The sequence below is a fragment of the Amphibalanus amphitrite genome, unplaced genomic scaffold (genome assembly GCF_019059575.1).
Source record: "Amphibalanus amphitrite isolate SeventyFive unplaced genomic scaffold, NRLGWU_Aamphi_draft 001007F_arrow, whole genome shotgun sequence".
Classification (NCBI taxonomy): Eukaryota; Metazoa; Arthropoda; class Thecostraca; order Balanomorpha; family Balanidae; genus Amphibalanus; species Amphibalanus amphitrite.
In genome coordinates, this window is record NW_024882501.1 from 96,252 (window position 1) to 236,281 (window position 140,030).

The 140,030-nt window shown below is 49.6% G+C and overlaps 9 protein-coding genes across 25 annotated transcripts in view; 4 read left to right on the top strand and 5 right to left on the bottom strand.

Moving 5' to 3' along the window:
• Positions 1-1,048: 1,048 nt before the first annotated feature.
• LOC122369122 (septin-7-like) lies at positions 1,049-66,445 on the top strand. 11 transcript variants are annotated; one of them, XM_043343567.1, is made up of 13 exons: positions 7,178-7,905; positions 31,466-31,621; positions 51,230-51,548; positions 52,495-52,601; positions 53,021-53,121; positions 54,246-54,498; positions 55,125-55,262; positions 55,996-56,094; positions 56,447-56,565; positions 57,046-57,181; positions 57,502-57,665; positions 63,728-63,771; positions 64,842-66,445. In XM_043343567.1, the coding sequence occupies exons 1-13, from the start codon at positions 7,513-7,515 to the stop codon at positions 64,847-64,849; spliced, it is 2,037 nt and encodes a 678-aa protein (XP_043199502.1). In that variant the 5' UTR covers positions 7,178-7,512; the 3' UTR covers positions 64,850-66,445. The 11 variants fall into 11 exon arrangements, with proteins under 11 accessions (XP_043199504.1, XP_043199501.1, XP_043199503.1 ...); XM_043343569.1 differs by lacking the exons at positions 7,178-7,905; positions 63,728-63,771; positions 64,842-66,445 and adding exons at positions 1,049-1,379; positions 58,125-58,988; XM_043343566.1 differs by lacking the exons at positions 63,728-63,771; positions 64,842-66,445 and adding an exon at positions 58,125-58,988 and having other exon boundaries at positions 7,137-7,905.
• Positions 66,446-67,880: 1,435 nt separating this feature from the next.
• LOC122369112 (protein SYS1 homolog) lies at positions 67,881-70,264 on the bottom strand. Its single transcript, XM_043343547.1, has 3 exons — positions 69,881-70,264; positions 69,482-69,549; positions 67,881-69,063 (listed from the first exon to the last, which is right to left on the bottom strand). Exons 1-3 carry the CDS (start codon positions 70,040-70,042, stop codon positions 68,820-68,822), a joined length of 474 nt encoding a protein of 157 aa, XP_043199482.1. The 5' UTR covers positions 70,043-70,264; the 3' UTR covers positions 67,881-68,819.
• A 286-nt stretch (positions 70,265-70,550) lies between these two features.
• On the top strand, positions 70,551-79,699 carry LOC122369114 (zinc finger protein 511-like). Of its 2 annotated transcripts, none has more exons than XM_043343549.1 (4): positions 70,551-70,600; positions 71,744-71,949; positions 78,439-78,646; positions 78,909-79,699. In XM_043343549.1, the coding sequence occupies exons 2-4, from the start codon at positions 71,765-71,767 to the stop codon at positions 79,254-79,256; spliced, it is 741 nt and encodes a 246-aa protein (XP_043199484.1). In that variant the 5' UTR covers positions 70,551-70,600; positions 71,744-71,764; the 3' UTR covers positions 79,257-79,699. The 2 variants fall into 2 exon arrangements, with proteins under 2 accessions (XP_043199484.1, XP_043199485.1); XM_043343550.1 differs by lacking the exon at positions 70,551-70,600 and adding an exon at positions 70,632-70,674.
• A 533-nt stretch (positions 79,700-80,232) lies between these two features.
• Positions 80,233-90,697, bottom strand: LOC122369113 (rhophilin-2-like). Its single transcript, XM_043343548.1, has 14 exons — positions 90,397-90,697; positions 86,834-86,949; positions 86,338-86,469; positions 86,110-86,185; positions 85,534-85,611; positions 84,627-84,751; positions 84,265-84,441; positions 83,814-83,991; positions 83,265-83,409; positions 82,764-82,895; positions 82,144-82,338; positions 81,621-81,847; positions 81,155-81,307; positions 80,233-80,868 (listed from the first exon to the last, which is right to left on the bottom strand). The coding sequence occupies exons 1-14, from the start codon at positions 90,460-90,462 to the stop codon at positions 80,653-80,655; spliced, it is 2,016 nt and encodes a 671-aa protein (XP_043199483.1). The 5' UTR covers positions 90,463-90,697; the 3' UTR covers positions 80,233-80,652.
• A 7,582-nt stretch (positions 90,698-98,279) lies between these two features.
• On the bottom strand, positions 98,280-116,086 carry LOC122369115 (protein PTHB1-like). The gene is made up of 17 exons (XM_043343551.1): positions 115,075-116,086; positions 114,476-114,694; positions 114,102-114,250; positions 113,341-113,524; positions 112,819-112,988; positions 112,316-112,439; positions 111,895-112,030; positions 111,317-111,628; positions 110,913-111,019; positions 110,475-110,598; positions 109,956-110,195; positions 109,515-109,676; positions 108,335-108,973; positions 107,910-108,056; positions 107,340-107,555; positions 105,594-106,979; positions 98,280-98,650 (listed from the first exon to the last, which is right to left on the bottom strand). The coding sequence occupies exons 2-16, from the start codon at positions 114,611-114,613 to the stop codon at positions 106,885-106,887; spliced, it is 2,943 nt and encodes a 980-aa protein (XP_043199486.1). The 5' UTR covers positions 114,614-114,694; positions 115,075-116,086; the 3' UTR covers positions 98,280-98,650; positions 105,594-106,884.
• Positions 116,087-117,055: 969 nt separating this feature from the next.
• LOC122369117 (dynein axonemal assembly factor 6-like) lies at positions 117,056-118,422 on the top strand. Its single transcript, XM_043343556.1, has 3 exons — positions 117,056-117,261; positions 117,367-117,608; positions 117,927-118,422. The coding sequence occupies exons 1-3, from the start codon at positions 117,180-117,182 to the stop codon at positions 118,182-118,184; spliced, it is 582 nt and encodes a 193-aa protein (XP_043199491.1). The 5' UTR covers positions 117,056-117,179; the 3' UTR covers positions 118,185-118,422.
• Positions 118,419-121,793, bottom strand: LOC122369116 (epimerase family protein SDR39U1-like). 3 transcript variants are annotated; one of them, XM_043343552.1, is made up of 6 exons: positions 121,654-121,793; positions 121,324-121,469; positions 120,884-121,091; positions 120,449-120,595; positions 120,066-120,223; positions 118,419-119,699 (listed from the first exon to the last, which is right to left on the bottom strand). In XM_043343552.1, exons 2-6 carry the CDS (start codon positions 121,462-121,464, stop codon positions 119,421-119,423), a joined length of 933 nt encoding a protein of 310 aa, XP_043199487.1. In that variant the 5' UTR covers positions 121,465-121,469; positions 121,654-121,793; the 3' UTR covers positions 118,419-119,420. The 3 variants fall into 3 exon arrangements, with proteins under 3 accessions (XP_043199487.1, XP_043199489.1, XP_043199490.1); XM_043343554.1 differs by having other exon boundaries at positions 121,707-121,788; XM_043343555.1 differs by having other exon boundaries at positions 121,324-121,762.
• Positions 121,794-122,105: 312 nt separating this feature from the next.
• On the top strand, positions 122,106-129,045 carry LOC122369119 (coiled-coil domain-containing protein 102A-like). Of its 3 annotated transcripts, none has more exons than XM_043343560.1 (8): positions 122,106-122,223; positions 123,850-124,029; positions 124,394-124,504; positions 124,857-125,395; positions 125,729-125,918; positions 126,184-126,411; positions 126,727-127,019; positions 127,393-129,045. In XM_043343560.1, exons 2-8 carry the CDS (start codon positions 123,880-123,882, stop codon positions 127,481-127,483), a joined length of 1,602 nt encoding a protein of 533 aa, XP_043199495.1. In that variant the 5' UTR covers positions 122,106-122,223; positions 123,850-123,879; the 3' UTR covers positions 127,484-129,045. The 3 variants fall into 3 exon arrangements, with proteins under 3 accessions (XP_043199495.1, XP_043199496.1, XP_043199494.1); XM_043343561.1 differs by having other exon boundaries at positions 122,133-122,154; XM_043343559.1 differs by having other exon boundaries at positions 122,137-122,205.
• Positions 129,046-129,139: 94 nt separating this feature from the next.
• Positions 129,140-140,030, bottom strand: part of LOC122369118 (GPI ethanolamine phosphate transferase 1-like) — a 15,547-nt gene continuing 4,656 nt past the window's right edge. For both annotated transcript variants that reach the window (XM_043343558.1, XM_043343557.1), the window contains exons 4-17: positions 139,536-139,767; positions 139,122-139,249; positions 138,608-138,891; positions 138,044-138,271; positions 137,607-137,747; positions 134,264-134,366; positions 133,904-134,067; positions 133,356-133,534; positions 133,013-133,063; positions 132,475-132,659; positions 132,007-132,191; positions 131,427-131,516; positions 130,867-131,058; positions 129,140-130,649 (exon numbers count right to left, since the gene is read on the bottom strand). In XM_043343558.1, coding sequence (XP_043199493.1) covers positions 130,329-130,649; positions 130,867-131,058; positions 131,427-131,516; positions 132,007-132,191; positions 132,475-132,659; positions 133,013-133,063; positions 133,356-133,534; positions 133,904-134,067; positions 134,264-134,366; positions 137,607-137,747; positions 138,044-138,271; positions 138,608-138,891; positions 139,122-139,249; positions 139,536-139,767 — 2,483 coding nt within the window. In that variant the 3' untranslated portion in view covers positions 129,140-130,328. The remainder of the gene's footprint in view (positions 130,650-130,866; positions 131,059-131,426; positions 131,517-132,006; positions 132,192-132,474; positions 132,660-133,012; positions 133,064-133,355; positions 133,535-133,903; positions 134,068-134,263; positions 134,367-137,606; positions 137,748-138,043; positions 138,272-138,607; positions 138,892-139,121; positions 139,250-139,535; positions 139,768-140,030) is intronic.

Sequence of the window (140,030 nt, forward strand, 5' to 3'; positions counted from 1 at the left end):
TTCCATTCCAGAGACCATTTCAGGATGATAGGATATAGGGGGAGACATTGGTCTGGAAAGGCACCCTAGTGAGTCGCCGGGGCTGAGCCCGTCCAGAGGACAGGCCACCCAGCCCCAAGGCACTCACTGCAGCCGGCTACGGGGTGCGCTCCCTCGGGAGCAGCGGTGCCGCTCCAAGGGAGCAGCCCGCATGAGATAAAGTTGCCTGTCCAGCCCGGAAGGGGGCTGCGGCGTGGAGGAGAAGGATTTCAGTATCCTGAGGACAGAAGCACGGAACGGTCCTTACCTACACGAATAGCGTAATAGAAACGGGCGTTCCGCTGTTCCATAAAAAATCGCAGAACGAATAGACGGTAAGCTGATGACTCGACTGTGCTACTATATCCCGGCCTACAGAGAACCACAAAGATGGAACTTGAACGCATTTACGTATTTACACTATTTACAACCATTACGTATTTACAACGCATTTACGTGACAACGGTCATTTACACATCAGAATACAAAGCTGGAGCCTTGCGGGCTAGCCTACCGACAGGCGGCCGTCCAACGCCATCTATTGATTGGAATATGTAACTAGAGTAGTGCGGGTTAGCCTATCTACAGGCGATCGCCTAACGGCACGCCATCTATTGATTGAAATGGGAAACAGAAGCAGTGCGGGCTAGCCTAGATTCAGGCGGTCGTCCTACGCCATCTACTGATTGAAATGGAAAACTGAAGCGGCGTGAGCTCTAGCTTAGCTACAGGCGATCGCCAACCATAGGCAGTTGTTAAAAATTGACGATGAAAATTCGGCAATACGGATATGTGGTGGCCCAGAGAATGCGTTCAATGGTTATTGACTTCAGTTTCTTTTTCCCTTTTTATTGTTTGAAAGAAAATGACAACATGTCCGGGTCGGCATTGTAGCCAGTACATGCAAGCAGAAGACAGCATTCGCGCAAAAAGCGAATCGTAAAACCTTCGCCTCTTTGCGTCAATAGTGGGAGGAAGCCGGCCGACTGCGGTGGTCCCTTCCCTCCTGGATTGGTCGGTGTGGTGACCTTGACCGGCCAGAGGTCACTGACCCGAGTTTCGTCACGGCGAGCAGTGCGGTACCTACAGAGACACAGAGAGGTGTAGAGTGCGGAGAGAAGTGCGTGCGGTGGATGTGCGCAACTCATGCTGGGTGGTGTGTTCTTCATTCACGGGCCGCCAGCGTATCAGTGTGTGAAAGCACTTTGATGGTGAACGATCGGTCGATACTTAAGCCGTTTTATATTCCTAGACCACAGTCATCACTCATCCGACTGCAGCGCAACAATTTAAGTAATCTTTCCAAGAGTCAACACTCTGGGAATCCCTGGACCGGTGCCTGGCTGAGCAAACGACTCTCGGTAAGCTTATTTCAGCGTGCACCTACTTTGTTGTTCTTATGCTTGAGCTCGGAAACATCTTAGTTGGGAAAACTACGCGGCGGTGATCCAAAAATAGATCGATCATTGAGTGGCTTGCGATGGCAGTGTGGGGCGGGGCAAGATTCTTACGCCGTGACCATATAAACTCATGAAATCAATAAATTGATCTGATTTCGTGCATCCTAGCTTTCAAATGAAAAAAGCGGCATATGCATGTTTTATAACCACATAACAGGCCTATAAGATAGTAGGTACCTACTCGTCTTTGTAGACAAAACACAAGCCGTCCTAATTGAATGAGTGACGATATCGAACGGACCCAGCGATGGCGGCCATGCAGGAGATCGCAGCGGTGTTGAAAAAGTCTCGTGTTTGTAAATGAAACAGTATTATTAAATTTTATAATGCTTTAGCATTACAACCCAAAATATGTCTGAATGTTTTTTATTGATACTTATGACTCGATTAATATTTTTTATTTTTTATTTTAAAACTCGAATATTGACAGCAGGCATCGGTAGGATTGTGATTGCAGGATTGCAAAATCCTGATTGCATTCCTTTTTTGTGGATTGCACCTGGATTTGAAATCCATTCCAAAAAACAGGATTTGATTGCGGATTGGATTGCATCATACTTCCAATTTTTGCAATCCAATCCGGATTGTGTTTGATTAGTGCTTTGAAATGGTTTGTTGCGATTGAAAATTATGAGATCGGCTTCATCGGCTTAACCCTCGCCGGCACAGGCCATTTTGCGTCCTTCGACGGCACAAGGGGGGGGGGGGGGGTGGTACGACCCCCCTCGCGTTTGGCCCCTGATCGACCTAGAGCTTCGCGGAAAAAACGAGCGTGTTGCCCGTCACGAGTGGAAGCCGATGATACCCAATTTTAAGGTCCTAGGTCATCGGGTGACCTTCCAGGTCAGGTCAATGACCCGAAAACCGGGAAAATCGGGACCTGTTAGAAAGTCGTAAAGTGTGGCTGCTATGAGGTTTTCCGGGGTGCTGATCACGAATATCGTGTTAGTTTTGATCAGGGATGATGTTTTTAAGCATTTAGACCAGGTCGGGTCAGGTCAGGTCAGGTCAACCGGTAGGGGTTGTGACGGGTATTCGTTATACGTGTAAACCACCTCTGACAGCTTCGTAACATGTTACGAAGGCATCAAAACTACTTCGTAAATGTTCAAATGGTTGCTAAATTCGAATTCAGCTCCAAAAACTAGCCTAGAAACATGTAAAACTCGAAAAAGTGAACCGAGGTCACCCGAGGTCACCAAAGGTCAATGACCTGACCTGACCTTCAGGTGACCTTGAAACCCACCCTAATGTATGGGAGCAACATCAAATCACATGTCTGAACGTTTGAAACCACGAAAAGCTTGTAAACGCGCGGCTAATGCGATCCGACATACGCCGAATCGCGATTTCGGCCAAACATGGTCACGGAAAAGAGGTCACAGGTCAAAGGTCATTGGGGTCAGGGTCATGAAATTTTCAGGGAACGTGTAAAATTGATCAATGCGAGGGTACTGAAAGTTTCGTCGTGATCGGCCGCTTTTTACGCGAGTTATTCGCGAAAAACCTTAGGGGGGGGGGTTGCATCAACTAGCCTGTGCCGGCGAGGGTTAATGTTCTTTGCTATCAAGGGCTTTACATCGAAACTTGAAATAACTTAAACGTTTTTAATTTAAACGCTCAAAATAATATACGCTGATGAACTACATAGGAAGGGCAAAATTACGTATTTGAGGGCGAGTTTTAAAAATATAAAACACTGGTTGGGTAGAGGTTTAAATGTGGGGGTGTTTAAGGCAAAAAATATTTCCCATAAAGTACCTGTGCCTTAGATAGGAATTACTCGCAAGACTAGGTACTAGAAATGGGTGATTTGGGGATGGAGGCACGGCCCTATGCCCCCCCCCTCCCTCCCTCAGATCCACTAGTGCACATAATAATACAACAGGATTGCAAAAAAGGATTGCGGATTTGATCACAATCCAAGTGAAAAAAGGGGATTGCGAGTAGGAATGCAATCCACTTCGGCACTAGGAATGTGGATTGGGAATGCAATCCTTTCAAAAATTATTTTACCGATGCCTGATTGACAGCAAGACAGACTGGAATTGTCGGTAGTTTCTGTCAGTACCTATGACAAGTTAATGCGAATTATGATTGAACGGTGCATGCTAAGGAATCGCGTTCTGAGCTGTGCACGGAAATGTTAAAATCGCTGATAAGACCTGATTCGAAGTCGTTCGAATACAAATCCGACACCGAGTCAACCATGAGAATGCGAATAGACACACGTCATTGCTGACGCTGAAGCTGACTCGCTGAACCCTGCTAGCGGGGTAATTGGCAGATTTTCAGAGTTTCAGACCTTTGAAAACGTCAAAATTTAAGCATATAGGTAGTTACTCTATATCATTTTCAGTTTATTGTACAGGAAAGTAAAATTAATGCGATACAGCGTTGAGAGTGTGCAGAGATATGCCGTAAAATTAGAGATACATCGTTTTCTAAAAAGGTGGCCAAATTATCCCATCCTCGCCTGTACTATACCGGCTTCTCCCGGCTTCCCTATGATTTCATTTTCTGTGTAGTTTATTACGTGTAGCGGCAATTCCGTCGTTACACATGTTGCACCGAGTGCCTGCCACCCGGTGCAACACTACTACGCCGTTAGTTCCACTGCAGCCGGTTGCGCAATTAGTTGCGCAATTCGCCGCTGGCCCGGGCCGCTCCAGACATGACTCGACTCCCTTCCGGCGTCGAAACATGTGCGCGTCCATTCAGCTCCTTGCTGCGTTTGGTACTCAGTTGTCGGTGAGACTGGCGCGGTGATAGGTCTCAGCCATCACAGCCGCAGTTTGGGGTGTCAGTACTGCCAGCCGCTGCGTGTGTGACTTCGAGTTCAGTGTGTCTTCACCGTCGACCAACCAGCGCCCAGTCAACCATACCATGCCTGAGAAGAGCTGCTGTTTTTGCTTCAGCCTGCGGAGCGGCTCGCTCGCTATCGGCATTACGATGCTGATTCTCGGCGGCCTGGTGACCGTCTCTGCCGGAAGTATACTCGTACTTTACACTTCAGCATCTCGCGAGTTCCTGAGAGAGAACCAGCTCTACACTGGAGAGTTTGTCAGTGTCCTGCTTATTATAATGAGCGTCCAGGCTGAATTCGGGATCATTTGTATGATCTTCAACAGCCTTCTTATTCACGGTGTGATGGCGAACAGAACGGGCTTGGTGTTGGCGTGGCTGGTCTACCACGGCATCGCCAACAGTCTCCAGAGCGTCGGGCTGTGCTTTTTGTTATGGTGGGCCATCAGTGACAGCCGTACCATGGCGATAGTAATTGTCGTCGGGGGAATATTGGTGACCATCCTGTTCTGGAGATGGTTCAAAGTCGTGCTGGATTGCCTGCAAGAGATGAAGCAGCGAGATGGAGACGTTTGTCGCCCGCAGAGGGTTGAGTCGATCGGGCGAGACAGCTCGGTGTGATGTTTCTGTGATATAGGTAGGTGGTCGAGAGCCACTGTAACTGTGCCTTGAACCGAGATCGGTAGATCATTTGAATGATTGAAGACTCGTGGAGTACTCAGCACAAGACATTTGTTTGACACTTTGCGCGCTTCACGAGGCGAGAAGACATTCGATGCGCTTTATTTTCTCCTGTGCCCAAATGCCTGTATATTGCCCGTTAATTGTACAGGTCTCGCGAGATTAAGCGGTAGGTTTTGCACTTTTGCATTTCCGGTTATATCTCAGAAACTAATCGATCTACGATGAAGCCATTTTACACGATCATGGCCGGCTTGTTACCCAACAAGTCGATCGCATCTTCAACACTTAAAAGTTTAAGACGACGAAGATATAGCCTGAAGTACACTAAATTTTCTAGGTGCAAAACCTACCGCTAAAACCCGCGAGACCTGTACCTTTAATGACTCCAAACTATTGCTTACACTTAAATGACTTGAATGAAATACCATTGTTTAGCGTTATGCTTGTATTGACATTGTGAATGGTACGGCTTATGCGTTGCTGGTCAAAAAACAGCACAGCTTTCATGAGCTGTTAAGTACTGGTATCTATCTACCTATAATAAAAACCTGATTTTTTGTCTAAGAACTTTGAATGAATAATTAATAAAAAAAACTACAAAACTAAATTATTTAGAGCTTCTGTCACACATGAACGACTGTCGCGAAAGGTCTAAACCAGGTTCGAACCGCTGCAGCGCTCGTTGTTCGCTCCCGACAGAGATGCCTTGCGCTAGCGGGGCGGAGACGGGCAAAAGATAACCGTTGATGCAAAATGATGAAAACGATAAGGCTGTTAACATGAATAAACTATCAAAAACATCATAGACGATAAACGGAGAAAATAACACATGCATTCTGTGTCACGATTATATCAACGACCAGAAAAGTTAAGGTGACCATCAACGGGAAGCCACTCACTCCGAGAAGGCAGCTAAAGGTACACTTACGTCGCAAGCAAAGTGATGCTGTCCTCGATCGACTAACATTCATTGGAATCATTTGTTTGCCCTTTCATTTCCATATAATACCTTGCCACAACTCTCAACCACTGCCAAAATATGACGTTCACAGCGACGCAGCACACAAGAACGACGACTGTGTTCTTTACAGATATATCCGTTTTATCTTTGGCATGAAAGGTAATCCCAAGAAGCACTCCGATGATTACACTTTGAATCGCGTTTGTGATACCCTGGTAGATCAACCACGCCCGGACGAGGCCTGGTCGGTGACTCCTGACGCCCAGTATCAGTAGACTGCTGAACAGAAGGTGCATGGCGCCGCCACCGAGCTGAGCGCCCGCTAGACGCCATGCCAGGTCGTCCCGGTCATGTGGAACGGACTCGCGCCGATAGAGGAATATTAAAAAACCGCCGGCCGAGACGGTGATAGAACCTCCGAGGGTTAGCATCATGATGCCGATTACGATCGCGCCGCTCCGCAGGTTGAAGCACAGACAGGTTCCCTTCTCAGACATGGCAGCGTGGTTGATAAGACAGTGGACGACGGAACACAGCTCTCAGTCTTCTGCTGATACCGAGCCAGCCGCTGCCGGCCGATGGGCAGGGACGAGCGCCGAACCTCGCTAGATTGAGCTAGAACGAGCACCGAATCGATTCACACGGATCCGGCGCTGTCCGCGTTCACTGTCACGCCACGAGTGTACTGTCACAGGCGTCACCCTCACTGCCTCGTGAAACGAATGAGAAGAGGTCCGCTGCTCCGCGCTGTCTACCCAGCGGTCCCGGACGGAAACACTGTCACCACTACAAGAGATTGCTCGACCTTGGCTCTTTCCGGGACATTTCGGATGGAGACTTATCAAGCTCTGAGTTTTTTTTTCTTGAATATAATATAACGGTCTTGTTATAAAATACCGAGCTTAAAATGCTCGTTGAGCATCATAATGCAGATATTGGTTCAAACTGATTCAAGCTACTTCCGCAGTGAACGCGCATTTGTTCATCCTCAAACACTCCTGAACCTTTCCGTCTACGCTTCAGCCTCTCTTCCCCTCCTGAGGCCTCATCGAGCAGTAGAAGCAGCCTTAGCGACATCTGAGTACCGTTCCACCCCTCCACCACACATGTGGTTACGTTCCTCACCAACAGATGGCAGGGCTGTCGCTGACCGGCGCGGCACCTCTGGATCGATCGCCGCTCGGCGGCCGCCTCTGGCCGGTCTGGAGCGCACGACTGGTGACCGGCTGACTCGGGGGCCGGCGGCCTGTTCCGTGTGTCAGCTGCTGCAGCCGGCCGGTGGCGGTCGCCGGTGACGTCTGCTCTGAGTCGCGTCGTGACGCCACGGCTGGCCAGCGCAGTGTGTAGTGGGTGGCGAGCCGGGTGAACCGCGAGGAGCGAGTGACCGCGCCGGCAGCGTGAGCGAACGGTGATACGGCCGGCGCGGCGGTGAATTGAGCAAAGGTTGAAGTGAGCTGGTGACAAAAGTGACACCGTGTGACGGACGGAGTGACAGAGGTTTACAGCGAGTAATCTCAAAACGAATTCCACCCGTGTGTCCGACCAAGTGACGAACCAATACCTCGTGCCGCGAATATCATCACCATGACCGAGCCCAATAAAGACTCGGCGCCAGCCGCTGCTGCCACCGGCGCCACCTCCTTCAAAACCTCATTCTCCACGTTCAAAGCCGCCTCGGAAGATGGCGAGCGCCGCCAAAGACGCGTCGAATTCTCCGACAAAACTAAAACCGAGGACGGCGGTTCATCAGTGCGAAAGTTCTCCGCGCTGCCACGGTACGGCGGCACCAGCTTTTCAGGATCTGAGCGGTCATCAGGCTACCAGGGACCTTCTTATAGACTGGCCAGTATGGATCGGCTGGCGAATCGCCACAAATTGTATGAGACTGGCAGTGGAGACACGAATGGTACAGCTGAAAATGGGCCAGAGCCTCCGCGAGTCGTCTCCGCCACGGCGAGTATCACCACAACTGCGGCGGTGAGTGAGAGTGAGTGAGTGAGTGAGTGAGTGAGTGAGTGAGTGAGTGAGTGAGTGAGTGAGTGAGTGAGTGAGTGAGTGAGTGAGTGAGTGAGTGAGTGAGTGAGTGAGTGAGTGAGTGAGTGAGTGAGAGGGTGGATAGGAGGGTGAGTGAGTGAGTGAGTGAGTGAGTGAGTGAGTGAGTGAGTGAGAGGGTGGATAGGAGGGTGAGTGAGTGAGTGAGTGAGTGAGTGAGTTAGTGAGTAAATGAGTGAGTGAGTGAGTCGTTCAGTGAGAACCATGTCTGTGATTAAGAGTCTGTGAGTCTGTTATTTTGTCAGTCTTTCAGTCCTTCAGTCTGTCAGTCCATCAGGCTCTGAGTCTGTGAGTCTGTGAGTCAGTCTATGAGTCTGCGAATCTGAGTGATTCTCTGAGTCAGTTAACTCTCTGGGAAGTTCCGGGGACCACCCACATCTCTGTTACACATACACAGACCAGACGCTTTCTGTCAACACCAGACCAGTGTGCTCATGTCGTCATCCGTCTCACTCGCTGTCCCCTCGGGCGACCCCTGCCCTCTTCTCCCCCGCCCCCTTCCCTCGACTAATCGACATGGCTTCTACTGGATGTCATGAGGGCTAACGCGAACTGTCGCCCTTTAGCGAGTGAGAGATGGCGAAGAAATGGAACATGGCATTTGTAAGAAACGACTACAATTTTCTTGTCTTGTTAGATCCATATTTATGTTGTTCGCTAACGGCGTTGGATTATTCGAATTACGTCTAAATGCATGGGTCCTTCACGAGCAATATGTTTCTATTCGGTTCATAACTTTATATTTTTTTGTTGTCCATTTCGTTGTGTAGGGGAGCAATGGTAAATATGTCCACATGACCTCCCTTTTCCTACGTTTCGACGCATATAGGGGCCTAGTGGTCGGCAATGGTTACGGCACATTATGAACATAAGTAAAGTTAAACTTTGAGAGAGAGGCAAGGTGCCACAAAACCGACAAGAAATGTCACGAGTGCTCACTGGACGAACCTCTGCATTGTAGCATTTCTTCATTCCAGAAATCGTTCATGCTCAAGCCACATGTCATGTCCTAAATAGTCATGCGCCGGCATCAGAAATGACACGAAATCTGCGCAGGAAAATGTGCAGCTGTTGATAAACATTTTCCGAGTTCGAATCGAGCGGCTCGTTACATAGCAAGCGGCGAAACATAGCAAACAGTAGCTGCACAGTCGTCTGATCTGGTAGACTGTTTTACTGTTTTTAATGTCCGTACTGTGGGATATGATCCAACTCTGTCAGTCAGTGGTTTTGACTTTAATGATTACTGCGATACTTAGGAGCAGCTTATTACATTTGTTGGATTTAGCCACGTGAGCGACTTAATTAGCTTAGGTACAGTCGTCCTCAAAATTATTCATACCCTTGTTAATTTACGACATATTTTGCTTTTTTGATGAAAAGAAAACATTTTGTCGAGCTTATTTATGATTTATAGGTATATGACCAACAGGGGAATGAATAACAGCAACATACAACTGATAAAATATTCAGTTTCAGGTCTGTTTTATTCATGAATCTTTGAAAACACTCATGTTCAAAAATATTCATACCCTTGGTTTTCAGAGTTCAGTGTCTTTCTTCAGCAGTCGATAGCATATCCTTTGTTCCTTATTACTGCTTCTAGTCGGTTCCTGTAGGTGCTCACAAGCTTGCCACACGTTTTCTGTGGGATTTTGGCCCATTCTTCCCTGGCGAAAGCCTCCAGCTGGGTCAGGCTAGTCGGTTTCCTGGCCGTCACTCGGGTCTTCAAGTCCCGCCATAGATTCTCTATGGGATTCAGATCAGGACTCTGACTAGGCCACTCGAGGACGCTGATATCATTGTCCTCGAACCATTCCTTGACTACTTTAGCCGTGTGTTTGGGATCATTGTATTGCTGGAACTTCCAGTTGTTGCCGAGTTCCAGCTTCTCTGCAGATTCCTTCAGGTTTTCGTCCAGAATTTGGATATAGTCCTCCTTTCTCATGGTGCCCTGGATCCTGACGAGGTTTCCTGTGCCGCGGGAAGAGAAGCATCGCCACAACATGATGTTTCTGCCACCGTGCTTGACGGTTGGCACCGTGTTCTTGGGATTGTAGGCCTCTCCTTTACTCCTCCAAACATATGCAGCATCCATGTGCCCAAACAACTCCAACTTCGTCTCATCAGACCACAGGATGTTTGCCCAGAAGTTGGAATCTTGCTGCATATTGCCTCTAGCAAAGGCCAGGCGAGCCTTGCAAAGGCCAGGCGAGCCTTGCAAAGGCCAGGCGGGCCTTGCAAAGGCCAGGCGAGCCTTGCTAGAGGCAATATGCAGCAAGATTCCAACTTCTGGGCAAACATCCTGTGGTCTGATGAGACGAAGTTGGAGTTGTTTGGACACATGGATGCTGCATATGTTTGGAGGAGTAAAGGAGAGGCCTACAATCCCAAGAACACGGTGCCAACCGTCAAGCACGGTGGCAGAAACATCATGTTGTGGCGATGCTTCTCTTCCCGCGGCACAGGAAACCTCGTCAGGATCCAGGGCACCATGAGAAAGGAGGACTATATCCAAATTCTGGACGAAAACCTGAAGGAATCTGCAGAGAAGCTGGAACTCGGCAACAACTGGAAGTTCCAGCAAGACAATGATCTCAAACACAGGGCTAAAGTAGTCAAGGAATGGTTCGAGGACAATGATATCAGCGTCCTCGAGTGGTCTAGTCAGAGTCCTGATCTGAATCCCATAGAGAATCTATGGCGGGACTTGAAGACCCGAGTGACGGCCAGGAAACCGACTAGCCTGACCCAGCTGGAGGCTTTCGCCAGGGAAGAATGGGCCAAAATCCCACAGGAAACGTGTGGCAAGCTTGTGAGCACCTACAGGAACCGACTAGAAGCAGTAATAAGGAACAAAGGATATGCTATCGACTACTGAAGAAAGACACTGAACTCTGAAAACCAAGGGTATGAATATTTTTGAACATGAGTGTTTTCAAAGATTCATGAATAAAACAGACCTGAAACTGAATATTTTATCAGTTGTATGTTGCTGTTATTCATTCCCCTGTTGGTCATATATAAATCATAAATAAGCTCGACAAAATGTTTTCTTTTCATCAAAAAAGCAAAATATGTCGTAAATTAACAAGGGTATGAATAATTTTGAGGACGACTGTATATGTGACTCGATCTGCTTGGCTAGGTAAAGCCGGAATATTGGATTACATTGTCAGTGATTTATGGATTGTTGCGATTTATGTCTCGTAAACTAATCGCCAGAAGCAATCGCTGGTATACCTAATTATTACGGTCGCTGTGTTGAGTAGACTCTGTAATTTGTGTTATCCCTCTGCTTGGCAATATGGCTATAGAATTAAAAGGCATTAATATTTGGTTTATTGAATTGGGCATTGGAATCTTACATGCTCTGTTTTGGATCGTGATCAATCCCGTTGTAGTTTAGAACGTTACTGTCCTCTGCATGACCGCTGTAAGTCCCGACCGATTTGCCACACTCCTCGACACAGCTCTCTCTCTCTCTCTCTCTCTCTCTCTCTCTCTCTCTCTCTCTCTCTCTCTCTCTCTCTCTCTCTCTCTCTCTCTCTCTCTCTCTCTCTCTCTCTCTCTCTCTCTCTCTCTCTCTCTCTCTCTCTCTCTCTCTCTCTCTCTCTCTCTCTCTCTCTCTCTCTCTCTCTCTCTCTCTCTCTCTCTCTCTCTCTCTCTCTCTCTCTGTCTCTCTGTCTCTCTGTCTCTCTGTCTCTCTGTCTCTCTGTCTCTCTGTCTCTCTGTCTCTCTGTCTCTCTGTCTCTCTGTCTCTCTGTCTCTCTGTCTCTCTGTCTCTCTCTCTCTCTCTCTCTCTCTCTCTCTCTCTCTCTCTCTCTCTCTCTCTCTCTCCTCTCTCTCTCTCTCTCCAGTCCGATACCTGTCTGTTATCGAGGTCCGCCGTGGTACTATATGACGTCATCCCTGCACTCTGCAATGCAGACAACATTTGGAGACACCCCTCACTGTCTCATGCGCCCGCAACCCGTTCTGCCAAGGCCGTCGAACGCACGGCGCTCGCCGAACCCAGAGAGAAAGGCTCATGGGCGGCCCAGCCGGCCTCAGCTGGCCGATCTGACAGGTCTAACGGTTCGCGGGCAGGGGGTGTTGGGTGGTATAAGGCACGTTTGGAGGGTCGGGTTTCATGGGAAATGGGACCGGCAAATTCGGAACTGTCAATCACGGAGGCCGGATGCAAGACGGGGTGGCTAATACGCTGATCGGTTTGGTTGTTCGGGCGTGCGTTAAGCAGCTTCATTGAACGTGAATGCTACCGTAATATACGGCTTTGGCCTTTGAATGCTATGGGTGGATGCTCTGGATTTCAGAAGCAGCACCGTATAAACTTGCTCCATTTTGCGGCTGCACACCACAACCTCGTTGGTTGCTGAGCATTTCTTATAGAGACCCTGGCGTCGACATGAAAAACGGCTCGTCTGTGCCTGCGAATCTGAGCACGCAACGGGACCCTCACAAGAATTGTTTACTGGCGTGTTGCTTATCGTCTACGATACTTGGAAAATGGCACACACTGGCAGGCCTGTTACTTGGTAACCTCTTTCATGTTCTCGGGTCTGTTGTACTGCCATTCATCTGTGCCGCCGCCCATTTTCTCGTAAGCACCTCTCATCAGATCATTCGGTATCCTCACAGGACAGCATATTCTTACGTCTATTTCCCCATGAATGCTCATAACTCGGCTACCACCTTTGTCCATAGTTCCACTTTCCAGAGTCATCCCTGCCCTACACCCGGACTCTGCGATCGTATCTTTCGCTCCAGACCCAGCCGTTCCCCGCCTTTCTCCTGTATTGTTCCCCTCAGACCGGCGGCAGCTCTCTGGAGTGGGCCAGCGGGCCTTCAGAGCGCCACGGGCGAATGGCCTCCAGTATCGATCCTGGCTACAGGCGGCCGCGGCGGCGCGGACGGACGGCCACGCCACGCGGTCTCCCTGTCTCCATGTCCCGCAGAAACGTCCCATGATAACTCCTGTGACCCGGTCTGTGTCCGTACCTGTCCGTGTAGTGTGCCGTTTTAAATACGCTTTTCTAGTTGCGTTTTTATAAGTCCGGTTGTTTTGTCATTTTCTTATCTCATAATTCTTAACAGTGATTCATGTCGCCATTCAATTGAACCGATCTATAAGATGCCGATAGCCTAATTCAACACTTTCTTATCGTCTAATCTTATAATTGATATAATTCGAGCTGCCAATGCGAGACTGACTATTTCTGACAGCCCACTGCGAACGACTTTGTTCCACTGTCCGGTCTGTTTTGCATCTGTGGCTAGCCGCGACATCTCTCCCAGATCTGTGGCTGTGACCACTGTGACCAGCGCTCTCCCTGCGGTCAGTGCCCACCAGGCCCGGCCCACGCCGCCGGTACACCCCTCGGCCGTACCGTGGCCGTCCCACGCTGGCTGGCGTGTCTGTCACCCACGGCGGTCTGTGGAGCGTCTCTATCAGCTCTGACATCCGGTCGACCGGCCGACGCTAGGGACGATCACGCCGGATCCCGCCGCCATGACTGCATCCAGCCATATGTCTGCGCTGTTCCGTGGTCTTAACACATGTCAGCTTTGACTGGATTTAGTTAGATGTTCGCTGGTCGCTGGACTCAGCACGTGTCCATCATGAATGGATCCAGACTCACGTCCACTCTCCGACGATCCTAGCCCCGCGTCCGCCACGATTGGATTCGGACTTATGTTCGCTACTCGCCAGCTCTGACACTTCTCCGTCATGGCTGGATCTAGCCCCATCCCTGTCCTGTGCCTGTCATGACCACATCCAGTTCTATGTCCGCTGTGCACTTGATCTAGCCTGGGGTCTCCTATCCGTCAAGCTCAGCATCACGTTTCTCTGCGCCTGACGTGGTCCTTGGTCCTTCCCCCATCGCTGGATGTGAGTCTGGAGGGGACCACTATGGGGCCTGTGGCTGACATGCTGTGGTGATACGATGGAGTGACGTGGCCGGAATATGGAGGAAGCATGATGTGATATGAGGGAACCGGAAGGCTGTTGGTGGTGTGGTCGAGAGAGCTACATGATGCAATGTCAACTTTTAGTAGTGGGTGCGGAATAAGAAAGAGGGGAAAACAGTGAAGCGGAAAATGAGAAAAAAGTGAAGCGGAGAAAGAGAAAAAAAGATAAAGGACAAATTAGACACATAATAGACATCGTTCTTTTTTAAGGAACAATGAAGGTGGTAAAGGAGCCAAAATGGTGCACAATTAAACCGTGCGATAAACAGTGTAACATAAATAGAAGGTTAGAAGTAGACGCAAGAGGAACAAAAGACCTGCTTGTTGAAACCAAACAAAATAAATAGACATATTTAAAGGAGTCGACAATTCCGTGTAAACTGAGTTTACATGTATTTGTTTAAATGTCGTCTGCATGGTGAAATCGACTCATGATGACCGTCCACAATGTAGGTAGAGAAGCTGTGAGGGAACTGCTTGGAAGCTTGGTGGTTGCTGGAAAACCACTACCAGCGGCGTTGCGGTGACTGTTTCAGCGACAGGAACCTGAATGGCCCAGTGCGGGTGCCGGGGGCGGGGACGGTATGAGCTGAATCGGCGGGGGGCGGTGACTGTAGACCGGAATGTGGCGGATCGAGTTACACCGACACCGATCCACGCACCGGTGACCTCAGACTTGACCACTGACCAGACCAGACCACACCAGACCAGGACAGACCCAACCACCTACTGAGTGCCAGGCCATGCACAGCATCAAGACAGACCAGACCAGACTGCAGACCATTGCTAGTCAGCAGACCGCGCCATGCGAGACCAGACCAGACCAGGCCAGGCCGGACTAGAACACACTAACCACAGCCAGCGGCAGACCTCACCAGACCAGACCACAGCTGCCCGACACCGACACTGACCAGCCACTGGCCAGACCTCCCGCGCAGAAGTAACACCTCACCGGCTCGGTGGCAGCTACGACCCAATTATGGAAATGGATGTGTCTCCCTGACTCCATTATAGCCGTGTGTATTTGTGTTACCGTGCTGCATATGGACTTCGGCCGCGGGAGGGATTTAGATAATGGCGTACAAAGACCACCTGTGTAGTCTGTGAGATGTGGTGGGAGATGAAGATAAGTTACATGAGCAGCCATTTGCGAACTGAAGTCATTATATCCTGTGATAATAACGAAATCTTGGTATGATATTGTGAATTATGATGCGTGGGTAGATTCCCGAAATAAGCATGGATCTGACCGAGACGTCACGTAAGAAAAGGTGTCACTGATCATATCAAAAGCCACCTAATCGACTCAGGATAAACCACCCCTCACAGTTTTAATTAAGTGAGATAATCGGGCTCATTGTCCATGGCTGACTGATCAGAGTAATGTTCTCTCAATTAGTCAATGGTCGTAAACCATGGTCGTAAACCAAACCCTTTGGCCTCCCACCGCGCCAGGCCACAGCCGGTCCACTGTGGCAGCAGTCCGCAGAGACGAGTCTGCTCGGCCGGATCGCAGCACGTGGCAAACAGGCCCAGATTGGCCGGCGGCACGCACTCCGCTCGCAGTGATCAATGGAATTGGCCGCGGAGATGGCACCAGATCCGCGCGGTCTGCACGGCTGTCTGACGCTCACAGCTTCCGCGGTGGCGGACGCAGCGGTGTGCGATGTAGCGCACACTTGTGATTCATAGCCGGGCCGAGCCAAAAATGCCAGATGCTGCACGAACGAGTGGGAAGTGAATCTGGCGCGCTGGTGATAGCGCAGCAAGAAGTTAAATACCTACGTGAAGGAAAATGCAAGAAGTCAGGCTAGTAGGTATACTATGTTATACCGGGTGGCCCAGAAAAAACGTTCCGAACTTTGGAGGCCTATATATCAAATACGAGTACAAATAACGAGCCAAAATTTTCATCAAGTTTGCGTCACTTCTTTGCGTATTGGTATGCCAAATTATAACACTATACCATCATTTCCAAGCTGGCAATCTTGAGTTGAATTAAGCAAGACGTTTTTGCTTTTTTTGCCGATGTCAAACGATAGTGATGATTGGGTTAGACGTCCCATGTTATGTACAAAAGAATAAAAAATAGAGCACGTGAATGAAACCAACACGTATGTTCTTATTTTAAATATTTTTGTCTCACTTAGGTGCCAAATATTCAAATACTGAGCCAAAATGGTGCTCATGGATGTCATTCGTTTCAACACCAAATCATGTTTCGAGCAGGAGTGGCACGGTGCATGGATTACTGCTGATTACCCTCCTTTCAGTAGATCAAACAGTAAATCGACCGGATAAGGAAAACAAACTAAAGCAGACTGGTTCCTGTGCCAGAAGACCACAGAATAGCTTATGAAAAACAACATTGCCAGCAGATGACAAAAACAAAACTGGTTGAAAAGCTACCTTTTCCCAGGAATGTCAGCCAAGAAAGCATTTGAGCCACAAGATGGTTAGAAAACTGGAAACTTCTTCCGATGCCGCTGGCACAGAGCCATCGTGGTTGCCTGAGGGAAAGTGTCATCCTGAGACCCGAACCATCAATGAGACTAGCTACCAGTAGAAGTCATGGCTCTAGGCCGCGGTGCCGCGTGGTGAAAGTGACCCGTTCACTCACATTTTTTTTAGTAAACATCGGAGCAAAAAAGTAATTTTTACATGGCATGCTTGAAACACGAACCGTTTAAAAAGTTATTTACCGAACACCATGAAAATCACACCATTTACTGAAAATGTGTGCCGCATTGACTATTCGAAGTTTCAATGTTGTATCTTTATCACTTTCTGAGAAATATTGATTTAAAGTTGGGAACGTTTTTTTTCTGGGCCACCCGGTACATGTCGGGAAACAACGCAAAGGTGTACGTACAAGGCACCTTGATAACTCAATGTTCCACCTTCCTTGCATCCCCTGGGACCTGACACAGATGTTCTGTCTTCTGGTCTTTCTACTTATCAAGCCTACCATCCATCCAATCGCATGGAGCAACTATTTTTCTTTAGATGCTATTTATCTTGATTGAATTAAGCGCGCCCCGATACGTTATTCAGTTAAAGACCCGTTGTAAATCTTCCTCTCCATAGATCTCCGGAGAATAGTGGGGCCTTTATGGACGACTGAAATTACCTTTCACCTGCCCCGTCTCCCAGCGGAGGGCTTAGAAGGGCCGTAAATATTGTCGACCAAATTCCAACTTGTCAGATCCACACCATGCGATCTAACCTCCGCTCTATTCGCAGAACCGCCCGTACCTTTCTCACCTTTACCACACCCGTCTCTCGCCCTCTCTCTCTCTCTCTCTCTCTCTCTCTCTCTCTCTCTCTCTCTCTCTCTCTCTCTCTCTCTCTCCCCCTCCCCTCTCTCCCCTCTCTCTCCCTCTCCCTCCCTCTCTCTCTCCCTCCCTCTCTCCTCTCTCTCTCTCCCTCTCCTCTCTCTCTCTCCCTCTCCCCTCTCTCTCCCTCTCCCCTCTCTCTCTATCCACTAAGCCACGTGCGCCGTCGCAGCCTCACACTGATGAATGAAGTTTGCACCGGGCCCCGATCGATTCGATTTGACCCTGTCAACAGTTTGGCGGTCTGTGACCAAAACACCGGCAAGTGTTGGAGGGTGGGGAGATGTTGCGATGCTTTGTTAGATTGCAATACTGATGGCAACCTTCCTGTTTGATTGTGTGAAATGATGGATGAATTAGCATGTGGTATACCGCATGCTAATTATAATATATTATAATATACAAACGCTTATTTGTATATTACCACATGCTAACGCTAACGCTAATTTCACATGTTATTATCACCATGCATGGTGCGGGTACACTTGCGAAAAGTTCACAAAGCTTTCGTATGTCCCAACTCTTCGATATCGCTCGACGCTGACTGCCGATATTTCAGCAAAATGTCTAGTTCAGCAAAGTTCAGTCTATGTAGTTCAGCAAGAAATGAAGTCATCGAAGACTGACAAGCCGCAGAACCTAATCACACAGAGTAAATGTTATGATAAATTGGGTGCGAAAGTTGGTTCGCAGTTGAGCCACGCACTGGCGATGACAGCTAAATTGACCCGGTACACCATGAGTACTGAACGGTGAGCATTGAGCATAGTGGCTCACTTGATGGCGAGTTGTTGATAATATCGCATACCAGATCCGGCTGTGCTGTCGCATGGGTCTGGATTCATCTGATGCGTACCGAGCAGTGTGGCGCCGACGTATACACTGCTAAACTGTGATCTCATTTTCCGCTGTCCTTGGTGACGTCACTCCACTGGTCTACGTGACGTCACACCCTGAAGTCCCGCACGTGCAGACCTCCGAACTATCTCTGTCCAAACATTTCGTGACGTGCTTACCACTCCTCTGACACTCGAGATCACGGCATGCCACAGGAGGGATTAGAAAGACGCATGCGGCGGACTGATGGCAAGACGGCCTCCCAAATCCCGCACCTCGCTCCTCCCCTGAGCTTCCAGTCCCCTCCCCCTCCCTCCTCCCCGTCCTAATCCCCCGCCTGAGCCGCTGCTGCCGCCTTCGCCGCCGTTTCTGCCGATATTACCTGAGGCACGTGTTGAGAGCTCAGAGCGGTGAGGAAGTGACGCAGTTGGGACGGTCTCCCTGACAGATGCTGGCACGGGTCACCGGGGAGGGGGCAGGGGGGGGGGGGGGCAGGGGAGGGAATATTGCTCAGAAGTCAGTCGCAACACCTGGAAGGCATTATTGGTGAGGAAGTGACGAGATGATGGATGGGATGACTGGTGTTTTGATTCTGTTTGTTTGCTTTAGAAATAGGAGCTAATGGCTTGTGTTTTAGATTGCGTACTCACCCACTTCCTATTCACAAAACTGGTTTTATTGTGGACGTTCATGGGCAAGACACACTGCATCATACATGTTCCGAAACTTTACGGATTGGAGATCGTGGTTGTCCGTGGTCTCAGGTCTGACTCTCAAAAACTCTGCATTAGGAGAACTATTGGATACATCTTCTCCAGCAGATCTTTAGCCTCCGCGATAAGCTTTCAACTGCGCTCTGCGGTCACCGTCATCCGCTATTGGCTCTAATAAAACCCATCCTGTCGATAATGACTAGTCGAATATGGCGTCACGGATACAGCCAGGTGTGACGTAACCTATCAAGCTAAGCATGGCTGACTCACCATCCCGCCACGTTCGAACGGGCGGGTTTTTATTCTACCGGTTATTTCTACCGGTGGATTAGCCTTCAAACTGAACCACTTGAGAGTGAGTCACTCATGATACGGGCGCCAGGGCCGATTGGCTACAGCTGATAGCTGGCGGTGGGTGGACATATGTATCAGTACATAAGTATATATCACATTTCACAAGTGGTTTTAAGCTTTGATCCGATCCTGCACCGCGCGTCGCTATAGGCGCGCTCGTAATGGATGTTGTCCAATGCGAGAGCACCGAGAATAATGATAAAAACAACTGTGGAAAGACGTACTCTTGCTAGTTCATTGTGCTAATGCCCATCCATCGTCTTCATGCATACGTTTTAGGTATAGCAGGCAGTAGGTGTGTCTACTTAAACGAGCGGCTGCGAAATGTATTTAATGCAAATTTTATGTTTCTCTCACAAATATGCACGTATGCAGGTGACTGCAGCCGCCATTGTTTTCGACAATGGCGGACTAATTTGTCAGAGTCCGGCGAAGCTGGTCCAGCCAGTTTTTGCTCGAATCTCAGGGGCTGCCTGCTATTGTTTGGCTCGCATCCTGCGTTCTATTGTGAGCAGAGGGGCCACTGGTCGGTTAGATGAGATTAGATCGCTGTGAAATATCCGTTAAAAAAACATCCCATGTGTGAGGGAGGGTAGACCAGATATAAGGGATGGTGGCTTGAGAATTCCATTTTCTGTATGTGAACAAAATGTTAATTATTTCCCGTGCCATCGTTTCGTTACGGGCTGTTAAGCATCCGAGGGATAGTTTTGTTTTCTCTTTTTCAACCTTACCGTATATAAAAACCTAAGAGCGCTGCCAAGTGCCAGTGTGGCTAAAATCCAACTAATTATTTTTCCTATGCTTAAAATTCCTATACTTCCTCGCGCTATGTAAGATCAGTATAAGGCCTAAGTAAGGTCTGTGACACCAAATGTGCAATGTCTGTCCACCCCATAGTTCCCTGTCAGGGGTCGAGGGGTGCGGACCGCCGTCCCTCCGCTCTCTCTCTCTCGGCCGAGTCGCACCGTGTTTGTGCGCCGGCCGGTGACCGCCGTGCGCCCGGGGCTGACAGTGACCGGGCGCGAGTGATATACGGGCGGTGCAGTGAAGGGTGGCTTGCAGTGGACATGGACGCGGCCACGGCGGAGATGAAGGCCAAATTCCTGGCTTTTCTCCAAGACGAGGACATTCGCAAGGAAGTTCGAAAGCTCTTCGGTGTGGAGGAGAAGGAGCGCGAAATCGCGGAGCTGAAAAGTCTCGTGAAAACTCAGGAAGCCCAGATAGTGGATCAGGACAAGCGGCTCAACGAGCTCGAACAGTATTCCCGGCGAAACTGCTTGAGTTACACGGGAATCCCGGAGGAGAGCGCCGAAAATCCAGTCCAGCTCGCCATCGACCTTGCCAAAACAGTCGGCGTCAAACTGGACAGGACCGATCTGGACAGGGCTCACAGAGTCGGACGGGTCGGGCAGGGACAGAAACCAAGGCCACTGCTGGTGAAATACGCCACGTACCAGCGACGCGAGCAGGTATGGAGTGCTCGCAAAGTGATGCGCGACGCGAAACCCCCTCGGGGTTCATCACTGCCCGAGAACATGAGGAATGTATATCTCCAAGAGAACCTGACGCGACGCAATCAGGAGATCATGTTCGCGGCCCGAGAGCTGCGCCGAAAGAAGAAGCTGTGGGCCGTCTGGACTGACAGCTGCATCATGAAGGTGCGGGTCCGAGAAGGCAGCCCAACCATCAGGATAACCAGCATGGACGACCTCCTCAAGGCGGCTGGAGTCGACGACGGCAGCCAGAAGTAAGTAACCGGTGACAAAGTAGGTACCTCAGCTGCCGGAGGTATCCGGCCCACTCGCGCAGACTAAGGACTCTTCCCGAGGTCGTGAGTGGAGCGTCGTGAACAGTCGTGAGCGATTGATTTTGAGTCGTGCTCGTGTTCCCTGAGTCGTGACCTGTCAATCACAATCAGTGCTGCGGTGTTTGGGAGGTTCCTTTAAGAAGAAGAAAGTTTTCCTTTGCGATCTGGCAGCATTTGGCTGCGCGGTTTAACAGACAAACGTGGCGCAGCGGCGAAGATGATGCTGCGAAGGTGAAAGTGTTGTGAAAATGAAAGTGTCTATTTTTAGAAGCGTGGTAATGAGTTCCTTATTGTCTGCATACTATAGTTTTTGTGCACAGAACGTGGAAGCTATGTAAGTAACCTGAGTAACAAGGTTTTCATGCGCCTGCAGCATTTACGGTGAAATGCTGGTGTCTGTATGGGCTGCAGGGATGCAATTAGGTAGGTAGGTATTCAGTGATCGTTCTTGTTCTTATAAGCATCACACGATGTATTGATGATCAGCAAATAAGCAATGCATAAGTTAAGTTTTCTGAAGCTGGTCCACTTGATCAAGGTTTGTGTTGGTTTTCATGCTGACGCACTTCATGCTGCTTCTCGCGTGTAGGCCAGGTCCTTTGTAGACTGGGTCCGCTTCATGCTGCTTTTTGATCATAGGCTAGGTTCTAACCAATAACTTCTGCCCGTGAGGGGTAGTGCTCGCTTGAACTGAGTCAACCTACAGGTTTGATTAAGGGGAAGCTTCTGTGGCAGAGTATGACGAATTGGTGAACTGCATGTAGATTGTAGGTACTGACCGCCCTCACTGCACCGCCCGGCCCGCTTGCTTGTGGCTGTGTCTGTCAGTCGCCAGTCACCTAGGCTAGGTACAGTAAATTCTTCCATGGGGAATATCAGAATAGCAGGTGATGAAAATTCTGGTCCCTGCCCCGGCTCCCTGCTGTCGCCGCTGACATGTCCTCCCTCACTCCTCAACTTCTCCCATGTTAATGTTAATTCTATCACTTCTGACTGCCGACTAGACGAGCTCTCTCAACATACATTGACTCATAACATTGATGTGCTATGTGCCACCGAAACTAAGTTAGATGCCAATGTTCACCCTTCCCTTTATGCCCTTGACCATTTTCACTCACCTTTTGTTAAACACCGTAACAGGCGCGGAGGTGGAGTGGCTATTTACGTTAAGGACAGCATTCCTACTAAAAGACTATCCGATCTTGAGGTTGGTGATTTTGAACTAATCTGGTGTAAACTCAGCATCAAAAATCACACCATACTTGTGTGTTGTGCATATGTGCCACCTCATATCTTAGCTGACCAGTTTTTAGATTTCTTGGACGCATTCAATGAGGGGTTTGCTCAGGCAAAATCTCTCCCACACTCCCAGATTATAATCATGGGAGATTTTAATCTTGGAAACACTTACCTTTTACCAATGTACTCAAATCACAGTCCCGTAACAGGATTTGAAAAACGTTTTGAAGAGGAATTGATGTCTCTCCAGTTGACTCAGCTGATTACAGAGCCAACACGTGTAGACCAAGGAACTGGAGTGGCAAACTTAAGGGACTTGGCCATTGTTTCTGATCCCACCCTCATAACCAGTAGTGGCACTCTGCCTCCCTTTTCAAGCATAGACCATTTCCCTATATTCATTTCCCTGAATTTTACCCAGCCTACTGACTACAACTTTGACAGGGAGTTTTGGGACTACAGCCGACTTGACTCTGACAAACTCTGCTCAATGCTTTTAGAAACAGACTGGAATAGTGTTCTTGATGGAGATGTAGACCAAGCAACAGCAAATTTTACAGATGTCCTCCTTTCAGCTGCCAGAGCTTCCATACTATGCAAAAAAGTAAAAGTCAAAAGCCAGGATAAGCCGTGGATAACATCAGGGTTGAAAAGAGAGACACGCAAGAGGGATAGGCTTTTTAGGACAGCACAGGCCACTCAATCAGACAATGACTGGTTGAAGTGGCGTATTCAGAGAAATCACACAACAGCCTTAAACAGACGACTAAAATCTGAACACATGCAGAAGGAAGTCCACAAACCTCTTCTTAACAAAAAAGACCCCCATAAATATCACCAAATTTTGAAAAATATGACTGGGACCAGCAAACAACTAACCATTCCACCCCTTATGGGAACAGAGGGAACACTAACAACAAATGATTTGGAAAAGGCAAACACACTTAATTTTTATTTTGCACAACAAACTCATCTTGACACATCAAACCTAACTACCCCACAGATCTCACCCAACCTCACTGGTATCCCAATCCTCAATCATATTCAGGTGTCAGCTCCAGATGTTTTAAGAGCTTTAAATTCCTTGGATGCAAACAAATCTACAGGGCCTGATAAAATTCCAAGTAAACTTTTAAAGCTCTGTGCTGTACTTATTTATGAACCTCTGACGAAACTTTTTAATAAATCCCTCAGCTCAGGGTACTTCCCTACAATCTGGAAACAGGCCAACGTTTCTGCCATTTTCAAAAATAAAGGTTCAAACTCAGAACCCACCAACTATCGCCCAATTAGTCTTTTATCATGCACTTCCAAAATTCTTGAAAAACTAGTTTTTAAGGAGATATACAAACATCTATCGGAAAATGACATCCTTTCCGATAAGCAAAGTGGCTACCGGCCAGGCCATAGTACCCAAATGCAGTTGATTTATCTCTCACACAAATTATTTTTATCACTGGACAACAACGAAGATTTTACTGCCGTGTACCTTGACATTTCAAAATATTTTGACAGAATCTGGCATGAGGGTCTTTTATATAAGTGCAGAGCGCAGTGTGGCATTTCTGGAGCCATTTTGGAGTGGTTAAAATCTTATCTTACTGATCGAACACAAAGAGTGCGAATAGGAAACACATTCTCTGACTGGCAGAAGATTAAGGCTGGCTGCCCCCAGGGGTCGGTCCTCGGACCCCTTTTAGCCCTTATTTACCTTAATGATCTATCTAACTTAACTGAAAACCAAATTTTATTCTTTGCTGACGACACCTCTCTTTATTCCTCTCACCCGCGAAATTCACTCGAACACCAGCAGTCTCTCCAGCGCGACCTCGATGTCATCAAACAGTTCGGCGATAAATGGGGAATTCATTTTAGCCCACAGAAGACACAGCAGCAGACATTCACCACAAGACAAGACACACAGACACTACAGCTGACTTTTGGAGGTGAACGGATCCCAACTTCATCTAGCCACACACATCTAGGACTGACGTTCTCGACTGACTTACGCTTCCACGAACATGTGAACAAAGTTGTAACTAAAGTAAATAGAGCACTTAGCCCTATCTATCCTGTCGCTAAATACTTGCCAAGACAAGTATTGAATGACATTTATTTTACTTACATTCGACCACTTTTCGACTACTGCGACATAGTGTACGACGGACACCTGACGACTTCAGACATCTTCAGACTCCAAAAACTACAGAACAGAGCGGCGAGACTAGTGACTGGTGCCCTTTACAGATCTCCAACTGACAAGTTGCATAAGGACCTGGGGTGGGAAACACTGACGACAAGACGACTGACTCACAGACTGACATTTTTCCATCAACTCCGCCATCCACCGCCATCAACTCCTGCCTATGTAACAGACCTAATCACGCCGACGCGCCAGGACTCGACTCAACGCAACCTCCGCACCTCATCACTGCTCACGCTCCCGAAAAACCGCCTATCCTGTTTCCAGCGATCCTTCATCCCTGAAACTACCAGATCCTGGAATTCCCTCCCCGAACATATCCGTCAGATCCGATCACGCTCTAAGTTTTCCAATGAAGTAAGACAGCACTTCTGTCCCCAGCCCAACCCTTTCTTCTCCTCAGGATCCAAGCTAGGCAACACTCTCCACACTAGACTTCGTTTGCACATGTCCACCCTAAAAGCACACCTCTTCACAGTTTTATCTAAGGACACCCAAGATGCGGCCTGTCAGTGCGGTCATCCTTGGGAGGACTCACGTCACTTTATGCTGCACTGCCCTCTTTACGCTGACGAACGGACGCTTCTTTTTAACTCTGTCTCCACTGTATTCCACGACTTTGACGCTTTTTCTTTTAGAAGACAACTCGAAATTCTCCTAGAGGGTCAAGGTATTGGCGGCGGCGGCGGCGGGGAGCTGGTCAGGGCCATTCAAAATTATATCATTGGCACTGGTAGGTTCATATAAAAAGCACGCTTTTGGAAGTAATTTCTCTAAGCATAAAAAAAGGCGGACTGGCGACGGGCGGCTCTGCTTCTGGTCTGCTGGCTGGGCGGTCGGGGGCGGTGGTCGTGCCTCCTACCTTGTAGGGAACTGGGAGAGGTGCTTAGAGATAAGCGCTTGTCGCTTCTGCACCAATCCGTGTAAATGTATGACTGTGAAAATGCTTCTATAAATAAAATATGAATCAATCAATCAATCAATCAAACCAATGTCAGCCTCAGTCCCACAGTGCACCGCCATTCCAAAGGGCACAGTCACCTGCCGTTCCTATCAGGCAATACTCAGCCATCGGTACACATCCTGAGCTAGATTTGCCACGCTACCGGCGCTGCTAGCCCCGGGCCTATCAGCGCGACCCATGAGCTAGCTGATTGGCCCCACTGAGTAGCGAGACTAGACAGACGCCACACCGCTCCGGTTGGACTCAAGTGGACACTGCAGAGTGCAGTGCCCGCGGGGTGGTTGGTGTGTGGGGCGGCGCCGGTTGACAGGCAGAGAGAGAGAGGGCAGTAGAACGCGTGTGGTGGCAGTGACAGCAGCCGTGTGACAGCGTGACAGTGACAGTGACGGGTGTGGTGTGACAGCTCAGTGCCAGCGAACGACGTGGCCGTGGGAGCTATCGGTGTAGCGAGGCAGAACTTCGGGCTGAGCCTGAAACTGAGAAGTCGGCGATACTGCAGACGTTGCTCTATCTGAAGCGGAAACTAAGGATTGACTATCTGTTGAAGACACTGATGGTTGACATCAGGCGCTGAGAAACATAGTGGCGTGACAAGACGCCAGCCACTTGTCCACGTTCTTTTCTTGGACTCAGACCCATCCTATCGCCTTTCCTCCTTTCGAGTGAACTCCCTCCTTGAGTTATTTCCTGTCCTTTCGGATCCTTACTCTTGTGCCCTGTCTAAAGTATCACTATATCCTCTACTGCTGTGTGTAAACGACGCGCACAACCCCACTCATCCTCTAACCCACCCTTTGCGCCCCTCCCCTCTGCCTGAGTTGTGGCGTGGACAGGGTCGGCCACCCTCGCTGCACGCCGCTGATAGCGCGCTGACCGCGCTGACCTCACCCCACCCGTCGGCGACAACATGTCCGAGCCGTGCAGACGCTGCGCCCGGCTCAGCAGCCTGCCTGCCAATGTCCGGGAGGAGTACCACCGGCGACACATCGCGCTGGCCGCTCTGGACATGTCGACCAGGGCATCGACTCCGGTGCCGAGGCCGAGAAGTAGCCAGGTGCGTAAGTTTTTTTGTGAGAGGAGAAGCTCGCTGAATTTACTCCCCGCCTTGCGAAGGAGGCTGTTCGCGCCACGACACAATAGGGAGGGGCTGTTTTGGGTGGCGTGGGGGACAGGCTAAGATATTGACTGTTGCCCGTTGTTGCGAGCGGGGTTCGTGACATGACATTGCTAATGTGACGTTTAATTCATGTCACGGCTGGTGGGGGTAGCTGCCACAAAGAAAAACACGCTGTTTTATTGAGTCAAGTTAACTGAGCACAATCGTACTACATTAAGTTTAAAACTTGCAAGTGAACCCACATGTGATTCCCGATCCGACTATTTGTTGCGGCAGTGAACAGAAGTAGGTATGTAGGTATTAATCAGCCTTCTATCAGTCAGCTGCAAATACGAGCTTTACTGAAAACTGACCAGAATCGAAACTCTTTTTTGCAGAACTTTCCGAATCCATCCTTAGTGAAAAAACTTGGACATGCTTTATTGCAAACGTTTATCTATGGTTAATCATACTAATAACGTGAACCACTCTCAATATGATTGATTGTGTATTGTGCATGGCTATGTACGTTGGCGTCGCTTCAACAGGCTTGAGTGCATTGAACTTTAATCCCAGAAGAATTAACCGTTGCACTTCAGTTTGAAATCATGAGAGTGCTTATTGCGCGATAGCTCCCTATCGCTTCTATCATCTATGCAAAATTTTCCGGGATCTCAGGCAGCCAGGCTTTTGCTTCGAATAGACGCAGATCGGAGGAGTGTGCGACAGCCACGCCTTGTATGGCAACACAATCCACAATTCAACACAAATTTACACAAACAACACAAAAAACACAATTCTAACGAGCAGTGTTTTAACCTATTTGGGCATTGAACACAAACCTTCGGTTACATAAACTATTTACATGGGATTCTCCTGTCAGTTTTCATTTTTCCCGGAGCTGAAGTCAGTAACAAATCATTTCTTTCAGTCGCTGGATGCCCTTTTATTGCCTACCGCTATTTCCGAGCGAATTCGGTGACAGGGTGCAGCACTAGCATGGTTCTGTATTTTACCGATAGATGGCACTAGTAGTGAGCGCCTGAAGGTAAGCTGTACCGCAAGACAGCTGAACAAACTGCAGGTCAATATTGGGGGATGGTACATCGTGCGAGATTATCTCTTGCCAACTTGATGTCGACAGTTCAACCTTTAAACACATAAACTTCAATTTATCGTTGACGGCACAAAGGAGCTATAGAAACCTTTTCCAAAATCTAAAGCAAACAAAGAGCTAACAAATTGATAAAATATCGAACCTACCACAATGCGATTTCTCAAGCATGCTCAAGCCATTCAACCCCGCCTACTCTTCCTCTGATGCACCATCCCCTTTCCTGTACCGGAACTTCCTCTGTCCCGTATCAGACCCTCCCCTCTCCTATCAGATCTCGGCACTGGTGAGTGCACCTTCCTGTCACACGCCATACAAGGCGCGGCTGTCGCCGACTCCTCCGCTCTGCGTCCCCCTGCACACACAGTGCAGACTAACACCAGACGGTGCACAGTGAGTGCGTGCACGGTGCATATCAGATCAGAAGGCCGAAACTCGGACGAGACGTGGCCGGGACGCGGCCGGACGCTGTCGGTCCCTGCGTAGTTCCATTGTTTAGAACGGAGGCGCAGGGTGCGGTGTGGTCCTTGTGTGCGTGTGTGTGTGTGTGTGGAGATTGGAGACTCCAGGGAGCTGTGGTGGCTTGTCAAAACGGTGGGTACGCGTGGGACAAACCCGTGGCTTTAGACGTTGTGAGAGAGTAATGGGTTTGGAAAGGCCATTGGAAATGGTACGTATGACTTTCAATTTTATGTTATAGTCCTATACCACTTGCTGCATTCATATACTCCTGTGCTGTAGCACACACAAGTTTGCTAGAATACAGCGCACTGGCGGCTGATGTCGCTTAGACTTCATGCTCAACTGGCCATTACTACAGCTTCCGTGTAAACAGCAATCAATTTAGAGGTCTCGTCATGGTCACCCCACCGCAGTTTCAGTGATACACACGACATCTGGCCCTGAATTTTGACCTGTCTCAGACACGACCCCTCCCCTTGACCTTCCTGAGACAATTTTTATTGATCCGTAACTTCCCAAAGACATCTTATCTCAACTTTAAAATACGAGTATGTTGTCCCACCTTGTGAATTTTCTAAGCTATTAACATCTGACTTTCACCAGTGACCTCTCAATCATCTCACCCCGCCCCGTGACCTTAATTATTCTCTGACCTTGACCTCTGACCCCCCGCGGACATCTGACCTCGGCACGAACCCGCCGAGTCCGTCCGGCCTCCGTAGACGTGTTCTGCTCGCCCTGTTGGATTGCTAGCGTAAACAGCCGCCTCCATCCGCGAATAGTCGGGACGCCAGACGCACCAGTGGCCCCACAGCGTGTCGGTGTGCCGGGTGATGATGTTGTGTCCCAACGGGATGTCAAACATGCGGCACGAGACGGAAGGAGGGCGGCACAGGGCGTATGTTAGTGGTGGCAGGCTATAGCTTGAGGAGTGGATTAATTATTACAGCAAGCTACAATCTCGATTTATGTATCTCAGGTAGTTTTGTGCCAGTGCGCTATGTGATGCCTCAACAAAAGCCACAGTTTTACTGCACCCTCAAATAAACACAACTGCTTTGACGAGTGGACCTACAGCAGTGATGCCAGATCCTTGCGGCTCTCGACCGTTTTATGTATGCCGAGTTTACGAGGTGCTTCATCTCGGCGACAACTTTCAACTGAGGAGAAGTACCCACAATACTCATCAGACGCACTGCTTCAGTGCATTCTGCAAAACATGGCTACTGGCCAAGCTCTAGCGGAGTGTGCTGAATTGTCGTTCCATATCCCGAAACCATATACAGTGGGGATATCTTATAGCAACAAAGGTAAAATGCACCACGTCAGGACGTAGGGATTGCAACTTCACTCGGTCATCAATTGGGCACTGAGCTGTTTAGCAATGTGGTGTTGTTTGGTCGCGTGAATTGCGAAGAGATAGTAGGTACTGCTAGCATTGAGTGTTTCTGACTTCTGTGCAGTGATGTGATTATAAGGCAGGGGCGTTTTAAAATGGCCTCATAGCCAACCATCACATTCTGAGGAAGCTATTGTCCGCGAGAGAATGCATTTTAATAGCACCAGTGGTGATTGCGGTGACATTTATTGTGATGGAGTGACCAAGATGACATTTCAGTCCATTGAAAGCATTCGGCCCCGGCAAAAACCATAGGTTTTTTGTGATATTGTTGATGATGATAAGTCATATAAACGAGGTGCTCGTCTTTTTATTTTCCGTAGAATCGAAGTGGATTTTTAATAAAATCAAGCATTTCTTGTTTCTGTTGTCATCAGTTGGTAGTCTTGTTCTAGATACGTGCAGAATACGTGTTCTAGATACGAAATATGATAAGGATCTTTCTTGTTCAAGTAGATATGGAGTGGTTTTACACATCCTAATTTATTGCTTTATTCGAAGCTGGACGGCCATACTTCAATTAGTGTTGGGGTCTGCCTATTTATCCCAGAGCATATCAAGCAACCGCTGCAATGACGCTGTAAATGTACGATAAAATAACACCATAATTAGTCATCATTATTAACCAGTATAGCGCCTTTTGGGGCGACTAACGGAGCGAGCGAGGGGGTGAGTCTTGCACGTGCGAAATTTCGAGGGGGTACCTCCAACTGACTTGTGCACGGCACCCTACTGACCGGTTTCTAGCGATGTGCCAAATTTGAGCACAATCGGCCCAGCCGTTCTCGAGATCTGGGAGCGGCACCCTGCACGTGCGCACGTGCAAAATGGGTCCCAACTGACTTGTACACGGCACCCTACTAACTGGTCCCTAACTGTGTACCAAATTTGAGCGCCATCGGTCCAGCCGTTCTCGAGATCTGGAAACGACCCCTGCACGTGCGCACGTGCAGCAGCACCCCAACTCTGGCACATGGATATGCAGTGCCTAGTGGGTGCCTACCTACATACCAACTTTCAGCGCAATCGGCCAAGTAGTTACCGAGATATTGCAACAATTACAAAACTGACACCTCTTCGTTTTGCACGTGGCACGTGCATAAGGGGTCACCCACATGCATCGGGAATAGTCCAATACTTGGTAGAAGGAATGAAGCTACCCTACAAAAATTACCGCATGTAAATCGGTCAAGTGGTTCCTGAGATATAAGCCTCGCAAAAGCGTCCGCACGGCCGGCCGGCCGGCCGGCCGGCCGGCCGGCCGGCCGCTCATACTCAGAAATTTCCGTTATTCTACGTAAGACTCCGCTCGCTTCGCTCGCTCCGTAATGAGAGTTGTGCAAACCTTAGACGAAGGCGACTGCCAGTTTCAATTGACCGTTCAACTTTTTTGCTGATGCCTCCAAGTTTGTTTTGCTATTCGATATTTACGACCGAACCGATTCCGGACATACGCCGCCGTCTCCCCCCCCCCCCCGCTCCCTCCGGCAGCTGTCTGATGGGCAGACGGGCCCGTTAAACACCCCTCCCCCTTCCTCTAGGACCAGCAGCTGGCTCAACACACCCGTCAGCAAAGCTGCACACTCGGTTTATCAACTGCACCACCAGATGGTGGGACGAGCTCTCTGCAGAGGTCTGCCACCTAGCGGTGCACTGGTGATATCCCGTGCACGGCGCTGCACCGGGTCGACCCACCGCACCAGTGCTCGAGCCCACGTGGTGACGGGAGCGACCCCACCCAGCCATACACTGCGACTAATGTGTACCTGACTGGCCGCGGGCCGGAGACCGGCTGTGATCTTTACGTCGTGATGTCACGGGCCTACGTCGAACGGTGACTCGTACGACCGGCGACTGTTTTCAAGATAAACACGCTATCCGGCCTGGTGTTGGTCGCCGATGAGCGGTACGCGGTAGTGTGTCGACAGGACGAAGCTGTGGTGCGTATCGACTGGGCGACTGAAGCCGGTCCTCTCTCGTTTACAGCTGCAGAGTAAGCGGGAAATGTTCTACAAAGGCGAATCAGCGACGGCAGGGAGGGACTCCGGAGCGGCGAATTTAGCGGCTGCCGCCCCCGCCGCCGGGCCCGGAGCCCCAGTCACAGCCCGAGACGGCCGGGAGGCCAGGGATAACCGACCTCAGGTGAGCATCACTCAGATGTAATACTTCCTGTGTTCATGTGTTTGTATTGACAGATCTGTACCATATGTTCTTGTTCTTGACTTACCGTTATCGACACAAAAAACGAGATATGTAACGCACCGTCGTAAATTATCCGAGTCTCGGTTATCTTTCCGATACCAAGTACCGACACACTTCTCTGTGTGGTCGACATATAGGCAATAGGCATTGGGAAGCCTTCAGGGGATCATTTAGAAGTCCCGAACAGCCCTAGGTAGGTAGATTCAGTATCCCACGTCGATGCCTCAGTCCAAAGTCAGATGCTGAGTGTGCGCTGAGTCACCTCCTGGCCTGACCACCGTCCACCGTCCACCAGACCCCATAAGGATCAACTGCCCACCGCGCGTGGCCATATTTGTGCGGTCTGAGCGCCTGTGATATGCAGAGTGGCTGCTTCGCGGAAATGGTGATCTTTTGATGGAGTTCAGAGCGGCTAGCTATTCCCGAGAGGAATGTGTGTTTATTCTAGTGGCAGTACTCTGGCAAAATATATGATGCTCAAACCACCCGATAAAATATGATTAACCGTAGGATGTGGGGCGAATGATATATCCACGGTGTTTTATACCTATTCTCAAATGATCATCCATTCTTCGAGTGTAATTGGAGACTCTATGTTAGGACATGTCTCGCTGAAAAAAAAAAATAGCCGAGTGTTGACATTCAAATTCAACTGGGGACAGTATCAAATTCAAAATGTTTCTGGGCTTCACTTCTCACATTATGAGGGCATCAAAACGGCTAGCAGTCGATGTATCAAGTATTCTCAGCGATATATCATTGTTTGTATTGCTTCGTAAGTCATTCATCACATATGTTTCGATAAACAAACCAAATGATGCTAATTTGTGCACATCGTCTCGTCCCCATATCAAATATACATTGCCCTATCATTTTCATTGAAGTATCATAATTCAGTCGCAAAGCTCCCATGAATGAAACGTACGATTTGATTCATATTTTAGGTACTGTCAGGTCTCTTCGATAATTTAACTTGGATGTGCATCTACCTGCAAAAATTCATTTATTTACCAACCAGTATAGCGCCTTTTGGGGCGACTAACGGAGCGAGCGAGGGGGTGAGTCTTGCACGTGCGAAATTTCGAGGGGGTACCTCCAACTGACTTGTGCACGGCACCCTACTGACCGGTTTCTAGCGATGTGCCAAATTTGAGCACAATCGGCCCAGCCGTTCTCGAGATCTGGGAGCGGCACCCTGCACGTGCGCACGTGCAAAATGGGTCCCAACTGACTTGTACACGGCACCCTACTAACTGGTCCCTAACTGTGTACCAAATTTGAGCGCCATCGGTCCAGCCGTTCTCGAGATCTGGAAACGACCCCTGCACGTGCGCACGTGCAGCAGCACCCCAACTCTGGCACATGGATATGCAGTGCCTAGTGGGTGCCTACCTACATACCAACTTTCAGCGCAATCGGCCAAGTAGTTACCGAGATATTGCAACAATTACAAAACTGACACCTCTTCGTTTTGCACGTGGCACGTGCATAAGGGGTCACCCACATGCATCGGGAATAGTCCAATACTTGGTAGAAGGAATGAAGCTACCCTACAAAAATTACCGCATGTAAATCGGTCAAGTGGTTCCTGAGATATAAGCCTCGCAAAAGCGTCCGCACGGCCGGCCGGCCGGCCGGCCGGCCGGCCGGCCGGCCGCTCATACTCAGAAATTTCCGTTATTCTACGTAAGACTCCGCTCGCTTCGCTCGCTCCGTAATAACTGCATTGAGGTATGCGGTAAGCCCGCAACAAATCTACTATACTATTTGTTAAATGAAACTCTGTCTGTCTGTGTGTCTGTTTGCACCGTGCAGAGGGGTGCTTTGACGCCGTGCGCAGGTCAAACGGTGCGGTCGATGGGGCTGAAATTTTCGCACAGTGTTGATGACGTCACGGGCACGTGCAGTGTCGAGGTTCGAGTCCCGGGGGGTGGATGGTTCGCACGTGGCACACGCTGGAAAAAAAGGTGCTTTTTTCCAAATTTTGCTCGGCTCTGAAGCTTGCTTCAAGGCATCGGCAGCCGGGTTCAATCACCTTTGACAATAAAATGCATGACGATCGGCGGCGGGTGCCTCTCATTTGCAGATTGACAGCTTATTTATTTTGCTAAACAGAGGCGAATGAAGATGTTGATTTCCTGTAAATAAAGACAGTTTTCAATACGCCAAATGCACCGCGTTTGACGCAATGCGCCACATTTGTCACGAGGTGCCATTTTTGCCGCAAATCGCACAACTTTGTCAAATATGGTCCGATAAACGTGCAATTCGGTGGAAGGATGCATGACAAAACGACAAGTACAAATGCACCACTTTTGTCGCAATGCGCCACATTTGTCACAAGGCGCCATTTTCGACCGAATACGATTAAGAATAATGGAATTACACGAGTAGGAGCAGGGTTGGGAACTCTTTTTAGTTTATCAGTTAATCTGATTGTCTGTGACCTCACATGACCCAGTGGTAGTGGTAGGTGTAGTGGTAGTGGTAGTGGTAGTGGTAGTAGTAGTGGTAGGAGTAGCGGTAGTGGTAGGGGTAGTAGTAGGGGTAGTAGTAGGGTAGTGATAGGGGGTAGGGGTAGTGGTAGGGGTAGGGATAGTAGTAGTGGTAGGGGTAGAAGTGGGGGTAGTGGTAGGGGTAGTGGTAGGGGTAGGGGTAGTGGTAGGAGTAGTAGTAGGGGTAGTGGTAGGGGTAGGGGTAGTGGTAGGGGTAGTGGTGGGGGTAGTGGTAGGAGTAGTGGTATAGGTAGAAGTAGTAGAAGTGTGGCACAGGCCGATCCAATGTGACGTGGTGACCTATACGACCTGGCCTCACCGAAGGTGATCTGGCCTGACCCAGTGTGACCAGGGGTGACCAACTTGACCTGACTTGACCCCGTATGACCCAAATTCATCCAACTAAGCCATCAGAAAAGTTATTATGTTCAAAATTTTCATCTACACGTTTCTGTTCATACTCTGCTTCCAGACGACAGATCAATTAAAAGCAAACACCATTCGAAAGCAAATTGGCTGCTGCCGCATTTTCTGGCTACGCCGCGAAGCAAGTGGCGCAGCCGCTTGTCTACTATACTATTTGTGAAATGAAACTCTGTCTGTCTGTGTTTCTGTTTGCACCGTGCAGAGGGGTGCTTTGGCGTCGTGCGCAGGCCAAACGGTGCGGTCGAGGGGGCTGAAATTTTCGCAGCGTGTTGATGACGTCACGCGCACGTGCAGTGTCGAGGTTCGAGTCCCGGGGGGTGGATGGTTCGCACGTGGCACGCCCTGGAAAAAGGTGCATTTTCTCCAAATTTTGCTCGGCTCTCAAGCTTGATTCAAGGCATCGGCAGCCGGGTTCATTCGCCTTTGACAATAAAATGCATGACGATCGGCGGCGGGTGCCTCTCATTTGCAGATTCGCCAAGTTATTTATTTTGATAAACAGAGGCGAATGAAGGTGTTGATTTTCGGTAAATAAAGACAGTTTTCAATGCACTTAACCGAATGCACCGCGTTTGCCGCAGTGCGCCACATTTGTCCACATGCGCTATTTTTGCCGCAAATCGCACAACATTGTCAAATATGGTCCGATAAACGTGCAATTCGGTGGAAGGATGCATGGCAAAACGATAGGAATAAATGCACCACTTTTGTCGCAATGCGCCACATTTGTCACAAGGCGCCATTTCAACCAAATACGATTAAGAATAATGGAATGACTCGAGTAGGAGAAGGGTTAGGAACTCTTTTTTAGTTAATAAGTTAATCTGATAGTCTGTGACCTCACATGACCCAGTGGTAGTGGTAGGTGTAGGTGTAGTGGTAGTGGTAGTGGTAGGGGTAGTGGTGGGGGCATTAGTAGTGGTAGGGGTATTAGTAGTGGTAGGGGTAGTAGTAAGGGTAGTAGTAGTGGTAGGGGTAGTAGTAGTGGTAGGGGTAGGGGTAGTAGTAGGGGTAGTGGTAGGGGTAGTGTTAGGGGTAGTGGTAGGAGTAGTGGTAGGGATAGTGGTAGGGGTAGTGGTAAGGGTAGTGGTAGGGGTAGCGGCAGGGGTATTAGTAGTGGTAGGGGTAGTAGTAGGGGTGGTAGTAGGGGTAGTGGTAGTGGTAGGGGTAGGGGTAGTGGTAGTGGTAGTGGTAGTGGTAGTGGAAGTGGTAGGAGTAGTTGTATGGGTAGAAGTAGTAGAAGTATGGCCCAGGCCGATCCAATGTGACGTGGTAACCTATACGACCTGGCCTGACCGAAGGTGACCTGGCCTGACCCAGTGTGACCAAGGATGACCAACTTGACCTGACTTGACCCCGTATGACCCAAATTTCATCCAACTAAGCCCTCAGAATAGTTATTATGTTCAAAATTTTCCTCCGCACGTTCCCGTCCATATTTCTGCTTCCAGACGACAGATCAATTTAAATCAAATACCATTCGAAAGCAAATTGGCTGCTGCCGCATTTTCTGGCTACGCCGCGAAGCAAGTGGCGCAGCCGCTTGTCTACTATACTATTTGTAGAATGAAACTCTGTCTGTCTGTCTGTCTGTTTGCACCGTGCAGAGGGGTGCTTTGACGCCGTGCACAGGTCAAACGGTGCGTTGGATGGGGCTGAAATTTTCGCAGGGTGTTGATGACGTCACGCGCACGTGCAGTGTCGAGGCTCGAGTCCCGGGGGGTGGATGGTTCGCACGTGGCACGCGCTGGAAAAAGGTGCATTTTCTCCAAATTTTGCTCGGTCTTCAAGGCATCGGCAGCCGGGTTTGATGAACTTTACAACTAAAATGCATGACGATCGGCGGCGGGTGCCTCTCATTTGCAGATTGGCAGCTTATTTATTTTGATAAACAGAGGCGAATGAAGGTGTTGATCTTCGGTAAATAAAGACAGTTTTCAATGCGCTTACACAAATGCACCGCGTTTGCCGTAGTGCGCCACATTTGTCACGAGGTGCCATTTTTGCCGCAAATCGCACAACTTTGTCAAATATGGTCCGATAAAGGTGCAATTCGGTGGAAGGATGCATGACAAAACGACAAGTATAAATGCACCGCTTTTGTCGCAATGCGTCACATTTGTCACAAGGCGCCATTTTCGACCGAATACGATTAAGAACAATGGAATGCCACGATAAGGAGCAGGGTTAGGAACACTTTTTTAGTTCATCAGTTTATATGATAATCTGTGACCTCACATGACCCAGTGGTAGTGGTGATAGTGTAGTGGTAGTAGTATTGGTAGGAGTAGCGGTAGGGGTAGTCGTAGTATTAGGGGTAGTGGTAGGGGTAGTGTTAGGGGTAGTAGTAGGGGTAGTGGTAGGGGTAGTAGTAGGGGTAGTAGTAGGGGTAGTGGTAGTGGTAGTGGTAGGGGTAGTGGTAGGGGTAGGGGTAGTAATAGGGGTAGGGGTAGTGGTAGTGGTAGGGGTAGTGGTAGTGGTAGAGGTAGTGGTAGGGGTAGTGGTAGTGGTAGGGGTAGTAGCAGGGGTAGTAGTAAGGGTAGTAGTAGGGGTAGTAGTAGGGGTAGTGGTAGGGGTAGTGGTAGGGGTAGTGGTAGGGGTAGTGGTAGGAGTAGTGGTAGGGGTAGTGGTAGGAGTAGTTATATGGGTAGAAGTAGTAGAAGTGTGGTACAGGCCGATCCAATGTGACGTGGTGACCTATACGACCTGGCCTGACCGAAGGTGACCTGGCCTGACCCAGTGTGACCGGGGATGGCCAACTTGACCTGACTTGACCCCGTATGACCCAAATTTCATCCAACTTAGCCTTCAGAATAGTTCTTATGTTCAAAATTTTCCTCTACACGTTTCCGTCCATATCTCTGCTTCCAGACGACAGATCAATTTAAATCAAACACCATTCGAAAGCAAATTGACTGCTCCCGCATTTTATGGCTACGCCGCGAAGCAAGTGGCGCAGCCGCTTGTCTATATTACTATTTGAGGAGGGTGCGTCTGTCCGTTACCGAGGTCCCGACTTGGTGGTGCTTTGCGTGGACTGCAGGCCAGACCGTTGCACCTAGCCCGGTGAAATTTGCACAACTCATAGATCAAGGATGCGCGACGTGCCTTTGAGGGGTCTCAGCTCGATCGGGTCGATAGGGAGCGCGTGGTGCGTGCTCAAAAAGTGCAAATTCGCGTCATAGACTTTACATGTATAAATCGGCGTGCGAAATTGGGCGAAAATGGCTAATTTTGGGCGACACGGGTCCAGTTCCCGTGCAATATCTTGGTGACCAGGGATCCGACCGGCACGGGGAAAACAGCATCGTGTACAGAATTGAACGGGCTATTGAATGGTGTGCAATGCAGAGGATAGCACGCGCCACGTGCACCGGAGAGGGCACTTTTATTTGAAAAATTGCGGTTTTTGAGGGATTTTGGAATTAATTTTATTTTTAGGTGACCGTTAAATGGAGCGAGTTGAATCAACGCCTATTTGCAAGAGAAAGGTACCGCCTCTCATATAAAAATTATGAAAAGCTGATTGATCCAAATCAATGTGCTGCAAATCACGGGAGAAAATGGTGTTTGTCAATGATGTGCCACTTTATTAATTACACGGGTTTTGCTGCATAACCTGATACCTTTGGCAATTGAATATGGTACCATTGGATAGAGCATTTAATTCTGTCCAATATTCACTCTTCATTTTTGCATGATGAGCAACAGTATTCTTAGAAATGTAAATGTTCCAAACCATTACATTGTCATTTTTAGCGAAATTCATCGATGGCCCTCAAAAGACTTCACGCCAGTTTTCGAATCATTCTAAAGTAGAACGCATGATAATACGACACGGGCACCTCGATGCGATGTATCTTTTTTGTTTTATTACAAAATGCTTGGCAATCGAACGAAATGGATACCAACCAAATCGACACAGACCAACCCAATACCCACGGGTCAAAAGTAACCCTTCTTCGCGTTGCGGAGCACGCGGGTAACCCTAGTGTTTACCTATCTGTACCAGTATTTGGGCTCTCTTTGCTTTTTTCGTCAATTTTTCACTTCCTGTTAAAATTATAAAACCAATTGAGTCTTTAGTCTTTTTTTGTCCGCTAGAAAAGTACAGCCCTCAGCAGACTGCGTGGTAGGTATTCTTTATTCGACAAAACAAATAATAACTCAAAGGCTATGCTATCAGTCGGTCGGAACTCATTGCAAATAGGTAGATGCGCCATGCTCCACTCCTCCGATTAGGCCTATCACTAAACAAGGTAAACGCCTTGTGTGGCAACAAAATGCAAAAGTTTGTTTTGGGGCAAATATAAACTTTTGGGTTTTGCTGCCGAACTAGATGGAAAATAAATACGGTGATTATGCCAATTTAAGGTACAGAGTCTCGCGCGTCTTGCTGTCACGATTTCAGAATGACCAATAGCGTATAGTATTCGCGTTTTGGTCGTTTTTGTCGAAAAAAGAATACCTACCACGCAGTTTGCAGAGGGCTGTACAAACAATTACAATTCTATAAAACGTCTCCGAGTGCCGATCATTGATACCAAAATGAAGATGAAAAAGGGCAACAGACAACATAATCGAAGAAGATGCTTCTGATTCCCTGCTTCTCTTGATCGCCTGTCCTCTGCTCCCATGTTCGCTGGTCACCCCCTTCCAGTCATCTATTCCCCATTTGTAGCAAGGGAATGAAGGGAAGGAAAAGTACAGAAATAAAAAAGCTGCATCTTGAGGTTCATCAAACAGCGCGGTCCACTGCTGTTCGGCGGTGTAGCAGAAAAGAGATTCGCTGCTGGAAGGAACTCGATAGTAGAGCTGGTAGAACAGGGGAGCTTGAGAGTCGTTGAAGAGATCCCGAGATAGATCTAGTGAGAGATCCAGATAGTGATGAGATCCTGAGATAGATGAGATCCACCGGATAGAGATGTAAGTATCCACCTTGCGTACAAATACATCTGATGGAAGATGCTTTTTAAATTGGAGGCTTGATGATTCTGTTCATTGTATAGACCATGATGCACGAGATGCTTCTTCACTGCTCGGATTAGGGATAGAGGGATCCGATCAGCTGGGTTTGCAGCACAGTTGGGCAGGTGAAGGACAGGGCATTCGAAGTCCCGATGACCACTGCCAAACATATGGGTGGTAATTACATTGATTAATTGAATGTGATCATTCGTCCAGTCACCCATTCCTATATCACCATGGCCTCCCCATTACAAAAATTGCCCGCTTAGTTCGTATTAGCGTTGCTAGTTTAGTTGCCCTCGAGAATCATTTGTTCGACTGCCATAACCGAATTCTACCAAATTCCTATCGGCCTTACTCTAAGATTCATGCGTCATCATTCTCACATCCTTGCTCGCATTACGTTCACATTTCATGTATTCACCCAAATTTAATTGGTAGCCCCCGAAATTCCCTCCGATAGTGTTAGGCGTCTTACAAACCATGGTCTCCCCGGCGAGATAAATGTCTCTTTCCGAAATCCATATGCATGCTCCGCTAACCGGCGACAAAGATACTTATCGCAGGGCCGTCCAGAATAATTATACACAAATATCCACCCTACTAATTTATGGGATTCACTACACGTCCGATAGACTTATGGTACACACTGCACGATTTATATCCGACTTATCTCTCTACCGGGAGAGATTACCTATGCCCTCTTCCGGTCCGCGTGTAACATTCCCGTTCACGACCCAGGGACCACCGTTCATATCCTGGAACTCTCCTCAGGAACTCTCCTTAAACCATGGGATTTACTCTTCAAGGCCTTACGTGTCCTGGAGTACATTCTTCCCTCCCCTGAGGCTGTCCAGTACCGATTAAGGTACCTTTACAAAATAAGTATGAGGACTTATTCGGGACACTACGGCGCGCCTTATCCGCACTTTTGGGTGACTCACCCCTGACCCTCGGCTTCTTGCCTTTGGCATAACTTACTCTCCACTGCACACTGTGCCAATCTTCCCCTTCCCCCTGCCGTAGAAACCTCTCACTGCCTTCTCACCCAGTGTTACCTAAGCGGGAAAATTAACAGTGGCCGGTACCACTGGCGGAAAACGTGCATATGCCCTGCGTACGTGACGGCGTGTCCCTATTATTATTCCGGTCTGGACGTGGGTTTAGAGAAGTGCATCTGTGTCTCATACGGTCATGCTGGTAAACGCTACGCCATAGGAGACGGGCAAACAAGCCGTCTGTGCCTCACAATGCCCTGTGCCAATATTGGTGGAGTAATTATTGGCGCTAACTCTCAAGAACGCGAATAACAGAAACGCATCTAATCGTAATCTCAAGTCCTAATTGCTGCTGCACGCGTGAACCTAATCATCAGTTCTCGTAAACAATCCTAGCAGACCTTGAACCGCTCTTGATTTCATCAGATAATCTAGAACCAATTAGTACGCACCGATCTGTCGTCTGGTTGTGATCCACCGTATCATAGTGAATTGCTGAATGCTCAAACGGAAATGACTCCTTGAAACTCGTTCGATAGCTTCTGATGGGCTACTAGTTACCTAAACAAATTATCTTTATAGAGTGCCAGAATATTGTCATAGGGTCCCTAGCCTTTCATAGGGAATCTATTTTAAATCATCCTATTAGCAGTAAACAATGCGCATCAAACGAAGTGCAGTCCTAAATATCAAATAGCATGTCATATTTAAAATTATGCATTAACTGTTTACGTTCTTACCCCGTTGCAACTTTCCACAACTAACCATGCTCCTATATACAATGACCTTCACCTACCGCCCGCGCCCCAATTACGGCTAACCCACTGCCCCTGTTGTGGCTGCTTTTTACGCCCTCTGGCGGCTCAACGCCCGCGTCGAGAGCGACGATACTGGCCGCCGGCTGGCGTCGCGTCGACAGTCAGTCAAGGCCACGCCGCGATGGGCGCGTCATCACTCGCGGTGCAATGCTCGTGCGTGTTGTCTCTTCTGGCCGGGTGGATTCACCGGATGTGTCAGTGAGTGTGAATCTGGTAAAATATCGCTGCAATATCTCCCTGTTCGACATCTCATCAGCTCCATTCAACGTAAGTTTTTTTTTAAATTAAATTCCTGTCCCATTTAATCGTTCCCCAACAAAGGTGGTCCTTTCTAGTATTTATTCTACAAAAGCACAACGATCGGCACCTATATTAGTCGCATATTAGTTCTAACCACAAACAATTCTACATCTACCTGTTACTCGACATTTCGCAATTTCAATGACGCAAAGTGACCATCTAAAGTCGCTAAGTGTCAAACCGTCAACCTCAAACCACTGCTCGCAACTCTGCACCTAAGTAACAGAAGAAATTCCGCCGTAAGCTCAAGCATTCGTATCTGTCGGAAACCATAACTCATAGCCATATTCATAGATCGATCGCATGAATCAGTCGCCACCTTAAAACATTACATTCCCTTTCAACCGTATTTACCTGTTCTATAATTGATTTCGACTTCGCAATTAATTCCTACAGCAATATTACCAATGATTTCGCAATGCAACTTTTAGTGAGTACAGCACGAATCTAAACCCTTAATTTCACAAACGTTCCAACCTCAAAACGCACCTGGCCATCGCCCATAATAAATCGAACGAACCAGCTTGACCGAAGACAAAGACATTTCAACGCTGTCACACATCCAGTCATCAATCTCAACGTTCGTGACCATGAGCTGCTTATTCAAATTTTAGCCTCTCGCTCTGGGCCTAATCGTGAACTCCAACTGACAATAACGGTTTGCTGGCGACTCTGACATGACTTCGAAATTCAGATCCTAATATGCTACTAGGGTGTCTGGACCAATAAGCTCAAAGTAATTTAAGTTTTCCAATTCCAATTGAGAGTGCATTTTATGGCAACCGAAAATGTTTGGCAGTCGTCACGGCACGGCAACCGGGCAGAGGGGGGGGGGGGGTCAAGGATTGGGATTGAGCAGACTTTTCAACAACACTCACATTCTGGAGTTTCTCTGCGCTTCCGCTTCTCAGTGTGGTCACAAGCGTCGGCTACTGTCCTCGGTTCTGATCACTCGAACTGAAGAGGCTTCTCGCGGGTGACCCCGGACTGACGGCGGCCTCCAGATGGCGTCTCCGGCTCCGGCTGCAGACTGTGACTCTCGGCTGCTCGACTGTGATTCTCCCTCTGGTTGGGTGGCGCACCCTTTTATAGTTGGGGGGGGGGAGGGGTGACTGCCACGCCCTTGCGACGTCATCTTCCTCTGCCTTCTTCTGGTGGGTGGGGCCGTAAGATGGCGCCCTCTGTCCTGTTTAGTCACCTTGCTCCTCTGTGCCTGCAATTTTTGGCCGTCGAATCGTCTTCGTGTTGAGTGCTTTATCATTTTAGTAATCGCTGACATAAAACAATCCACGAAAGGTTTGTGATTTTCGAGTTTTAATTTTGATTCTTCAATTTCATTTTATTCAAACTTTTGTTTCCTTCCGTTTCGTCTGCCGCCAACGCCCCTGTGACGTCACTCTTGCTCCGCCCACCGTACCGGGGCGTGGCCGTAAGTCAGCGCCTTCTTCCTCTGCGGAGATCTCTGGAACTACCTCATGAGGCCATTGTGAGGTCGGTCACCCGGCTATTTTGCCAGGTTCACTCACCCTGGGTTGCTGTGCCCGACAAAGGAGGCTGTGTGCTCCAGCCGGCATCCATCCTTGACACTGCTCCATGATCTGCTGACATATCTTACTGATCCAGCGTTATTTGAGGAGGCTCGGATCGCTCATCCTGCGGTAGCTGTCTCCATAGGCGAGCGTCGTAATGAGAGTTTAACGGCTGCCCATTGCGAAGACCTCTGGAACTACAGCGTTTTTGCTTGCCGTAGGATCTTTCTGGTTTTGCCATTCCCTCCGTGGGACTCAGCGCGGCGCAGCTGTTGTGGTACCTGACAGAGTACGTGACAAGTGACAGAGTACCTTAACGTGCTCGCTCGCCGCCGCCGCCGGCCGCAGTTCTGACGTAGCTTGTTGACTCAGCTGTGCCTCGGCGGTTCGTACTGATGTGACCGGCATCGTCTTCTCGCAGATGTGTCTACTGCGGGCTATTCTCACGGACAGTGCTCGTTGAGGGAGTTGGGGAAAAGTGCTGAATGGGGATGGCGGGCCTGGTGACGGGGGGGGGGGGGGGGTAGTGAATAATGAGAGGGGAGGAGAGCGCAGCAGCAGCGCTCCGCTCAGCTGTGCGTCACCCGGTAGCAGCGACGGGTGTGTGAATGGAGGGCTAGGCCTGTGACCGGACTGCGAGGGGGGGGGGGAACTGCCGGACCAAGCCGTGCCGAAAAGATTCTACGTTAAATGTTAAAGATGTAGCGTGCTACATCTTCAGTCCAAACAACCCTAGTTGCGTCCTCGCAACTCATACAAAAAAGTCACACCCCTTACTCATTTAAATCTACACAATCATGTTAAGTTCCGCAACGCCTACAAAATGACATCGTATACCTAGTACAGTACACACACGCACCTGTTGTTCCTCGTCCCCACCTCAGTTTGTCGTTCACCAGATCCGGGTCACGGGCACCAACCACTTTGGTTAGTCCGATGTCGTTGGCCGTCCCGTAAGCGGCTTCTCAGGAGGGTGAAGACTTCTATGGCAGCCCAGGTGGGCGGCCTCCACAGCAGTTCGGGTGGCGGCCTCCGTGGCAGCCCGGGTGGGCAGCCTTCACGGCAGCCCGGGTGGCAGCCTGCCATGGCAGCCTGGGTGGGGCGGCCTCCACGGCAGCCAGGGTGGGAAGATTCCACAGCAGCCCGGACGGCGGGCTCCATGGCAGCCCGGGTGGGCAGCTTGCACGGCGGCCCGTGTGGGCAGCCTACGTGGCAGCCCAGGTGGATGACACCTCCGTGGCAGTCCGGGTAGGCGACCTCCATGGCCGGCCCTGCCGCGACCTCCGTGGCCGCCCGGGTGGCAGGCTCCGTGGCAGCTCAGGTGAGCGACCTCCATGGCAGCTCAGGTGGGTGACCCCCGAGGCAGCACGCGAGGGCAATGCATCCCCGTGGCAGCCCGGTTGGGTGACCATCGTGGCAGACCCGTGACAGCCTCCGTTGTAGCTCAGGTAGGCGACTTCCGTGGCAGCCCAGGTAGGTGACCCTCGTGGCAGACCCGGTGACAGCCTCCGTGGTAGCTCAGGTAGGCGACTTCCGCGGCAGCTCAGGTGAGTGACCCCCGAGGCAGCACGCGATGGCAATGCATCCCCCGTGGCAGCTCAGGTAGGCGACTTCCGCGGCAGCTCAGTTGAGTGACCCCCCGAGGCAGCACGCGGGACCAATGCTTCCTCCGTGGCAGCTCAGGTAGGCGACTTCCACGGCCGATCAGGTGAGTGACCCCCCGAGGCAGCACGCGGGACCAATGCTTCCTCCGTGGCAGCTCAGGTAGGCGACTTCCGCGGCCGCTCAGGTGAGTGACCTCCGAGGCAGCCCGCGAGGGCAATGCATCCTTCGTGGCAGCACAGGTGACCTCCGTGGCAGCTCAGGTAGCGACCTTTCGGCGGACCAGGTGACAGCCGTCGCAGCAGCCCAGGTGGGTGATCTCTGCAGCAGCCCATCTGAATGGATCGTTTGGCAGTTGGTCTTGCAGCATCCTGGCACCCTCTCCTCGTTCACCAACATGATAATCGCCTTGGCTGTGTTGTGAAGACGACCGTGTTTGATTTTGATTCAGTACAACACGAGCATTCCGCCTGTTCTTCCTCTTCTGCTTTTGATATTGCTGTCCTTTTATCCTCAATACTCTAGAAAGTTCGAGCTCTCCTTTGCAATACAGCAGCTGACCGTGACTTGGACTTGTTGTACAGCAGAACGTAGAAGAATTGATATGCTGATGCAAACAATTGTCAAGTTTCATTTTCGGCCTGTCTTCTGTATTAGTCTGATCCTTTGTTCATGAGACAGCTTCATTTCCTTATCTTATCTTCAACAGCTTCTTCTATGTCCTTTTCAGTATTCGTAAGACCGCTTCCTCTCATCAGTTCCTTCATGTCGACCCCTGCAGCACGTTCATTTCCACTGCTGTCAGTATTTCGAACACCTGCTCAATTCTTCAACTTTCCTGTCATCAGCCACCATCATAAGCTTCATCATCTTCACACAGCTTTCTTTAGCTCATCCTCTTTCTTCATATCGACCCCTGCAGCACGCTCATTTCCACTGCTGCCAGTATTTCGAACACCTGCTCTATTCTTCGACTTCTTCCTCTTCTCCATACGGTTGACTTTCAATTCATCAACTTCGGGTTCGGCGGCTTGTGCCAGTCTACCAGCTTCACAATTTGAGAATTATCAAATCCCCACGTTTTGGGCGCCATTTGTAGCAAGGGAATGAAGGGAAGGAAAAGTACAGAAATAAAAAAGCTGCATCTTGAGGTTCATCAAACAGCGCGGTCCACTGCTGTTCGGCGGTGTAGCAGAAAAGAGATTCGCTGCTGGAAGGAACTCGATAGTAGAGCTGGTAGAACAGGGGAGCTTGAGAGTCGTTGAAGAGATCCCGAGATAGATCTAGTGAGAGATCCAGATAGTGATGAGATCCTGAGATAGATGAGATCCACCGGATAGAGATGTAAGTATCCACCTTGCGTACAAATACATCTGATGGAAGATGCTTTTTAAATTGGAGGCTTGATGATTCTGTTCATTGTATAGACCATGATGCACGAGATGCTTCTTCACTGCTCGGATTAGGGATAGAGGGATCCGATCAGCTGGGTTTGCAGCACAGTTGGGCAGGTGAAGGACAGGGCATTCGAAGTCCCGATGACCACTGCCAAACATATGGGTGGTAATTACATTGATTAATTGAATGTGATCATTCGTCCAGTCACCCATTCCTATATCACTGGCCTCCCCATTACAAAAATTGCCCGCTTAGTTCGTATTAGCGTTGCTAGTTTAGTTGCCCTCGAGAATCATTTGTTCGACTGCCATAACCGAATTCTACCAAATTCCTATCGGCCTTACTCTAAGATTCATGCGTCATCATTCTCACATCCTTGCTCGCATTACGTTCACATTTCATGTATTCACCCAAATTTAATTGGTAGCCCCCGAAATTCCCTCCGATAGTGTTAGGCGTCTTACAAACCATGGTCTCCCCGGCGAGATAAATGTCTCTTTCCGAAATCCATATGCATGCTCCGCTAACCGGCGACAAAGATACTTATCGCAGGGCCGTCCAGAATAATTATACACAAATATCCACCCTACTAATTTATGGGATTCACTACACGTCCGATAGACTTATGGTACACACATACACGATTTATATCCGACTTATCTCTCTACCGGGAGAGATTACCTATGCCCTCTTCCGGTCCGCGTGTAACATTCCCGTTCACGACCCAGGGACCACCGTTCATATCCTGGAACTCTCCTCAGGAACTCTCCTTAAACCATGGGATTTACTCTTCAAGGCCTTACGTGTCCTGGAGTACATTCTTCCCTCCCCTGAGGCTGTCCAGTACCGATTAAGGTACCTTTACAAAATAAGTATGAGGACTTATTCGGGACACTACGGCGCGCCTTATCCGCACTTTTGGGTGACTCACCCCTGACCCTCGGCTTCTTGCCTTTGGCATAACTTACTCTCCACTGCACACTGTGCCAATCTTCCCCTTCCCCCTGCCGTAGAAACCTCTCACTGCCTTCTCACCCAGTGTTACCTAAGCGGGAAAATTAACAGTGGCCGGTACCACTGGCGGAAAACGTGCATATGCCCTGCGTACGTGACGGCGTGTCCCTATTATTATTCCGGTCTGGACGTGGGTTTAGAGAAGTGCATCTGTGTCTCATACGGTCATGCTGGTAAACGCTACGCCATAGGAGACGGGCAAACAAGCCGTCTGTGCCTCACAATGCCCTGTGCCAATATTGGTGGAGTAATTATTGGCGCTAACTCTCAAGAACGCGAATAACAGAAACGCATCTAATCGTAATCTCAAGTCCTAATTGCTGCTGCACGCGTGAACCTAATCATCAGTTCTCGTAAACAATCCTAGCAGACCTTGAACCGCTCTTGATTTCATCAGATAATCTAGAACCAATTAGTACGCACCGATCTGTCGTCTGGTTGTGATCCACCGTATCATAGTGAATTGCTGAATGCTCAAACGGAAATGACTCCTTGAAACTCGTTCGATAGCTTCTGATGGGCTACTAGTTACCTAAACAAATTATCTTTATAGAGTGCCAGAATATTGTCATAGGGTCCCTAGCCTTTCATAGGGAATCTATTTTAAATCATCCTATTAGCAGTAAACAATGCGCATCAAACGAAGTGCAGTCCTAAATATCAAATAGCATGTCATATTTAAAATTATGCATTAACTGTTTACGTTCTTACCCCGTTGCAACTTTCCACAACTAACCATGCTCCTATATACAATGACCTTCACCTACCGCCCGCGCCCCAATTACGGCTAACCCACTGCCCCTGTTGTGGCTGCTTTTTACGCCCTCTGGCGGCTCAACGCCCGCGTCGAGAGCGACGATACTGGCCGCCGGCTGGCGTCGCGTCGACAGTCAGTCAAGGCCACGCCGCGATGGGCGCGTCATCACTCGCGGTGCAATGCTCGTGCGTGTTGTCTCTTCTGGCCGGGTGGATTCACCGGATGTGTCAGTGAGTGTGAATCTGGTAAAATATCGCTGCAATATCTCCCTGTTCGACATCTCATCAGCTCCATTCAACGTAAGTTTTTTTTTTAAATTAAATTCCTGTCCCATTTAATCGTTCCCCAACAAAGGTGGTCCTTTCTAGTATTTATTCTACAAAAGCACAACGATCGGCACCTATATTAGTCGCATATTAGTTCTAACCACAAACAATTCTACATCTACCTGTTACTCGACATTTCGCAATTTCAATGACGCAAAGTGACCATCTAAAGTCGCTAAGTGTCAAACCGTCAACCTCAAACCACTGCTCGCAACTCTGCACCTAAGTAACAGAAGAAATTCCGCCGTAAGCTCAAGCATTCGTATCTGTCGGAAACCATAACTCATAGCCATATTCATAGATCGATCGCATGAATCAGTCGCCACCTTAAAACATTACATTCCCTTTCAACCGTATTTACCTGTTCTATAATTGATTTCGACTTCGCAATTAATTCCTACAGCAATATTACCAATGATTTCGCAATGCAACTTTTAGTGAGTACAGCACGAATCTAAACCCTTAATTTCACAAACGTTCCAACCTCAAAACGCACCTGGCCATCGCCCATAATAAATCGAACGAACCAGCTTGACCGAAGACAAAGACATTTCAACGCTGTCACACATCCAGTCATCAATCTCAACGTTCGTGACCATGAGCTGCTTATTCAAATTTTAGCCTCTCGCTCTGGGCCTAATCGTGAACTCCAACTGACAATAACGGTTTGCTGGCGACTCTGACATGACTTCGAAATTCAGATCCTAATATGCTACTAGGGTGTCTGGACCAATAAGCTCAAAGTAATTTAAGTTTTCCAATTCCAATTGAGAGTGCATTTTATGGCAACCGAAAATGTTTGGCAGTCGTCACGGCACGGCAACCGGGCAGAGGGGGGGGGGGGGTCAAGGATTGGGATTGAGCAGACTTTTCAACAACACTCACATTCTGGAGTTTCTCTGCGCTTCCGCTTCTCAGTGTGGTCACAAGCGTCGGCTACTGTCCTCGGTTCTGATCACTCGAACTGAAGAGGCTTCTCGCGGGTGACCCCGGACTGACGGCGGCCTCCAGATGGCGTCTCCGGCTCCGGCTGCAGACTGTGACTCTCGGCTGCTCGACTGTGATTCTCCCTCTGGTTGGGTGGCGCACCCTTTTATAGTTGGGGGGGGGGGAGGGGTGACTGCCACGCCCTTGCGACGTCATCTTCCTCTGCCTTCTTCTGGTGGGTGGGGCCGTAAGATGGCGCCCTCTGTCCTGTTTAGTCACCTTGCTCCTCTGTGCCTGCAATTTTTGGCCGTCGAATCGTCTTCGTGTTGAGTGCTTTATCATTTTAGTAATCGCTGACATAAAACAATCCACGAAAGGTTTGTGATTTTCGAGTTTTAATTTTGATTCTTCAATTTCATTTTATTCAAACTTTTGTTTCCTTCCGTTTCGTCTGCCGCCAACGCCCCTGTGACGTCACTCTTGCTCCGCCCACCGTACCGGGGCGTGGCCGTAAGTCAGCGCCTTCTTCCTCTGCGGAGATCTCTGGAACTACCTCATGAGGCCATTGTGAGGTCGGTCACCCGGCTATTTTGCCAGGTTCACTCACCCTGGGTTGCTGTGCCCGACAAAGGAGGCTGTGTGCTCCAGCCGGCATCCATCCTTGACACTGCTCCATGATCTGCTGACATATCTTACTGATCCAGCGTTATTTGAGGAGGCTCGGATCGCTCATCCTGCGGTAGCTGTCTCCATAGGCGAGCGTCGTAATGAGAGTTTAACGGCTGCCCATTGCGAAGACCTCTGGAACTACAGCGTTTTTGCTTGCCGTAGGATCTTTCTGGTTTTGCCATTCCCTCCGTGGGACTCAGCGCGGCGCAGCTGTTGTGGTACCTGACAGAGTACGTGACAAGTGACAGAGTACCTTAACGTGCTCGCTCGCCGCCGCCGCCGGCCGCAGTTCTGACGTAGCTTGTTGACTCAGCTGTGCCTCGGCGGTTCGTACTGATGTGACCGGCATCGTCTTCTCGCAGATGTGTCTACTGCGGGCTATTCTCACGGACAGTGCTCGTTGAGGGAGTTGGGGAAAAGTGCTGAATGGGGATGGCGGGCCTGGTGACGGGGGGGGGGTAGTGAATAATGAGAGGGGAGGAGAGCGCAGCAGCAGCGCTCCGCTCAGCTGTGCGTCACCCGGTAGCAGCGACGGGTGTGTGAATGGAGGGCTAGGCCTGTGACCGGACTGCGAGGGGGGGGGGGGGGAACTGCCGGACCAAGCCGTGCCGAAAAGATTCTACGTTAAATGTTAAAGATGTAGCGTGCTACACATTTCCCATTGGCGGCGGAACACCTTCAATTAAGGGGGGGGGGGCACTGCCGACTTTTGGTCTATTCTTTCCATGCAACGCCCATAGGGCTAATGTTAAAATGCCAAAATCAAAGAGGGGGCACGGTGCCTCGGTGCCCCCTCGTTTCGCTGCCTATTCCATTTCCCCTATCCCATATTCCCCTCATCTCCGTTGTTCCCGACACATATAGCGGGTCGCCAGCGCTCAGTTACATCATCCATGTCCCTGGTGGGCACGGAATGTGACCGCCCGGCGCCAACCTCCCGGGAGCTGCACACCCACAGCCTGCAGACGGCAGCGCCGCCGCTCGGCCGCTGTCAGTGCGACCAGTGAGGGACTCGGGCTCGTGCTGGGCTGCGCTCTGTGCCGAGGGGTGGGGTGAAGCCATGATGTCCGTGGTGCTGTGGGAGGAGGTGCAATGTACGGTAAGTGGTGGTGAGGACATGGGGAAATGAGTGGTACCTATAAGGTATAAGAGATTGGTAATAGTGTTGGAGCGTGTACCATCTCATGTATGCTGGCTTCTCACCACCCTCAGGCTTCCTAAACTAGCAAGTGTTCCCTTCATTCGTCTCTAGTATCAAGACCGCAAATATCCATGTGTGTTTTTTAAATCTTATCATCACCGTATTTCTCTGTGTCTCCAGGTAGCGCCGAAGCCGGACTCGGCGCCGGCGCCGTCACCCAAGGAGCCTCCTCCGGCACCGCCCAAGACGGTCCTCTCCCGGAGTTCGGCCCCTCCTCCGCCGCGCCGCTCCGACTCCGAAGTCACCCCCGCCAGGCCAGGCCGACCCGAAGAACCTCCGCTCGTCAGACCCAACAAGGCAGATGACCAGAACCGCGAGCGGCAGGCGCGGGAGAGGAGTCGCCGTCAGCTGGATGGATATGTGGGATTCGCTGACCTGCCCAACCAGGTGCACAGGAGAGCTGTCAAGAAAGGCTTCCATTTTACATTGATGGTAGTCGGTGAGTGGAGGAGAGGGGGAGGAGTGGAGGGTGGGAGGAATGGGATTGGTTGATCGGGGGAAGTAAACGGTTGATAAAGAATAACGGGGAGTTAGAAGGCAGTAAATGATAGGTTAAGGGATACTTAAAGGGATACCTGTAGTGTCAGGATCAGGTCAGATCAAGGGATATAAGGGGCATCTAGCGTTAAAAGATTGCTGTTACTTTGTTTATATCAGTTTATTTTATTTGCACTGACTTAAATTTGAGCGGAAGAAAACCATGCAAAACGAATCGCAAATGGGAAACCAGGGGGAGATAACTATTTTTAGAAAAGCGACATAATAAAACGACAATCAGCGACCATGCCTGACCATTCGCTCTCAAGCGAATCGTTGCTGAGCATGGCCGCCAATGTGCCGGGCAGTCGCCACTCCTGAGTCGTTGTTGACGTCCCATGTGGCCCTCAGCCAGCGCTCTTCATAAACAACGGTGCATGGCTGGTCCAGAACTGGGGAGGGGCGCACCACGACGACACAGTGGTAGCCGGGGGAGGGAGGGTGGGGGCGGTACCCTGGAGGGGTCAGGGGCGCCGATCCGTCGGTGTTTACGCCCGCTCACATCGACCGAATCGGAGTGATGATCGGAACTGGGATGGGGCGGGATGATGATGGAGACGCTGCCTAAATGGGCTGAGTTTTCCCGATGAAACTTTATAGGTAAACTCGGCTTCTCTAGCAGGTACTAGACTCGTATTTCTTCTGAAACTGCAAAACTTGAAACAGAACGGTGCATGTAACGGTAGGCTCTTCAAATGTTTCAAAAGATAAGACCCTGCCTTTTTTGGAACTTTGCATTCTGAAATACCTATATCGCGCGAGGTGTTTAGTAGTGCAAGTTACTATTGAACGAAATGTCAGATGTGGTGTCTCATCCTGAGTATTGTGATATTTGCTGTCTTTTTCAGGCGAGTCTGGCCTGGGAAAATCGACTCTAGTCAACTCAATGTTCATGTCAGATATATACAACAAAGAATATCCCGGACCTTCACATCGAATCAAGAAGACGGTGGCGGTAAGCGGGGACATGGGTGGACGCACTAAGGTCCAATGTTTGGACCCTCGATATAATATTCTTCACTTTGAAGCTCAATATAGAAGAGCTGCTCTTGGCCTTTTGACCCTTGCTAAGATGCTCTTTGCATTACTGTGCGCGTCTCTGTGAATTTAGAGTAAATAAACGTCTACGGAAATAGTAAAATGCTATAGAAAAGTTACTTGTTTAAAATTGTAGGTACCCAATACTCGCTGCTGAGACGCATTATATTCAACTTAGCCAAGTGTAGTAAAAACAACTGACATCTTGAAGCATCCATTTCCAACCCACTTGCTGTATTCATCGATACGCACTACTCAGGCTTTTGATGCAATGTCGATAAAATCGACATTTGATTGGCGTTCAACAAATCACCATACCGATACCGCTCTTGACAGGTGGAGAAGACGATAGTGAAGTTAACGGAGAACAGCGTCAACCTAAACCTCACTGTGGTCGACACACCCGGCTTCGGAGACGCAGTGGACAACAGTAACTGGTGGGTATCGCTCCCGGGGCGCCTGGGGAGGCTGGGGAAGCTGCAGGAGGGGGGTCCGGCCGGCCGGAGCTGACGGCCGCATAACTTCAGTCGGGAATGTGATGGCCAGGCACTGGATGGTTATGTATCTCACGTGGCAGGGAGACGGCCAATGAGTCAGTCTGGAAATGTTTGGACATCTAGCCTTGTTTTGTCTGGGCGCCACAGACGGCGCCGACTTTTGATTACCGCTAAGCAACTGCCCTCATCGGTCGTAATCTGGTAAAATTTAGACCAGAGGCGGCAGTTTGACTTTGTGACCCAGCGGGCTGTCATTTTGACCTCATCTCTTAGTGGCCTTGTGAAGTTGATTAGGGATATTGTAGCATGTCTGGTGCTTGTGCGCTCCATAAACGTTTCTCTTCTGAGAAAGGTCACGGTGGCTTATGTGGATTACGTTTGGCTAAAATAATTAATGCAGATACGCGAAGAATCCTTAAAATGTTCACTTCACTATGCGAGAGAAGTGGTATGAACTGCAAGTGTAACGTGAACAAATAGATTTTCGTAGTAACAAATAAATTCATTCAAAGTTTTCAAAATTTGCAATCCCGAGGGCTGAGCGGCTGATGGAACACCAAAATTTACCGCTCATGAGCGACTGGTCAGCGGCGGCGGCGGTTGTTTCACATGTTTTATTTTTGTTTCAGAGTGGTGCCTCGAGTTAAGCGATTGCGCTTTTGCACCACTCTGCTATCACTTTTATGTTGCTACATTGTGCCATATGTTTCATTGATCATGCTTTATTTCTCGTGTATCTTTTGTTCCTTAATAAACGTTTTGTGTGTGTGTGTGTGTGTGTGAATAGACGGTAAATTATTTTATCAGTGTTTTATTTTAGCGTCAAGCTAATGTGTCACGCAAATTCATCTTCAGTATCGCATCACAGTTATGTTGCATATGCATTGTTCAGTTCATGAAACAGCTCAGATGATATGTTGTCATCTTGGTGGAGTATATTTGTTTGACTTGTATTGTACAGATACTCTGTCTACCATACCGCGCTATAAAGCAGTTGAGAGTCGCAGTATTCACTAAACCGTACCGTACGCAGCTAACGCCCCGCGTACCGTACCGTACCGCAGCTGGCAGCCGGTGATCGAGTACATCGAGTCCCGGTACGAGGAGTACCTGAACGCCGAGAGTCGGGTGTACCGCACTGAAGTGGTCGACACTCGGGTACACTGCTGTCTGCACTTCCTCGCTCCCTCCGGACATGGTCTCAAACCTCTGGATGTCGAGTTCATGAAGAGGTTACATGACAAAGTCAACATCGTGCCCGTCATCGCCAAGGCTGACACCATGACCCCGGAGGAGGTCATCAGGTTCAAAAAACAGGTAAGCGTGCGATGGTAAGGCGTTAGCACTCAGCACTAGCACTAGTTTAGTGCTAACTAAACACTAGACTGAGTGTTTAGTTAGCACTAAACACTCAGTCTAAACACTAACTACCATTATAAAGCTGCACTAGCACTCAGTCAGCAATCGGCACCAAAATAAGATTCATAGAGATGGGTTGAAATTAGGCAGAAATCGTATTCAAGTAAGAAATCGCTATCATTGCTGGGTGTTGTGTGACGATATGAATGGCACCTTTGTGGTGCACCACACACATCAGCGAGACATGATAAGCCCTGATTGGTTTGATAAGGATAGTTTATGACAGATCCCTGAGCACCGCGACTCATATTAGTTTACCGCCATCAGGTGGCCAAACACGAGTAGTGTGCCATTACTGGCGGACTCTGCAGTGCTGATGATTAGTCTTATTTGGCTTTTTCACGCGATTGCTCATTATACAAATCATGCTCTGGTATTTTAATGTAAAAGTAAAAGCGCTCGTCTTGTTGCAGCTTTGCTTACATGATTCAGATAATGAAATGCTTGAAACGGACAGACCTTTCATATACCAAACAACTAATGATTTAGTATTTATCATAGGTATGTTTTTATCTCCCCACCAGATTCTGAACGAGATCGCGCAGCACAAAATCCGCATTTACGAGTTTCCCGATTGTCCAACTGACGAGGACAGCGGCCTTCAGAGGGCGATGAGACAGCGAGTGCCGTTCGCCGTGGTAGGAGCCAACACCGTGCTGGAGGTAAGGAAGAGTGGGAGAGAAAGAAAGAGAGAAAAAGGGGGAGAGAGAGGACGGGGAGAGAGAAACAGAGAGAGAGAGAGAGAGAGAGAGAGAGAGAGAGAGAGAGAGAGAGAGAGAGAGAGAGAGAGAGAGAGAGTGAGAGAGAGAGAGAGAGAGAGAGTGAGAGAGAGTGAGAGAGAGAGAGAGAGAGAGAGTGAGAGAGAGAGAGAGAGAGAGAGAGAGAGAGAGAGAGAGAGAGAGAGAGAGAGAGAGAGAGAGAGAGAGAGAGAGAGAGAGAGAGAGAGAGAGAGAGAGAGAGAGAGAGAGAGAGAGAGAGAGAGAGAGAGAGAGAGAGAGAGAGAGAGAGAGAGAGAGAGAGAGAGAGAGAGAGAGAGAGAGAGAGAGAGAGAGAGAGAGAGAGAGAGAGAGAGAGAGAGAGAGAGAGAGAGAGAGAGAGAGACGGGGAAGGAGAAAGGAGAGACAGAGAGACGGGGAAGGAGAGACGGGGAAGGAGAGACGGGGAAGGGAGAGGGAAGGGGAGAGGGATAGGATGTTACAGATGGACGCAGGGGTTGGAGGAAGACGGGAAGATAGAGGAGTCGAATGGTATAGATGTAGCGAGATGTGTGCTGTTTTATCGCCGTTATGCTGTTTGATTTGGTTTTATTCTCCGGATATGTAACTCGTTATAGCGCTGTTGTAACATATGGGACGTTGTTTTATACCAACCCGTTTGTCCGCTTTGTCTGAACAGGTGGACGGCCAGAAGGTGCGCGGTCGTCGCTACCCGTGGGGCGTGGTGCAGATCGAGAACATGGAACACTCCGACTTCATCCCGCTCAGAAACATGCTGGTACGTAGTGCAGACGGTCTACAATACATATGACGGACCGGAACGATCAACATTCCGCTGCGGCTGCACGTCTATCCAACGGTTGCGTGTTGCAATTTGGAAGTTCACTCTTTTAAAGAGATAAACAATGAGATGAACTTACTTGCTTTATTCATAAATCATTAAATAGTTCATTAGTAAGAACTGTGTAACAATCGCTCACATTACACGCTTTTGTGAAGGCTGAATCATTGTTCCACCTTGGTAAGACGCGATACCCAGTCAATGCCCTATGCAATATGCATGGCACATCTTCCTGCGCCCTCCCCCCCCCTAGAGCAGGATCACCATAAACCACAATATTTTCCCGCAGATTCGGACTCACATGATGGACTTGCGAGACGTCACAAATGCAGTGCACTACGAGAACTTCCGTTGTAAACGGCTGGCTGGACTTGGCACGGATGGAAAGCCAGCCAAGATCGTCAACAAGTGAGCGCTGTTGGCTTTACACACGGACAATAGAGCTTACATACTTACTAACAGATGGCAGCAGCATAAACGCCCGTAGCTAGACTGTGCCGCACGACACTGAAACGCCTGCAGCTAGGCTGCGCCGCCGGGCTCTAACGCCTGTAACTGTAGGCTGTGCCGCACGGCACTGAAACGCCTGTAGCTAGGCTGTGCCGCACGGCAGCGCGTCATTTTCTGGAATAAGATGTCTTCTATGCTGTTTGCCGTCCAGTAGCGTGAATTGTGATCCTGCCTTAAGCCAATAATCAATGATCATGGCACACAGGTATCTGATATCACCTTGATCTAAGTACTCGTACACCGATGAAGCATATTATGTCAGAATGCCAAACTTATCAACCAGTATGCTAATCATGGCCATGCACAATGTTAATAAGCAATTGCTCGAGTGTATGCTATGAAGTACGAATTGATTATAACCTAAAAATACATTTTTAGGAACCCTATCGCCCAGATGGAAGAGGAGAAGCGGGAACACGAGCTCAAGGTGAAAAAGATGGAGGCCGAAATGGAGCAGGTGTTCGAGATGAAAGTCAAAGAAAAGAAGAACAAGCTCAAGGAATCCGAGGCTGACGTAAGTCACGGTTCAAACCCATTCAATGAACCGAGTTCTTGAACTAAAGAGGTACACACAACCAGTTCGTATTGCCTAATGTCGCTCAATGGTTATGGAATTGCTCTAAATCGTAAACCTCGTAGTGCCATGCGCTACCTCGCTTTATCGAGTCGCTTTGCTGCTCTTGGTGCATATCTGTCGTTTGGTTCCGAGTTCATCCAACCTCTGTTGACAGTTGACACCTTATAACCCAACCCACGAATACTTTCCTCCTGCACACAACAGCTCTGTTCTGCCACCTCCCCGCCGCTGACCAGTAGCCCCCCCCCCTCCCCCAGCTCGCTCGGCGCGAGGAACAGATGCTAGCACCCCTAGAGGAGCAGCGGCGGGAGCTGGAACAGGAGAAGGCCGCCTTCCAGCGAGAGAAGGAGGAGTGGGAGCGGCTGAACGGCATCACACTGGACCAGCTGCGCCGACGGGAACTCGAGTCCAACAGCAAAGAGTAAGTGGTGACGTTTTCGTGGATGGAGCGAGAGGACTTTCTCAGGTAGGAAAACGACAATATTGCTGACCTTTAGTCATATAGCTTATGAACAAATTGAGACGGGGCGGTTGATATGCGGCAGTATGCCTTTTCGTGATTTTTCATTGTTAGTATGATCAAGATTCTACCTGCACCCTGTAAGAACAATGACTATTACACAAACCTTGCCTACTCTGAACCGACCTGGCCATCCAAGTTGTGTGTGTGTGTAAGAGTATTTTCCACTTCTCACGAAATCCCCTCTCGCTATACCCGCTGTCGCCATGCTGACTTGCCTTCTGCAATCGTCTACAGTCCTTCCCGGTGCCGTGGCCTTTCCCAGTCAGCCCTCTCACCGTTCCCCCTGGTCCGTGGGGTCTATCACCTTGTAGTAACCTCGCTCTAACCGTCACCGCGTTCGCCGGGTCCTACCAACAGCAGCGGTCTCTGTGAGAGCGTGGCCAGCCTGGCCGCTCCCGGGGCCGGGTCGCGCGCTCTGAGGCGCAGCCAGTCACTCTCAGCTCGACAGAGGCTGTCTGTCCGTCTTCATCGCCCGCCAGAGAATTGTCAACAGCAGTGAACGCGCTAAACCACAGCTTACTGAATGAGCGAGAGCTAACAGAGGAACTCATAGAGTCCGTAAACTAGATTCTTTTCGGAGAGTTATCCTGGGATTCGTTGCGAGATTTATTCGTGTAAATAGGTATCGATTCGCGAATCGCTGGCGGGAGTTGTATGCTGCTGGATGTTCGTCTTAGAACCTTCCAGAAAACATTTTACAGGGTGTGACACTCGATGGTGCGTTGATTTTTAGACAACTACGATTGTTTGTGCGCTTAGATGAGGAACAGATCTGAGGAGCTTGTGCAGCTGTGATTTTGAACCTGAGTCTTGTAGCGAGGTAATTTAGAGAAAAGAAGAAAGAAGGAATAAAAAAGCTGCATCTTCTTTGCGGTTCATCAAATACTGCGGTCCACTGTTGTTCGGCTGTTGTAGCAGAGAGAATAATTCGTTGCTGTAATGCTGTCGGTAGTAGAGCTGGTGAACTAGTAGAACAGGGGAGCTTGAGAGTCTTGGAAAAGATCCCGAGAGGGATCTAGAGAGAGATACAGGTAGTGATGAAGATGAGATCCTGAGATAGCTATAGGGAGGGATCCAGATAGTGATGAGATCCTGATAGAGATCTCAAGACCCGCCTGAGGGAGATGTAGAGATCCTGAGATGGAGATGAGATCCACCGGAGGATGATGTAGATATAGATCCACCTTGCGTACAAATACATCTGATGGAAGATGCTTTTAATTTAGAGGCTTGATGATTCTGTTCATTGTATAGACCATGATGCACGAGATGCTTCTTCACTGCTCGGATTTGGGATAGAGGGATCCGATCAGCTGGGTTTGCGGCACAGTTGGGCAGGTGAAGGACAGGGCATTCGAAGTCCCGATGACCACTGCCAAACATATGGGTGGTAATTACATTGATAAATTGAATGTGATCATTTGTCCAGTCACCCATTCCTATACTGGCCTTCCCATTAAGAAAATTGCCCACTTAATTCGTATTAGCGTTGCTAGTTTTAACTGCCCTCGAGAATCATTTGTTCGACTGCCGTAACCGAACTCTATCAAATTCCTATCGGCCTTATTCTAAGATTCATGCGTCGTCATCCTCACACCCTTGCTCGCATTACGTTTGCATTTCATGTATTCACCCAAATTTAATTGATAGCCCCCGAAATTCCCTCCGATAGTGTTAGGCGTCTTACAAACCAGGGTCTCCCCGGCGAGATAAATGTCTCTTTCCGAAATCCATATGCATGCTCCGCTAACCGGCGACTAAGATACTTATCGCAGGGCCGTCCAGAATAATTGCAAAAATATCCACCCTGCTAATTTATGGGATTCACTACACGTCCGATAGACTTATGGTACACATATACGCGATTTACATCCGACTTATCTCTCTATCCGGGAGAGATTACCTATGCCCTCTTCCGGTCCGCGTGTAACACCTCCGTTCACGACCCAGGGACCACCGTTCATATCCTGGAACTCTCCTCAGGAACTCTCCTTAAACCATGGGATTTACTCTTCAAGGCCTTACGTGTCCTGGAGTACATTCTTCCCTCCCCTGAGGCTGTCCAGTACCGATTAAGGTACCTTTACAAAATAAGTATGAGGACTTATTCGGGACACTACGGCTCGCCTTATCCACACTTTTGGGTGACTCACCCCTGACCCTCGGCTTCTTGCCTTTGGCATAACTTACTCTCCACTGCACACTGTGCCAATCTTCCCCTTCCCCCTGCCGTAGAAACCTCTCACTGCCTTCTCACCCAGTGTTACCTAAGCGGGAAAATTAACAGTGGCCGGTACCACTGGCGGAAAACGTGCATATGCCCTGCGTACGTGACGGTGTGTCCCTCTTATTATTCCGGTCTGGACGTGGGTTTAGAGAAGTTCATCTGTGTCTCATACAGTCATGCTGGTAAACATTACGCCATAGGAGACGGGCAAACAAGCCGTCTGCGCCTCACAATGCCCTGCGCCAATATTGGTGGAGTAATTATTGGCGCTAACTCGTAAGAACGCGAATAACAGAAACGCATTATTTATCCAACCTAATCGTAATCTCAAGTCCTAATTGCTGCTGCACGCATGAACCTAATCACTAGTTCTCGTATACACTCCTAGCAGACCTTGAACCGCTCTTGATTTAATCAGATGATCTAGAATTAATTAGTACGCACCTAGGTATCTGTCGTCTGGTTGTGATCCACCGTATCATAGTGAATTACTGAATGCTCAACGGAAATGACTCCTTGAAACTCGTTCGATAGCTTCTGATGGGCTACTAGTTACCTATACAAATTATCTTTATAGTGCCAGGATATTGTCATAGGGGTCCCTAGCCTTTCATAGAAAATATAATTTAAATCATCCTACTAGCAGTAAACATCAAACGAAGTGCAGTCCTAAATATCAAATAGCATGTCATATTTAAAATTATGCATTAACTGTTTACGTTCTTATCCCGTTGCAACTTTCCACAACTAACCATGCTCCTATACAATGACCTTCACCTACCGCACGCGCCCCAATTACGGTTAGCCCACTGCCCTACTGTGGCCGCTGCTCCACTCCCGACGCTGCTCTCATGTGCCATCTAGCGGCGCACGGTCCCGCGTCGCGAACGACGATTACCACGGCTGCCGGCCGGCGCCGCGTCGACAGTCGACAGTTGTCAAGGCCGCGCCGCGATGGGCGCGTCATCACTCTCGGTGCAGTACTGGTGTGTGCGGTCTCTTCGGGCCGGGTAGATTCAACGAATGTGTCAGTGAGTGTGAATCTGGTAAAATATCGCTGCAATATCTCCCTGTTCGACATCTCATCAGCTCCATTCAACGTAAGTTTTTTTTTAAATTAACTTCCTGTCCCATTTAATCGTTCCCCAACTAAGGTGGTCCTTTCTAGTATTTATTCTACAAAAGCACAACGATCGGCACCTATATTAGTCGCATATTAGTTCTAACCACAAACAATTCTACATCTACCTGTTCCTCGACATTTCGCAATTTCAATGACGCAAAGTGACCATCTAAAGTCGCTAAGTGTCAAACCGTCAACCTCAAACCACTGCTCGCAACTCTGCACCTAAGTAACAGAAGAAATTCCGCCGTAAGCTCAAGCATTCGTATCTGTCGAAAATCATAACTCATAGCCATATTCATAGATCGATCGCATGAATCAGTCGCCGCCTTAAAACATTACATCCCTTTTCAACCGTATTTACCTGTTCTATAATTGATTTCGACTTCGCAATTAATTCCTACAGCCATATTACCAATGATTTCGCAATGCAACTTTTAGTAAGTACAGCACGAATCTAACCCTTAATTTCACAAACGTTCCAACCTCAAAACGCACCTGGCCATCGCCCATAATAAATCGAACGAACCAGCTTGACCGAAGACCAAGACATTTCAACGCTGTCACGCATCCTGTCATCAATTTCAGCGTTCGTGACACTGAGCTGCTTATGTAAATTCTCGGATCTCGCTCTCGGCCTAATCGTGAACTCCAACTGACAATAACGGTTTGCTGGCGACTCTGACATGACTTCGAAATTCAGATCCTAATATGCTACTAGGGTGTCTGGACCAATAAGTTCAAAGTAATTTAAGTTTTCCAATTCCAGTTGAGAGTGCATTTTATGGCAACCGAAAATGTTTGGCAGTCGTCACGGCACGGCAACCGGGCAGAGGGGGGGGGGTCAAGGATTGGGATTGAGCAGACTTTTCAACAACACTCACATTCTGGAGTTCCTCTGCGCTCGAACTGAAGAGACTTCTCGCGGGTGACCCCGGACTGACGGCGGCTCCCAGATGGCGTCTCCGGCTCCGGCTGCAGACTGTGACTCTCGGCTGCTCGACTGTGTCTCTCTCTGGTTGGGTGGCGCACCCTTTTATAGTTGGGGGGGGGGGAGGGGTGACTGCCACGCCCTTGCGACGTCATCTTCCTCTGCCTTCTTCTGGTGGGTGGGGCCGTAAGATGGCGCCCTCTGTCCTGTTTAGTCACCTTGCTCCTCTGTGCCTGCAATTTTTGGCCGTCGAATCGTCTTCGTGTTGAGTGCTTTATCATTTTAGTAATCGCTGGCATAAAACAATCCCCGAAAGGTTTGTGATTTTCGAGTTTTAATTTTGATTCTTCAATTTCATTTTATTCAAACTTTTGTTTCCTTCCGTTTCGTCTGCCGCCAACGCCCCTGTGACGTCACTCTTGCTCCGCCCACCGTACCGGGGCGTGGCCGTAACGCAGCGCCTTCTTCCTCTGCGGAGATCTCTGGAACTACAGGTCATTGCTTGCGGCTTGTTGTGGAGGTCACCTTGAAGTCGTTCTGCCGGGTCGCTCACCCTGGGTTGCTGTACACCGACAAAGGAGGCTATGTGCTCCAGCCGGCCTCCATCCTTGACACTGCTCCATGATCTGTTGACATCTTTTGCTGATGCAGCGTTATTTGAGGAGGTTCGAATCGCTCATCCTGCGGTAGCTGTCTCCATAGGCGGGCGTCGTAATGAGAGTTTAACGGTTGCCCATTGCGAAGACCTCTGGAACTACTGCGTTTTTGCTTGCCATAGGATCTTCCTGGTTGTGCCATTCCCACCATGTGACTCAGCGCGGCGCAGCTGTTGTGGTACCTGACAGAGTACGTGACAAGTGACAGAGTACCTTAACGTGCTCGCTCGCCGCCGCCGCCGGCCGCGGTCCTGACGTAGCTTGTTGACTCAGCTGTGCCTCGACGGTTCGTACTGATGTAGGCGGCATCGTCTTCTCGCAGATGTGTCTACTGCGGCTATTCCCACGGACAGTGCTCGTTGCGGGAGATGGAGAAAAGTGATATGTGGGGATGGTGGGCCTGGTGACTGGGGGGGGGGGGGGGGGTGAATAATGAGAGGGGAGGGGAGCGCAGCAGCAGCGCTCCGCTCAGCTGTGCGTCACCCGGTAGCAGCGATGGGTGAGTGAATGGAGGGCTAGGCCTGTGACCGGACTGCGAGGGGGGGGGGGGAGACTGCCGGACCAAGCCGTGCCGAAAAGATTCTACGTTAAATGTTAAAGATGTAGCGTGCTACAGTCTCCTGTCCTCCGTCCACGGTGAACCCCAGAGACTTCCTGCCAACTGCATGCGTGGCCAGACGGTGGTGGTGACACGTACTCTTAGCTAGCTTCACAGGCTTGGTGGAGGCTTCAGGCTCCGGACAAGGTCGAAGCATTGGGTTCTCCTCCAGTCTTAGTTTCTGACTGTTCTTCCGTGGTGAAGGGCGGAAAAGATGTTCAACGTGATGCAACCTATACCTGATGCCTATCTACCGTACATATCCAACTTTACGACCCAAACTACCCGTGAAAGAATGATTGCTAGTGCGTCATGACGAGCCCATAGTGCGTCCTTTCCTCACCCACCAAGCCGACAGCAGTCCCACCAAAATGACACCCTCCGCACCGATCTGACAGCGGTTCTCGTCTCTCTGGCTGTTACAGCGGCGGAAAGGGACGGTGGAAACTGACCATGCCCCGTCTGTCAGGTGTGCCTCCTGCCTGGCCCGGCAGCTGAGTGCCTGCCCGAGTGCCTGACACTCCTGAGTGCCTGTGCCTGACACTCCTCAGTGTACCCTTCCCTCGGCGTGCCCGAGACGCACGACCAGCGCAGTGCCCGTCTGTGTGCCTGTCTGTCAGCACCTGAATGTATAGGCCAGTCTGTGAGCCTGCCGTGCCTGCCTGTATGTATGTCTGTCTGTGAGCCTGCCTGGCAGCCTAAGTACATTGCACGTTTGTCAGCGACATCTTGTGGTAAGCTAGGCCCTGGCATAGCTCAATGCACTTTACTCAAAAAGCTTTTTTATTTTTAGAAAGGTTTGCAAAACTTAAAGCTTAAAATGTAAAACGACAGACCAAGTTTTATTCATAGCCCCAGACTTCATCACCATTACATTTATGTTTCATTATGCTCAGACAAAAACGACGCAATATGTCGTTTGACAAAATGTCAAAACGTCTTTAAACTTGTTAGCTTTGTAAAAAAAAAATCGTCGCCTGCACGAGAGCTTGAAAAAGTCGCACAGCACTCATGTCATGAAACTCAATTGTCATGTTACGAATGCAGTGCATCTTCGACCACTGCTGGATCCGAGACGGTGAATGCCGTTCCACCGTCCCGGAGGTATACCAGTTGCACAACTGCCTGTCGAAAACCCTCCCTCACCTTAATTGTCTTTTATGAATTTCTCCTGTTTTATTTTATTTTATGTAGCTGCCTGTCCTAGAGGTGCCAGAAACGAGGCACGTAAGCCTCAGTACCGACATGTAGCTTGCAGTTTTCGTCGAGATGTTTAGAAATGGCAATCAACGTTTGTTTCTTTTCTTCCTCCGGAACAAAAAGTATGAACTAGTTGGTGTCATTGTGCCCTCTAGAAAGCATGCCTCTGTTGAATTGGTTTCGGTCACGATAGTACTCGACACACTGGTCGTTTGGGTACTGTGTTCTGTGACTACTGATATAGATTAGATGTCGTAGCGGTCTTCTTGATCCACCTAGTGTCTATCTTCTGAGGTGTCGGGTCTGCCTTCTTCCTAATTTCTACACTCTCTCTTACAGGACAGTAGATGGGAAAAAGAAGAAAAAGGGCCTCTTCTAGACTCTGTCTCTGTCTCGTACGTGTCTTCTGTGTCGGGTATGTGGCGGTGTCTCAGCACGAGGCACGCCCGAATGTGGTGGTTGGTCTGCTGAACGTCCCAGCGCTCTGGCGGTTCAGCCAGCCTGGAGCTCGGCTTTGAGACTGTGGCTGCCCTCTGCCCGGCTCAGTCACCTCTCTGCCCGGCTCGGTCACCCTACATCAGCTCTCTGTCACCCTACATCAATCCCGCGTGACAAGCTCAGCATTCGGGCCACTCGGCCTGTCGGAGGTGACAGTCAAAGACGCGCTGCTGATAGAGAGGGATCTATGGGACAGGTGTCGAGTCAGTACTTACCAGTCGACAGTCAGTACTTAACGTGCGGTACTGGGTGACCTTTGAGAGGTCGAGGTCAGTGAGAGGTCAAGGGGGAACAAGAACTGCGACTTTGTGGACATGATGTCAGGGAGGGGGTGCGGAAGTGGACGGACCTGTGGACCAGCAGTGGACAGGCCTGTGGACCGGACCGAGTGTCCACATGGAGCGCCCTTTACGCGTGCCGCCCGTGTGGACTGTAATTGCGACCCACCCCTCGCCAATGCTGTGTTATGCAAGGTGACGTGTGCTGAGCAGTGTACTTGTGGCTCACTATACCAATGTGCTGGTGCGTTCTTTGTTTGGCGATGTGCTTCGCGGCAGAAATATCCAGACGCAATGTCTGCTGCCGATTTTGACCTGGAACCAACCCTGGCCTGTATTTGCCTGTTTGTTTAGCTTGTGATCCTCAAAAGACGGCTAGATCATTTTAAATACAGGCCTCTGAGGTCGATATTGCCGTCGTATTTACTGTGACGCCCTTGCATGCATTATTGTCGACCAGATGTCAGTTTCGCAAGGCTTATGTTTTCGCTTGTGCGTCTGCGTATGCATACGTGTCTTAGATATTATCATTTACATGATAAACGCCTTACATCGAATGGTGTTTTGTATTAGCTAAGTTCGCATAGCTGCTTGTCTTGTGAATGGCAGTAGCGTATTTGGCGCTTGGAATGGCTTTGGTCACTGAAGGTGAATGGTCTTCCTGAGGTTATAAAAATGCTACAACTTATCTGACGGTGCCAACAATTAGTCTATACCTTTGTGATTTTTGTTTGACTGCATTCTCATATAATAACTTAATCTGTAACCGAACGTTGCACGACACTCATTATCAATAACAACGTTAACCAGGAACAACTTCAATCAATCAAATGCATTTTGTTTTAGCAACAATTTGCAACATTTTTTTAGGCCGAAGATAAACAAATCGTACGCCACTCATTTAAGCACCTATCTACGCTGTATGCTGTACATGTCAATGTCGTTACTCGTGATACGGCACTGGTGCGAATCGCTGCGGTGTCTGACCAATGTGGTGATCGCTGAGTCAGTCTGCTGCGCCGCTAGCCTCGGAGAGCTCGCTTCTAGGATATGAGTCGCTCGGTGGTATGCCGGGACTATAGTCATGCGTGATGTGAAGGTCAACTGTATTTTCCCATATTTGTAGTATCAAATTTGACAAATACATTCTCAGATTCACTGATGATGTCCCTGAGTTTGATGACAGTCTGCGGTGGGAAAAGTTGACTGATGAAAGGTGGATAACAAGGCGAGTCATGAGGTGAGTCATAAGGTGAGTCGGCATCTGTGGTATGATGAAATTCCGGGCCATAAGTGTCAGTTGCTACTAGAAAAGTCTACTCCATTTTGGTCTTATCAGTAGGGGAGAGTGGGGAAAGATGCCCAGGGTTTTACTATGTCATATATTATTCGAAAATGACGATCGGAAAGCAAAAACTTGGAGTTTCAACGGAAGCCGACATCATTTTTCTCCAAAAATATCACACTTCCGTGCCTGAAATATGATAACTTTTTTTGCTATTAAGCATTTTCCTGAAGAAGTGAAAGGGGGCATCTTACCCCACAGGGTGGGAAAGACGCCCCCTGGCGTTGGGGAAGATGCCCCCTGCACTATAAGTGGCATAAATGGGCACGTGAATCGCCTGAACGAATCAGTAGTCCCTTCGAGACTGCAGTAGACACCAAACGTCATCGAAGGGCCCTCAAAAGTAGTCGTAAGGGGCTTCAGAGGTCATCGTTAGGGCCATCATAGTCCAGCGCGGCCAAACAAGCCTCCGTGGTGGCGTTCGGAGACCACTTTGGGGCCATTATAGGTCTTCATGATGCTTGAGGGCCCTCGAGCCCATCGTGGGGACCTCAAATGTCAGCGCGGCCCGTGGAGCCAACGTGGGAGCCCTCAAAGGATGTCGTGAGGGGCCCTGGAGCCAATAATGGGGCCCACAGAGGCCGTCGTGAGGGCTCTCAGAGTCAGATGCCGCCCAAAAAGTCGCTGTGTGTGCCGAGAGACCGGCATGGGGAGCACCCGACCATAGTGGACTCTTAATAGTCCCAGATCGGCTTTTGTCTCTCGTCACAAGTATGTAATAAATGATTTGACGGGCTGCTTGAAGGACAGCCTACGGATTTAGGGGGGCGTCTTTCCCCATCAGGACAGGATCTTACCCCAAGGTACCGAAGCAACATTAAATCAGTACAATTTGTTAGCCATAAAACTACACCCTGAAACAAACTGTTCGGGACACAGTACACGCATGTTAATGTATCACGACTATAGCAAGGGACTCAAAAATTATCTACCTTCTTTGATATTTACAATGTTTTGACACCAAAATATTTTTTGAAAGCAGCAAATAAAAAACATGCAATCACCAGCCAGCCGTTGCCCAACTGAGCTTCGCAAATTTTTGTGCAGTTAACAAGGCAGGCTTCCGCTTTACGCTAAAAACATTAATTTCCAGGTTCGATTCTTTGTTTCGCCGCTAGAGGGGGTGGGGCGTCTTTCCCACCCTGGGCATCTTACCCCACTCTCCCCTACTCATTCAGCCACCTTTCAGAACGAGGTACTTCACCACGACAACGTTATATTAACGTTGGAGTAGCAGTAAGCCCAGGCAACATGCGATTTTCTTCACGAAATGTATTTTATTAAAAATATGACTGACACTGTGTACATTCTGAAACAGTAATCAAATAAGCAATAACTGATTGATTACATTACAAATATAAATTATCCCGTCAATATGTGTCATATTAAGGTAGGTATACTCAGATCTGATACCTTATTCGACTCTGGAACACACCTGACTCCATAGCTAAGAGAAGCAAGCAATCATTTAAAGCTCCGGAGTTTTCAATGAAATACCACTTAGCAGGAGCATGCAACTAATGATGCCGTTGACAACAGAACAGTGACATATTATGACAATATGCGCCCCTGCGGAACACCGAAAAGACACGAGCTCCCAAGGAGACAGTTCAGTCTCCGGTCCCCGAGAGACTGTGAGACGATGACCACGTACCCTGGGGGTGACAGGCGACTCCGAACTCCGTCTTAGACAGTCTCCCGACAAGAACTCCAGACGAAGCACAGTCTGCTCAGAGGACGTACGGATCCTGAGACAAGTTCTGCGACTCCGTGTCCATTTTCAGAGACGCATGTATCGATATTCACCTTCACAGGTCCTCGTCTCTTCACTATGCCCTCAATGATAGTATCCATGACGAGCACAGCGAATCGCCACGCTCATTCAGCACAGCGCTTTACGAGTAGAAATGTCACAGTCGGCGCTCACGTCTCACTCACACTTCTCGCGATTCATGTCACCTGAAGCGCAGCCCCGGTCCGGAGCACGTCTTTCACCGGTTAACTGGATGGCTGAACGACCACACGACGAGTCGCCCACCAGTCAGTCGGTTTGGGAGCCAGAGTCGGCAGTCTCACCGAACCGTCCCCAGCCTCTCAGGGGAGACACAAAGCCCACCGAGAGACTATACTCTCTGAGAGACGACCTTCGCGGGGAGACGAGCGCGGTGTTCACGCGGCTCCCCTCCTCCTCCGGTGTCACAAGTCCACTCGTCCTCCTCCCAAACCGACGGGGATGGCGGCCAGCTCTGTTCGCATGCAGAGGAACTCACCTCCCACGCAGGCCAGGCCCAGACAAACGACCTGCACGAGCCACCAGGTGGCGCTGGCTGGCCACCGGCCGCTGACCGCCCAGCAGAGGAGTACGTGGTAGAGCAGAGTGGTGCAGGAGAAGTCCAGGCAGAGCTTGGTCCGCTGCACCACCCACCAGAGAGCCAGGGCGCTGCGGCAGGCACGGGGATACTGATAAGTGGCAGCTATTGGCAGTCAGCAGTTTACATCATGGCTGAATGTTTGGTGAGTGATGGGTATAGTTATGTCTGGTAGGTACAATAACCATAGGTTGATAAAGTGCAAGTCTTCTATGCTCTATAGGAGGAAGCAATGCGTAGACTGGCACAAGTCAATTATTCAAAATAATTTATATTAGGACCAAAACATGTTTCGATTATATCGTCATCAGTTGGTCCTAAATAGAAAATCGTTTTTTTTTTATTCGTTTTTTTACCAACTGACGACGATATAATCGAAACACATTTTGGTCCTAAAATAAATTATTTTGAATAATTGACTTTTGCCATATATGTCAGTATGAGCTTAAACAATGCGTAGACTGATGTGCTTAGATGGATGTGGCTCACCTGAACAGTGCATTCAGTACATAGGCAGTAGAGATGATCCTGCCATGACCCTCCGAAAGGTTGAGAACCTGAAAATGGACAGTTGGTGATGCAACTGATGTCACAACTACTTCACAGGTGATGCATTTACTGGGGAACTCTTAAGAAAATAAAAAAAATGTATCAGTCTATAAAAACTAAAATGGCATACCTCCCAGCAAAAAGCAATTGATTAATCTGACAATCTGTAGTGTAACTATTCCAGCTTTTATTTCTTGCCAGAATTCATTAATTAGCAACTGCATAGTATGGTGACATTCCCCAATCACCATCATATGCAGAGTAAATGTCTTGGAAACTGACTCTGATTCACCAGAATATACGAGGAAAGAGCCGACACAGGACACCGAGGCTGCTTACCTGGTAGTTAAACACAGTATCTGAGGATAATAAATCACCAGTGATGAAATTCATCAGTATCAGCCAGATTCCAAGACCTAAGTAGTAGAGAGCTTGAAGACAAACAATTTGGCTGATAATTAAAAATGGGTCCCATTTGGTGTGCCGAAAATGACCGCCCATTACAGAAAATGTATGGACCACCACAAGCTAAGCAGCTTCACTGAAGCCGAGCATAAGACACATCTATCTTCGGTAACCTATTAATCGAAATTCCGGCAGAAAATCAGCCTATACTCGTTACAACACAGCGATTCTCTAGCACAGTCACGTCGGTATATAGTAGTATTCAATGACCGTGGTATATAGGGCCTTGGTGGTCACGTCCGTTGTTACGTCTTGGTTACGTCAGTGTTGAAAGCGCGATAGGCACTATATAGAAAATACTGATGACGTTAGCTATAGAGTACCACGTGACATTAGTAGCCTTTCCTATATGATTGTTGCTGTCAATCACGTGATATTGGTAAGAATTTTAGGGGGAACCAAGAAACACTGCGCACCTGTTACAAATAAAATGTGTTCATTTGTGATCACTAATCAGCGTCAGCGACTATAGTTTCCGCTATGAAGCGTTTGATTGGCTGATTAACCGTCGTAAGCACAACTCAGTCTGCTCAATAGAACGTAATTCCTGCCGGTACTTTTCTATCACCGTGTGCGCCAGTTATTCATGTTGATGTAGGTAATTGTTATTCAGCCCTTATGGCTTATTGTATTGTGGGTTCCAAAATAAAAACCAGTATTTTTGCGTGGTATGTGCATGGAGGACTATTTAACTTTTCATTATTTGGCTTTTGAAGGTCTCATGTCTATCACTTTCCTCAAACTATTTTTTGCTACAATTTTGTGGTTTTTTATGCTAATGTCCAGGAAAAAATAACTTAATTACTGGAGGAATTTGAATTATTTTTATAGAGGAAAAACTATATTCCATCTTTGGTAGAGGCTAAACAGTGTTTGTGGCAGCAGCTTACGTGTTCGTTATTACGGGTTCCTAATAATGTTGCATTGGTAGTTCTAAACTCAAACTAACTGCATGCTGATTGATTGACACTGGCCTCTGTGACGGATACATTCTTGGTATTATCCTGTAAGGCACTTAATTCCTGCGTAAAGCACTGATTTCAAAACAGGGAATGGAATATCTTGGCCTAGGATACCTAATTGTTGGGCCATAAAAGCTCCTGATTTGTACTAGGCTCATCTTTAGCTTCAAAACTGCTATCCCAGTTCAAATCTCATGCTAAAAGTGGTATACTTTATTTCCTTAAAAGAGGTTTGAGGTGAAGTGTGGCCCTAAAGCTCCATGAGAACCTGAGGCTAGTCTGTCCTGTGTTTAAGCCCTGAGGCCAGATTGCTTTGCCTATATTTGATTCTGATGGTGCTAACTGCTAGCCCTTGTCATTTTAACTGGACTGGCCTATGAACCAGGCATCAATCAAACAACTCAATAAGAGGGTACCAGACTTGTGACTTCAAAGACACATGAAGACAAAACAAGCCACAAGCTTGGTCTCCCAGCTTAATCCCCTGCACTCAAGTATCTTCATGTTATGAAATGTGTTTTCCCAAGTGGGAGTCACAACAGTTATACTAAGTGTTTATGTAGAACTTTATCTGAGTATTATCAGCTTTGCAGACAAGTTAAACAATCTGGTCAGTTTTTATCACATCTAGTAGGTAGGTAGCATCCTAGGGTCGCTTGTCAAAGTTGCAAATGCTCCTTGGGACATGGTAACTTGAACTGGCAGATGCTAATGAATGAATAACAATTGGCTTGCATCTAATACCTACAATGACTAAATTCTGAGTTTATTTCAGATTGCTGACTAGTACCTACCAATGAAAATGGAGACGTCTACAAGTCCACTGAACAAAGAGGATTCCGTTTGGACATACTTGAGAAGCATTGCTAACAAAAGACATCCATTTAGTGATCCCCTATATAAAGAAGGCAATGAAGCTTGTCGAATGCAACTTCAGTATGTTGCTGTTGATGAAGATGATGATACTCTGTCTGATAAAAGGTGGGCTTTTTTATGCACTGGCTTATCCTCTTCAATCTATTTGCTTTCTATTGGTGATTATTTATGATTTAGTTTCGGTCGATGTGCTGTAACATCTCATACACCTAGCCACATATACCTCATATAACTAATCCTACAACCTAGCCATCTACTCATATACATGGGTATATTATACATGGTTTGTAATATGTACCAATTTGCTGAAGCACAGATAACAGTAGTACTGGATTGGAAACAGAATATTGGCAGTTGCAGTAAGAGGCCGAATGTTTTTATGCGACGGCGCCAAAATGGGATTCTCGCGTGCTGCTGGATGGATAATTTGTGTGTTGTGTATTGCAAGAAATCGTCATTTTTGTCAGGGGGCTGTCATCCCGAGCTTTCCTATGTGCCGGGCGCCCGACTGTTTAACATTACCCGTGACGTCACGGGAGCGTACACTTGTCAGCTGGCCTTCCCCCTAAGGTTTTTCGCGAATAACTCGCGTAAAAAGCGGCCGATCGCGACGAAACTTTCAGTGCCCTCGCATTGATCAATTGTACACCTAACCTGAAAATTTCATGACCCTGACCCAAATGACCTTTGACCTGTGACCTACTTTCCGAGACCATGTTTGGCCGGAATAGCGATTCGGCGTATGTCGGCTCGCATTAGCCGCGCGTTTGCAACCTTTTCGTGGTTTCAAACGTTCAAACATGTGATTTGATGTTGCTCCTATGCATTAGGGTGGATGCCAAAAGGTCACCTGAAGGTCAGGTCAGGTCATTGACCTTTGGTGACCTCGGTTCACTTTTTCGAGTTTTACATGTTTCTAGGCTAGTTTTTGGAGCTGATTTCGAATTTAACAGCCATTTGAACATTTACAAAGTAGTTTTGGTGCCTTCGTGACATGTTACGAAGCTGTCAGAGTCGGTTGGCACGTATTACGAATACCCGTCACGACCCCTACCGGTTGACCTGACCTGACCTGACCCGATCTGGTCTAAATGCTTAAAGACATCATCTCTGATCAAAACTAACACGATATTCGTGATCAGCACCCCGGAGAACTCCATAGCAGCCACACTTTACGACTTTCTAGGGCCCCGATTTTCCCGATTTTCGGGTCATTGACCTGACCTGGAAGGTCACCTGATGACCTATGATCTTAAAATTGGATATCATCGGCTTCCTCTCGTCCTCGTGACGGGCAACACGCTCGTTTTTCCGCGAAGCTCTAGCTCAATCAGGGGCCAAACGCGAGGGGGGGGGGGGTGGTCGTACCAACCTCTTGTGTCGTCGAATGACGCAAAATGGCCTGTGCCGGCGAGGGTTAAGCAACGGCTACTTAACGCTTTCCTAATTGTAAAGTGTTGCATTGTCTGCATGGTGAGGAGAACGCTAACCGGTCAGAAGGGCGATGTGTTGTGAGGAGGGCGCCGACAGGTCAGGAGGGCGCTGTACGATGAACGGCGACGCTGACTGGTCGGGAGGGCGATGCATGGTGATGAGGGCGCTATGCGTTGCAAAAGGCGCGGGCTGGTCAGGACGGCGCTGAACGCGAAGATGTCGCCGACAGGCGAGGAGGGTGCTGACAGGTCAGGAGGGCACTGCACGGCGATAAGGGCTGCGACAGATTTGGAGAACGCTGTCCGTGAAGAGGGCACCGACAAGGCAGCAGGGCGCTGTATGGTGGGGAGAGCGCCGACAGATCAGGAGGGCGCCCATGGTGAGGCAGGGGCGGATCCAGGAATTTTCGGGAGGGGGGGCGGCAAGTTGAAATAGGGGCGACCTGGCAATCCGGGGGCGCCAAACCGTCGTCAAAATCGAGAGTTTAAAACCCACGCCGTGCGTTGTCACGTCCCCCTAGGTTTTCCGCAAATATCTTTAAGACGGCTGCGCGCAGCGCCGCTGTTTTAAAGATATTTGTGCCCAACCTCTGCTTGGATCGCCCAATCCGTCATGGGGAGGCTCACTTTGCTGAAGTCGCCTCATTTCTTCTAAGAACGACCAATTTGCTGTAGGCGGCCCACTTATCTGGGACGCCCATTTTTTTTGCTAGAAGTGCCCCTCTTCTTCTTGATGCGTCCCGCTTCTACTGGGAGTGCACCTTTTCTGTTAGGGCACGCCTTTGCTGCTGGGGAGTCCCTTTTTCTACTGTGAATGGGGCGGCCCTTTCCTGTTCGGCGACCCCAAATTCTGCTGGGGGCGCCCCATTTCTGCCCAACTTTTGCTGGGGTGCCCCTCTCCTGCAGGGGCACTTATCTTTTGCTAGAGACGCCTCAATTCTGGGGGCGCCCTTCCACTGCGGGGGACGTCTCTCTCCTGCCAGAGGCATCGCTTTTCTTCTTATGGGGCTCCTCTTTTTGCTTGGGCGCCCCTCTTCTGCTCGGAGCGGGGCACCAGTCTCCTTTTACTGGGGCACAGCCCCTCTGCTGGGGTTGCCCTTCCGCTGCCTCAGGGGCGCCCCTCTTGTGCAGAATATACTCCTTTTCTTCTTGTAATGAGGCGCCCCTCTTCTACCGGGGGCGCCCATCTGCTGCTGGGGCGTCTGTCTTCTGCCGGATATTGTCAATGGGGCGCCCCTATCCTGCCTGGCGATCCCAACCTCTGCTGAAGGCTCCCCATCTCTGATCAACTTTTGCTGTGGCGCCTCTCTTCTGCTGGGGCGCCCCTCTTCTGCTGAGGGCGCCCCTCTCCTGCAAGGGGCTCCTCTCTTCTGCTGGGGCGCCCCCCTTTGCTGGGGCGCCCGTCTCCTGCTGGAGTCTCCTTTCTCCTCCTGGGCCCCCTCCGCTGCCGGGGGCGCCCCTTTTCTGCCAGTGGCACCCATTTTTTTTTATTATGGGGCTTCTCTTTTTCTTTGTTGGGGCGCCTATCTGCGGTTAGGGCGCCCCTCTTCTTCTTGGAATGGGGGCGCCTCTCTTCTTTTGCTGGGGCGTCGCTCCTCTTCAGGGGGACACCTCTCTTGCCAGGAGTGCCCCTCTTGAACAGAAGGCATCTTTTTATTCTTGTAATAAGACGCCCCTCTTCTGCTGGGGGCGCCCATCTGCTTCTGGGGCGACTCTGATCTGCTGGGAATGGGCAATTGGGCGTCGCTCTCCTGCTTGGTGAGCCCAACTTCTGCTGGAGGCGCCCTATTTCTGCTCAACCTTTGCTGTGTCGCCTCTGTTTTGCTCGGGGCGCCCTCTCTGCCGCGGGCTATGGGCGCCTTTTTCGGATGTCGGGGGGGGGGGGCGCGGCCGCCCCCGTCGCCCCCCCCCCCCTGGATCTGCGCCTGTGGTGAGGAGGATGCTGTACGATGAGAAGGGCACTATACGAGTGAAGAGGGCGCTGACAGGTCAGGAAGACACTGTATGAAAAGAAGGGTGCGGACAAGGCGAGGAAGGCGATGTACGGTCAGGAGGGCGCCGACAGATCAGGAGGGCCGTCTACGGTGAAAAGGGCACCGACTTGTCAGGAGGGCGCTGAACGTAGAGGGCGCCGGTCTGGAGGGCTTTGTATGGTTAGGAGGCCGCTATACAGTGAGGAGGATGGCGACAGGTCAGGAGGGCACTGTACGGTGAGGAGGGTGCTATAATACGGTAGGCGCTGCCAGGTCAGGAGGGCGCTGACAGGTCTGCCTGGAGGGCGCCGAATGTGAAGAGGATGCCGACAGGCCAGGAGAGCGCTGAAGGGCGAGAAGGGCGCCGACAGATCAGAAGGGCGCCGAGCAGAGTCGCAGACAGAAGGGCGCTGAAGGTGAGCCGAGGGCGCTAGATGGTCAGGAGATTGGGAGTGGATACCCGTCATTTCAGGATTGTGGGTGCATCTTCACCCACAAAGAGATATAAAATTGTAAATATGGGCGCCAGCACCGCATGATGACGTCGCAATGGCTTACCGTCGAGGGCGACTAGAGTGCTGGACACTGAAAAGGCGCCATCGGCGCACAGAATGATCGTGGAAGGCGTCTGGATGGCGTCTTTCCAGAGGGCGCCTGCTAGATTGGGAGGGGCTAAAGCACAGTGTGCCCCCCCCCCTTGGCTGCGCCCCTGAGTCCTTTGTCTAGCGATTTTCGAAGTACCTATGTATCGCGACCGTATGGGCCTTGGGAGCTGCCGGTGACCACAGGGGCCTTATAAGGCCCCTGATGACTCGGGACTCGTAGGCCGTATACGGCCTACGGGTCCCGAGTCATGTGGGCCATATCACCACAGGGCACCGTATCTTTTTCGAGATAAATGACCGTTCTGAAGCGTGTCGCATTTTCCTGAGCATGATCTGGCGGCGCCTGACGGCCGCTCTCCAGTCTGCGGCTGACAGCTTACTGACAAGCCACCTGGCGATCGCCAACTCAACCCTAATTACGAAGTTGTCCGCTAGGTGGCGGGGCCATACAATCCCAGTCAGGACAAGGGATTCTCATAATTATTTTGCTATCATATTTTCCCCCTTTTAAAATCATTTAAAAGCGCTATTGCACCAGTAATTTTTATATTAGCAGTAATTCCAGCCGCCGCATCAGGGTCCAGATGGAGCCAGGGAGCATATGCACCGGTGACGTCACCGTAGTGTTGCAGATTTGTAACATTAGCGAGCCCGGACGATCTTACCTAACTTATACGGCCTTGATTTTTGTGTTTTGTCGTTTACATTTAAAATCGAAGCTACCAATGTTACTTTCATTTGCTTAAAAAATTAAAGATTTCACTTTTAATTTGATCATTTAGAGGGCACAATGCGTGGTGTTTTCTTTTGAAAAAAAGGTGGTGCAAAGCCTTACATACGTATAGGTACATCAACAATGGAGGAGGGAATGAGCGGTAAAAAACTGCCGTTCTGGCTACAACCCAACGAACCAAGAGGAACAAAAGATTAAAACAGGAGATGTCTCACATGCTACCTATTCGCTTCTCTCACCGAAACTCTCTACGGGCTCAGTGGGTTGGCGCCATGGGTCACCGTGACCGGGCTGAGTGGGATCAGGACTATTCCGCTGTGTGTGAGCTGCATTTCAGAAAGGAAGATTTCGAAGATGATCGGTCATTTCGCACCGGCATGCAGAGACAGCGCCGTCGGCTCAAGAGCGGCGCAGTCCTGACAGTATTGACCAGCGTGGATTACGCGATGCCCCCTGTGTACGAGCGGCCAGCGAAACCAGCCATGGCATCCGCACGCCACTCACACCAGAAGCAGGTTATGAAGGGCCAGACCGATGCGTTCTTCACGAATGACAATATCAGCTATCAGGTGGCAACTACAACTGGTCGAGTGTCCGACAGTTCCTAGAGAATGAGGCGGTACTCCGAAGTCGAATTAAGGGCCTCAGATGGTGGTCACTGGTCACGTTTCAGCCCCGCCGACGCCTCCGCCCGAATGGTTCCACCACGGCAGGAGTGACAGCAGGATGGTGCTCTTGTCATCCAGGAGCTAGTGGCCGCGGTGGCGAAATCCACTGAAATGGAGGACCTGGATGACAGCGCCAAGGCCTCCCTGGGACACAGCTCCGGCGTCTTGGCACGCTCGGCCACCAGGCGTAACAAGTACGGTGCCTCCGCCAGCCTGCTGATCTATCATGGAACTACGCCGCTGGAGGTACGACTGGAGAAAGACGAAGACATCGACCTCACCGTGAGGATCTGCCATATTTGGAGGCAACTGCCGAAGACGGAAGCTAACAGGAACCAGCTGCTGGTCTGCGATCAACCAAGAAGTGACGCAGAAGTGATGAAGATAGTCGTAAAACGGGATGTCGAACTGACCGGAAGTCGTTTGCAATGATAGCCACGACGTCCTTAGGAGCCTCCTTCCAGAGATGTATGCGACGGTTTTCAATCTATTTGCTGGAAAGTGTGGAAACATGGTAACTGATAAGTGAGGCAGACACTCAAGACAGTGCTGTCCATCGAAAGTCAGGAAGCAGACACCCCAGCCACTGGTGCAACCCGATCGAGGAGCGACAAGAGGCCAAAGCTCAGCAGGGCCAAGAAGATGTAAGGCGGGGAAGTAAGGTCGCTGATGAAATTGGGAGGGCAGGCGAAGCGAAGTGACACTTGAAGGGGTGTTTTGTGACGTGTTGGTTTGAATCGTGACGTTTGGATGGTTCGTTGTGACAGGACTGGTGTCGATTAGCATGTAAATAAAGAGATCAAACTCCCATGTACAATTACTTTTTGTGGATGAGAGTGAGGAATCATTATAAACAAATCAGTGGCATACTTTCCCTCACCACGGTGAGGAAAGTGTAACCAGCAACGTTTAGTAAAATAAGTTGCCATTATGCAAAAATGCAACAATAAACACCAGCACGGCTAGATTGCTTCTTTATAAGTTTCATTCACATAAACCAATATTTTTTTGTTGCCTGTGAGAGGAGATATCGAAGTCTGGGCACGAAATATTCGGTTCTGTTTTCGGCCTCTTACTGCAGCCACCGGAATCCTGTTTCCAATCCAGTACTACTGTTATCTGTGGCTGAAGTGTAACCCTGACTGTTGGCTGATGCTAATCTAACGTGCCCCACCCTGGCAGTGAGCCGGTGAGCCGGTTCCAGTGCGCGGTGCCCGGCTGCGGCCGCTGGCTCGGCTCAGTCCTGGAGCAGGAGGTGCACTATTCGACCAGTCACCGACACAGCTGCGGGCTGTGTCGTGCTCAGCTGCCCTCGTTCCACCTGCTGCAGCTCCACCTGGAGGAGAGCCACGACTCGCTGTTCGCCGTGCGGGCCCAGCGGCAGCCCATGGTGAGCGAACGTGATCGTGTGGTAGGGGAGGGGGGGGGAGCGAGACGAGGTCCTTATAGTGCGTGGCTTACATGGTGCTAGTGCTGTAGCTCATCTACGGCTGACGGTGTAGCTCGTAAGCTATTTCTTTAACCCTATTTTCGATAATGTCTTGTGCAGGTGTAAATGGTTTTTGAATATTTAGTCACCGGCACTCAAATTCACCGATTCGTTGTTTATTTCTGCTGCTAACCAACGCCTGCCCGTGTCTGTGTGCCGACAGTACCGCTGCTTTCTGGAGTCGTGTGACGTCCTCTCCGCCGACGCCGACTCGCGGCGGGAGCACTGCACCGCCCACCACTGCTTCCCGGCAGACTTCTGCTACTCCCCGTCCCCTCCCCCACGTCCCGCCCCTTCGGCTCCCTCCCCGTTCATCCCCTCTCCCTTATCCTCCTCCTCTGCGCCCTCCCGGCCGCAGCCCCGACTCCGGTTCTCCTATACGGTACCGGAGCACGGGGTGAGCTTCGGGGCCGGAGCGGTTCGGTCGCTCGGTCGGGAGATGGCGGATGGAGACGCCTCGGAGATCGACATGGCGAGCCTAGCGGCGGCGCTGGAGCCAGAGACGCTCTGAGTGGACTTGGTGATGCAAAGGTATGTGCTGTGTGACTCGCACGCTTCTCTGGGACTGCGGGGTGTGCGATGGATACTCGATTTATGTATTGTGAAACTGTTTAATCCAATGTTTATTTTATCAGAGCAGTTCATTTTTTTTTTTGTATATTCATTTGCTCTACGAGCTTTGCTCATATCATTATGCGCTAGCATCCACACTCAGTGCGTGCTACTGTGCTCTGCCATTCCCATCAAAACTATATTGACTTTGATTGAGTGTCTGCTACGTGAGTTGCGGGCACAACTTCGAGCCCCTGAACAACTTTCCTCGTGTTCCAAACCGTGTAAACTGAGCAGTGTAATCTTTTAGCTGAGAATGTTGCGAGTGCTTGTTGTCTTTAATGTAGGTTGCTGCAAAATTCTTTTTAGCTTTTTCAGTGTAATACATGCTTTTGTAAGGTTTAATTGTTGGACACGGTGGTGATTACTATAATAATTATATGATATACTATAATATTACTATATACTATATGTTATAAATCGCAATGTCATTGTATAACTTAAATCTATTCATTGAGAGTACGTTCAGCTATTTCAAACTTCGAATATGCTTCACATTACCCAGACTTAAATGCTCGAGTTATTTATCCTGCATTGTTTCCCCCTGTCTTATTTCACAAGGAGTGAATTACCTCCCGCTGCTCAGATGAGCACCTATTACTAGCTACGTCAAAGACATGTAGGCTGAATTGAACTCGAGGTTTGTAAAGGCTGAAACCGACTCTTTCCGCGGTCAGAAAATCGCATGCGAAAGTCAATTCATACACATTAAATTGCGCTCGCATCAATCGTACGCAGCGAGGTGCGTACAATTGATGCGAACGTAATTTGATGTGTATGGCATAGGTTGTTGCATGCGATTTCCTGACTGCGGAAAGTCTTTTTCAGCCTTTGAGCTGTGTCCCACTCGTCACAAGGCTGCGTTGAACTCCGACTTTCCATAGGCATAAGTTTATTTAACACCAACATCATTAAATGCTTTCTCGCATTGCATGGCATGCTTCGCAGGGCCTAAAAATAGGTCTAAGGCTGGGTAGATAGCGACAAACAGGCAAGCACAACGACCTGACTCTAAATATAACTGACTGTCATGCCCCAACCTACTGGGTATTCAGCCAGCCAGCTAGGTGGGTTAGGTATATCGGCAGCCATCTATAGGGTAAATATCACACTGACCGGGGTCCGTAGTCCCAACACAACCGTTGGGCACAACCCGTCTCGAGTCCGCTCTTTCCTGCACTCGGAAGACTACATATTTCATTCATCACACCACAAAACAACATCTCTACGTGGCTCTCCGTCACGCCAGTCACGAGCCCTCCGTCACGCCCGTCACGGACCCTCCGTGGCGCCAGTCACGCGGCTGCCGAACGCGTCTTTCCCGACCCGGAGTCGGATCGTGTAGCTCTCCGGAAGGGGTTCCAGGAGAGTCGCCGGGAGGCGGCCGTCTTGCTGGCGGTGCTGGCCACGCTGCCTGCCGGGCTCTGTTTTCGGCTGGGCGCGGCTGAGCTGACTCCTGAACTGGATACAGAGTCCCACGAGCCGTCTGGAGTAGCCGGCGGACTCTTCGGCTGTCGGAGGAGAGAAAGGGGACGGTTAGCTGACCCCGGAGGTGAACCGTTTCATGAATCGTCCGGGGAAGTTAGCGAACTTTTCGGCTGCCGAAATGGGGTCTCTGTGGGGAGATGAGGGTTGTATTGTAAGCAATCGTACATGCATTGAGCTTACGACAAACTGAAACAGTCCTCCTCAGTCAGAGTCCTCAAATAATTCGATTTAAGGACCATCTGTTGTGCTCCCGTCTATTGTATGTACTGCTCTCTTCCTCACATACACAAACTGCACGTATTTCCTCACCTGCTGTGCCGCCCGGTGCTGCGGCGTGACCGCGGTGACGCTGAACTCTGTGCCGGCCTTTCTCAGCAGGTCCACAACGTCACTGTGACCGCTCCACTTGAGGTCCTGCTCCCCCATGGCCACAATATAGTCGCCGTCCTTCAGACCAGCTCTCTGTCGGCGCCGGGCGCAGGCACGTCAGATTGAAAACGGATACAGACTGACTGAGAGTGAAACGACGGAACGCTTACGACATAGATAGTTCATGTTATCTATGCTAACGATTAAAGTTTTTTTGGCAACGTTATTTTATACCAGAAAGCCGCGGCGTAACGCTTTCTAACGAATTACATCCGCAATGCGAGTTCTCACTCTTAGTAAAAAAAAAAAAACATCATGCGATCCATCTATATTTCAACACTGCCATTCCCACAACCCCGGCAGAGTACCTACCCCTCAAAACCCACATAGGCCACCCAATGCTCACCTGTGCCGCTCCATCCTGTTCCACATCCACCACCACGACAGGCGCCTCCCTCTTCAGACTGAACCCGAGCGGCTCGCCGGGCCGCCGGCTCACAGTGACCTCTCGGGGCGGCGACCAGCGGTGGTGCGCAGAGAACGTCTCCAGAGGGCCGAGCCGGTGGAGCGGGTCGGCCACCGGGTACCGGCCGAATTCGGGCGGACGGGGGGCGAGCGGCCGCGCCGAGCCGCCTGCGAGAGGGCGCGGGTAAATAGTCAATAACCATGGCGTCGAATAACTCTGAGACTCATGGATTGAGTTCCGAGTCTTATCAGAGACAATCATCAGAGTTCAGACTCCTGTAGGTACAGCAGCTGTGCTGAAGGGTCCATGTCGCAGCTGCTGAGATTGGGATTCGTTGTATCGATATTCGGTTGTGCCAGAAGTATAGATAAAACGTCATGAAAGATAAGTGAGATGCTCTGAACCTGCCTTCCCCATTCCCTCTCCTTCCCCATGTCTCCGTCCCTTCATCCCCGGCACCCACCAGAGATGGCCGGCGGCTCGACGGGCAGATCGAAGTCGTCCTCTCGCTGTGTCACCGCCTGTCTCTCAGCTGCCAGCTCCAGTGCCACCCTCAGCACGTGCAGCAGGCTCTCCTGCTTCTTCAGGCCGCGGGACATGCGGTAGAGCCGCAGTGCCTCCTCGTGCTGGGTGATCGCCTCGCGGAGGTGGCACCGGCCTGGGAAGGGGCGGGGGTGGCACACGGCGTGAGAGGGCTGTGAGTGAGGCAATGAGGGTGGAATGCGGCATCAGCGGGATACGCTTAGAGACGCTGAAAATATACATGCGTAATTCCGGCACCATGGATATGTGATTTTATCGTCAGTAATGAGCCCTTTACAAGAAGTTTCCTCAAGTTGAACAGAGCTGTGATAAAACAGAAGCTGAAAAACTATTAAAACGTACCGACCAAAGCGCAATGAATATACATAGGTATGTAAAACATGCAATTCACAACCGGCTAATGCTTGAGTCATCTCCTCTCTCAGCGCACTTCCTTACCATCAACCCTCTCTTCCTGCTCTGCTGCTCAACCGGACGATGAGCTCACTGCAGTTGGCGGCCTTCATCCACCCACGTCCCCCCTCTCATATCCGCACTAACCGAGATAGAAGGCCTGTGCGGCGGTGCGCGGTGCCGTCAGTTCCGCCCCCAGAATGGTGCCTCCGTCCTGCTGGGAGTGCCGGAGTGTCGCGGCGTCCTGTTCACTCAGAGGACCTCGGTGGTCCAGTAGTCCTGTTGCATTGCAAAGAAGACACAAAAGTTGAACACAAAATATGAAACAAAGAAAACACGTGAACACAAGATCGGGCAGGGAAAACACGGTACGAATCGTAACGATATTTTGCCACTAGGTGTCGCCACTTGTTACGCCTGAATATATACTGTACCGCAAGACAGATCAGCCGACTGCCAATAGATGTCTCTAGTTGTAGTCACGAATCGTAACTAAATAATTGCCGCTAGATGTCACTAAGTGTTACGCCTGAAGGTATACTGTCCCGCAGCACAAACTAGCCGCCCGAGGCCGCTAGCTGTAGTGAAGCAAAAAGCACAATGCCTTGGACCATGAATACGATCGTTGAGTGCCATTGCTACCCTTACCGAGGGCCAAGTGGTTGTGAGCGAGTGCCGAGTAGTGGACCGCCTTGATGTTGACCAAGTCCTGCCAGGAGGGCGGCACTGACTCCTCAGAGGATTCGGACATCGGTGTCATCCGCTCCCCCAGTCGCCGGTACATCTCAGACACCTGGCGGACGACAGGAAGACCAGAGTATAGGGAGCGGCGGACAAACAGACAGAGGGGAAGACTGGAACATACGGGCCTACGGGCAAAGATGAGATACAGACAATCAAATAGACAGTTACGAGCACCTTTATCACCTTTACGAACTAAAAATGAAGGCATACATAAATACACCGTCGTCCAAAACTCATAGCGACGCAGTTGTTCAGCTATATCCACTCACCACCGAGCACCCCAGCTTCCTTCCCCATGGCCCCGCCGTTCATCCCCCTCGGCCCTTGGAATAGTCATTCATCCGCCCAAGCGGTCTCCATGTCCCTGCTTTCCTCCTGCGCTCTCCTGCTGTCCCCGTCACCTTTTTAAACCTCTCCCTGGCGGCCTGGCCATGTCCTAACAATCCCTCTCACCTGAGCGGCCTCCCTGCCCATCTCCAGCCGGGCTGCCAGCTCGGCGCTCTCCTCTTCCAACAGCAGTCGCTCCAGGCGACACTCGCCTGCCTGGGCGGTCAGCAGGCCGGTCAGCACCTCCAGCACGTCCGGGTCCAGGTCACGGCTCGGGGCGTTCGAGAAATTCTCCAAAATATACCTGCAGCAGTGGGAAGGGTTAGAGAGAAGTTGAAGGTGCACGATCAGCAGAGAACATATAAGACTGATATGTAGGTGACGATGACGAGCATTGACGATTAAACGTCATTTGTGATTGCAAAACGGCGCTAATTCACAGTCAACAAGCCTTGTCGATATAACACGGCCTAACATAATCAACAACTTACTGATGACATAGCGCGCACCCGATAGAAAATTTCCCTGGCTGGACTCTGGAGCACGCTCGAGTACGCCAACAAAATGTCGTTCCCACCTGTATATTCCGGCTGCTCGCAGGTAGTGCCCGATAGTGGTGTCCAGACCCTTCTGACAGGTCCGAGCTTCCTTGGCGCCCAGCTGGCTGTGTAATGCGGCGATGTTGAACAGAACAGACGCCTTCTCAAAGGCCATCGTCCGCTGGCAGCTGGGCAGGCCCGTCAGAGAATCGTACCTGTGGACAGACGGCGAAACCATAAACATCAAGTCATGCTAGGAGTGATTACGTTAATGAGCTTACAGTAGACTTACGGACTACGGTAGAGTTTTAGTAGACGGTTATGAATTATTGTTGAAATAAGAGAAAAATATAAAGTTGTTTGAAATTACATATTCATTGGTTATCGTAGTAATACTAACCATTCGAAATAGACCCCCAGATGTCTGTCGGGAGGGAAGAGCCTCCGTTCGATGAAGTAGAGCTGGTTGTAGTACTCAAACAGCAGCGCCAGTCCCGTACTGCTCCGCTGGGGCGTCCTCATTGCCTGCAAGATAATGGCCAACTTAGATAGTATATTGTGTCGTTCGCGCAAACCGTGAATTGCCTACGGGGCTACAATCTTAGAAACGGTATGATAAGAGACCAATCGAAGTGGGTCGCTAATGTCGAACATTCTAGGATAAACATAGGTGTAGCCGTCACAGATGAACTAAAATGAAAGGCTGGTAGTCTGTGCTGCACTGCGCACTTGCCTGGAGGGTAGGCTGTGCCGCAATACACACTCGGCTGGAAGGCAGGCTGTACCGCAATACACACTCGGCTGAAAGGTAGGCTTGGCCGCACTACACAGTCTGCTGGAAGGTAGTCTGTGCCACAATACACGCTCGGCTGAAAGGTAGACTGTGCCGCAATACACACTCGGCTGGAAGGCAGGCTGTACCGCAATACATACTTAACTGGAAGGTAGGCTGTACCGCAGTGCACACTCGACTGGAAGGTGGGCTGTTCCGCAATACACCGTAGGCTGGAAGGTAGGCTGTACCGCCATACACATTTGACTGCTAGGTTGGCTGTACCGCACTACACACTCGCCTGGAAGGTACTGTACCGCAGCACTACACACTCGCCTGAACGGTAGGCTGTACCGCAGTACATAATGACTGGAAGGTAGACTGTGCCGCATCACACTTATACCTCCCACGGGGCTGTGTTCAACATTGAATACGGAAGAATGACTATGACATCATTAGGTACATTATTTGAATTTCACTTTATATGACGCAACGTATGTCATGTCGAACATAATGGTACCGAGGGGAGACGCACCTGCCTGGTGTCGATGAAATCCTTGATGACGCCAATATACGGCTCGGGGTCTTCATGGTAGTGCTCGGCTATGAATTCCTGCAACGTAACGATATCTAATGAGGCGTGGCGTGATACCGTACGAACACCAGGCACTTAGCCAGGCTGATGCACCTTGGCGAGAGCGCAACTGAAGACAAACAAAAGATGAAAAACGTATTGATACGACAAGTTAATCGAAGCCGGTGATTCCGGCAGCACGGTTTCAGTTGGTGCTTATAACCTGTTACGTACGCTTCTTCAACTAAACGTTTATATTATATTGAATAATTGAAGGGTTGCATATATTCATTGTTTGCTTTCACAGCCCATTTCTTGTAAGGAAAAAAAAACGAAAACAATACAGCTGAGCTCCAATAAAGGTTTCTAACGCAGCATAATTTATGTTCCATCCTTGTTCTAACTTGTAAATATGGCGTCACGTTCAAAGGCTTATTGCAATATCAATATAATGCGTAAACACCACACCACAGCCCGACCTTTCAAAATGTCGCAAAGCCTGTCATCAATAGTGCTGTCTAGACGTTCGACCCTCACCTTGAAAGCATCCGTAAAGTCGATGGGATTGGTCTCTTTAAGTCCAAACGGGATCATTGGTATGTGCTGCAGTTTGCTGCAGAAAAGGGCAGAATGTGAGCCTCACAATATAGGCGTAGAAGATTAATGTCAGCACAGATACAAACGGAAGAAAAATGCAAAATCATATCTGCAATGCAATGCCTTACTTATGAAGCTACCTATAGATGATCGTTGTTCGATACTAACCTGTCGTCATTTTGATACACATCCACGGAGCTGTTGAGGTCGGATAGCTCCTCCTTGAGAAACTGCAGGTTTGAGTTGAGGAAGCTGAGCTCCAGCGATACCGCCTGGCGAACCTTCTTGTTCTCAGCCGCTCTGAAAGCACGGAAATCATATCATTTTGCCGTAAAACGCATATATCTAGCGATTTATAGGTAGACCTTGCTAAAAGCATGGCTAACATGTAGCCAGCGAATAGGTGCAAACGGTGCGGTACGTCTCAACGCCGAATCATTGCTTGTTTAAAGTCACACATCCAAAGCTTTTGAAGCATTTGTTGTAATTAAAGAAAATATGAACATTTCTTGTGAATCAGATCGGTATTTCATCCAGCCGGCCAGCACGTAACCAGCAAACCAACATAACGTCGGAGCGACCGTTACATGAACCGACTGACCTAAGCGGCTCTCGACCCCCTGTCGAATGAACCGAGTGGATGCTCGACTCCCTGTCAACTGACCTGAGGAGGTTCTCGGCGCCCTGTCGCAGCAGCAGGTGTTTGTTGATGTCGACATTCAGCCGAGAGCGGCGGTACTGCAGCTTGCCCCGGCACGTGGCGGCTCCTGGGTCCGAGCCCTGCAGGAGGACACGGGGCGGGCGGTATTGTCAGTGCTACTGCAGCCGCACAGAACCAGCTATAATCCGAAAGTCGTGGCGGCAGTCCCGCAGGACTTGTCAAAAACAATCGCACAGCCGGGGCATACCGAATGAATCACACTCGATTTTCACAATAGCCTCAGACTGCGTTCTTCTTCGATGCGGTTGTAAACAAAGCTCATTTGAGTTATGCGAATGGCGCACGAAGAAAGTTATGACCGGAATCGGTTTGAAATTTGGCTTGGAAGAGAGATCGACAGCGCAGCGAATAGAGTTTGCTCTCAACCCAATACCTACATAACCAGAACCCACACAGTGCCGGTTATGTGAAAAGGGGTCAACTCTACCGGTCTTATAGACCGTAACAGGTTACCGTTCCGTCCCGACTGAGAGCAAGGTCGCGTAATTCGTAGCACTCTCCATCTCACAGGTAATACGAACCGCTAATGGTTCGGTCAATTTACAAGTATTACGGTCCTCGAATGGGCTCGGTCATTTCGCTGTAATTTGTCGACGGCACAATTATATTACCCGTAACTGAGACGCACTCTCCAAGCAGCTCATGGACCACACACCGTTCCCTAATGGGATGAGAGACATTCGGGTTCATATCGAGGTGAGATAATTTCCTTTTCAGACCTCTCGACCAAACCTTCCAGTTGTGAGGATGTTCTGGTTTCTCACCACGAGCGTCACGATTGAACGACTCAGAGCGGGATCGGCACAGAGCTACCGGCAAGGCGCTAACAGTTCCCAGACATGCACGTGAATGACAGGCAGCGTCTGTCTGCGACTGGGTCACGGGGCCGGCCGGGTCACGGCCTGTAATGGGCCCTCTGTGTGAGCGGAGAGTCTGCACAGTCACACTGTCAAACGCTGCCGTTGTGCAACGCTGAGGACGGATCTCTGATTCCCGGACTGAGGTTAATCGGCTCATAGTATGGAGACAGATGAATCAACTGTGTGTGGTTTTAAGAAGGGTGTTGTGCAATAGGGCTGACGTTTCTTAGGATGCTAAAAGTAACGCTTGATTTATCATCTTTGTTTTGATGTGAAGCTGATTTAGCTGGGAAATTGAATCCATTGTTGTGTGCTGGAAAGCCATTACGCTCCCTGCCATTTGGATGGCGAGTGGTCGCCGCGAGGGTCTGCAATGACACTTGAGTGACATCCCTAATAAATATTGAAATCTTTATCTACAGAGTTTTAGGACAAAAATAAAAGCAAACTCTTCCTTACAAGTTTGTAGCATTCATTGTGACCGAAGGTTTGCCTACGTGGTTTACCAATTGTACTCGCTTAAAACGGTATAGGAAATGCACACATATTGAAACGAACGTTTGCTTGTTTAGGACGGTTCTAGGTAGAAAAACGCCAAAGGTCAGGCCGAGGTAACTTAGTGAAATTTTGCCACATATAATGGTTCTATAGTTTTAATAATTATAGGTAGAATTCCTGAACCATTTACGAACAATATGCATTTGCACATTTACTGGAAAGGCATATACAGCACACACAACAAAAAAAAAAAAACGAAGCCCAGTTTAACGCTGCAGATCATAAATTTACTTGACTTATGTGAATGTTTTCCCATTACTCAAAGATCTGTGGACTGCGCAGCACCTCGGTCAAACGTGCAAATCGCGCCGACAATGCTAAATCGAACCGTGAAATGTCTGAACAATACGATCATAATTCCTATCGCTCTTCTATTTTTTTTTTCATTTTTGCGGCACTGCTCATGAGGGCCCAATCAATTCACAAGTCTGAATAGCGCCCAACGCCAAATAGAAATAAACGTCACGTTTTCATGTCCGTCTTGCGAGATGACTCGCAGAAACAGATGGCACGGATGAACGTGACGGAAATTACAAGCTGAGAATGAGACGTGACATCTATTGTGGTCTCTATCTCACGCGGTTTCAGCCGGACTCAGAGTGGTGAGTCGACGTATAAATGGTCGGACGGTGACGCTACATCGGAGTGTGGAGGATCTGCCGACTGAAATTCTCTGTATAAAAGGCAGCGTCAGCAGAGGGAACGACCCTCCAAGGCTGCCGCACTGCAAGTGTCTGCGAGACATGGAACGACGTAACTAAGGACGAGTGACCAGCGCGTGATCACGCATTAGGAACGCGTGCATGCCGACTTCAGCTAAACATCAACATTATACCAATACATTATACCAACAACTCAAACATGCAAAGCAGCTCTTCAATCGGGCTATGGGAGCCAGAGGCGCTCTTTTCCCACCGCTACCACGTCAGGCCAGCGGGCGCGCTCTCTCGCTCTCTCCCTTGTCGGGTGCCCTGACCGTTCTGCCCCGAGTGTGACCTCGCGCCCGCCCGCCCGCAGCCCGCGGCTTAGGCGAGGTCGCCTGACGAGTATGCATGCCCCACGGGCTGTGCAAAAAGGATCATATCACTAGCTGTGGAATTGCCCGTAACGGGCTGACAAGCAGATTTTGAAAACATCATGAAATCAGTGCGCCTATTGAAGTTAGCGGCTCGATACGCAATTGAGTTTATCATCTTACATTAGATGTGAAATAGGTAACGAAGACCGCTACTCCGACACAGTATAGGTATGTTCTATAAACATCTGACCAGCGGCCTTGGAACACTTATCGATTTATTACTTTTTTGGCTGAAGATACTTGTACTTTATTAGGTATGCATTATGCATAATCTTATTCGTTTTCACTTTTCTATATAGGTAGGCTGGAAGATTTTTTCGTGGTTCTAAAATTGCTCATCTTTATGTGTTACTATACTTAATTCGTCGGGGTCACATAATCTGAACAACAATTTCAAATTTCTCTAGCAGATACACAATACCTTGGCCCTTTCTCGGAATCAAGGATTCCTAGGAACGAACAGACACCAATCAATTACCCACTCCGAGACAAACGATTAACATCTATCCTCCTGACCCGTCCAAAAACGGTCGTCACTCAGTTTTTGTCACGAACTAGCGATTGAAATGCTGATGGCCTGGGCCCGGCCCGGCCCGGTTCGATCGGCCAGCAGCTCACATGAGCACCTGACGACAGAAGATCAGCTGAATTCTCCGACAATCGTGACCGGCATGTTTTAGACGGTCGGGCGAACGCCCACGCTGGATCGCTGGAACGCCCTTGGAGGACGGCCACTGGGCCGGGCCAGGCTCATTCACCGGGAACAAATAGCTGCTCAGCTGCTGTATTGAAGGCGGATAGCCTTGGATTTTGTTGCTTGTAGCTGTTAGTAGGTGTTTATGTGTACACAATACGTTATGCCTGATTACAGCCTCAAGTTAGCGAGAGGCACCACACCACGCGCGACAGACCCTACAGGGCTCGTCAACTTTGGAACGATTGAACGGCATATGACTTATAGGGAATGACCGACGGCAACCCAGTGCATGATCGCAGGTGTTGATTCTTACCTTTTTGATGGCCTTGTTCTGGGATCGCTCCACGGCTGCTAGCAGCTCCTTCTGCGACAGTCCCATGCTGATCACCGGATGAGTCCCGACCAGCAGCTCCTCCGTCCGCTCTTCCTCACTCTCCACCTCTCTCCTAACCCATGTGACCTCTCGGCACGAGGGTGGACCTCGGTCCGGGTCACCACTCTGCACTCTCCCTCAGACCACACAGGCACACACACCCGCCCACACCACAGAACCGGCACTGCCGGCCGGCCCCGACCGCTTCACTCAGTCGCGAATGGCAGTGATCCACCGCCCCGGGCTCCGCGACACTAGCGCCGCCACGCGGGGTCACGCGGAAACTGGCGACCGGCGGGCCGGCTCATGAGCCGAAGCGCCGTCTCTACGCCGGAATTTTCATGGTCACAGCGGCCAGAATTCGAGAACTCAGCACTATCACAGTACGGATGATGACTGAAACGTAGCATCGTGATGACGACTTCCCCGACCCTGAAGTCCACTGCAAGGTCATCCACTAGACGCAGCAAAAACTACTATTCCGTGGCCGTGCCCGAGACGGCGTCACGGGTGAGCCGTTTGCCATAAAGCCGTCTATCAAGCATTCATTTAAAGGTGATCATCACCTTCCTATTGCGCCCACATCCAATCGAGAGCCGATTCCGATGACTCATTCCCGCAGCTCTGGACGCAGTGACGCCCATCACCCGTGACCTGTGGGCGACCTTTGACCTCTGGACGGCTCTGACCTTCAGTGAACATTTACGCCACGCCAGACATCACGGCGACAGGGCCTGAATAAGGCAATCAGCCAAACGAAAAGCCTGAAATCGATCGGTTTGTGCGACATGTGAATCAGAGACGTCGTTTTTTAATTCAGTGATCGGTGATGACTTGGGCGCCAACCCCCGGATAAATGGAGGACATAGCCACATGAAAATGTATTCATGAAAACTGCGTTTATAATGGTGTGGAAGAGTATGGTTGAGGTCGCCCTACATTTCTTTTGCGTTTTCTAAATGCGCAAATTGCATTTGAGGCATTCCGTAAAGCCAGAGATTCGATTCAAGAGGGCATTTGCAGCGGTTGTCAAAAGACAAGATCGTCAATTAAAATTACTACTACAAGTTGAGTAGTAAGAGACAAGTTTATCTTATGAGACGGACACAACACATTCGGGTGGACGTGTTCCGTCGAGACCTCTTCAACACCCCTCAGTCTACATAGAGCGTGTCAACTAGTGAGTAATAACTCTAAATTCATGGACCCGTCACCCGAGCACTGGGGCATTCATGTTCCATTTGACCTTTCGATACAAAGTCTCGGGTCGGCACGAACTATTGAAACATTTATCTCGAATTCGAAATAAAACGTTGGCCGAGACTGGTGTAGCAACACCAAACCGCTGGCGTTGCCGAACAGGCGCTTTGCCGAGCAACAGGTAAGAACGGTACCTTTTGGACGAAGCGTAATGAGAGGAATGAAACTGACGTTCGATACGACCCCGGATGCTTTATCAGTTAGGTATATCGAACAGGTATCAATAGGATCGCATGCAAACAACAGGAAATCCTCGACCCCGATAGAATAAGACAACGGCTGGCTTAGTTCCCATTGATAAGCACCCACTCGCGATCTGAATATGTTCGTCCCGTTAGAACCCCCCCCCCCCCCGACACTGAGAACGAGATAAGGTCATCCGAGGTCGGGGCTACCGTCTCCACTCCACCGATTTACTCAGGAATCCTTGAGCGCAGCGGTCTGGCCAGCTAGAGCGCACTGTTTATAACACTTTCGCCGTCGTCAGAACATAATTTGGTGGCGGACGCTGTGATTGTTTGACGTTGGTCCGTCGCTCTCGGAAAATCTGATGACTGTGCTGACAGCTGATTGCTGCGGAAACAATCTTGGGAGAAATTCGCTCAGCGCAGCCCGCTAATGTGAGTCTCTGTTTAGACGTTCCTATATCAATGTGAGAACTCAGGATTCAAACATGAACTTTCGACTTGGTATCTTGTAAAGGTTTGGCTAAAGGTATGATTCAGATAGGATGGACCCGAATTCGATGAGTAGGCGGAAAAGACAATTCTAATGATAGCTGATAAGTAAGCACTCACACTCGCCTAAATAGTTCAGTTCCCCTGTTGCAGATGAAGCACCTGAGAAGTGTCCATTTGATTCATCAGAAGGGCTTGTCGTATCAATATGTGCTGATACAGCTGAGACTACTAACGGCTTAAACATGCGCTGCAAAGTGTTTTCCTAGGCGATGATGAAAGAGACAAGCTATCTGCTACAAGTTATAATAAACGACTCTCATCGCAGTAGTTCCTCTCTGATAGGCAATCAAATCGAGCGGTGATCACATTGGTCGAATTTCGCTACTTTATATCGGCAAATGAGTCATTAATACAGTCATTGCTTATCTGGCCTTTGTGAAACAATGACACAAAAGTCGCCTGTCGAGCGATGAGCGTCATCCGCCAGTAGCCGCACCGGATGACACCGTACTCGCGGAGAAATCGCCAGCTACGAAAGTGACGCGAGCGTCACAGAATCGGCGCGTCACGGCTGTGACGTCATAAATGTCTCTCACTCGGGGGGTGAGGGGAGGGAGTACTTCTCACGACCATTGAGGTCGGCCGGGCAACTTTCGTCTGTCATTGTGAAGTCGGTGTACTTGGTAAACGGTGCCGGAAGAGAGTTCAACTGTACTGAGAGTGAACTCGGCGATTTATTGTGATTTCTGATGTAACCGCTATGGTCTCAAGGCTGGAATCTTTTCAATGGGGAGATTGGACGTGATGATGACTACGACATAGGCTGCTGTGAATGCGTAAGGCTCGCGAAAATGCAATGACACTTAGGTAGCACGTAGCAGCCTGTAACGTTCAAACATCGTTTGAGCTGTGAGAAATACGATAAATCTTCCCTACAAGTAGTAGCCCATCCAATACTGCACAGTTCTGCGTTTGTTTTCCAACCTCACCCACGGAATCAGTATAAAGCCTACTTCCTCACTACGTCTCTTTGCATTGCAGAGTCCCCTGTGCGCACTGCGCAGCATACAATATCCGCCGAGAAGTGGCCCCTGTCCGAACCTTTCCCTTCAGTCTGTCTGCACTCTCAGCCTCTGCACTCTGCAGGGAGCGGGTCAGCTCCGGACGGGAAAGGAAGGGAAGATAACCATCCGGATGCAATGTCGCCCCTGGGGAGCATACAACCGGAAATCCGGAAGCGATATATGACGATACCCACAGCTCCGGACTGAGCTGGTTGGCATGCTACAGCGAGGCACGACATAGGGTATTATGACACAGGGCCACAGAGGATCCCAGTGCCAGCCGTTCCGTGTGGTATCGCACTCAGGTCAGGAGCTATCGCGCCGCACACGTAAGGAGTGATAGGGCGACACATAATGACAACATATGCCGGGCAGGGCAAGGACGACGAATATCAAACATGATATGAAACGGTCATATCGAATCGACATTGCACAATGCGCGTATAGGTACGGCCGATGAATTTTTCTGTCGACTATACATAAGCAAGAATCGAAACTATTTGGCATGCTACTTAGAAAGCGCTTTAGTTGTGTGGCCTTGTCGTGGCCCAATCTGTTAGACTCCGTGCTCGCAGTAAACTATTTCCGACCCCTGTTTACCAACACGGCACTGGCAGACACAACACTCAGTCGGCTCTCCGAGGCCAGCCCCGTGTGTCTGACACCACTGTTGTGCCACCCACGAGCCAAACTCAGAGCGTCACGCGTCACGAGCAGCCCAGTTACGACCGCGGCACGGGTCACGGTCACGAAGGGCAAACAGACCTCACGGCGGTGGGCGTGAGCTCAAACAGACACCCTGGGTGGTTCCGACCGGTGCCGATCACGATCTTAGGCACTGTGATGCATGATACGGCTTCCGGTGGCAAGGACAAGCGTTGTGGTGCGGTAGCAGGGCTATTGCTTTTGCCTCTTGGACTTGCGAAGACGAGACTCAATTGTTGGGCATTGAACGGTTCAAATATCCATTGAGAGGAATGTTCATGCAGAACAGCGTCAAAAGGAATACCACGCATGTTACAGGCATGTTCGAAGCTAGTGTTGGCGGCTATCCTTCCAGTTCCTTTGAAAACTCAACCCACATCCACCGACGAGGCATTGTGTCTATTCCACCCGACCAAGAAACGAGTCAAGCGCTGCAATTTGGTCCGTCCAAACCGTTAGCGCACCAAGCGTCCAAAACCACTCGATGCAGTGACACGATCATCAATCCCAGTTGCCCGGTCACGACTCTGGCGACCCACCCCGATTGAATCAGTCTGGACCAGTGTCGTCTCTGTCTAACACAGCTCTGTCGAGCCCCGCGCCTGGCGACAGCAGGCTCAGAGCTGGAGTTGGGTTGTCCAAGGTGTTTTCATTTACATTATGCAGTGAGGCTGCACCCTTCTATTGCAGTGTCGATATCTCGGTGTCCCCGCCCGGGCTACTGTCGCCGACAGAGCTTAGTGGAGTTATTCGTGGCCTCGACTCTGCTGTGATTGCACCGTATCTGTGATTTACGGCATGTGATGGGAGTCTGACAGATGACTGAATTCTCGTAACCGTGTCTTTCAAGGTGGTATCAGTCATCAGATTTTACTGTGTTTGCGGTTGTATTATTTTCGAGCATGTAGACCGCACTGTTCGGAAGGCCAACATGGCTCTGGGACTACTCATGCGCACGTACGCGACAGGAAAGCGCGGTCGATCTTTCAGTTTGGCGAACCATCGTGCCATCATGTCAACTTACTTTGCAAATGTCCGTTCAATTCTGGAATATTGCAGCGTGGTGTGGGCTGGAACGGCTCAAACACATATGAAAAGGATCGAACGTGTCCAGGAAAAGTTTCTAGTTTGGCTCTGTGCCCGCTGCCGTGTAGATGCAGCAGTTTCCTTGGACTATGGTGAACTCGTCACATACTTTAAGGTCAACACCATTGCTGCCCGACACAAGCAGCATGATATGTTTATACGAAATGTCCACAGGCACCGGATAGACTCGCAGTTTTTGGTAGAGAAGTTCCCCATCGCTGTACCCTTCCGCCAACTACGCACTCAGGCCTTGTTCGCTGTGTCATTTGCAAGAGTTGAAACGGTTCGTTCTTGCGCCTTCAACCGCATACCAAAGGCATGCAACGCTTTTCTTGATGTAAACAGAGATGTGGATGTATGGGAGAGCGGCGCAATGGAATTCAGAACTAGAGTGAAACGGCATGTGATGGGAGTCTGACAGATGACTGAATTCTCGTAACCGTGTCTTTCAAGGTGGTATCAGTCATCAGATTTTACTGTGTTTGCGGTTGTATTATTTTCTGTGTTGTGTTATGTGTATGTCTATTTATTGAGTTTTATGAAATGACTGCACCTGTTACTGGGTATGCTGCCCGTTGGTGTTGAATTGAAATAAAGAATTGAAATAAAGAATAAAGAATAAAGTATCTTGATGCGAGCCCGCCGTTCGCATCGTATTAGCAGGAAATAAATACAGGGCTGTAACGTTAACTGATAGGGACCGCTGTCACCTACTTTCCAAAATCCGAATGCATTAAAAAAGGCCACATACCGGCCACTATCTTAGGACCCAAGGCTATGCAAAGCCTAGGACCTGACTACGGTAATCACCCAGACTACAGCCCACACCCACTGCCCAGCTGTCTGACTATGAAGCCACCCATCGCCCACCGCCCTTTCTGCGACCACCAGCAAGCGATCTTGGCGTCCCCTCCCACTTCCTACCACCCCGACCACACACACAGTAGACATGAGCCACTGTGGCCACCGTCCAGTAGCGGCGGAACACCTTCAATTAAGGGGGGTACCGCCGACTTTTGGTCCCATTCTTTCCATGCAACGCCCATAGGGCTAATGTTAAAATGGCAAAATCAAAGGGGGGGGGGGGCACGGTGCCCCGGTGCCCTCCCCGTTCCGCCGCCTATATGCCACCGTCCACTTCCGTGGCCCGCTGCCCGTCACCCAGTGACAAGCGACCACCTGACGCCAAAACAGTCGGAACAGACGGCGGTCGCCGCGACGGAGCACTTTCGCTTTCACGTGTGATGAGACCCGTCACAAGCTGAGCCATTCGGCGCGGATAAACGCGCCCTGTGGTGCGGAAGGTGTGATTTGTCCCACTGCTCGCCTCTTGGCGCTAATGCTGTGGCTACCAGACACGGTAAAGAGCAGTCGCGGGGGGGGGGGGGGCTGACGGTGCAAAACAGACATGCTCTAATTATAGGTGTCTGGCTCCGCGCACATTGTTCACAATCACATGCCTCTCCGGAACATTTCGTGTCTGTGGTTGGTATAAGATGAATACTTCCATGTTCGGGTTAGGCCCTTTCAATTTGAAGGGACCAGTGTGGATTTCTATTTTTAGGTACGTACCTAAGCATCGGTTAGACTTTTGCGCATGTTTTCACATAAACACGAAAGACCTACGGCCTCGGGCCTACGCTTTCCAGAACACAGATCAAATAAAAAATATCGCAGCGAGAGTACACGAAGCGCAAGCAGGAAATCCACCTCGGTGAGTTTAATTAATTCTCCTCAAAGGCCGTCACATCGATGCACGCATTCGTAAAAAGGAAAACAAAGCCGGACGGTAAAACCAATCCCGATCACACGCGGGTGAATCCTGGGCTCATGAAATCTGCGAACTCCTCTCTCTCACTCTCTGTCTCGCTCTCTTTCTTTCTTTCTTTCTTTCTTTCTTTCTTTCTTTCTTTCTTTCTTTTTCTCTCTCTCTGTTTCTCTGTCTCTGTCTTTGTCTTTGTCTTTGTCTTTGTCTCTGTCTCTCTTTCTTTTTCTCTCTCTCTCTCTCTCTCTCTCTCTCTCTCTCTCTCTCTCTCTCTCTCTCTCTCTCTCTCTCTCTCTCTCTCTCTCTCTCTCTCTCTCTCTCTCTCTCCCAAACCCAGGCACTTGATCCCGCCACTCCAGTCCAACCTACAGAGCTTCAGCCGCGCCCCGGGGGTTCGTCGTTCTTCCCAGAACGCCCGCGCGACCTTCGCCGAGTCGTCGCTCCGGGCACTTGGCATACGGAATGGCGAATTACTGGGCTCTTCTATCCCACTGATCATGGCAGGCCGCGACGGTCAAGTTCGCGTCAAGGTGGCTGCGAGGCTCTAAGGCGGGCCCAGTGGTCCATGGGAATGACGTCCTGCAGGTGTTTCATGACGGCCATTAACGTTCGTGACGAATTTTCGCACATGAATAGTAAGGTAGACAGTTATGGCTGCATACAATTACGTATACTGATGTTAGCCTGCTGGCTGCCAGGGATATAACAAAAAAAAATGAGTTATTTTGATTCGAAATAGCCCTTTGATAATCAAACAGCTGTGGACTATAAATATAAATGAAATGCATGAGCAAGGCCGGGAGCCCAACCGTGTCCTTAAGATGTCATAAGATTCATAAGATGTCATGAGCTTTGAGAGCACCATGCTGCATCTGGTCTTTCCCACAACCTGACCTCTCCCTTTGTCCTGTGTCGTCTGCGACCTGAGGCTTCCTCCGACCGGCCCTGTCCATCAAACCGATCGGGCGCGGACGTGTGGGTATGTAAGTAGTCCACAGAGATGGAATCACCTACCGGCGGCCGGCCGCGGTCACAGTACCGCTAGGTCACGCGCCCCGCAGTCGGGCGGTCAGTCCGTCAGTCAGACAGGCAGTGAATCGGTCACCACCACGGCAAGAGCTGGAATGATCTCACTTTTTTTTTTTTGCTAATAGCTATATAAGTTTGTTAGTATAATAATTTGCCATCCCTTCACAACGACGCCCATAAAAGTTCACCCAATTATTCGGAGCAATGAAATCAAAATAGAATGCCAAACAGTGGTTCGTCAGTAGTGCAGTTGTATATACGGTTTGCAAGATATGTTGTGACAAAGTTGCACACACAACGCACATTTAATATCTTCATTTTATAAGTAAAAGTCACATGAGATCCTTCAATTGTTGAGATCACAAAACAAATCGACTGAAAGATGCAATGTCAGTCACATCTTTCCATAAAACACTCCGAGAAAGAAACCAGTAAACAATCGAAACCACACCACGATAAAACATAGACACGCATAAGCTCACATGTCGATGCTGACTGAAACATTCGTGGACGGAATCATTCGGCTTGTTGCCAGCCGTACAGGCGTGTCCAGCCTACAGGTGGCTGGTACGTCAAATTAGCTAGTGTCAGTGAGCTCGTGTAACATGTGACGTGCTTCTCAGAATCGATGGTACCACCTTTCTCCGAAATTCCGAGGACGGAATTTTTCCAAGGTTGTTTCTGATGTGACACGCCGTACTTTCTTTCGATATCGATGTTACCACCTTTTTTCGAAATTCCGAGGACGGAATTTTTCCAAGGTTGTTTCTGATGTGACACGCCGTACTTTCTTTCGAACCGAATTTCATGTAACACACTGTCCTATCTCCGAGCCGTGTTGGCCGATTGCCGATCGATGCCGATCGATACGCTCCGCTGCTCTCTATAAAAGCAGCGGCGACGCGGACGCGGGGACACTACACATTCGTTCACTCACGCTGGAGGACTGTCAGTCATTCGCGGTGTGTGATCGTTCGGTGTGAGAATCGGGGCTGACTGGTCGGCTTCTTGACCCCCCTGCGACCGACAACTATCATGTAAGTCCGGCAGCGCGTCGCCGGTCATTCGGCGGCATTAGATTCTCCAGCCTATCGAATGCTTTATTTTTGGCCCACTAACTTAAAATCTGAACCTGTCAATTGATTCAAATATCTCGGTAAATGGTCACTTACTCGTGGAGTTCAGACTTCTGCATCATTTTTGTGTGCGTACTGTTAACGTCGTCATAAAGAGTTGTGCAAATCTTGTACCCACTATAACGCCTTCGCTTGCTCTGAAGTTAGTTTATGTCTGTGTGCATTCACGTGTGTATGACGCGGATTGTGCATGTCAAATATGTCGTGCTCCCACTGCCACCCCTACTCCCTCCTCCTGAAATTAGCACGTAACATACAATATAACCCACGTTAATTATTTTTATGTTTACAGATATCTACTTGGAGTTAGAAGATGGAAAAGTTCATATTTCATGAGTTGCCTCACTTCTCTGGAAGTCAAAACGTTCTAGACTGGATTGATCATATCGAGAGAGCAGGGTCGTTTGCAAAATGGGATGACGAAGAGATCAGGAAGGTTGCAAGATTGAGGATTCGGGGCGAGGCCTCTGAGTTTGTTGGACATCTAGAATTGGAAGACAAGGCCGGTACTTGGAAATCACTGAAGAAGTTAATGATCGATGTTACGCGGCGTTTCCGATTAATATATTGATATTTCGATGTGATGATGCTGTCGATGCTGATTTTTGTCGTGGTACCGTGATTTTCTTCCTGTTTCCTTTAGTTCTGGTCGTAATGCTCTCAACTAGTCTTCGTGCAAATCTTGTACCCACTATAACGCCTTCGCTTGCTCTGAAGTTAGTTTATGTCTGTGTGCATTCACGTGTGTATGACGCGGATTGTGCATGTCAAATATGTCGTGCTCCCACTGCCACCCCTACTCCCTCCTCCTGAAATTAGCACGTAACATACAATATAACCCACTGACGAAACTAGACTATGATGGCGAATGAGGGGTTATAACGAAAGGGAGATGATCGAAGCGATGGGTTGACGAGGTCGGGTAGATGAGTAGAGTAGAACGGGTTTCAGAAATTGTGGTCTATAATTGGGTAGCAAGGCTAACAAATGATATATCTCGGTCAAATATCAAGGGGAGTGGGTCGATTTGAGCGTTGAGGATCTGGGGGTTGGCCTCTTATTACTTTGCTATTAACCTGCGGTCATTAGCTCATACTAACGCTTGGATGACGCCAACTGACAAAACCAGATAATTTCAGTAATCAACATCTTGTTTAAAAAAAAATCTTCAGAGCTCAGCATGCCATTTGACGGTAGTTTTCCTGTATGCATTCGCAATTATCCGGATAGTTGTTACTTGCTAGTAGGTCTCAGTTCGCTTATCATCAATTGCAGCTCAAGGAGGTTCAAAATGAAACACCTTCCCAGATTGAAATAATGATTGAGCGTTCGATGTTTCTGTTTTGTTTTTCGTAGATGACTCGTTAACGGATTAACGTATATTGTCGAGTAATTTAGGGTTCTAAAAATCTGCAACAAGTAATTCAATGGATTGTGTACAATTATAATTCACTGAGCCAAATCGAAACCGGTATACCATGGTGGCAATAAAATCGTTCAAGTAACCGGCCCTACCGATTTACTGATTTTCCGCGGTTCGAACTAAACATGTTTCGCCACATTCCCTCCTACATTGACGAGAGCCATATTTCATTTTGTACTAGCATACTTTACAATGGCGTGGTACTCAGAAACTTTGCAGTAAGTTCATTATTGATGAATTAAAAAATCAAAGGCTGATTTTAACAGAACTGAAGTAAATAACGAAAAGTAATGAAAACTTGAGTTACAGACCGTAATTACTAACAATCGTGATTACAATCCACGAAACCTCTCAACATGTTACAAACAAGTTACGACAACCTTATAAATTACTAACTATTTCACCAAGAAAACCTTGCAAATTGACAACGAACCCAGAACGCTCTATTATACGAAGTTTCGGAAGTTTAAGCAAACATGTCAAATAATTTCCGCCATAAACTGAAAATCCCCCCTGGTACTACTTTTTCGTAGTTACAATCGTGTGAACGGGCCGCGATGTAAAACAATGAACAATTCTGGCTTAATTATTTATTACTATCATTTAAACTCCTACGTTTCCAACAAAGCAAATTACGCAATGCTGTTAGTTAATTACGCCCTACACACGCATTCAATGTTTTGCGGCTGAACGTTTTGCATTCTATTTCATATAATACGGCATGGTTAAGTGCGGAGTACGTTGATTTCCAACTTTACTATATTTCTCGGTAAAGGCACGTTTTCTAGATGAAACCCAGGCATAGAAAAACGCATGATTAGGAACGGATATAGTGTCTAGTTTTATTACTGGTTAGCTTTCCCTCAAAACGTAATCGCGATGCCCGCTTTAATTTTGTGATGAATTATACCTTCGGTGCAGTGTCTCTCAGCAGTGAAATTGATGCCAATGGGGCATTACGTAGATGTCAATTTATTCTATTGTCAATTTGTTCAGTTGTTCTGGTTGAAGAACCCTCTTATTGTCATTCAGTGTGACTGGTAGATTTGGTTAACTACGTCAATATAACTTTGCCTAATTCAGTAAAACTCCAGACGCGCCGTTCACCCAATTAGTCGCAGCCGCTTAGTTTCGGGGACGCCGTATCATTATCATTTAGTAATGTCCTATACTTGCTTAAGGACTATTCACCTAATTGACATTCAGTGCGTCTGGCACATTTGGTAAACTACGTCAATATCACTCCGCCAAACTCAACAGAATTCCAGGCGCGCCGGTTCGCCTATTTAGCGTCAGCCATTTGGTAGGGGACGCCGCATCGTTATAATTTATGCAAATTGTTAGTGCAGCAGATAACCGAACGATTTTGGGACCAAGTCAATAAGATAAACAGTCATTGTCAGTTGGCTCCATTCCTCTATTCAGCGACTAATTTACGGGATAACAATTGTAGTGGTTAAGAGAGACATACGGCCTGGCGCTACACCAGCCGCCCTTACCAGGAAAATAGTCCAGTCGTTACCATTATATCGAATGGGGTAGATTATTACTACTTATTGTCATTGTCGACATCATGCCCTGCACCAGTGAGGGCTGCGACGAGTCCACTTCTAGGACACATGTCATGGTGTGTGACGCCTATTTACTGTAAAGTTTCTACAGCACCAACCCAGATCTCCCGACTGCTCTGTGAGCGCTGGGTTTACTGCCCCCATAAATGAGACAGCGACGGCTGGCCATGCGTGGCCGTAATTACCTCTCTATGGAAGCGAGCTGAAGCGTGTTAGTACGGTATACCCAATCGACTGGATTACACTTTTTCAATTGTCGGGGAATGAGAAATAAGTGCTGCCCCCCCCCCCCCCCCTGTTCCGGTCAAGGTAGTGCGATTGTACTTAAGGCAGTGTTGGTCGTTGCATGGAGATACCACCTGCATGCCTCCACACATTTTCGAATGGTTGGAGACGTGCCATTGGCTGGCTGAAGGTCAGATCCAGTTTGGGGGCCCGTACTGTCGTGAGCCGGCAGTGAAACGGGCAGGCGTCGTTGTTCGATTGCCTGTGCTGCCGCTGGTGAGAAGCGGCGGTGCAGGGTGCGTGCCTGATTAGCTAACCCGGATGTAGGGTGATGCATCACGCTGACGCCGTTGATAGATATCCGGGTGAAGTCCGCTGTGGTATTCCGGACGGTCCCGATGTTGTTTTCCGGGTGTAGTCTGCTGTGGTATTCCAGACGTACCCCGTTATGTTGCCGGGTTAAGTCCGCTGTGGTATTCCGGACAGTCCCGATGTGGTTTTCCGGGAGTAGTCTGCTGTGGTATTCCAGACGTACCCCGTTATGTTGCCGGGTTAAGTCCGCTGTGGTATTCCGGACAGTCCCGATGTGGTTTTCCGGGTGTAGTCTGCTGTGGTATTCCAGACGTACCCCGTTATGTTGCCGGGTTAAGTCCGCTGTGGTATTCCGGACAGTCCCGATGTGGTTTTCCGGGTGTAGTCTGCTGTGGTATTCCAGACGTACCCCGTTATGTTGCCGGGTCAAGTCCGCTGTGGTATTCCGGACAGTCCCGATGTGGTTTTCTGGGTGTAGTCTGCTGTGGTATTCCAGACGTTCCCCGTTATGTTGCTGGGTTAAGTCCGCTGTGGTATTCCGGACAGTCCCGATGTGGTTTTCCGGGTGTAGTCTGCTGTGGTATTCCAGACGTACCCCGTTACGGATTCCGGGAGTAGTCCGCTGTGGTTTTCCGGACGTACCTCGAGGTGGTTAGAGTTCCGTGAGTCTAAGGAATCACGACAAAAGGGTATCTCATGTAACGGGGCTACATGGTGGTGCCATGATTAGCCGCTTGGAGGGAGCTACTAATTTCTGGGATCCACTTCCGAAGTATGGTTGTCGTGCGAATGTGATTATTACTAGCTCGTTCCGGAAGCTCCTAATTGCCGAGTAGGCCGACTCTGTGGTCAATTTCGGCTATAGGTTGCTTCCAGGATGACCTGGATAATGAACGAGAGGTGAATGCATGTAATAATGTCAGTTGCGGAAGCCCGGAGATAATGATGCTAGCTGCCCACCCCGACCATTTAACACTTGCCAAAAAAGTCAGATGAACTACTCTTGATCGATATTGTTTGTGACCGCTCTGAGCGGGCCTGTATTGCCCGGGCGTGTCCACCAGTCGCACAGCATCACCAGCTGCTCGTTTATGACGCTGAACAGTGAAATCGATACGCAATCTCAGAGAGAATAGCACGGCTCTCAGTACAGCCGACCGACAGTGTGCAGGTGCCACTGCACTCATCGCTTGGTAACTATCCAAATCGGTAATCGTTTTACAGCCGCGCCGAGCCGCGTGCGCCGCAGGACCGGCGAGGCGTCATTTTATTGTGATTGTTGTCTCGTTCCACCCAGTACAGAATTGACAAGTGTCACCACACGTACTTGACTGATACAACTTTGGCTCGAAACGAACGAATTAGTAACTTGCCTTTAGCCTGTTCTCTCCGCGCGTCTAACAAAGTCTCATTAGGTCACCAAAGTCGACAAGTTTCGAGACAAGTACTTGGACAAGTGTGGCCGTGATCACTAGTCGTGTCCGCTAGCCGTTTTATGGCATAAACGCCGAATCGTAGTTGTCGAAACTAAACAGCCTCCTCTCTCTCTCTCTCTCTCTCTCTCTCTCTCTCTCTCTCTCTCTCTCTCTCTCTCTCTCTAATTACTCGACAATATACGTTAATCCGTTAACGAGTCATCTACGAAAAACAAAACAGAAACATCGAACGCTCAATCATTATTTCAATCTGGGAAGGTGTTTCATTTTGAACCTCCTTGAGCTGCAATTGATGATAAGCGAACTGAGACCTACTAGCAAGTAACAACTATCCGGATAATTGCGAATGCATACAGGAAAACTACCGTCAAATGGCATGCTGAGCTCTGAAGATTTTTTTTTTAAACAAGATGTTGATTACTGAAATTATCTGGTTTTGTCAGTTGGCGTCATCCAAGCGTTAGTATGAGCTAATGACCGCAGGTTAATAGCAAAGTAATAAGAGGCCAACCCCCAGATCCTCAACGCTCAAATCGACCCACTCCCCTTGATATTTGACCGAGATATATCATTTGTTAGCCTTGCTACCCAATTATAGACCACAATTTCTGAAACCCGTTCTACTCTACTCATCTACCCGACCTCGTCAACCCATCGCTTCGATCATCTCCCTTTCGTTATAGCCCCTCATTCGCCATCATAGTCTAGTTTCGTCAGTGGGTTATATTGTATGTTACGTGCTAATTTCAGGAGGAGGGAGTAGGGGTGGCAGTGGGAGCACGACATATTTGACATGCACAATCCGCGTCATACACACGTGAATGCACACAGACATAAACTAACTTCAGAGCAAGCGAAGGCGTTATAGTGGGTACAAGATTTGCACAACTCTTTATGACGACGTTAACAGTACGCACACAAAAATGATGCAGAAGTCTGAACTCCACGAGTAAGTGACCATTTACCGAGATATTTGAATCAATTGACAGGTTCAGATTTTAAGTTAGTGGGCCAAAAATAAAGCATTCGATAGGCTGGAGAATCTAATGCCGCCGAATGACCGGCGACGCGCTGCCGGACTTACATGATAGTTGTCGGTCGCAGGGGGGTCAAGAAGCCGACCAGTCAGCCCCGATTCTCACACCGAACGATCACACACCGCGAATGACTGACAGTCCTCCAGCGTGAGTGAACGAATGTGTAGTGTCCCCGCGTCCGCGTCGCCGCTGCTTTTATAGAGAGCAGCGGAGCGTATCGATCGGCATCGATCGGCAATCGGCCAACACGGCTCGGAGATAGGACAGTGTGTTACATGAAATTCGGTTCGAAAGAAAGTACGGCGTGTCACAGTCACATCAGAAACAACCTTGGAAAAATTCCGTCCTCGGAATTTCGAAAAAAGGTGGTAACATCGATATCGAAAGAAAGTACGGCGTGTCACAAACACAATATAGCCCAATCGCATTCATAGTGAATACAAGCACTGCCACACATCCTTCGAAAACTCAGCTATGCCGTTTTCCACGGTAAGTCCCCAGTTCGCCGCAGTTTGAGCGTGATAATCCCGTCTTTGCTAGATACTACCTGAGCTTGGACGGACGAAGATATGACGGATATTTGACTTTACCTAGCGAGACTTAAACCCGACATATACGACTAAATGATAGCTTAATTGGTGTTTATATGACTAGTTATTGTGAGCATTACGCCTTCAGCACAACAACCGGGATGGTAAAGACGCTCACACGATGGATACCCAAATGGCATTACTGTAAAATATCACATATCTCGACCGGTTAGGAAATTTAGTGGGAATTCGACATCAGCCAGATATTCTTTAACACTGAAGCTACGGAACTTCCATTTCAACAGGATTAAAAACAATTCCACATTACTTTTTTAGAAGTCCTGGGACCTTTGAAGACTACCTTATAAGCTTTTTGATCATTGCATCCCAAAGATTCAAATAATAACAGAGACTAGACTACTAACAGAGACTGTGATAGTATCACACGGCGGGTGTAGGATTCCGCCCGAAACACAATCCACCAAGGGAGATCCTAGACCATGCGTGACTACACCGTCTTCTGACATTCTGCTACCCGGTCTAGGGAGGGCCGCCCTTTGGGAGCCTAGCGCCCTCTGACAAAGCTAGCCAGTCCCAAGGGCAGCACACCTCTGTCCACAGACAAACCCACAGTCTCACCCACACCCGTCATACCACGTACCCCTAGTCCCATCCAGCTGATTTATATCACGTCAGTTGAGATACAGTGATGTCACTACCATCACTGACGGCTGATGTGGTGTGAGACGTTACTAACGTGTGCGAGCTTCAAACCAGGCTCTAATCGGTAGGTGTCGCTGGTCCGGGATAGATCACAGGCCGTACGAGTAGAGGACGGCAGTCAAGGCAGTGCCACTGTGCTAGCAACATTACCTGACATTAGAGATACACTGTGACGTCTTATACAGTGACGTTAGCTACAGGTGACATCACCGATATGTGACGCCATCGATACATAGTGACGTCATCGATGTATAAGGACACTACCTTGTGTTGAGTCGTCCCTCTCATCCTATCATTTCTTCCAACCGAGCCTATCGCCGAGTTCAGTATTGGGATCCCAACTCCCAAGTAACATCTACACCTAGTCTTCAGACATCACCTAACGCCCCAGCACCACCCTGACGTCACGTCACCACGTCACTGCGTCACCCTGTGACGTCAATGCCTCACCAGAAGTCCTCTTCCGGTTCGTCCAGCAGGTTGTCGCGCGGTACCTCGATGCCGGCACCGGTGAGACCGTGCAGGTGAAGATGTTGAACGTCTGGGGAGAGACAGATCGGTGGTCAACAGGGGGTCTGGGGTCAAGACGTTTAGGCCCACAGCAGCTGGGGGCATAGTGAGAGGAATCAGCTCCTATAGACTCAGTTGTCTACCAGTCGCCTGCGACGGAAATTAAATCCTGTAGGCGAACTTATTCTAATCCTACGCGAGCAAGCAGCCTTCAGCGATCTCTTACTTTCATTCAAAAGTTTTATTAGGTAACAAATAGGTCTTCTTTCAATCTTGATGATATGAAAGAATACAAAGCCCAAATGGCCGTGAATACTATTTGAGTACATCCGAAATGCCTGAATGGTCGTGAATGTCATTCGAACACATCTGAAGTCCGTCATGTCCGTACCTCCGCCGGCGCCGTCGGCCTTGTCCCGCTGTTCGGCCGCCGTCTCCGGCTGAGTCCCCGGCACGAGCGGCTCCGGGGCGGTGGCGCCACGCGACTCGGCATCCACGGAGTCTGCCGAGGTGGGCCGCGACCGGTCCAGCTGAGGTGTCGGAGGCTCCACGGCTACTGTTGGAGGCGGCCCGCGACCGGAGGGCACGGGCGGACCGGTGGCCGGAGCTGAGGGTGGAGAGGAGGTGGGTCAAACGCACGTAGCCGGGTGTGACGGCAAGCGGAGACAACACTGCATCCTAAATAGCGTTTCATGTGGCTTGTGTACTGACGCCAATTTCACGACTCAGTGAGCTGATAAGAACACAACACTGATAAAAAAGTTCGACAAATAAATACGAAATATTAGTATTTCCTTAGTGCCGAGAAGATATAATCCATTCCTTTCTCATAGGTCTCGCGCTTCATCCCACCCAAATCTACAGAGTCCATCCACCCTAAAGCCTTTACACAGTTCTCCATCCTCCAACCTCACTGCTGCTCATCCTGTAGCCTCTACACGCCCCTCCCACTGCCACTCACCGTGTAGCCTCTGCGAAGACGACGCGCCGCTGACCGGTCGCCGGGTGCCGCTGCGGGGCCGTGCCGAGCCCAGCCGCTGAGTGAACATCTGACTGATCGGGTGTACGGATGGCGGACGCTCGTCCTTGTCTGCCACCGGCTCGTCGGCTGTAGGCACAGTCAGGTCAGTTCGAGCTCGGGTCAGGGCACCATGTCCAGTCAGAGGGGATGTGGGGGTGCCGGCAGTTGTCTTTCCGGCTCACTAACAATTCAAAGATATTCTTCGATGAGGCCGGCATCGCAGGTGACGCTGCGTCAAGCGTGCTTAGTCAGTGACGGTAACCACTGAACACAATAGTGTGTGTCCCTCCTCAGAGAGGGTCAGCTGAACACGCGATACACTTAAGTTTTTGCATAACAGGAGCAGGCATACAGCAGGGACTTACCAGGCGCATCTGTCCTGTTGACGCTGTCCCCGATCCTGGCCCCAGCCTTCAGCACCTTCTCCAGCAGAAGCGCCAGGTGCCGCTTCAGCTTGGTCGTATCATCCGGCATGGCGAGTGGCGCGCCACTGACTGCCACCCGTCCCGTCTGCTGCTGCAGCGCGCGGTGGAGGTACCCGGCCGCGCAGTCGGCCGTCTCGTGCCAGCCCTGCTCCTGGGAGGGCACACGCCGCCAGCAGAGCGCTGCCGTTAGCAGGTCGGCCTCCTCCGGGGTCAGAGTCTGACTCAGCCGGGCTAGGAGAGCGAGTAGTCTCAGCGCGCAGGAGAGCTGCGCGGCGGACCGCTCCAGACGTCGGTCCTCCTCCGAGAGGGAGTCGGCCTGCGCCATCAGCCGGCGGTACGTCTCCTCCAGCAGCTGGTCCATGTTGGTCAGCGGCGAGGGCGTCATGTCCTTGTACTTGGTGAGCAGCCGGCGCTGGATGGCTCGGAACTGGCTGGCGCGCTGCTCCAGCTGCTGAAGTTGCTGCTCCCGCCGCTGCCGCCACATCAGGTGGGCGTCCACCTCGGAGAACACGTCCTGGAGGGGGAGGGAGGAGACGAACGAGCAGATCGGCTCGTCGGCAGTCTCACCGTACATCGCGCCTGGGGGAGGAAACAACAGACTGGTGAACAGATTCATTTGACGGACGGTTTAGTTAACGGACGAACTTTGCACTTATCGGGCAAACTGAATCTCACAGTGTCCCAAAATTGTGTTTGGGCTTGGGTGTCAGATGGGAAATTCCTCTCCAAAAATGGGGATAAGAGTGGAAAATTGCCAGTCAGATAAGGCACAGTGAAAAGGGATCAATGGCATCAATTTATGTACAAGTGTGGTAAAATGTAAGATGTAAAAAGACCATCCATGCAAATGTTTTTTGTCAGTAAAATCGGGAGTAGAAAATTGTTCTTAAAAATTAGAGATGAGAGTGAAAAATGTTTTTATGTAGTTTCCCACACAAATCAACGCATTTTGGGACACTGGAATATCAAAAACCGACGGCCACCGACAAAAAAAAAAAAAAAAAAATAATAATAATAATAATGCATACATCGTCTGTGTCCACGACTATATATTCACACTGTTTAGCATCTAACTCGAGACCACTCGAGTCCCAAGCCCATCTCCCTCCCCTCCACTGACCGATGCGTCTGGTGAGCTCCTCAGTGACGAGCCAAAGGGCGTGGAAGTCGTCCGACTGTAGACGGTACCGCTGAGACGTCTTGGAGGCCAGGATGGTCACCGTACAGCCGGTGTAGTACTCAATGCCGGCCGCGCTCGACATGCCAGCGTCCAGCTTCAGGTCTGCCGTACGGATGTAGCGTGGAAACAGAGAGGGACGAACAATGGTTGATACGAGGGTAGCAAAACCATGGTGCTGGAAGGGAATCAATCCCCTTATACGACGGTGTGTACTATTAAACGATTATGAGACGATCTATTCAAATATTCTCAACGCACCCACCCCCGCATAAACGTTCCTACCGAAAGAATATCTAGCAACAGTCCCCAAAACCTCAGTACCTCACTTTAACCTACAATTCTACAACTCCACTCCTACAATCCCCACCACTAGGCACTAACCGCTGAAAAGCTGCGCCAGGTTGACGGACGGCCGGGTGGTGCACACGGTGACCCTATGATCAGCATCCTTCACCGGGTCGGCCGGCCGCGCCACCAGAGCCAGCGGCAGTCGGGTGACGGCGCGCAGCACCCGCGGCGCGCCGGACGACGTCAGGTAGCTGAGAACGGTCTCCAGCTCCAGCGAGGGAACGGCGTGCGGCTGCGCCAGGTACACCACTGCCTCGATGTCCGTGGTGGTCGCTGCGGAGGGGAAAGGAGAGAACCCAAGGGTGGTCATTGACTAGGCATAGTAGGAACGTGCATGGTTCCAAAAATGCTCTTTAAAAAAATAGAACGCAGAACATTCCGCCATAAAAAACAAAAAAGTTACGATCAAATTGATGCATACCTACTAAATGGATCATATCATGGAATAAACGCACACCTCTGAACTCAGCAAAATAAAATGCTTGTGGAATGCTTAAACCATAACCGCATTAAACGTGCGAAACGCCTCTCAGCGTCTGTAGCAGTACTCACTGAGTGACTCGATGCCCGCCGATGGTTTGACGACCACCAGTGGACTGACCACGTCAAAACTGAGGACCACCGACTGAACGGGCGCTAACGGGGTGATGAGGGCGCGGATACTGGCGCACGGTACCTGCGGAGAGGGGTTTGGAGGTTAGTGCGTGATAAAAACGGTACCAGCCGCGACTGTCCATACGGCAATGAGAAAAACGGCATAAGTCACAAAATGGGGAAAACGTTGGTGAGAATCAAGGCGAAGCGCCACACATCATGGCACCAAATGAACAACCCCTCTGTACTTTTGGTCTACTTTTGAGGGTAGGGTGCAGGGTCCAAGACTGGATGTATTTGGTCCCGTACCAGGTGAATATGACCTCACGTTTTGACGGCTGATGTAACCTGCCGTTCCAGTAATTCGGGATAGATTTGACCAATGACCATCCATACCTGTTGGTCCACCTCTGTGGGCAGTGAGCACGGGTCCAGCACCGGATGAATCTGTACCACCAGCTGGACGTCCTCTCGGTTGGCGTCCGCCGCCGCCAGACCAGTCTCTGCAAGGAAAGAAAAAAATATATAAAAAACGTGCTGTCTGCATGTAGTGAGTATTGACCGGGGATGACATATTCGTCGATATAAGAAGTAATAAAAGAAAGGTTTGGAAAATATCACGGATTATGCTGATCAACCCCAATATGCCAACGTTCACCAAGCTTTATCATGAAACGTAACTAAAACAGCAAACGACTCCACACGAGCTTACAGTAGCCCCACAAGAACTGTTATCCAGAATCCATATGGCGTTCAGAGCACGGCAAGCTCCTCTCACCTCTCAATCTCCCCACTCTCACCGTCCTGTTTCTGCGACCGCTGTATGACCGCCGTCAGCGTGGCCAGCTCCTCATCTAGCGCCTCATAGTCGAGCGCTCCGGCCGTCTGCACGGGAGGGGCCACGAACAGTGACGGAGTGGTGCCCAGATACGCCACCACCAGCTGTCCTCCAGCGGAGAGGAGCGCCAGGAGACCCGAGAGCTGCCGCAGACGCAGCCGGCCCACGCAGACGGGTATGAACGGCAGCTGGGCAGCCCAGCGCAGTGTGCCGCCCTCGTACACGTGACCGACGCTGGTGTGACTGGCAACGAGCGTGGTGAGCCGCCCCGCGTCTGAAAGAGGGGAAGGGTAAAAAGAGAAAGTTGTGGTACACAGGTGTATAATCATCCGCAGGTCTGCGGATAATATTTCAAAGAGTTGAGTTTGTAGACAATGTAAGGCGTGACAAATGACTTTATCGCTTACTAAATACGGTACATTTTACGGGAAATGGTCGTGTTGAAAGTTCTCAGACTGCTAGAATCGGCTCAGTCATACGACTGACCCTGCGTCTGATTCGAGACCCACAGGCTACAACACAATCGAGCGAGCAGCTTACCGTTGACGAACGTAGTGAGACAGGCTGGATGGTAGTCGAGTCTTTTGAACAGCACAGGCTGTCCAGCCTCCTTCAGAATCAGCAGGCTGTGTTCGGCAAGTACCGCCAGACGCACATCGCCCGACGGAAGAGTCACCTGGTAGCGACATGGGGAGTAGGAGATAACGGTAGACACATAGCGGTGACACGGGGAGTTACAGCTGACGCTTCAGCGATACAGGAAGTAAGTTGAATCGATGGTAGACATACATGATGCAGCGACCGAATAAAGCACTCAAGCCGTGAAAATACTTAGAGGCCTCAGAGGTGACAATATGAACATCTGAGCTCAGACCTAGAGGCAGAGCAGGAAATTTGAACATGAAGCACGAGAGCCACAGCAGCAGAAGAGACTTGGCGGCCGAACAGAAGCCGAACCCACCTGCTGTATGTCGAGCGTGACCTCCCCCACGTTGTAGGTCCAGTCGGGGTAGACCCGTTTGCCGGAGCCAATGTCACCGCTCGACTTCTCGTTGGGGTCGGAGCCCTGTGCCAGCGACGAGTATCTGGAGGGGGAACGAGATCGGTAAATGACTAAGCACTTGACAGCAAACAAAACCACGGAAGGAAGTCGAAAGGAAGTACCTACAGGGCGGTGTCCATGTATACTCATTCACGATGAAACGATATAGGACAAGTCAATGCGTGAAATAGAACAAGTCAATGCGTGAAATCAAATAACAAATCATGACAACGGAAAAGCTGCGAACACTCAGGTCTAAGTCACATGGTATGACTAGTACAACCAGTCTTCCTTTATCCCTAGCTCACCAATGATAATAATTGTGCCGCTTAGCTATTTCAACTCCTCCGCCGTAACAGCGACCCGCACCACCCAAATCTATCAATGACAAACTCGACACCCTGGCGCTCAGTTAATCTTACTTGTACGCCTCGACCGTCCAGCTGGAGGTGCCCGTCACCACCGAGTCCGTCTTCTGCACGTAGAGGATCGGGCCGGGGATCAGATAGCCGGGCAGGAACCGGCTGAACGAGTAGTTTTCCTGCTCATAGAACGACAGCGTGCCGTCCAACGACTGGATGCTGAACAGCTCCTGAAGATGGAGACAGGAATATGGTTACAGAAGTTCGATGGTAGAAAAAAGAGAGTACGGGCAGTACCTACCTACAAGAGCTTAACCGACATATTCGTGGAATTCATTATTTTGCTTTCTGTAGCATCAACAAGATTCGAGTCTTCGAACTTTATGAACGGCCAACAGCTCTAACAATAATGGACATAACACTCAGAAAGCAGCTCATCAGACATTGAGTATTTTAATACATCTTACATCGATTACATCGATCCACAGTACCCAGCGACATTTCAACATCGCTGGAACCAATAAACAAAACAATGTGCCATCCACCATCATCGGACGTAGGTACAGATTACGTCGTCCTCACCTTATTTTTCGATCCGCCGAAGAACCCGGAGAACATGTTGAAGGCAGACCGTTTGAGCCGGTGTGAGTAGACCGGGTTGAGGGCGTAGTGTGTGCCGTGTTCGACCGCTCCCGCCGCCATGCTGATGGTGAAGACGGTCACCTGGAACGGCATCAGCACCGCCAGGCACGTGTCTGTCGACGAGCTGCGGCGAACACAGGCGGAGAGGTCAACCTCAACAGGCGGCGTATGGGAACGACGGTGGTGGAGGGGGAGCGGGTGGACGTTTTTTTTTTGGGGGGGGGGGGACATGCCGCTAGTGGATGTTACCACATAGTCACAGTGGACCCAGTGCCGTCATAAAACCATTAGATCATAATCAATAGGTAATCAAGGCGACGGAAAAAGTGAACAGAAGTCAATCGCACGTCAGAGATATCCGACCCACGCACGCAAAGACGTTTGCTGAATCGTCGGAAGTGTGCTCGACTCTATCTAAACACTCAGTCTACACGGAAAACGAAACATGCCCACAAAAATCCGTCCGAAATTCGCAAGCTTTCCCCAGCAAGAAAAAATGAGCATGAACCAAAACACACTGCCACTCTATCTCTCAGTCAGGGTATAACCTAACAAGTGAGGATCCTATTGACGAACTCATCTAGTATCCTGCTTCCTTCGATCCCCACTTCTCAGGACGAACCCACACATATCCCCGCTCACCCCTGACTCAGCTCTCATCCCTCCTCAGAAAACGATCCGAATCTCAGCGCGCCACTCACTGTGCCAGTTTGCCCGCCATCAGCTGGAGGGCAGGATGCTCCAGCTGCACCTCCAATAGCAGGTCGTCCGGCCGGAACCCATTCTCCGCACCCGCGTCGTCCCCGTCCCCGCGCGCGTCGTAGTTGGGCTGGTACACGCGGATGAAACCCTGGAGGGGATGGCATTGGTCAGTGATGAATTGGAGAGTGCTTATATACATGCATGAAAATTGGATGTTGACTGTCTGCTGAACAGATGCTATGAATGAATGTTGAATGTTGTCCATGCATGAGCAGAGCACCAAATGTGACAAATGTGAAATACTGCAAAAAAGTAAGTGACATGTTAAAGACTTGAGAATGTAAGAATGCATGAATGTACTGCTTCCACTCACTTCATGACTGCCAACCACAATGCGCTGGTCCTTCTGCTTCTCTGGCCCAATGCACGCCACCAGCATACAGCCAATGTCAAACGTCTCGTCTGTGCCGCACGCTGTGGACCACCACTCACGTGCCTTGAACAGTGACATTGTCTTCTCTGCTTGGCCAGCAATTCAGGTAGATCTTAACACTGGGCAGATACTCCAGAAATAGCTCCTGCTTGGAGAGAACTGGAACAACAGGAAGACCCCACCAATTATCTCAATCTACTTCCAAACAGACTGGTTTTGAGATACACCAAATGGCTAACAATGAAACGCTCCGACATTTCATTCATTGATTCCATTTGAAATAGACTTTAACAAAAATTCTAAGATGAAAAATAAAAATCTAAGTCAATAAAATTTATAAAAAATTAATTATCTATACTTCAAAATGTTAAATTCCAACCTGGCTTTAGACTTAAGCACAAATGCATCAAAACCACACAGCCCAAGCCCAGATAAGGATGACATACTTCTTTTAATGGGAACTGACATGAAATTTGAAAAAAAAAACATTTTCGAAACAAGGAAGAACCAAACACAGCAAAATAAGAAAAAATACCAACCGGCTCCACCTATTCTCGTTGTTGTTGTTGTTCTGGGTTAGGGCGCGTAGCAGCTTGGCTCTTGCGTCCAACTTCTTTTGATGGCAGTCTTTCTTCTTCTTTTCTTCTTAATGAGTAAAGGGAACTAAGCAGGGTGACTAAGCAGGGTTACGGATTTAGGATAGGTATAGCCGTGGTGTGGACTTGCTTTGGGAGGATGTAGACATGAAGGTCTCTGCCGGAGGCAGAAACGGTTAGTTTTCGGCCGTAGTTGTGGCATCCTGGTTACACTACTGGGGTTTCAGCTAGGCTACATAGACCAAAGAGGTGGTCTGGATACGGTAGATTCTAGAACAACTACTTGGGAGTGAAAACTGACTATTGTCTAACTAAACTACAGACACAATCAATACAGAGCATCGATAACACGCACTCTAATTAGTTCACCAATAAGTCACAGCAGTGTTGGACATCACAAAATCACAGTGCTTATCACATCGTCTCACAATCTCTGAGCAACACCGCATTCAGTAAGATATGCAAACACAGCATCAGTGATCAAGGGAAATTCATTTCCCAGTAGAGATCCTACATTCATCTGGACATTGGATATGAGACATTCTATTTCCAGGTTCCGTCTTTCGGCACAGAATTTCCGACAATGCAGCAAGATGTGCGGAACGTCAAGTGCACATCGGCAACGGTCACATATCGGTGGAGGTTCGCGATCAAGAATGTGTCTGTGAGTAAGAAGAGTGTGGCCTAATCGCATCCTCGTCAGTATGATTTCTTCTCTACGATTACTGCGAGAACTCGACATCCATTGGCCGACATTTGGCTTAACCTCTTTAAGGAGCGTCGGGCGGTAATCGTGCCATATCTCAGCGAACTTATCTTTGGTACTCTTGCGTACCATGGGCAGAAACTCTCTGTACCCTGCATTAACATGTGTGACATTCGGTTTCTGGTGAGACATTCTGGCCCAATGATCGGCTCTTACATTGCCTGCTACACCACTGTGTCCTGGTATCCACAGAAACCACCTATTCTCCCTATTGCACATAGCGCAAAAATGTCCAGCATTATTTTGCACATTGTTGTCATGGCAACGAAGGACCAATTTTCAGTATATTACATATAATTTATATAAATGATGTAAATTTGTTATACATTGCATATTTAATGCAAAATTTGGTTTTATTTATGATAATGATATCAACATTTGTCAATTTTTGAAGTAAAATTGGCAAAACAATAGTGTTAGATATTTTATATCGTCATCAAATCTTCGGTATCGGTCCATATGGCTTATTATGACGCAGTTCCTTCATAAGTGACGCAGCAGAAAGCGCTTGTAAACAAAACCAAGGCCCTATATACCAGGTAGGGTCGTCCGGCGATTCTACCTTTTCGTGACGTCAGCTCGTGACGTCATTTGGAGTCAAGTCTCGAAGCCCCGTTCAATCCCCATGTAAATGAGCGATTTTCGAAGCACTGTAGAATGAAGTCTGCACAAGATATATCAAACTTAAGTATCTTATCTAAAAGAGCAGACAATTTTCTGCAAGTTATCTATGACGTGTTTTTCGCTAAATCTTTTGCTTTTTTCACAAAAACGTAAAATGTCCCCCCATGTCTCCGCAGCCTCCCTGCCGCCGGCCGCCGCGCGGTCGCGGTAGTGTAGTGGTTAGCGTGCCCGCGCAGTATTCCAAAGGTCCCGAGTTCGAATCTATGCGGTGCGGAACTTTAATTGCAATTCCAAGCTGAATATACGCACATCCATAATAAATTATTATTCGTATAGCTAAACTGTCACCAAGCTATCCATATAAATTGACTTCACCCAAAATATCGGCAAGATTCTATTAAAATATAAATTCAAATATGGCGGCTTGGACTGCCGCGTGCGTTAGGCTCCGCCCATAGCTCCGCCCACATGCGTGACGTCATTCGTGTTAGTGGACACGCAGAGAGATAGGGGACGACATGGGCCTGAACAAAACAAAAACAAACGAGTCGCGCCTCGGGAATGCTAAGTGATAGGACGTTTTGTAATTCTCTTTCTCACGATTTTATCATTTGTATTTGCAAGTTTTGCTTTCAGAGTCATCGCGGGTGCTTGAATCATGGATCAACTTGATATACGCCAGCTTTCCTCGCTGCTCGGAAGCTGCGATGTAGATGAAGAGGATAGCGGCTACGTTAGCCGTAAGTCATTCGTTGCTTTACAAAATGCCTATGAATGTTACCTCATTTGTGTTCTTACAATGATGACATTAACGGTAACGATCTGTTGCCTCCTCCTCGCTGCAGGGTCTGGAGGTGCGCCGGACGCCAAGTCGGCCGCTCGTCTGGTGGTCAAATCGGGTGCAGAACTGCAGCCGGCGGCTCCCGTGGCAGCGGAGGAGCGCGGCCGTCCGGCGCCCGAGTCGATCTGGGAGGCTGACGAGGTGACCGAGGGTGCCGAACTGGACGACACGGACGATCCCCGGCCGCAGCCCGAGTACGAGATCAACTTCCGACAGGAGGTCGGAGCAGAGGACGTTTTCCTGCAGGTGGGTAGGACCGTAGGGAGAGGTGAGGGAGGGCGTTGGAGGCGAGACGGGTCAAGGTTGAGAGGTGTTGAAACAAGTGGGAGAAGGCCGGGATGGGAGGGATTCACGCAGGTTTAGGAGGGACCGGACGAGAAGTGGGATCCGGGAGGTGCTAGCGCAGGTGGTATAGATGATGGCTACTACATCTCCAATGACCAGAGTACACAGTGTCGCTCTCGCCTCGCGGTGTTTCGCTGACCCTAACTCCTGAATCCCTTCATCAATACACAACACCAGCCGCCTAACCATCCCCTCCACATGCATTCCCGACTCTTTCAGATGGGTAACAAGACCCCGGGCACGGCCAGCTGCGGCCTACTGGTAGTCCGCGTCAAACTCCCCGGCGAGACGGCCACCTCAGCCGTGGTGGACGTCCAGCAGCGCCACCTGGATGTCCGCGGTGCCGTCTGGAGGCTCAGCCTGTTCCTGCCGCACCCGGTGCGCGAGACGGCCGCTCGAGCGGTCTGGCACCCCAAGGAGGAGACGCTGGAGATGGTGCTGCCGGTGAGCAGGGAACTGGACGCGCTGAACTTCTGAGCGGAGTGGACGGTGTATAGATAGGACGCTCTGAGGGTGGAGTGATAGCGCAATCACAATAGATTGACGGAGTGCCAGGACTGGATCTTGAGTGTAAACGAGTTTTTTTTCTAGTCATGCCATATCGTATTAAAACATTAGTATTCAATCCACTGCCACTTCACTTTGCGAGACTACCGATCGGTATAAGTCGGATAAATGCATGAACATGAAAAATAAACAAACATTGTCACACGTGTTTGAGTGTGTTGTATTGAGTCCAGATCATAGTCACGCCGACAATCCGATGTATAGACTTGTCTGCTGAAAACAACAATAATTCGGCAACAGATCATTCTATGCACAATTCAATTCACGGACTATTGCAAAAGACGGACGGCCACCACTTCACACTCACAAAGTACGCACTAGTCAGCCATATCCTTGGTATTGTACGCCGTACGGGCATGGAAGGGTCGGGAAAAAGTACGTTATAAATTACACACCATCATTCTTCGAGTACCTATCTTTTGGCGTATCCCTTACTGTGTAAAGCAATAAATTAGTGCTTGGCTGCTTATCGTTAAACTAACATACGGTCACAAAACTGTGCCTTGCTAACGGAAAAATATCCCAATCTGGGATAATAAAACACTCCGGTGGGTAGGCAACGAAGTTACGGGAACACACAGCATCAAGCAGCCCAAAATCCATCCACACGAAAATGTGAGTCTGAGCGGACTAACCAGAGACCTAACGAGAAACAATCCTTCTAAAACGGTAATACGGAGTACGGACCTTGTCCGATCCGGCGCTTCAAGTTTTTTTTTTTTTTAGCACAGTATCATCAGCACCAGTCGAAGATACAAGCTCTCCGTCTATGTTATAGATTTCGAATGTCTATGAGGTATATCGACACGTCATATTTCCGACATTCAATCGACCGAGCTTCGAAACGGCAAGATAGGGCGAACAAATTGTGGGAACAAATAACCGAAAAGCTATTTTGAGATTGAAGAATAAGATTGGTATCCTGATCAGCAAATGTCTCGAAAAATGCATGTTATCGAGAAAGATAAAAGGGTCGTCAATCTTAACAGCATCTCATGTTGTACCCCTCTCTCGTACACACCTGACCCACATGCGTACACACCGCACACCACACGCCTTCACTCAGCAACGCCACAGCCAAGTACTCCCACCTCCCTCCCGCCTCACACAGCAGTTTAACGGGAGCGTGAAGCTTAGTCTGCCCTCCTAGTACGGCTTGACCGGCGTGTACCTCAGCCTTGCCACCTCGCGACACGCCGACTCGATATCTGGGTACCGGTACTGGAAGCCCAACTGGAGCGGCCGGCGGGGCAGCACGCGCTGACCCTCTACCATCATCCTGGCGCGCGTTTCACCGAAGGCGAGTCGCACGGCGGCGGCCGGTAGAGGGATCACGCCTGGACGGTGCAGCGCGCCCGCTAGCGCCGCCGAGAACTCGCCGTTTGTTACCGGCTGTGGAGCCACGCCGTTCAGCACGCCAGACACCTGGGAGTGGGTGAGGGAACTACAGTTAGCGGTGAAGGGTGAAGCGTGGAGGACGGGGTTGCTGGCAACGCTAAGATTTGCGTTGGCAACCAGCACCGCGAACTGCGAACTAGCACCTGCTATGACTGGTCCCTGCGTAGATTGATTTAACAGGAATTGAGGATTCGGAGACAAATACGCGACTAAAATTTAATGCAAGCATTCAAATTTACTGAATGTGCATAGCGTCATATTGAAGCATCGACAAAGACATTAAAATCAATGAAAAGATATCTAATCAATCTCTATCGCTGTAGCCATTCCAGGTAATTTAGTGGTGCAGCAGTTGCCGCACAGACACCTCGCCTGCTTTTACCGCTCACTGACCTCGGGGTTCTCGATGGCGAAGATGAACAGACTGACGATGTCGTCGATGTGGATCCAGGGGAAGAACTGCCGTCCGGATCCGATCGGTCCGCCCAGACCCAGGTAGAACGGCATGAAGATCTGCTGGATCATTCCGCCGTGCCGGCCTAGCACAACGCCTAGCGAAAACCGGGGAACGGTTGGTAAAATGGGATAAGACGGTAATTAAAAGGGACGCAATTTGCTTTCACAACTTACGGACTTGGCACCGAATCAATCATTTTCTAAGCATACCTGATATAGAATAATCCAACCTAAACGATTCTGACCACGCGACTCGTCTCACGTCTGCGTCAATCTAACCCGGCCGACCAGCGAACTCCGCCTCCCCGAGTCTGACCGACCTGATCGGATAATAACGCTACGCACACCGGCGTCTTCCACGCCTCGGGCCGCCTCCTCCCAGGCCGTACACAGCCGGCCCATATAGTCGGCCTCTCCCCCTGCGCTTTCCTCGTTGTACTCGGCAGTCTCGCTGGGCTCATAAAAACCTGAAACGTCGGGACGACGCGTAGATGCATTTATAAACATTCTTTCCAAGATTCATAAAGCACACGTCTTTGGCATTCATGAATCATGGACAATGTCATTGAGAAACAGCAAGACGTTCAATGTCGGATACAATCACTTACAAGCTTGCAACTAAAAATTACGACACTATTTCGCGATAAATTGTGCATCTATCCACAAGACCACTTAAAAACAACCACCCTGTCATCGGCAGTGCAGACACGGTATCAGCTATCGTCTCTCCTCATCCCATCCCTCGGCCAACTGACCTACGCCGGAAATGGAGACGAACACGTTCGGTTTGACGGGAGCCGCGCTGATCACCTCCGCCAGCGAGCGGGTCGAGTTGACGCGCGACGCCCACACGTTCTGTCGGAAACCGGGCGTCCACCGGCGCAGTGGGTCGAGCACGTTCTGACCGCTCAGACCTACCACGGCCGTGGTGTTCTTGGGCAGGCCCGACTGACTCAGCTCGCTCTGTGGGTATGAATGGAGTTAGAAAGTTTTAGTCTGCAAACAGAATTTGTCATCCACCCCAACACACTAGGAGTTCCACCACTCCTCTAAACACCTCTCTTCCTCACTCACTGACTGTGTGTCACCAAAAGACCCATTCCAATGTCAGAGACTACAACCCATTCAGGTCCCTCAGAGCACACTCCACTTTGACCTTTAAGCAGCTCAAGTCAGTGCACCTGCCCTCACTCACCCAAGTCATCCTGTAAGGGCCAGGCTTCCTGGAGACAATCATTACATCATAGCCTCTCTTCCTGAGCTGAGCAGTCAGCGAGGTGCCAATGAACCCGCTGCCACCTCCAACCAGAACAGTCCCCAGCCTTGACTGTGACATTGTGCCTGAAACAAACAAGGCCTCAGGGTCAAGCCTCAGGGTCACCTCGAACATAACAAATTGACATTTTAACAAGCATGCATTTTCACATAAAAGGAAATGAAAAGGTACAACACTGCACTAGCATATTTGACTGATATCCCACAGTCCACACATCAGAACTTAGGTGGGAACTTCAATTGAACGTACACAGCAAGAAGGCGCTTGCCACCCTTTAAATAAAAACGTCCTTTCTATTTCACCTGCAGGATGAATTTAATATAAATTAAGCAACACCCCCCTTTAAGATTGTTTATTATGTAACACTGCTTCATCCACTTTGAATTGTTTTTATTGTGCTGTGGTATGTTCGGTTCGGACTTTGTAGGGACTTATTTCATAGAAAAATAGCGACTTAATTGAAACTCTCTCAAAAAAAAATTATATTTTAATGCGAGAAATTTTCAAACTTTTTGCTTACTTTATGCCTTTATGCTTACTTTAAGTCACAGAAAGTCTTATGTGCATACGCTACATAATTTGTAAGCGTTGAGATGAAAGCGTAGCGCAAATTTGCAGCAGCGTAACAGCTTGAGAAGTAATTGAAATATCCCTAGAAGTGCCGAAAGTCTCTAGATAATTCACGAAAAAGTTTTAATGACGAACTGAGACATTTGTGAATGCCGCAAAATTGCACACCAAAAAATTGATGTGAGATAAATGAAGAGATAATTGTGGATTTTTTTTTCGAATATTTGAACAGTAAGGCGGACATTTAAGGTATTTTTCATGTAATGTACATCAACAGGTAACATAATGTTGAAGATACCATTCGTGATGCTTTGGTATTTAATTGTCTCAAGCATTTGAAATTCTTTCATTTTCATGATAGTATGATAATATTGATGAATTCCTACCTATGTTGATGTAGGTACTTTGATTGAAAACAAAAACAGATTACAGTACTTACTTAACTAGAACATAGCTAGTTGACAACTCATCATTGCATTCAAATGATCAATTTAATGCATATATTGATATAGAGATCAAAGAGCTTCAACTTGATGCTGGAATATATTATGTAGTGTGACTGGTGACATTACAATTTGGTGTAATTTAATTTGATTATTCCTTGATCAGTCCCAGTACTGAATCATTCATAATCTAGTGCATCTACCTAGCATCTACAAACATGCTACCTACCTCCCCAACACCTTCTTGAAGAATTTTGCCCAACTTCCCTCCATGTTCCCTATCACCAAGTTCAACATGTCTAACAGTTAACAACCTTGTACAAAATCACCAAATCAGAATAACATGACAATGCTGACAATGCCGAGCTCTGATCTGTTTACAAATCGATCATCTTTTAGGAAGTGTGTATTGGCGTTTCTTAGCTCTCGGTGAGCCCTGTACATAAATGTGGCATTTTTTATTAGTGTTATTTGTGCTTTTACTTTTTAACTCCGTCTTTTATTGGGTTTTGTGCCTGTTGACGGTTTCAATAAATACAAATACAAATAAATACAAACATGAGGCACCCTGGTACATTATTGGAAGATGACTCAAATATTATAATGTAGGTACAATGTACATTCATGTGCAAAATCTGGCTGGTATTAGCACACTGCATGACCTGTTACACAAACACAGGCCCTAACATAGTACATACCCAGGCCCATCTTCAATCAGTCACTTCAATTTGATAAATGTAGGTAGGTAATACTTTAGAAGCAAAGGCTGAGTATGGGCTGGTAGGTATTAGGTAACCCATTTATCCCATTTGTTAGACAATACTAGTTACTACTGGTCACAGGCTTGGCAATGCCTTATGAACCTTTCCATAACTGGAGACTGGGGAGTATCTACAGGCTAGTGTGCTGTGCACACTTTGCATAACTTGTATCATGCGCAGCTATTGTGGCCTTAACAAGGCTGAAATGTGACTATTTTGTGGATTAGGGTGGGGAACAACATCCAAATGAAAATTATTGTCTGCTCTCACTTCAAGTTTTCTAGAGCAACTTTCTTTTTCCAACTTAACAAAGGCAGATTATCAATTGCTTGGATGGGCTGATGCAAAACATTAAATGATTAATGGAGTCACACTTGTGTAAAGTCAAAATAGCAATTGTTCATCACATCTTATTGTGACCCCTCTCTATTTTTTTTTCCAGAATTCATCCTTTTTCCTGTCAAGTTGAGATAGACACCAAATGCAATTTTTATCTCAACAGTGACCACTGGCTAGCTGATACCTTACCAACCTATTCCAGCCTAATGACAGGACCATTCCTTTCATGATAGTATCATGATGGTGAGATAACCTAACATGGAGGTAGCCTGTACAGTACCCTACCTTCACAGGACACCTTATGCCCTATAAGCACTTTTTTCTACCCACAGAGCTGTGGCCAGTTGGCCGGGGCAGCCACCATGCCGCATACGTCCGCCCCGCGGCCGCACTCTACCGGCTCCCCGGGTCACAGCCACGGCCACAGTCACGGCCATTTCGCCGCGGCGCGACAGAGCGCCCTCAGCGAGTGTTCGCCCCGCCACAGCCACCACGAATGGCAGGCCAAGGAGGTACGTTCGACCGTGTGGGCCAGCGACCAGCGACGGACAGGTTGATATTTTGATGGCTAGGAAGGACTCTGACTCACGATTGATTAGTTCATTTGTGATTTGGAACGCTCAGTAGATGTGCGATAAGGCCGCGTCTCAGTCGTCTATCCTACTGTCGATGTGTTGCATGATACTGCATTTTGCCGAGTGCCGTATTCACGACCGTCCCGTTCTCCTTTGCGCTGACGCGTTCGGGTCCTCCTGAATGACACTGACAGTGCTGTCTGTCGGCTTCCCTGTTTGGGATCACTCCTGACTTTTTTGTGTGGAAGCGCTGGTAGGCTCTCCTTTGCTTCAGCGCTGACCGCGCCGTTTTTTCTCGCAGGAGCTGCGCACCCAGGAGCTGGAGGAGGCCAAGGCGCGCGCCTCGCAGATGGAGAAGACGATGCGCTGGTGGTCCGACTGCACCGCCAACTGGCGCGAAAAGTGGAGCAAGGTGGGTCTGGTGGCGGGAGAGGGCGAAAAGACCAACGGTTCCTCAACTACGTCTGGGCGTTCAGGGAGGTAGAATTCATGGGGAAGTGGTATTGCTTTACCTTGCAGTGAACTCAAATTTTTGTGTCTTGCAACTGCGTCTGGGCATTCAGGGAGGCATAATTCATGGGGAAGTGGTATCGCCTGATCTTGCAATGAATGTAGCAACTTTTGTGTCTGTTCTCACCTGAATGCTTCTGCTTTGTATACAAACCAAAACGACTTAAAGTTGAAGCGCATTCGTTCCTGGTTCTTGTGCACGATGACGAACGCAGTACTTTTATATTCGCTAACCAGCCTACACTATACGACAGGTTCGCGCTGAGCGGAACAAGGCGCGCGAGGAGCTGCGCTCGGTCCGGCTCCGGCTGGAGACCGCTCTGAAGGAGACGGCCGCCGTCAAACGGGACCGACACGAGATCGAGGCTGAGAACGAGTCTCTAGCCGCCGAGCTGGGCCAGCTAAAACGCCTGCTGTCTCAGCGCTGTGAGTGTGGCGGTCCGCTGGCGGTCGGCGCGCCGCCGGACCCGCTCACGGAGCGAGCCGCCGCCGCGTTCGGCCTTCCCGAGTTCCGAGTCTCGGAGGCGGAGCGGGGAGCGATCCCCAAACAGCGCCCGCGCCCGGTGATGGAGCCGGAGTCGGTGTCAGCAGCGGCGGTGGTTCCGCCCGGGATGGTGGTAGGCGCGCCGGTGCTGACACCCACCCCGGTGGCAGTACAGACCCCGGTCCCTGCCGTCTCTCCTGCAGTGTCGCCCGCCGCCCCCGCCTCGCCCACGTCTCCAGTGGCCACGGTGGAGACGGCGTCCGTCCGACAGCGGGATGCGACCGATAAGGCGCTGCAGCTCGAGCGGGAGTGAGTAACACTTCCCACTTAAAACCCAGGTCCGAGGGAGGATGCTATCTTGATTTGTGGTAAATGATGCCCATGCTTGCGAATATAGTTATCAAAATATTGTTTGTCGCGAAGATATTTGAGGAAATAGCGATAAAATTACCATAACTAACACGCAATGCACATTTCTTACATTTCTCATTTCCGTTCCTCCCTGACGCCACTGTCTAATGCTAAAATCGTACTATGTTTCGTGTTCCACCGCATCTGTTATCTCCACATCACCCAGCTTTCTGCCTGTGTAGGTTTGTAGTTAGATGTTTTCGCATTAACCCTCCGCCCCTATGTCCTCAGCGAGAAAGCAGCCCTGCAGCGCACCGTCGAGTCTCTGCGTCAAGACGTATCAGACCTTCGCTCGCGACTGGACGACGTGCGCCTCTCGCGCCAGGAGACCCTCAAACAGCTGATGGAGCTGCGCGCGCAGCACGAGAACCAGCTGACCAGCATGCAGCTCGATCTGAGGGACGAGACGTCTAGCCGTGAGGTGAGTCAGTGGGGAGGTGATTGCGAGGAAAGTCGATCACAGGGGAAGGTGGGTGCAAGGAGAGGAAACCTGTAAACTCAAGGGAGTACGCAAATGGAACTGGAAGATTAGGTGGAAGCTACACACTGAGACACGCGTGATAAGTCCATAGATCAGCAACGCTCATTACCCTCTGTTTTCATTCATTGTCTGCTAGTTATATCTAGCCTTGCTGTTTTGTTGGCGTCTTTACTGATCACTGACCAGTCTGACCCTCCCCCTCCAGGTCCGTGATCTACAGCTGGCCGAGCTGCGTTCCGAACTTGAGCGTCTACAGGCCGAAAACGCCGCCGAATGGGAGCGCCGCGAGCGTCTGGAGACGGACAAAATCTCCGTGGAGCGCGACAACAAGAAGCTGCGGGCGCACATCGCCGATCTGGAGGAGCGACTGGAGAAGAGGAGTCGACAGCTGAGTCAGACGGCCGAGACGGAGAATAAACAGCTCCAGTCGGAGGTATGGGTGGGGGAGAGGCGGAGTGAGACTAGGGGAGAGGGGTCGGGGATGAAGAATGCACTAGGAGTGTGCTTGGCCAAGGGAATGGGATGCTGCCCTTCACTTTTGTGTTGTGGATAAATGGTCACTGGTATAATGGTCACTGGCTGAGTTGTCGCTGTTTAGAAGGGCAAGGGCTGTGAGAAATGAGACGGGAGAGAACGATAACGATTTTTTACGTCACTCTTAACCATATTTCCAAATCGTTCTGAAATGAAGACGATGCTCCTGCATTCACTCTCCCTGACTTTCTTCCCTCCCTCCTCACGTCGACAGGTATTCGAGAAGAGCCGTGAGCTCTCCGAGCTAAAACACGCGCACAGCAAGCTCAAGAAGGTGCTACAGGAGAAGACCACCGAGCTCTCCCACGCCATGCGGCGCGCCGAACAGTTCGAGGCCGAGGTGCGCCGACTGCGGGGCCGCGTGGACGAACTGAAGCGGGAGCTGGGCACGGTGGAGGATGAAGTCGATAGCAGCACGACCAACCAGCGGCGGCTGGTGCGCACCAATGAGGAGCTGCAGGAACAGGTGGAGAGCCTGTCCGTGCAGCTGCAGCACCTCCAGGCCAGGTGAGAGACAAGGAGACCTGGGGCAGGGTGAGGGGTGGCTTTGATGTAAGACGGGGGTGGGGGAAGGGAAAGGGCCGATCATGGTGGGAGGAATAGATAACAGTCCTTGGGGAGGATGAAGATGCTCCAAGGAGAAGAAGGCTGCAGCGGGAGGTTGATCTGGGGATGACATCGGAGTGGGGGATAAGCGGGAAGTCTTGGGAGGCTGGACGGGACTAGGCTGAATTTTATTGGATATTGGGAACTGATTTGATATTCAGTCTTAATCCCAACGCTTGACACGATCGCAGCGCGCGCAGAGGCCTAAGACCCAGCTGAATCCCGAGAACTGACCTGTGACTGTCAGTCTAACGGCCGCTCTGTCCACCGTCAGGGCTCGTGCCGGCTCCTCCGCCATGCCGTCCATCAAGGATAAGATCCTCGTGGACGGCGAGACAGACGACGAGGAGCTCGGTGAGCTCTGAGCTGTGAGTTCGGTGAGGTTCGAGGTGTGAGCTCTGACCTCTGAGCTCCATGAGCTGTGAGCTCTGACGAGTTGTTGGTGGCTCCGACTGGCCGATGAGCGTCGTCAGGCGTCGTCTGCTCTACAAATAGACCACTACGGCATGTGCGGCCCGCACACTCACGGCCACCAGGTCTGTCTCTCTGTGTTGTTTTGTTGTTGGAGAGCCCGTCAGAGTTGTTTGACGTGGCGACTACCTATACCGCCAGTGGATGCGGTGTTCTCAGTTCGCAGGTGTCGGGGCAGAGGCTTATTAGTCGGTGGGCGGCTGTGGAGAATTCTTAGCTGGGTAGGCGCGGTCGCGGAGGCAGCTATACTTAACGCTTATACTGACGTGCCACGGGATAATAGGGCAGCTGAGAGTACCGGGTGACAATAATTGTGCTGGTCGTGAACGTACCTGTTAGTTGTGGCGTGCTGTTGGCGAGCCGAATCGACTCAGCAGTGGGGTAATGGTTAGCTGAGGTGTACCTGTGAGCCAAGTTGGCTGAGGTGTACCCATCAGCTGCAGTTTACGTCCTGTGGGCTGTTTGCCGCAGCCGTTTCGGTCGGTGATACGAAGGGCTTTTGTTTGATGTTTGGTGCGCGGCTAGCTGTCTCTGTTTGCTGTTTGATGGGCAATAAGTTGGCTCTATGATTGCTGTCTGGTGCGCGGCTAGCTGTTTGCTGTTCGGTATTCGGCCTGTCGGCTTGTTCGCCAGCCGCGCGTCTGGCGGAGTGGGTTCTGAATGTGCAACTGCCTCGACTGCTGCCGGTCTTTTTAACTGTTTTGCTATATTTATTTGGCAGTTGCCGTTATATTCCTCATGATTCTTTTTCCTTGCACGGTTGTTTTATATTAGCATTATTGGCTAAGCGGACTTCGACTTTGCTAGAGTCCGTTGAAGCACCACATGATAAAGATTTGAACGAGCTGAAAGGCAACTCGTGGCATTTTGCTTTGTCTTTGTATTTTGGTAATTGTTTGCTAAGATATTGGTATCAGTTTGAGCGACTATGTGAGATTATTCATGCTGCAAAGCTCATACAATCATTAGATAAACGTGTGGTGTTATTTTTACACTAATTGATGTCATCCAGCGCTCATTTTCTTCAGAACGTTTCTGTATATATCGCAACGATTTTCGCACGTCTCACGCATCACGCGTATCGTTATCTCTAGTGTCATGCACAATATGGTGTTGTCTATTGGTTCGTGATACGTGTAGGGTCATCTCGGTCATCCTAACAAAAATCAACTGTTCACCTGACCTATAGTACTTAATCCCTCAACCTGATCTATGATGGGTGGACCGCTCATGCTGCGTTTTCGTTCAACCGCAGCGTCCCATCCCTTTTCGCGCAGCAGCTCCTGGCCTCTCGAGTGAGCCACCGATTGTTCTGGAATGTTCGTATCTGTATGCATTTATCTGCCACTCCAGCTGCGAATGGAAGGTTGGTTCAGGCGCTGGTGGGGTCTCCCCAGACGTGGAGATCTGTTCAGATTGTTGTGATGGCAATACAAAACCCTTTATTCTCAGCGGCTTTGTAGAGTTACTGCGTGAAGCTAGCTCGAAGATGATTCGCTGAGTACAACACAGACTAGATTCAAGTCCTAGAAACACATCCACATCACTACTCAAAGCTCACAACTCTGTATTAACTAGAGACCATCATTTCACAGTGCCCACTCAACGCATAACATGAACAACCCTTTGGATTAATAATTCGTGTACAATTCTCCCGTTTTACGCCAGTACTGGCGATTCACATGCTCTACAAGTCAACAATCACAGAAAGCTCGTGCTGCTACAGTTGCCATGACAACCGGTGGCAACCAAAGGCCACCATCCAATCACAGACTAGGACACGGACTGTAGCGGTGGTGAGAATATCCCATACTACATACATAGGCAAAGTCGCGCTGCCTCACTGCAACCTTGGCTCCTAATCACCCGATCAGGTAACGACCCATGGTAACCCTGGCGGACACTCAGAAAATGGCGAGCGATATGCTTCTGGGGATTGGAAACACTGCAGAAGCTGTCGTCAAAGAAAATCGATACGCTGTGGCGCCTTGGGAAAGATACGCGCAAGGAAATCACAATCACTGAGTAATTGACAAGCGAAATCGAATCTCATGCGTCGGTGATGGCACCAAGTCTGGAGGCACACAATAAGATGGAGATCTGTCACCACTACCACAATGGAGGCGTGCGTGCCTCTGAAAATGGCAAGCAATGCCACAACAATGGACGATCACATAGCACACCAAGCTCGGTCGAAGCAGACCGAGTGACCAGAATTCACGTAAAATTGTGGTCAACCCTTGCATTGCAATAGGTAAAATAGGTGCGATGGGGCTGACACAAGGAGTGGGCCACTTCCACATTTCCTTTCTCAAGACTAAACACTTTTGTTTGGGCACGTCTTGTCGTGACCCCTGGCCCGGTGCGTTTAAAGCAGTAACTTCTTGAGCCACGTTCCTAATCTCACCCCGAGTAATGTCCCACTACTCGGCGAAAGATAGCAGCAGAGGGTACAAAAACCACGCAAACTCCACCTAGGCTACGTCCATTCTTCATACTCATTCCCATACACCTGGCCATATTGGTACTACCGCCTGAACCGCGTTCATCATACCCACTCGTGACTCCCCTCACACATGCTCGTCCTCAACACACCTCACCTCATACCTTTACTCACTCCCGTTCAATCCTTGGCCACCCACACCCGGCTCACACCCTAGCACACCTCCTCAATCTCCCTCACTGTCCCTCTGTCCAGCCACCGCGCCGCTCGACGTGTCCTCACAGCCTCCTCAGTGCTCACTCGAGTTTAATCCCCTGCGAGGCACTCCCTCCTACCACAGACACTTCAATCTCCCCGCCGCCCAGCCGGTCCACGCGACTGCGGCGCCGCTCTGTAAGCACAGATTCCACCGGCGACCACCAGGTGGCACTGGTGAGCACCCGCGCGGCTCCGTGCAGTATCAGCAGGAAACACGATGTTCCTGTGGCGATCACGTGGTGGGATATGGAGAATCCGATGTCCTGCCACGACCCGGCGTCGGTGACGAGGAAGAAAAAGTGGACGGACATGACGTCTGACATTAGTAGCACCGTCAGGAACAGACGCTGGGTCGACATCTGGGGGAGGGAGGACGCGACGGGACGTCAGACTCAGTGGTAATGATGCTGTGGATTTTAAGCTCCCGAGGCGAACAACTAGCGTTGCTCCTCGGTAACCGACTCAGTTCCTTGAAATTAAACATCTGCCATTTAAAGACTACCTTCTCTGACCCTTTTCCCTCCCCTGTGAGGTCTTACAACAAACAGTCCCAGCTCCCCTTCCCTGGCGTCTCACCCTGGTCACAGTAGCCACCGCTCTCCCGTAGCAGCAGACCAGCAGAAACGGCACCAGGATCTTGGTGAGCAGCAGCGCGCCCATCACCCACGGGCTGAACACGGTAACAAACGCGTACACACAGGTCGGGTCGAAGGAGTTGACGCTGGCAATGTTACCGATACCGAAGAACGCGAACATGACGAACAGCAACTGTGTGACGGGGTGGTTAAGGAAGCAGAAAGACGAAGATATGAGGGCAAGGGACGGTGACAGCATGGCGATAGAGACCTTCTATCTATCCCCATTCCCATCATGAAGAAAGTTGAATTAAGAGTTAGATGGGATCATGGAACAACACCTATCGAGAAGAAACATTAAAAAAAAGTCATTTGTAACAGCAATACCATGTGACGTATGGCACTGACAAACGTACATAACGATTATGTTTAACACTCAGCAAAGAACATCGACCCATCAAAATCCCTAAATAAACACAATGCAGACCAGCGAGGACTTGACCCTTCCCCTCTCGCCCCCGTGACTCTCCCCTGTCAACTCTGAGACATCAGTAAGGATACGTAGAAGAAGGCCCTGCGTGTGTCGCCGAACTGGGCCGGCCGGCGGGCCTCGTTCTTCCTCAGAGGGTCGTCAAACGACAGCTCCGCCAGCTGAGGGAGGGAGGTGAGACTGGTTAGACACGGTTAGATACAGTTAGGCACGGTCAGATAAGGTCAGACACGGTCAGATTGGTCGGGTCAGAGATTGAAGGTCGGAGGATGGACACCTGCTGCAGGTCTGATCAGAAACTATGTACAAGTCTGGGAGAAGTGAAACAGGGGAAGGTTGGGTGAGAAGTCGGTGCAGAGACTACCATACTGATCCAGATAGCAGTCTGATCAAGACAGACGAAAAAAAATGCCTGGACACGACACGACAAGCGATCATCTTAACTGATCCCAACTAGACACCGGCATATGAAAGAATGAGCATAATAAGAAAATCGTGTTATTTCAAAAGACAAGAACGACTTCAACCCAGTAACTCAAGAGACCTCGAAGCTACACAAGCTAAACAAACGTGACGGAGCTTGCCAAGTTCCAACCTCCTCTACTATAGCCACTCCCTCCGCCGGGTTCCCAGCCGTCACATCCCTCGCACCTGTTTCTGTTCGGAGGTATGCTCGAGCCGTGTCCACGAGTAGAGGTGCAGCGCCAGCAGCGGCAGAAAGAGCGCCTCCCGGCCGAGACTGAGCAGCAGGAAAGGGACCAGCAGCGCGGCCGTGACGTGCAGTAGCCGGTTCAGCAGCCAGGCCGAGCTGAGGCACGGCAGCAGCCACGACAGAGCTGGGGGAGCGGGGGAGGGACGAGGGATGCGGTTAATGTAAGGCAGGGATGACTCAGCAGTAAACGCGCTACTACATTTTAACTAATAAGTAATGAGGGTTCCATATAATGAACAGTAAGAAGTTGCAGCTTCACTGAACGCTGATTTATGATCAAATAGAATGTATTCCCTCCCCATTATTCACTCGGCATAGCCAAAGAGCTGAGGTGGATGCCCGTCTCTTCGTCTTTCAGCCCACACTCAATACGGCCCAGACGAATGACCTATCTCTCAGTCACCTACCCAGCATGGTCCAGGAGGCCACGTGTACGAATCCGGGCACGGCGGAGCGACTCCCGACGGCCGACTGTACGGCGTGAGTAACTCCGGCGGCGGCCGCTAGGAGCGCCACCTGCGCCAGCAGGATCAGCCGACAGTGGCGCGGCTCACGGAGTCGGTCCACCGGTCGGAACAGGCGCAGCTCGCCACTAGAGATGGGAGAGGGGACATCATCAGACGTGAATGACAGTTTGGTGAGAAACTAGCAGAAAAATGAAACGCGCGAACGTATCCACAGACCACACTATTGTCGGTGGCTTATTTGACGGTCAGATATGATTGAAACAGGTAAATTATGGCGAAAACGATCGAATCAGCAGAGCTATGCTTCATATTAGATCGATGTCAGCATGTGGCCGAGTCCACGTCCAATCCCAATGTGCAAGCCGAAAGGAGACACAAAAAGCATAGTGGAATTACACCGCACCGTCCTGTTCCCTCCCCACCTCCTCAGACCATACTCAGCCCGGCCTGCCCCACGCCACCACCGTGCGTTACTCACGACAGGGAGGCCAGCGCCACTCCGCCAGCCGAGAACATGGCTGCCGCCTTCCTGCAACAGTCAGACATATCGCGGTGACAGCTACGGAAACGGTACTGGCGGGGGAGGAGTGGTAACTATGGACAGAGGACAGAGGTATGTAGAAGTAAAACACGTTGGTGAGGCGGATACCCACAGAAAAGGTACGGAGACACGCAATATTAAGTGAGCAAACATCACAGATATATCTCTTACAATTCCTTTACTTATTGATCCGCCAAACCAGCCTGTATAAAACGGCACTTTTATCAATTATTAATGTCTGCGTCGTATGATGATCAACACAATATCACCAGGTACTCACACGAGCAGATAGTTGGCCTGGTGGGTGATGACGGGACTAAGCGGAAACCCCGCCAAAAGTACCGACGATCCCACCCACAGTACGGTGAGTCTCTTCCTGTACTTTGGCAGGGTGAGAGGCCAGGGTGCCAGGGCCAGGAGCAGTACAGAAAGCACCCAGCGCTGGAAGAACGACACCACCTGAAAAACAAACGAGAGGAGGGTTATACACGGTTCAAAAACACCAACACCTGGACAGCTCGAGAGGGGATGAAAATTATGCACGGCCTGACGGGAGGCAGCTGGTGAGAACTCAAGATGGGACAATGCTAGCGAAAAGCATACCAGCAAAGATGGCGTCGAGCGAGTGCAACGTCTCTTCGCACGTTCCATCCATCTCAGCATGTTACATAACTTCGCATGCGACGACAGAGGCCTTTCCATTCTGCTCAGAAGTCATGGTACACACAATTAATAAAACCTCTTCTCATTCAGCAGCCACAAGATAACTATCAGCAAGATAGTCCCTCGCCTGCCCTATCCCTCTTTCCCTGCCCCTCCCCCTCTCACCAGCAGCTCAATGCCGACCAGCACCGCGCCATGCCTCAGCACGGTGCCCCTATCTCCGGCCGCGGCTCTCACTGCCCACAGCCCCGACACGTCGTAGGCGAGCACCGACCACAGCAGCACCGGCAGCAGCAGGTAGACGGCGTAGTGGGCCGGCAGGGACTTGGCTGACGGCGGAGGAAGAAGGGGGGGGGGGAAGTCATTGATCAACGACATGATATAGTTAAACCTGTCAAAAAAAACTATCCTAAAATATTATGAAGTATTGTACATAAGTACTAAGAAGTCACGTCTGAGGCATAACGAAGGTTTGGACGGATCCATCGGCTCGCCGTGAAAGTCCGTTCTGGTTTTAACACTCACCGACGATAAGGAAGACAGCCACGCTGGTACCGACCACTCCAACGGCCAGAGCGGCCGGTCCGCCGGCCGACGGGCCCTCGGCAGGCACGGAGGTGCCAGACGTCTGGGGAGGGGTGTGATAGCGTGAGACAGTGGAAGGTAACAGTGGGGAAGGTGTGCTCACAATGATAGATGCATGTACGTAGAACAAAGCATGTATAGAGTAGTGGTGTCAATCGGAACTTGAATCTTCGGAGTTCCGATTTTGTCCAATGTCCAATTCGGAATTCGGTTGGACAATGACAGCAGGCTTTGGACAACTTTGGACATCGCTTGCTACACATCAACATTTTTATAAAGTAATGGTGTTTAACATTGATTGGCTATAAGAAAGCTCAGTTTTCGATATGATTAACACTTTTCAGCTGGTAATGGTACATTAAAAGCAAATTAAATAGCAGTGTTGAGTGTAAACTACTGCGTAGGCGTCGGACATCTTTGGACAAATGGCTGGCTTGGACATTTTTGGACGGACAATCGACGTAAGCATTGGACATTGGACGGACATTGGACATGCCTTTTCTGAAATTGACACCACTAGTATAGAGCATGCATAGTTAAAACAAAGACAAGATAAATGAGACTCGGAAAATTCTACATTCTCGGACAATTCTAGCCAGCCATCTATTATATCGGGTGTAACTGTGCTGTAAAAAAAAAAATAGAACGGTCTTTTTATAGTGTTATCGTGTGAACCATCTGCTGTGCTGATGTAATGCAAATAACTTCTTAACCTTCCAGGCGGGGGGGGGGGGGCATTTTTTTGCCCCCCTTTAGTTTTTTCAATATATCTCGAGAACCGCTGCGCCGATCGTCACCAAACTTTCAGTACCCTCCCGGGAGCAGCTAGCGCACATGGTGACCAAAATTTTTTCCAAAGGCTATGATATGTTGGCCGCTAATGACGTCAGAGTGACGTCATTTTTGCCATTTTCGACCCAAAAAAAGGTTTCGCGGGAAGACCTGTCAGGGCTACAGCTTTAGAGATACAGAAAAATGTTTCAGACATAAAAGGTGTGGAATCAAAAGGGCTACAAAACTGCTATTTCGGTTTTTCGAATTTTTTAGACTTTGACCCCCAAAAATCAAAAAATAGATTTTTTGAAAATAATAGCCGAAAAATCCAGGAAGTGTTTTGAAATTCAAAAAAACGGAATATATGTGATAGTCCCTGCCGCCTTCTATCTACATACCAAATTTGAGATTAATACCTCTTTTTTTTTGGCCAAGTTATAGCGAAAAAAACTGTTCAAAATTGATGACGTCAAATTTTCAAACTCAATTTTTAGCAATTCTAGACCTCGTAGCGCAAAACGAAGACCACCATTAGACTCCCCGTGACGAGCCGCATCGAATCGATACCCATTTTATGCAAAAATATCAACTTTGAAATTTGACCTCTTTGACCTGACCTTGACCTGACCTCCACCAGAAAGTGACCTAAACCGTACCTGATGGTCTTATAACCAACACCATTGAGTTGGAAATGAAAAACTGGCCATAAAACATGCATCGCATAACCTTAGTAAAGTTGGGCTCATGTGGTGACCCTTGGTGACCTTTGGTGACCTGACCTGTGACCTGACCTGGTATGACCAGTGACCTCTAATAGCAACATATGTACTAGACAACTGACGCCTTATCGCTGATTTTCGACAAAATGCGTTTTACTCGGTGTTTTTATGTGGGCGAGGATGGATGACATGATTATTATTAACCCTCGCACGACCAGGCCATTTCTCATAACACGAACGACCAGGGGGGGGGTTGTTACGACCCCCCCCCTGGCGTTTCGAAACGGAAGGTCGTAGAGCTTAGCGGAAAAAACCAACGGATTGCTCTCAACGAGATCTCGCGATTGGTGGTATATTTTTTGGTCCTAGGTCAACATTTGACCTACTTTTGACCGGTCAAAGGTCAAATTTTCGGAAAAATAGACTTTTTTCAACTTTCGGCGGCGATTGCGGCAAAACGGTGGGAGATATCGACTTGAAATCTTCACCATCGTGTTCCTTGATCAATTCTCTATCGTTTGGTATGTATTTCGTTTCCCTAGCTCTAAAAATGGCGCGTTGGGAGCGCCGGAAGTCGGCAAGGTCACAGTCGGCGGCAGAAATTCGAAAAATCAAAATTTAAATTTTTGAAATCTGATTGTATTTTTGAATTTGGGAGGTCCATTTGCTCCCTGTAGAAGCTAATATTGCTGCATATTCCCATTGAGGTGACAAGAATTAGCAAAATAGTGGTTCGGGCGCTTTTCAAAAATAGTACCGGACGCTGTTCCTCTTGTGACGTCATAGCTCCGTGACCTGACCTGACCCGGTCAAATTTCTTATACCATATGATAGCCAATACTTGCCCCAACATGCATGGGAAGTTTCATCACGATCCATCAACCGATGTCCGTACCACCGGCAGAAAACCTCGGGCGTTGGCACTCAGTTTGTGAAAATCCGGCCGGAGGCTGTACCTCTTATGACGTCATAACTCCGTGACCTGACATGACCCGATCAATTTTTTTTCGGCAAAAGATGCGCAAAGGTTGCCCCATAAGGTACCCAAAATTTGGCGGCGCTGCGCGCCGCCGTTTTTGCACTATTTCCGAAAAACCTCAGGGGGGGGGTTGATACAACCCCCCCCCTAGGCGTTCTAGGGTTAATATAATGAGGCTTGAAATGATCTCACGCATGTCAAAGTGTTTTTATTTTAGGCAAAATAAATATCTAAAACAGTAAAACAAGCTTTCGGCATTACGCCATCATCAAGTTTGATGATGATGGCGTAATGATGGCGTAATGATGGCGTGATGATGATTACTTGATGATGGCGTAATGCCGAAAGCTTGTTTTACTGTTTTAGATATTTATTTTGCCTAAAATAAAAACACTTTGACATGCGTGAGATCATTTCAAGCCTCATTACTCGGTGTTACTCGCTTTCCCTAGAAGCCCCGTGAACGGTGAAACATTTTATCTTTGACCTGACCTGTGACGTCATCGGTGACCCCGAGGTCAATGAAATTTGGTTTCCCTCAACAAATTTGACAGGGCTATCGAACACCGTTTGAATTTTCCGGATCCGTCCAGTAGTTTCGGAGATACGGGGGGGGGGGGCAAACCCCCCCCCCCCCCACCGCGCGGAAGGTGGCTGGGAGGCCCACCGCCTGCCGGGTTAATACAAAATAGAACTGAGTGTCAAGCGTACGCAGGTGGGGGTCAGAATAAGGTCTGGCCGTTACCTTGCTGACTGAGCCCCTGAGTAACCCGATGGTCCCTGACTGGCCCCGATGCCCCCTGCGTTTCACCTTGACCAGATGTGATGCGAGCAGCAGCATCCATCCCAGGTAGCAGAGTGTGACAGCGGTCTGCAGCATCGGACGGTCGTACGTGTGGTAGTAGTGCATTCCGGCCAGCGCCAGGTCCATCAGCTCGCCAATCAGAAACATCTGCAGATTAGGGAGATTCAGGTCAGCAAGAGGACGGTAAGACAGCCTGATAGAATGGCTCTCAGATACTGAACGGGGCGTCGGCCAGACAGTGAGCAGAGTGTCGTTGAGTAACGGAAAAAACTGAAATTGAGAGTGATAGGAAACTGAATGCTTCTCTCGAACAGTGCATGCGCATTAGTTTAAAATGGTTTCTTTTACGTCAAATATAAATGACCTAGAAGTTGGCAGCGACTGCCGGCAACACAAAAAATTACATTGCCAGCTCTCTCTTTCGCACACACACAAATACGCACCGCGTTATCCCAGTCGCGTTTCTGCATGTAGTCCAGCACCTTGTTCACCATCTGCGTCTGCGCGTGCGGCGCCAGCCTGCCGTGCTCCCAGTACAGCGCGGCGGCCGTGGCGGCCCGCCGCTGCTGCCGGCGTGTCTCGTACTGACAGAGCAGCTGGCGAGCGTTGGTGAAGAGAAGGTCGGCCCGCTGGTCGGGTGGTACGCCCAGCACGTCGGGAGGCAGGCGGCCCTGGAGACGGTGGCAGATAGGAGGTTAGAGAGAGGCCACTGTTCGAACTGGGGTAGCAACACAGCAGGCCGGAGTCGAATATAATTGTCGCTATCAATAAACAGGTTATGCAAGTTGTGCGTGGGCCGTATATGTATAGTCAGATTTCGACCCAAAGCAGCTGCAGCGTAGCGAATGCAGTAATTCGTCGTCGCCTTCCGCTATACCAACACCAGGTATTATCAGGTTACGGCCGTATTGACTACCCATAGCTCTAATTATCACAGAGCCATAGTTGACTGAAGATGCGTCTCAAACTACAGAGCTGACAGGACTCGGAAAGTTTGTCCCACTTACCACCGAGTTGACGGGCAGGTTGAGGCCCAGCAGCGCCGTCACCAGTGGCGCTATATCTGCCTGAGCCACGTCAGTCCTGCGGAGCTCCAGCAGCTCCCTCCCCTCCCCTCTCTTCTCTCCCTCCTCTGCCATCCCCTGATCGACTGCGCGGCCCGCGTACAGGGCGGCGGTGACGGCGTCGGGAGGCGGGTCACCGTCCGGTGCCGGCAGCGGTCCACGGATACCGGCCCCCCAGGCCACCAGCGGGGTCTGGGTCTCTGACGGGTCGCCCGCGCCGTGGGAACCTAGGGACGAATTACCACTGTCATACATGAATCATCATACAGGGATATGTTTCTTCGTATCGACATGCAGCAAACAGTACAGAAAGTCCGGTCGCTCAGACCTGCGGAACGCTTAGACATTCTATAGAATATCCGATTCCGCATATTGCATGTAACTTATACTTATTATGCACCAAACAGAGGAGGGGATATTCTAGCGCAGTTGAGAGACGAGATTTGATGGCACTCACCCCAATCGGTCATTCCGTGGTCTGACGAGAACACGAACAGCGTTCGGCTGTCGTTGAAGTATTTGTCGATCTCACCGATCAGCTTTTCTAGTCCGGCATCCACGAAGCGAATGTTGTCAGCGTACTGACTGAAAGGAACCGGTCACAAACGATCAATTACAGCCGCTAGGACGGGGAGCATGCAATAGCAATACATGGCAAGTTGCAAGTCAGCTCTCTGATTCACATCAATGAAATTACTTTTTATCAACTAAACTTGATGAGATGACACATGCTGTAGCCTGTAATACATGAATAAATCGAGAAAAAAGTTACAGCTGCACCAGTTCCGTGCCCCACCCCTGAACTGCTATTTGTGTCTAGACGTGTCTAGTTTTTGGTGACATCTAGACGTCTCCCAGTCCCGTTTCCCACCTGGACTGCGGTTTATGTCCATGCCCCGTGGTGTCCAGTCCCAGTAGGTGCAGAAACAGCACTGTCCCCTGCTGACGAAGACGCGCGTCCGTGGCCGGGTGGCCGGCGGCCGTCCTCAGAAACTCGGAGACACGATCAAACACCCATCCGTCCAGCTCGGAGGCCAGGCCGCGCGCAAAGTCCTGCTCGTGCGCGTCGTATGTGAAGGTGTCCACCCGTCCAGGTGTGGCGCCTGGGGAGAGGGAAGAGACGGGGCGGATTCAGCGACATCGCTCACAAGTCACAACACAGGACGCTGGTGTTATCGGAACAAATGATAGTTCGTGGCTTTGTTGCCCATTCATGCGTAATACGTAGGTACAGAAGTATTGAGTACATTGTTTTAGAAAACACGTGATGAAATATTACTGCGAACCTAAATAGGTACCTAAATTGACATGAGGAAATAGCGAACAGTAATTTCGAGTCACTTGACACACATACTAACCCACTCAC

Excerpts from the sequence above, each read along its gene's own strand:
- LOC122369119 (XM_043343560.1), top strand. The coding sequence starts at position 123,880 with ATGCCGCATACGTCCGCCCCGCGGCCGCACTCTACCGGCTCCCCGGGT. Across the intron at positions 124,030-124,393 it reads ACGAATGGCAGGCCAAGGAG|GAGCTGCGCACCCAGGAGCT; the intron begins GTACGTTCGACC and ends TTTTTCTCGCAG. Across the intron at positions 126,412-126,726 it reads ATAAACAGCTCCAGTCGGAG|GTATTCGAGAAGAGCCGTGA; the intron begins GTATGGGTGGGG and ends TCACGTCGACAG.
- LOC122369122 (XM_043343566.1), top strand. The coding sequence starts at position 7,513 with ATGACCGAGCCCAATAAAGACTCGGCGCCAGCCGCTGCTGCCACCGGC. Across the intron at positions 7,906-31,465 it reads GTATCACCACAACTGCGGCG|CTGCAGAGTAAGCGGGAAAT; the intron begins GTGAGTGAGAGT and ends TCTCGTTTACAG. Across the intron at positions 53,122-54,245 it reads GCAGTGGACAACAGTAACTG|CTGGCAGCCGGTGATCGAGT; the intron begins GTGGGTATCGCT and ends ACCGTACCGCAG.
- LOC122369117 (XM_043343556.1), top strand. The coding sequence starts at position 117,180 with ATGGATCAACTTGATATACGCCAGCTTTCCTCGCTGCTCGGAAGCTGC. Across the intron at positions 117,262-117,366 it reads GGATAGCGGCTACGTTAGCC|GGTCTGGAGGTGCGCCGGAC; the intron begins GTAAGTCATTCG and ends TCCTCGCTGCAG. Across the intron at positions 117,609-117,926 it reads CAGAGGACGTTTTCCTGCAG|ATGGGTAACAAGACCCCGGG; the intron begins GTGGGTAGGACC and ends CGACTCTTTCAG.
- LOC122369112 (XM_043343547.1), bottom strand. The coding sequence starts at position 70,042 with ATGGGCGGTCATTTTCGGCACACCAAATGGGACCCATTTTTAATTATC. Across the intron at positions 69,550-69,880 it reads ATACTGTGTTTAACTACCAG|GTTCTCAACCTTTCGGAGGG; the intron begins GTAAGCAGCCTC and ends GTCCATTTTCAG. Across the intron at positions 69,064-69,481 it reads GTACTGAATGCACTGTTCAG|CGCCCTGGCTCTCTGGTGGG; the intron begins GTGAGCCACATC and ends TGCCTGCCGCAG.
- LOC122369114 (XM_043343549.1), top strand. The coding sequence starts at position 71,765 with ATGAAAATGGAGACGTCTACAAGTCCACTGAACAAAGAGGATTCCGTT. Across the intron at positions 71,950-78,438 it reads GATACTCTGTCTGATAAAAG|TGAGCCGGTGAGCCGGTTCC; the intron begins GTGGGCTTTTTT and ends CCACCCTGGCAG. Across the intron at positions 78,647-78,908 it reads GGGCCCAGCGGCAGCCCATG|TACCGCTGCTTTCTGGAGTC; the intron begins GTGAGCGAACGT and ends GTGTGCCGACAG.
- LOC122369116 (XM_043343555.1), bottom strand. The coding sequence starts at position 121,518 with ATGTTCGAGGTGACCCTGAGGCTTGACCCTGAGGCCTTGTTTGTTTCA. Across the intron at positions 120,596-120,883 it reads CGTCTCCATTTCCGGCGTAG|GTTTTTATGAGCCCAGCGAG; the intron begins GTCAGTTGGCCG and ends CCGACGTTTCAG. Across the intron at positions 120,224-120,448 it reads TAGCGTTATTATCCGATCAG|GCGTTGTGCTAGGCCGGCAC; the intron begins GTCGGTCAGACT and ends GGTTTTCGCTAG.
- LOC122369113 (XM_043343548.1), bottom strand. The coding sequence starts at position 90,462 with ATGGGACTGTCGCAGAAGGAGCTGCTAGCAGCCGTGGAGCGATCCCAG. Across the intron at positions 86,950-90,396 it reads AGAACAAGGCCATCAAAAAG|GGCTCGGACCCAGGAGCCGC; the intron begins GTAAGAATCAAC and ends GTCCTCCTGCAG. Across the intron at positions 84,442-84,626 it reads CTGGGGGTCTATTTCGAATG|GTACGATTCTCTGACGGGCC; the intron begins GTTAGTATTACT and ends GTCTGTCCACAG.
- LOC122369115 (XM_043343551.1), bottom strand. The coding sequence starts at position 114,613 with ATGTCACTGTTCAAGGCACGTGAGTGGTGGTCCACAGCGTGCGGCACA. Across the intron at positions 113,525-114,101 it reads ATGGCGGGCAAACTGGCACA|CTCGTCGACAGACACGTGCC; the intron begins GTGAGTGGCGCG and ends TGTTCGCCGCAG. Across the intron at positions 111,629-111,894 it reads TCTCACTACGTTCGTCAACG|ACGCGGGGCGGCTCACCACG; the intron begins GTAAGCTGCTCG and ends CCCCTCTTTCAG.